This window comes from Danio rerio, chromosome 13 (genome assembly GCF_052040795.2).
Source record: "Danio rerio strain M-AB ecotype USA chromosome 13, GRCz13ab, whole genome shotgun sequence".
In the NCBI taxonomy this organism is placed as follows: Eukaryota; Metazoa; Chordata; class Actinopteri; order Cypriniformes; family Danionidae; genus Danio; species Danio rerio.
Genome location: NC_141033.1, coordinates 14,695,323 through 14,839,501, shown reverse-complemented (window position 1 = coordinate 14,839,501; position 144,179 = coordinate 14,695,323). Strand labels below are relative to the sequence as shown.

At 38.8% G+C, this 144,179-nt stretch overlaps 1 protein-coding gene, 2 long non-coding RNA genes and 1 pseudogene across 8 annotated transcripts in view; all 4 read left to right on the top strand.

Moving 5' to 3' along the window:
* Window positions 1-2,952: 2,952 nt before the first annotated feature.
* Window positions 2,953-5,273, top strand: LOC137487376 (glycogenin-1 pseudogene; annotated as a pseudogene). Its single transcript, XR_015505771.1, has one exon. The product of XR_015505771.1 is annotated as a glycogenin-1 pseudogene, transcript variant X1 (transcript).
* A 33,236-nt stretch (window positions 5,274-38,509) lies between these two features.
* On the top strand, window positions 38,510-123,119 carry LOC147841021 (uncharacterized). The gene is made up of 3 exons (XM_087279075.2): window positions 38,510-41,269; window positions 64,058-64,269; window positions 123,005-123,119. The coding sequence occupies exon 1, from the start codon at window positions 38,522-38,524 to the stop codon at window positions 40,457-40,459; it is 1,938 nt and encodes a 645-aa protein (XP_087135201.2). The 5' UTR covers window positions 38,510-38,521; the 3' UTR covers window positions 40,460-41,269; window positions 64,058-64,269; window positions 123,005-123,119.
* A 14,458-nt stretch (window positions 123,120-137,577) lies between these two features.
* LOC147841019 (uncharacterized) overlaps window positions 137,578-144,179 on the top strand; it is a 7,392-nt gene continuing 790 nt past the window's right edge. Inside the window, exons 1-6 of one of the 5 annotated variants that reach the window (XR_015505786.2) lie at window positions 137,578-137,674; window positions 137,991-138,046; window positions 138,526-138,585; window positions 138,689-138,771; window positions 139,395-139,509; window positions 139,774-139,885. This is a non-coding gene — a long non-coding RNA (uncharacterized LOC147841019). Of the gene's footprint in view, window positions 137,883-137,990; window positions 138,047-138,525; window positions 138,586-138,688; window positions 138,772-139,394; window positions 139,510-139,773; window positions 139,886-144,179 lie in introns of those variants that run through there. The other 4 variants (XR_015505788.2, XR_015505785.2, XR_015505787.2 and 1 more) reach the window with 4 other exon arrangements.
* LOC147841020 (uncharacterized) lies at window positions 141,278-142,439 on the top strand. Its single transcript, XR_015505804.1, has 3 exons — window positions 141,278-141,385; window positions 141,691-141,746; window positions 142,303-142,439. It is a non-coding gene; the product is annotated as an uncharacterized LOC147841020 (long non-coding RNA).

The window sequence follows — 144,179 nt, the reverse complement described above, 5'->3', positions numbered from 1 at the left end:
GCATTGAGTGTATACTTTACTAAACAGATTGGTCTTTAATCTAGTTTTGAACTGGGAGAGTGTGTCTGAGCCTCGGACGTTATCAGGAAGGCTATTCCAGAGTGTAGGAGCCATGAAAGAGAAGGCTCGACCTCCTTTACTTGATTTTGCTATTCTAGGTACTACCAGAAGCCCTGAGTTTTGAGATCTTAAAGGGCGAATTGGATTGTAGCGAGACAGAAGGTTGGTTAGATAAACAGGAGCTAGATTATTTAGAGCTTTATAGGTAAGAAGTAATATTTTAAATTCAATATGAAACTTAACAGGCAGCCAGTGTAAGGAGGATAAAATTGGGGTGATATGATCATATTTTCTAGACCTGGTAAGAACTCTGGCTGCTGCATTTTGTACTAATTGAAGTTTGTTAATAGAGGATGCTGGGCAGCCAGCAAATAGAGCATTACAGTAATCCAGCCTCGAAGTCATAAAAGCATGGACTAGCTTTTCTGCATCTGAGATGGATAGCATATTTCTTAATTTAGCGATATTTCTCAGATGAAAGAAGGCAGTTTTTGTGACATGGGATATATGGTTTTCAAAAGTTAGATTACTGTCTAATATGACACCCAGATCTTTTATAGTAGAGCTAAAGCTAACTTTGTATCCCTCTAATTGTAGATTGAGTTGGGAGATCTGCTGTGTACAAGATTTAGGCCCAATAAGTAATAATTCTGTTTTGTTCTCTCTGTTTCTTCTCTGAGTTTAAGAGAAGAAAATTGTTTGTCATCCAGTCTTTTATGTCTTTGATACACTCAGTTAGTTTAAACAGTTCAGACGTCTCGTCAGGTTTAGTTGAAATATATTATATAATATATATAATATATAATAGCTGATCCCATGTCTTCTAATAATGTCTCCCAGAGGTAGCATGTAAATTGTAAACAGTAAAGGGCCTAAAACTGATCGTTGAGGCACCCCATACTTTACCGGGCTGACTTGTGAAGGCTGTCCATTAATATTCACAAATTGGTAACGGTCAGTTAAGTATGACTTAAACCATTGTAGAGCTTTTCCCTGGACACCTGTAGACTTTAAGCGATTTATGAGGATATCGTGGTCAATGGTGTCAAATGCCGCACTAAGATCGAGTAAAACTAATAGCGAGAGGCACCCTTTGTCAGCAGCTAAGAGTAAATTATTGGTTATTTTCACTTATGCGGTTTCTGTACTGTGATGAGCCCTGAAACCTGACTGAAACACTTAAAAAATATTGTTCGTCTGCAGAAAAGAGCATAATTGAGTGGAAACAACTTTTTCTAGTATTTTAGACATAAATGGAAGATTTGAAATAGGCCTATAGTTAGCTAAGTTGTTGGGGTCTAGTTGCGGTTTCTTAATAATAGGCTTAATAACAGCTAGCTTGTAAGAGTTTGGAACATGGCCTATAGATAAAGAAGAGTTGATAATGTTAAGAAGAGGTTCTCCTATAGCAGGTAGCAGCTCTTTCAGTAATTTTGTTGGAATTGAGTCCAGCATACACATAGCTGGTTTAGAGCTATTTATAATTTTATCTAGCTCTTCCTGTTCTATGATTTTGAAGCAGTGTAGGTTATTATTATGATTTAATTAAATATTTACAGGATTTGGAGTATAAGCCGGTGCAGAAAGTTTGGCATCTCCTATTTTCTGTCTAAAGCCTTCTATTTTATCACTGAAAAAATTCATGAAGTGAAAAAGTGAAAATCACTACTAATTTGCGGTGGAACAGTTTGTTGCAAGGATGATTGATTATTTGCTAATTTAGAGATGGTGTTAAATAAAAATCTAGGATTGTTATGATTATTTTCTATCAGATTGCGCAGGTGCTCGATCCTGACAGATTTTAGAGCCCTCCTATAGCTGGACATACTGTCTTTGTACGCAATTCTAAAGACCTCTAAATTAGTTTTTTTTCCATTTACGTTCCAGGGCGCGGGTTGCTGTTTTGAGCGCACAAGTATGACTATTTTACCATGGTGTAGTTTTAATCTCTCTAGCCTTTTTTAATTTGATGGGTGCCACAGTATTTAGTGTGCTAGTAAAGATGGCATCCATACTGCTGGTTACTACATCAAGATCATTTGAGTTTGCGGGTGCATTACGAAATAGAGAAAGATCAGGTAAGTTATTTATAAATTCATCTTTAGTTGACGGAACAATAGTTCTACTAGGGTGGAGTATTGGAGCGGGTTTGCTGATTTCAGGTAAACACAGCTTATATAGTAAGAGGTAGTGATCTGTAATATCATCACTTTGTGGTATAATGTCTACGTCAATAACCTCGATTCCATAAGACAGAATTAGATCTAATGTATGCTTTAAGCGATGGGTTGGACCCACAACGTTTTGCTTTATCCCAAGTGAGTGTATTAAATCCATAAACGCGAGCCCTAATGTATCGTTAGCGTCATCTATGTGGATGTTAAAGTCACCTACAATTAGCATTTTATCAGTTTTGACTAGTAAGTCAGAAATAAAATCAGAAAATTCTTTTAAAAAATTGACATAGGGTCCTGGGGGTCTATATATGGTGATTAAAGCGAGAGATAACATAGGTTTTTGCATAGTATCTGGAAGCTGAACATTAAGCGCTAATACTTCAAAGGAGCTAAACATAAGTCCGTTTCTCTGATTAATATTAAAGAAATCACTAGAGATTGATGCAACTCAACCACAACAACCAGTTTGACGAGCCTCATGTTTATATAAGAATCCTGGAGGAGTTGCTTCATTTAAGCTAATATAGTCATTTTGTTTCAGCCAGGTTTCAGTGAGACAGAGTGCATTAAGATTATTTTCTGTTATTATTTCATTTATGATAAGTGCTTTAGGTGCAAGTGACCTGATGTTTAGGAGACCAAGCTTTACGAAATTTGTATTTTCACTTTCTACTGATTTTTCTGGTTTGATTCTTAATAGATTTTTTCTGGAGCACACAGTACGTTTATTTCTTAGTCTAATAATACGAGGAACAGACACAGTCTCTATAGGATTCGCCAGATATGCGTTACTGATGTTTAAGTGGGACGAACAAGAGTCTAGGTGGCCATAATGTGAATTTTGTGAATTTTTACCTGCTAGTCAGATGGTGCGAAGTAATCTGGAGATGTTGTCCGACAGGAGTTCAGCTCCGGCTCGACTGGGGTGCAAGCAGAAAGATTCCAGTTATTAGCAAAGAGCAATTTCTGTTCTTTACACCATGTTAATAGCCATTCATTCTGTCACACCTGTTGCAGTGCCCTAGTCTGGACACTTGAGGGCACTAGTTTGTTTTGTAGTTTCACTTCATTTCCCATAATCCTTTGTATTACTGATTGTGTTATGTTACAGCTGTTTTGTGTTTGTTAATTTAGTCCTGTCTTTTATAAACCCTCTTGTCCTCTGTTTTAGTTGCCTTAGGATTTTGTTAGTTCCTCACATCTGGTATGTTTGTCTTCCGCCCCTCCAATGAGACCTATGGGAAACTCATCACCGCCTGTTCAGTGGGTGGCAGCTTTGATGGTGGGGATCAGGGTGTCCTCAACAGCTTCTTCAGTGATTGGGCAACAGCAGACATTTCAAAACACCTTCCGTTCATCTACAACCTCAGCAGCATCGCCATCTACACTTATCTCCCAGCATTCAAGCAATACGGCCATGATGCCAAGGTAGTTCATTTCCTTGGCAAAGTCAAACCATGGGATTACAGTTTTGACACTGCAAGCAAAACGGTCAAGGGACAGTCCCACGATGCTGATATGCACCCCAACTACCTGCTGCAGTGGTGGGAGCTGTTCAGTTCTTCAGTGTTGGCTCTCATGAAGGAGGAGTACGGGGACCAACCCTTCTATTCTGGTTGCACAGAGGGTGATATCCATGTTGACATGGGTCAGATGCACTTATCCCATCCCCCTTCACCTCCGATGTCATCTAAGGAGCGGAAGAAGAAGTGGGAACAGGGTCAAGCGGACTACATGGGAATGGACTCTTTTGACAACATAGAAAAAAACCTAGATAACCAGACAAACATACCAGATGTGAGGAACTAACAAAATCCTAAGGCAACTAAAACAGAGGACAAGAGGGTTTATAAAAGACAGGACTAAATTAACAAACACAAAACAGCTGTAACATAACACAATCAGTAATACAAAGGATTATGGGAAATGAAGTGAAACTACAAAACAAACTAGTGCCCTCAAGTGTCCAGACTAGGGCACTGCAACAGGTGTGACACATTCAGAGCAAAAAGTCTACTGAACCTTTCATTTCATCGGCGGTAGGTAGGAAGCGGCCCAGAAACGATGATCTGCATGGCGGGCGAGGTGTGTCGAACCGTCTCGATCAGGCTCCCGAAGTCCTTCTTCAGGATCTCCGACTGCCGGAGCCCGGTGTCGTTTGTCCCCACGTGGAGGACAATGGCACCAGGGCTCTCGGCAGCGCCCAGGATGGTTGGAATCTGTGTAGAAATATTTCTCACACGGGCACCAGGAAAGCAGAAAGTACGTACTTTATTACCTTTTGAGGAGACGTGACGAACGATCGAGTCACCGATGATGGCCACATCGGGACCCGACTTGCGGAGAGGGGAGAATCGGTTCTCCGTGAAGATCACAGCACGGGAGGAGGAGACATTCTGCCCCGGGATCTGGCAAGCACCTTACGCGGCTGCACCCAGGCGCCGTGGTAGCCGGGTGTCGGCGTGAACGATGCCTAGCCAAGCCGCGCCCCGGGTGCGCTGGGCCTGGACAGAGAAGGACGCAGGGTTGAGGTAGAGGGAATGATGTGGTTGTTATTTCCACGTACCTTAGATGATGAGGCGGCCTTAGCGTTAGGCACAACAAGCGACGCCCGTTGTTCCTGCAACCGCGTCCGCCTCACCAAAAGTGCCCGGATCTGGGACTTCACTTCTTCCAGCTCCAGCTCCAACGCCTCCATCGATGCTTCTCCTGCACACAAGGACAGAGACGCAAGCGACATTTTACGGGGTAAAGAGCAAGGCCAGTAAGTCAAAAGTGTATGGTAAAAGAGGTCGGTAGCTTTAGCAGGCTAAAGCTACAAACAACAGGCGGATGCTCGAGGGACAGACCAGTTTAAAGCAGTTTTGTTTGTATAGATGTATTAAGGGTTTGTTCACCCTAAGTAGGAGAGACAAATACTTAGCGATAGCTAAGGCATAGCATCCCAAAATGGCAGAGTTCGAGCTGTCACATCCGGGGAAGTGGAAATGTGCTCTTTCATTGAAGTTTTTATTAATAACAGAATTATTACTTATTGGGCCTAAATCCTGTACACAGCAGATCTCGCAACTCAATCTACAATTAGAAGGATACAAAGTTAGCGTTATTTCTACTATAAAAGATCTGGGTGTCATATTAGACAGCAATTTAACTTTTGAAAATCATATATCCCATGTCATAAAAACTGCCTTCTTTCATCTGAGAAATATTGCTAAATTACGAAGTATGCTATCCATCTCTGATGCAGAAAAGCTAGTTCATGCTTTTATGACTTCTAGGCTGGATTACTGTAATGCTCTATTTGCTGGCTGCCCAGCATCCTCTATTAACAAACTTCAATTAGTACAAAATGCAGCTGCAGGAGTTCTTACCAGGTCTAGAAAATATGATCACATCACCCCAATTCTATCTTCCTTACACTGGCTGCCTGTTAAGTTTCATATTAATTTTAAAATATTACTTCTCACCTATAAAGTTCTAAATAATCTAGCTTCTGTTTGTCTAACCAACCGTCTGTCTCGCTACAATCCAAGCCACTCTTTAAGATCTCAAAATTCAAGGCTTCTAGTAGTATCTAGAATATCAAAGTCGAGTAAATGAGGTCGAGCTCCTACGCTTATGACTCCTACGCTCTGGAATAGCCTTCCTGATAACATCCAAGGCTCAGACACACTCTCTCAGTTCAAAACTAGATTAAAGACCTATCTGTTTAGTAAAGCATACACGCATTGCATCACTTAGAGGGTTTTCACACAAGTTTCTGCATCTTGCTCATATACACTATGATCAACAGCTACTTCTAATTATCTTTTTTCTCCATTTCCACCTGGGGATACTCATACCGAAGTCCTCAGATTATACGGAGTCACTGATTGGATCCAAGACCAGTGACGAGATGATCCCAAGGTTTCCATATCCGGGACCAGGCCGTTTCCTGAGCTGCTGTTGCACTGGTGGTCATGGGGGAGTGGAAAGCATGAGACTGATTCCACCGTTGAGACTGCAGCTCTGCACAAGAATTTTGGTCAGCGGAGAAATTAAAATGGTTGTGCCAAACTGAGTCTGGTTCCTCTCAAGGTTTTTTTTCTTCATTCGCCTCTGTGAAGTATTTTTTCCCCTCTCCGCTGTCGCCACTGGCTTGCATGGTTCAGGATCGGTAGACCTACGCATCGATGAATTTGCTCTTCAGTGTTTGGACTCTCAGTAATGATTTTAAATCACACTGAACTGAGCTAAACTGAACTGAACTTAAACACTAAAAACTGAACTACCCTGATCCAGTTACTATGACCATTTATGTGAAGCTGCTTTGACACAATCTACATTGTAAAAGCGCTATACAAATAAAATGAATTGAATGTTTGCATGGCAGTGAAAAGTGCTGTTGGAAATGGGGCCCGGCCCTCCATTGGGGAAAGAGCAAATTCCCTCTTCTCTGGATGACCTGTCTCAGGTACGCTTCACGGTCCATAACCAGACTTAATTGTGCACTGGGCAGGGGGGGCTGCCTGCTTTCGAGGTGCTCGACACGTCCGCTTTGCCGGAGGTGCAGACGGGGGCTGGGGCAACTCTCGTAGGAGGGCGCCTTTGGCGAAAAGCAGCAGATATGGATGGCTCGGCGGGCGAAGCAGGCTTATGGTCCCGCCAATAGATGACATTACCCATCGCATCAGACTGCTCTCTCACCGCCTTGAATTCCTGGGGGAATTCACAGACGGTGTCGCTGAACAGGCCAGCCTGGCATTCGGGGGAGTCAAGAAAGTGGACTTTGTCGACTCTATGCATATCAGCCAGGTTTAGCCAGAGGTGGCGCTCCTGGACCACTAATGTGGACATTGTCCTCCCTAACGCACATGCAGCAGACTTAGTGGTCCGAAGAGTATAGTCGATTGCGGTGCGAAGCTCGTAAAGGAAGCTTGGGTCGGACCCACTCTTGTGCAGCTGGGCCAGCGCCTGCACAGCCTGGCCCGCAGCCTTGTAAGCTCTGGCTCTGAAGGAGGAAGATAACCTTCAGGCTTTGGATGGGAGACGAGGCTGACCCAGCCAAGATTAAGAGCCACGCGTACAAAGATTAACCGCAATCGCGCGCTCGACCTGAGGAATTGCCTCATACCCTCTGGCTGCTCCACCATCAAAAAAAGGTGCCCACTGTGCACCTCCGGGCAGAAGGGGACGAGAGGCTTCGAAGGCTTGGCCCTCTTGTCCTCCACTGGAACCCTGCCTGAGTGCCCGCTGCAATGCAGAGAACAGCTGGGGTGGTTCGCCCTTTAGCAAGGGCTGGCCAATATCTTAACTGGTCAACAGACATGGCATCGCAATGATGACATGAACTGCCCCCGAGCACAGCATTAACATGCTGGACCCCTGGACATGCAACGCAGTACTCGTGCCCATCATCCGGGGACAGGTAACCACTGCAGCCAGAAACGCAGGGTCGGAGGGCTGTCCTGAAAAGGACGTGCTGCACGACCGTGTTGCTCTTTAAATGACATTTGCCACTTTATATGCACGGCTCTGGAGGACTGGACCCAAAGAACGCCAGGCAAGGGTGAAGCCCAGCTCGACCGTCTGCCACTGCGTGTACACACTCTGGACCGGGAGACCGCTCTCGTTCGCTTGAAATGGCTGGATATCAGCAAGAGGAACCCTCATGGACTCTCTCAGAAGGCTGTAAAGGTCTCTGAAGCGTAAAGGTTAGTGTCTTCTTGCTTTCGCTGTGCTAAATTGATTGCAACAAGCATCAGCTGCGCAAGCTGATGCTGCCAATTAATTTGGCATTTGGCATTTTATTGGCCCGTTTACATATTCTTTCAGACGATTGGCTTTCTGAACTAAATCCCCATACGTGGGTTAAATCCACTTATAGCATTGAAGTTCTGCATCCGAAGGGGAACTTTTTATATGTAACACACCATGCAGATAAAAACCTTCTTTTTAAATATTATAAAATAGGTCGTTTTTTTTTTTTTTTTTTTACAAAAATCGCAAAGGGAAAATTGAGTTTTGAACAGACAGTAAACAAACAGTAAAACTCATCTCTGGAAATTATATTTTACAGATAAGACAGATTTTTTCATTTTGTTTATTTTTGTTGTAACAACTTTGTTGTTAACAATTAAAATATATGACCAAGCCTTGAAAGCTTTCCATGTATTTAAAAAGTTTAGGGTTAGCCTATCTTACTATAAATATATATATATATATATATATATATATATATATATATATATATATATATATATATATATGTATATATATATATATATATATATATATATATTGCTTACTTTTTTTTTAGAAATTGAAATGGCTGTAATTGAAATATTCATATATCCTGTAAAAGAATTAAGGAGGCAGTGTGATATTGTGTAATACTGTTGTATTTTTGAACTATAATAAGCGTATTGCGCTATACATTATTGTAATGTTACAACCTTTTAATAATGCTACATCATAGTGATTTGATAAACTGTGATAAATATTACTTTAATTTTACTACAGTAAACTGTAAACTTTTTGCATTGCTTGATTTTTATTTTTTTTTTATGTTTTGCTCAATACTTTGTTTTTTTGTTTGCAAAACTTTCTTTTATGTTGCAGGTATTTATGGCCCTCCATAGATTTTTTTTCTTATGAAGGGAGGTCTGCACAATTAAGTACACACAGCATATTTTATCTGATAATTGTTGTCAGCAGATGTATATGCCGAGTTTAGCGTCTAATCAGCCAGAATCAGCTGAGGTGATGTAACTGATTAGCAAGACTCAAGTGGCCATGTCCTTAATGATGCAGACTCAATATAATCTAATAACAACTAACCGGATGCATTATAAAAAAATGCACCCCCTAATAGTTGTCATGAAATATAAGATATATGCACCAAAACCATGTTTTTATCAGCTGTAAAATTGGCCACTTTAGAATTGCAGTCAGTGAACATCTGAACTTTCTGGAGCCCTAAAAAAGCGAGTCAATGAATTGCAGTTTCAGTTACTTCCGTATTGGCTTCATGACGGAGAGCCAGAGGTTGCCGCTTGCACAAAACTAGACAGTTATTATAGTGGAGCACTTTTCCTCAAAAATAAATAAATAATAATGTAGAGTATGCGTCCAATATTTTGTATGCTTTTATCTTTTACTTTATCTTTTCTTTAGAAAAAAGCTAAAATAAGTGTAAACTATAATTAGTGTAAACTGGGGTGCATCATGATGTATAATTATAGCATGGAAAACTGAAGGCTATTGAATAATTCGTTTATTATACAGTTGTAACATACCACAGCAACAATAATAAAAAAAATTACTACAGCAGTTTGATTAAGGATTTATCTATAGTATGCTTTCAAACACTACGATCCCACTTTATATTAAGTGTCCCTAACTACTATGTACTTACATCAAAAAATAAATACAATGTACTTACTCTGTTTCTAATGTATTTGAGAACACTTGTGGTGCTTTTGAGTTGGGATAGAGGTTGGGTTATGGACAGGTTTGGTGGCATGGGTAGGTTCTTACCTCCAGTTGTATCTGTCAGTCCTTCCCCGGTCGTTACAGTATTGTTTTTTTTTTTTTCAGGGTATTTGATTAATACATTTTTACAAATAAATGATTATGAATACAACAAGAGTCTCTCTGCTAAATAAAAGCCCTTGCTAAATAAACTAATTTGTATATAGCAGTAAATAAATAAATACTTTCCATAAAAAAAATTCATATTGTACAGTCTTTGGCATGACTGTAACTCTTCTGCACAACTCTGTGCAAACTGAAAGCAGAATTTCAAAGAGAAGGCGAGTTAGTGCATGACAGGAAGAATGAAAAAGGTTGGAAGAACAATCGCGACAAAGAGAAAGAGAGAGAGAGAGAGAAAGAGGGAGAAAGGGACAAAGTCAGTGTGGGAATGAAAGAGTCATATATATAGGGAGATGAAAGAGGGCAAAAAAACCACCCCTCTATACTCTCACAGTGCCCTCAGCGGCCTGCCAAGCTTCCTGCCACACCGCTATTAATAATGCAGTCCCAGTTCAATAGCTCCAAACTCGGGCACACAAACTTCAGTCTCACCCCCCACCAGTAGAAGGAGATCAGCGGAGGAGTCGAGGTGAACAGATTAAACCGGGACATGGAGGTGAAGGAACGCCACTGAAATGAGGGGTCGTAATTGGCAATGATTTTACCCTGGTCTTTCGAGTTCAAGTGCTGCTTTAAAGAGTTTCCCCCTGGGCATGGAAATCAGTTTAAACTCCAAGCACATTTTAGATCAGCGATTGTAATGATCAGTGTGTTTGCCAGAAGCAAACATCTGCATTTCAGCTTGTTTGAGCAGTGTGTGTGTGTGTGTGTGTTTCTTGAGAAACATAAGTGTGTCTAAGTGGCCGCTGATGTGAAGCCAAGAGATCCTCCTTAGCTCTTGGGCCTTTCTAATCCTCAATCTCCTGTCTTCTCAGAAGAAACACATGTACATGAAGCCAAGTATACAAATAGATATATATGGTTTTTACATAAAGATGAATACTTTTGCTTAACCCTAACCTGAGCTCATGAAAAAATATGTGGCTGTGGTGACAATTTTTGTTGAAGAATAGAAAGAAAGAAGGCAAAGCAAGTTTATTTATATATTGTATTTCATACACAATGTTAATTCAAAGTGCAATAATTTTATTCATGAACAAGAATAAAAGAAACAAGTATCAGAAAATAAAAACATCTTAGAATAAAAAAATATTAAAAACAGATTATAATGTGTTAAGCAGGTTTTAAAAGAATAAAACAAGAAAATAATGACAAAATAGTGTGATCTGTCAGATGTATCACAGTGCTCATTCAGTGAAGGCAAAGCTAAACAGATATGTTTTCAGTTTGATTTGAATGTACCTAATATTGGAGCACGCCAGATTTCATGCTCACGTTTAGATTTACCAACGTTGAAATGAATGTGAGAATGTGCGTTGGTCCACGCCAAATTCATGTCTGGGTTACGTGCATTTCTTGAGTGTGTTTGTTTTTTTCCATTGGCGAATCCTAGAGACAATTATGTTAAATTGCAAACTACAAAGTATCTTTAATTAGTGCAATGGCAGCTGTATGGGACAGGTTCATCCACATGTCTAGCAGGTATTAATGGTTTCCATTCCATGCAGTTGACAAGCCAAACATTAAAGTGCAATTTGCAGCGATCGCTGGTTTTCCCAATGTAATTAGAGTGATCAACTGTACACACAATGCTATAAAGGCGCCAACTGAAGACGAATTTGCATACGTGAATCAGAAACATTTCCATTTAAAAGTGTGCAAATATGGGTTGCTTGTCACGGTTACAGGTTTGTGCGCTCTTCCGGAGTGTCTGTCTGATCATGTGGGTTAGGTTTGTTTTTGTTGCCCACGTGTATTTGTTTTGGTCACGTGTTATGACGGCACTCAGTTGGTTTGATTTGATTAGTTCGCCAGCTGAGGCTCATTATCACGCCTATATATATGCAACGTTTTCTGTGTTTCCTTGTCAGTTCGTTACATGTGCTCATGTGTTAATTTGTCTGTGCTCAGGACTGTGCGGAGTTACCACTGGACCCTGTTTCCTGTCTGATCCCTGCTCTGGTTTCTCCTAGTTCTAGCACCGCACTCCCTGTTACATTTATCTTCACTGTGTCAATAAATACTCTTTCACTTGCACTTGGATCCATCTGAACATTTTTTGTACGTGACAATGCTCAAATGCGCTTAACATAATACACACACTTATTAATGATTCCTACTTGTCTTTCTCGTGATGAAGAGTAGGCAAAACCTGATATGTAATTGGTAAAAGAAGAATGAGTTCATCAGACGCTGGATTTGAACAGTTTCACTTTAAGTTGGATGTTCAAAGAGAATATGCGTGGGATTCCGCATACCCAGTGCTTCATACATCTGAGTTTTTTACTGTGTACGCACATTTACAGCTTTGTGTGTACGCAATGTTTTAGAATGAATTCAACGCAAGTCTTTGTACATGAGGTCCCAGATCATTTCTGGAAGTTGATTCCAGCAGTTGGGGATGAATGCTGGGAATTTCTAATTTATTTGACTTTAAATAACTGAGTGATCTGTTAGGTCTGTATTCAGTGAGCATATCTGCAATGTATTGAGGTTCAGTATTGTATAGACAAGTAGTAATACTTTAAAATCTATTCTAAATGTAACTGGTAGCCAGTGTAAAAACCTAAGGACAGGTGTGATGTGCTCTGATTTTCTGGTACTGGTCAGAATCCTGGCTGCAGCGCTCTGGATGAGCTGCAACTGTCTGATTGTCTTTTTGGAAAGGCCCCTGAGGAGTCATTACAGTAATCCACCCTGCTGGTGATAAAAGCATGATATAGTCCTTACTGGAAATATATATATATATATATATATATATATATATATATGTATATATATATATATATATATATATATATATATATATATATATATATATATATATATATATACAGTGAGGTCAATATGTATTTGATCACCCTGTGATTTTTCAATATCTCCTACTTAGAAATCATGGAGGGGTCTAGAATTTTTACCATAGGTGCATTTCCACTTCCAGATACAGAATCTAAAAATAAAAATCCAGAAATCACTTTGGATGATTTTTTAACAAATTATTTGTAAATTAGTGTGTCAAATAAGTATTTGATCACTTACTTTTCAGCCAGATTTCTTACCCTCAAAGACCTGTTATTTTGCTTTTAAATAGTTCAGCTACACTCTGCTCAAGATTTTAATTTAATAGCACCTGTTTGAAGTTGTTATCAGTCATAAAGACACCTGTGTACTCCACAATCAGTCAAACATCTAAGTAGCAACATAAGCAAAACCAAAAAGCTGTCAAAAGACACGAGACAAAATTGTAGACCTTCACAAAGCTGGAAAGGGCTATGGGACAAATGCCAAGCAGCTTGGTGAAAAAAGAACAACCGTTGGACCAGTTGTCAGAAAGTGGAAGAAGCTAATGATGACCGTCAATGTCCCTCGGACTGAGGCCCCATGGAAGATCTTTACTTTGTGGGGTATCAATGATGCTAAGAATGGTCAAGAATCAGCCCAGAACTACACAGGAGGAGCTGGTCAATGCCGTGAAGAGAGATGGAACCACCATTTCCAAGGCTACCATCAGTAATACATTAAGACGTCATGGTTTAAAATCTTGCATCGCAAGGAAGGTTCCTCTGCTTAAGTCAACCCATGTTTGAAGTTTGCCAGGGACCATCTGGATGATCCAGAGGAGTCATGGGAGAAAGTCCTGTGGTCAGAGAAAACAAAGTAGAACTTTTTGGTCTTAACCCCATTCGTCGTGTTTGGAGGAAGAAGAATGATGAGTATCATCCCAATAAAACCATACCTACAGTGAAGCATGGGGCTGGAAGCATCATGCTCTGGGGTTGTTTTTCTGCACAGGAGACAGGACGAGTGCACTTTATAAAGGAGAGGATGAACGGGCCATGTATTGTGAAATGTTGGTCAAAAACCTTCTTCCCTCAGTCAGAGCATTAAAGATGGGTCGTGGCTGGGTCTTCCAACCTGAGAATGACCCAAAGCACACAGCTATGAAAACCAAGGAGTGGCTCCGTATGAAGCATATCAAGGTTCTGGAATGGGCTAGCCAGTCTCCAAACCTAAATCCAATAGAAAATCTTTAGAGGGAGCTGAAACTCTGTATTGCCCAGTGACAGCCCCAAAACCTGAAAGATCTAGAGTAGATCTGCATGGAGGAGTGGGCCAAAATCCCTCCTGCAGTGTGTGCAAACCTGGTGAAGAACTACAGGAACCGTTTGACCTCTGTAATTGTTAACAAAGGCTTCTGTACCAAATATTAAGATTTTTGACTCAAGTGATTAAATACTTATTTGACCCACTAATTTACAAATAAATTGTTTAAAAATTATACAATTCAATTTCTGGATTTTTATTTTTAGATTCTGTCTCTCACATTGAGAAAGACCGATGGTGAAAATTCTAGACCCCTCCATGATTTCTAAGTAGGAAATATTGAAAAATCACAGGGTGATCAAATACTTATTGACCTCACTGTATATATTATGCAGTATATATACATAGCAACTTTATTATAGGTGTTTATTACTCCACAGTGTACTATTGTAGTAATAATAATTTAAAAATAATATAATTTTAATAATAAAAAAATAAAACCATGTAATAATAGTGGTAACTTGCTGTTACCTTAAAGAGCTATTTTCTTTCAATCTAACACACAACAGTGTTTTTTTGATCTACAATTTTATTAAGGTTAACGTTTCATATTTAGGTTAATTTACTTTTTCATGTGTTAAGGTTGATTATAATCAGGGAGTGAATTACAGGGTGGGTTTGGAGGAATTGACCCCCATAATTAATGCTTGGTCCCCTCTGAAGGAGGTCAAAACCAGATGCAAGGGTGTTTACTCCTTTAATACTAAAAGTTATTTCACTCTGACCTGTAGATTTAAAATAATACATAATAAAACTATTTTACCACCCCTATAATGATTCAAAACATTGTTAATGAATAATCATGACAATCAGTCTATTCGAGAAACAAGGCTGAAATTGGCAGATCCAGAGCACTGACAGACTTCGGGTCTTATCATACCCCTGGTGCAATTCGGCGCAAGGCACGACGCAATTGTTGTTTGCTAGTTTCAGCTTGGCACAAGAGTCGTTTTGATGTTTTGCACCACGCTGTTTAAATAGCAAATGCATTTGCACTCATATGGCTTTTTCATTTGTTCTTAAAAAATTAGCTTTTGTATATTGTTTTTTTTATTAGCAGTATTATTTTTTATATGCATATTTACATATTTATATTTGTTTTATTAAAAACAAGCTTAGGTTTGTCCACCTGTCAGGTTTTAGACCATACTGGGCATAGCATGTGTATTAAGATATAACTAGTTTTTTAACCACACTTCACTATTATTGTTTATTTATTTGTTTGCTGGAAATTAGAACTGGACTTAGAAATAGTTTTGAAACAAATCTGTGTGCTTAATAAACGAAATTAATTATGTACAGGTTAATGGAAGTCTGTGCATACAAGTTTTTCTTATGTCTTATTCTCGCCTGTAAAATGCTAGTGCGATGCAACTGACTCTTAAAGGGAGTGAGAGATGAGACTCTGATTGGTTTATTCTCCAAACACACCTATAACTCATTAAGAGAATAAGCTCAACCCTGTTTGACGTAAAAAAAAAAAAATACATAAATGACTGTAGCATGTATTACACAAACTAAACCCTAATCGTCAGTGTATCACACATGGATCATAACTGACTAATACTTGTCATGTATATTGTTACGAACTTGTGCATTCAAAATGAAATGCATCACTATTAGGTTTTGATAAAACTTTTATACATTTTGCTGTAACTCATTATAATACAGTAAGGTAAACAGAGTTTTTAAGCATTATAAGTATGAGCTTCATAGAAGGTGTCACCAAAATGTTTTCCAGTGAGCCTGTACATTTTCCTTACTATAGGCAGCTTTGTCCTGAAATATAACTACACTCTCTAATTTTCTATGATAGGCTGACTTTCTCTAAATATTACCCTTGTGTTCCCCTAAATCTAGAATTTATTCCTGCTCATGTTTATGTGATCATGTTGCTCTTTTCATCCATAATTTTTAAAGTGGTAAAGACATACATTTTAATTCTGCATGTGTACTGTGCACACAAGCGAATGTATACTTAAGTTATTTACATTCCTAGAAGCTCCATTTTCACTTACTAACTGACAGTTCTGGGGCCTTATTTATCAAATGTTACATAGAAACCATTTAACACTTAACCTAAAATCGTTTCTCAAATGTGCATACGTGTAATTCAGAAAAAAATAACATGCTAGACACACGCACACACACAACATGCATCCTGAATGTTCCTCTTCCAGATATAAATAGCAAATGATCTTTAAATTGGTGTAGCTGAATGGTTAGAGATAATCACCTTTTAAATGCCCTCTAATTAATGTCATTAACATTTAAAAGAGCACCGGTCAATGTCCAAATCCTAGCTGCATCATATGTGGTATTAATCATGGGTGCATGGATTCAAAGTTTGCATAACAGTGTTCTTCTGAGAGCTGGACTGGAGATCATTGGTTTAGATCCTGATGTGGCAAAACTAATTTGTCAAAGAAAATATTTTTTTATTACATTTTAACATATAATTGAATTCTTATCAATTATCATCATTTTGAAAGTTTTCAATTGTTCACAGCCTACAAAAATCTATAAAAAGGCAATGGTTGAAATGCGTAAGAAACTACACTGTCGAAAATATATATTACAGTTTTTTTTTTTTTTTAACTGCTTAGATACAAAATCTTTTCATGTCACACGATTTCTGATACCTATCACTCAGAAAGGCAAAACTACACTCCAAATATCCAAAACCAGAAGCTGTTTTTTTCAGAAGCTTGGATCTTGTTTTTTAACCGCATGAAACACATTTATTTAAAACACTACACACAATGCTCTAGCTAAAACACACAAATCTAACAGGAAGCTACTTGCTTTCCTTTTCCATACACAACCATTCAAAATGCAACAATTGTTCACCTGGTCACACACACATTGCTCAAATATGCAAACAGTCATTTATTTACTGATCAATAACCAATCACTCCTTTACTGTAGTACAGGCCTATAAATGTGTCATCCATTGTAATAACAATGGTTTGCCAACCCATTTGCTTGTTACATTTTTTCCCAATTGTTGACACACATTGTCAGAACTCTACAAATATATATATATATAAACATGCACACATTGGGCAATACCCTTTGAAAAGTGAAATTTTGAATGACATGAAAGTTTACATTCAAAACAATGTGATTTCTGCTCAAAATGGTAATTTGTTTTCAATTGACACACACAAACCATCAATAAATAGACATTTATAAGAAACAATTGATGGCTAATGTGCTTAATGTCGACCACTTCTTCTCTATTCATCATAATGACTTACTGTAAGCCTTTTTTGTTCAGTGTAACACTTTCTACATACAGTTCATAAGCCTGCATAAGTGTATCGCAAAATATTTCAGAATGTTGTTCTTATACAAAACACACAAATATATGGTGCCAAATATAATTTACTGTATTTTCCCCACAAAAACAGTGTACACTGTTCATCCCAACCAACACAAAAAAAGCACATAACGTGGTCTACAACAGAAGTATTTACTGAATACAGTTACAGTAAAAGACAAAAAAAAAACAAAAAAAAAAACAGCTATGCTGCATCCTCTCTTCTGTCTGGCCACAGCACCTCATCCACATCACAAGCAATGTTCGTCAGGCCAAGCAGCAGGGGAAACGTTGCCCAGCATGGCAAATACAGCCATGAAACGCATCGACTGCTATATCTTCATAAGCTTTATAAAAAAAAAATATTCCTCAATAGAATTGAGGAATGGAGAATATAGAGTGAGATAAGGAACTAAAAAAATGTGGATGGGCAGAGAGCCAGTTATGAACCAAATGAGCTCTGATTTCTAAATTGCGATTATGTATGACAGGTGTTTACCCATGTGATGAGTTAGTATGCAAAGTAGGGCAATTGACTTTACAAATTTGAATGACAGTGTGTTCCTTACGAAAACAAGAGATTTTCTTCATGAAAATTGTGCCAAATGCAGAGAATTGTGTGAAGGGTTTTTTTTCTTCTTCTTTTTAAAGTGTGTTTTAAATCTGCAGTTTGAGTGTAAAGCATGAATTGTGCTTGTAGTTTAGCAGAATTGGTTTAGAAGGTTGGTGCATCAGTTACAATGTTGCAGTCGTGTCTGAAGTACAAGTAATTGTTCGTCAACGACTGAGAAAAACTGTAAATATGACGTCAATCAAAGCGGCTTCTGGATCCAAGTGCTATATCAAACTGTATGGGGAGACTATTCAAATGGTAATAATAAGAGTTTACAAAGCGACTTTTGAAAATCATGATCGCAATATATTTATGTCTATGTCTAGCATGCGATGACCAGAAATTATATATTTTTTAAAAATAGTTAAAATTTTTGTATTTGTGATGCAGCAAGTTCAGAGACTGTTGTGTAATCCATGATTTTATACTGTATATAGTTCACTTTAATGTGTGATAGGACTAAAAAGTGGTCATGAACAAATATTTTCTCAATTGAAAAGAGTAGCAGCTTGGACCCAGAAACAATATTCCATACATCACAACTTAACTAGCAAATTCACAATTTGTAGTTTTATACCCAATGCATATTCACCTTTTCAAAATTCTAAGTTTCTCTAAAGGAATAAAGGAATTCTTCTCAAACTGGTGCTGGAAAGTGTATGATGGCCAACCCTAAGCCTGTATGACGCTTCTGCAGGCAATGGACGCTTTTCACGTCAATTGTGTTCTTTACTGTCTTTTAAAGAGCATACTGTTGCTTTACATGTGTTCTTTACATTTTTACATACGTATGTTTAAGGTTTTGTTGTATGCTATTGTACATTATATACCAGTAATGTTTTGTCCTAATAAATATTTTTTTGACCATATGACCATACCTGTTCCTCATCTCAGCAGATTATTTTCACTGAACATTATTGTATTGAAATTTAGATATACCAATGAAAGAGAAAATAACTTTAAATTTAAAACAGCTTTTACATGCTATGACAGAAGTGTTTGCCATTTGAATGCAGTGTTACATTTTTAAATAGATGTGAGGCATTTTGCATTTTGTATGTGCAGTTTTGAGAATAGTATGTAAAGTAAAAAAACAAAACAAAAAAAAAATGTGACACTGTTTTGAAAACGTGTGTGAGCAGTTGGAAAAATTGTAATTAACATTTTCTGTATTTTGTGATTTCCAAAGTGTTTTCTTTTTATTTGTGAATTGCATTTTGGGATGTTGATCTCTGTTTTGTCGACTTTTAATGTTAAAAATTCAACTCTGCAGTTTAACAAAGGGAATTTTATTGAAATAAGTAAAATAACAGAAAAGTACTGGCAGATTGTTACCAGGATTTTGTACAATAAAATATAACACCTACCCAGACAAGTTTCAAAGTTAAAAGTTGTTGGAAGAAAGATCAAGGCCCTCTAATGTAATTCAAAAGCATAAATAAATAGGGAAAAAAATAAGAATCATAAAATATGAAAAAGTATATTATTTAAAGTGCTAGCCGTTCCACTCGTGGAGATTCGCCCAAACTCGCTTCCAAGGCGTGCAGGTTATCTGAGTCTCTCATGGCCAGAGCCTACACTGCTGTGGGTCAGGCCGTCTCCGCTCTGCACCCAATGGCCAACGATCAACGCTACCAAGCCGAGAAGCTGGCCGAGATGCAGGAGAGAGGTTCTCCCCCGGGCTTGCTGCATGAGCTCCGCACGGCAACCGATTATGCTCTCATGACCACCAAATCGGCTGCTCATGCCCTGGGGAAGACGATGGCCTCATTAGTGGTCCAGAAACGACACCTTTGGCTGAGCTTGGCTGATATGAGTGACGTTGACAAAGCTTGCATTCTTTCTTGAGGCAATGGGTGAAGTCCTCGATCAGCGGGCCCGGAAAACTGCTCCTCCCGCTGCCCCTTCCACTGCGGCAGCTCCTCGCCGAAGGCGTCCACCTGTGGCTTCAACATCTGCTCCGCTTCCGCTGTCCGCTCCACCGGCCAAGCGGCAATGCCGAGCCTCCTGCGGGACTGCGACGCCACCGTTCTAGGGCGCTGTTAAGTCCGGTAAACAGACCGCGAAACGTTCCTGAGACGGGCCATTCGGAGAAGAGGGGACCTGCTCTTTCCTCAGTGGGGGGCCGAGGTTTATTACATCGGTCCTCAATGACTCTAAACTCATTGATGCCGGCCTCCGGGCCAGCAGCAACCAAATTTCCAAAAGAGCAGTTTCCTCTCTCTCCGGATGCGCAAACCCGAGCACTACCAGTCTGACACGCTCCGCTTTCCAGCTTGCAGTGTCCAGCTTGCCTCAGGCCCTCAAAGTGCAGCAGAACGGACTCCTTTCTCTCACTCCGGCCTCACCACGGGATCCAGGGAGGAAGGTAAGAGAAACTTTCTTATTTTCAGCTCTTCCTCGGGACGCTCTGCTTCCCGGGATGAGCACTCCCATCCCGAGCTGCCCCTCCGCTGGCACATCAGCGATCTCTCTGATAGTGACATTAGCGCCCGCTCTGCTGGCTTGGTTAGCACCACTAAGCGCGTTGCGGGGGCTCATACGGACGGTCAGACTCGGCTATGCGATTCAGTTTGCTATTCGTCCTCCCAAGTTCACGGGTGTCATTTTCACGAGGGTGATCCCCGAGAGCGCCCCTATCTTGTGAGAGGAGATTGCTGTCCTCCTGGCGAAGGATACAATCGAGCAAGTCCCTTCAGTTGAGATGAGGTCCGAGTTTTACAGCCCGTATTTCATCGTGCCCAAAAAAGGGGGGGGGGGTTTAAGGCCAATTCTAAATCTGCGCAGACTGAACTGTCATTTATACAAAATGCCTTTCAGAATGCTCACACAGAAACGTTTGATTCCGAGCATCCGTCCAAAGGATTGGTTTGCAGCCATAGACCTGAAGGACGCATGTTTTTACGTCTCCTTTCTTCCACGCCACCGCCCTTTTCTCCGGTTCGCGTGCGAAGGATGAGCGTGGCAATACAAAGTCCTCCCCTTCAGGCTCTCTCTGTCTCCACGGGTTTTCACCAAGCTCGCGGAGGGTGCCCTAGCGCTCCTGCACCTTGCGGGCATCCGCATACTCAGCTATCGCGACGATTAGCTCATTATAGCCTCGTTCCGCGATCAGCCGATTATGCACAGACACAAAGTGCTTTGGCACCTCGACCAGTTGGGGTTTTAGGTCAGCCGAGAGAAGAGCAAACTTTGCCCCATGCAGAGGATCTTTCATCTCGGGCTGGAGCTGGATTCGGTCGCTATGGTTGTGCGCCTCTCCGAGGAGCGTGTCAGACTGATGCTTTCCTGTGCGAACGAGCTCCACAGGAAGATAGTGGTCCCACTGAAATGTTTTCAGAGGCTCGTGGGGCATATGGCATCCGCAGCCGCGGTCACGCCGCTCGGTTTGCTTCATATGAGATCATTTCGGCGTTGGCTTTGCGATCGAGTTCCCAGATGGGCATGGCGCGTGGGCACACACCGGGTACGCGTCACTCCGCTGTGTCCCCGCACCCTCAGCCCCTGGACGGATCTGGTTTTTCTACAGTCCGGATTGCCCCTAGGGCTAGTATCCAGGCATGTTGTCATGACGACAGATGCCTCCAGCATGGGCTGGGGGGCCATGTACAACGAGCATGCAGCCGCGGGTTCGTGGTCCGGACCCCGCCTGCATTGGCATATCAACTGCCTGGAGCTGTTGGCAGTGTATCTGGCTTTCCGCCGCTTTTTACCGGTGCTGGAGCGGGAACACATGCTGGTCAGGATGGACAGCATGGCGACGGTGGCCTATATCAACCATATGGGGGGTATACGCTCTCGCCGCTTGTCTCAGCTCGCTCGCCGTCTGCTCCTTTGGAGTCACACATGGCTGAAAACGCTGCGTGCCATCCACATTCCGGGCGAGCTCAACCGTGCAGCCAGTTTGCTCTCACGACAGCTAGTGTCCCAAGGGAAGTGGAGACTCCACCCCGATTCGGTCCAGCTGATATGGACGCACTTCGGGGAAGCCCAGATCGATCTGTTTGCTTCCACAGAGAACGCACATTGCCAGCTGTTTTATTCCCTGACCGAGGCCCTCCTCGGCACGGATGCACTGGCTCACAGCTGGCGATTCGGGCACGCGCAAATATGCGTTTCCCCCAGTGAGCCTAATCGCACAAACTTTGTGCAAAGTCAGGGAGGATGAGGAGCAGGTCTTGTTTGTTGCGCCTCTCTGGCCCAACCGGACCTGGGTTTCGGAGCTCAGACTCCTCGCGGTGGCCCCTCCTTGGTGCATTCCCCTAAGGGAGGACCTCCTCTCTCAGGGACAGGGCTCCATCTGGCACCCACGCCCAGATCTCTGGAACCTCCACGTGTGGTCCATAGACGGAGCGCGGAAGACTTAGGTGACTTACCGCCCGCGATACTTAACACCATCACTCAGGCTAGAGCACCCTCTACGAGGCATGCCTATGCCCTGAAGTGGAGTCTATTCTCTGAGTGGTGCGCTTCACGCCACGAAGACCCCCGAACTTGCCAGAATAGCATTGTGTTATCCTTCCTTTGGTTAAATCTGTCCCGCCCCCCTCTCATGCCCTCTTGGGATCTCTCTAGTCCTAGCGGTTCTGCAGAGAGATCCGTTCCAGCCACTCGAGTCAGAATCACTTAAAATTCTGTCTTTAAAGACAGCTCTGCTGATCGCATTGGCGTCATTCAAGAGAGTTGGGGATCTGGAGCCATTTTCAGTCATCGAATCGTGCCTTGAATTCGGGCCCGGTTACTCTCACGTTGTCCTGAGACCCCGGCCTGGCTATCTGCCCAAGGTTCCTACCACCCCATTTAGAGATCAGGTGGTGAACCTGCAAGCTCTGCCTTCGGAGGAGGTAGGCTTAACCCACTCACTGCTTTGTCCCGTTCGCACTCTGCACCTTGGAACAAACGCAAAATGTAAGATCATGTGAACAGCTCTTTATCTGTTACGGTGGTCGGCAAAAGGGAAGTGCCGTATCAAAACAGAGGTTGGCCCACTGCTTAGTTGATGCCATCGCCCTCTATTATCAATGCCAGGGCGAGCTGTGCCCTCCTAACGTGAGAGCGCACTCTACTAGAGCTTTCGCTTCCTCATGGGCGTTATCACGGGGGGCCTCTCTCACAAATATCTGCAGAGCTGCGGGTTGGGCAACACCTAACACATTCGCAAGGTTTTATAATCTTCGAGTGGAGTTTCCTCCCGGTTATTCGGTTACCCCAATCTATAGGGGGGTAATTAAGCTCGGTGTCACAAACGCTTGCTGCGCCATGCTCCCTAAGCCGAAGATGCGTGCGCCTTTTTTTCTACTCTGCTAGTAAGTTTTCCTTCTCAGGTGAACCCTAAAGAGTTCCTCGAGGTCCCCATCATCGACTCATAGTAGGAGTCGAATGCATGGCTCATTGTGCGGTTGGTACGCCCATTTAGTCTACACGCATATTGAGGATCGGTGCCAGCTATGCGCAACCCCACTTGGTGATGCCATATGCATTATTACCACGGTGTGTTCCCCCTTATCAGGCGGTCCAGTGTCTTCCCTAAACCGCTAACCAGCTTATCATATGTAGCACTCTCCCTCTTTAGGGCTAGTCCATATGCCCCCTTACCATCAGGTCTCCCCTTCTGGGTAGCAGATGGTCTCCGCCGCGTCCTCCCCCTGCAGGGACTGACGCTTTCCCAACGTACTGTCATATTTCCAAAAAATCCCTAGTCTATATTAGTTAGGTAAAAGCACACTTATGACCCCGATTAAACATTAAACATTTATTCCCATATAATGGTAATATGTTGGGCCTAGGGGACGTTGGAAGGTTGCACTCTTGGTGATGTCAGTGCGCTCACGCTTTGGCTTGGCAAACTGCACATCAGGAGCGTGACAGGCTTGGTTGCTGTGGCACTTTCCATACAGTCTCCCAAAGTCTGTTTATACAGACACCCATCGAAGTTCCCATGAAGAGGAACGTCCAGGTTACGTACATAACCCATGTTCCCCGAATAGGGAACGGAGACGTGTGTCTCCACTGCCACAACACCTGAGTCTCCAGCTGGGAGCTGAGTGATCGGCTCTTCAGCAGGCAAAATTCTGATGAGCTAACTCACACAGCCGACTGATATAGCCCTAATTGGCTCATCAGTTTCAGCTGTGGAGCTAAGCTCCGCCAATTCAATTGACATTTCAATGGCCCATTTTTATATCTTCAGAAAATAAAAAGTCGTCTAAATCAAGGCTAAGTCGTCATAAAAGTCGTCTTAATCACTCCCAAAGTCTGTTTATACAGACACACGTCTCCGTTCCCTATTCAGGGAACATGGGTTACATACGTAACCTGGACGTTCAATTTAAATTATATCAGTATCTCAATATTTTCTTATTTTACCTCACCTTTGTTAAAAAAATTTGCAATTTCCATGTGGTTATTTATACATTATAAAATCTTACAGAGCACCCGACTTTAAACAATTTAAGTTTAGTTTATTTAGAATTTGACAGGACAGGGTATTGCAGCACAATTCCCTGAAATGCATCAAACACACAGTCAAACTAATATTTAACTAATAAAAATACTGATATATAACATGATAAACACAAAGAGTAAATACTCTAATTAAAAAACTGTTATTAAAAAAAATCTGTTATTTTACCTTTTTTTTATACTAATATCATGAAAGCTGGACACAATATGAAATGCTCTCAGCCTGAATCAACACTGTGCAGGTAGCACACACACACGCACACACACACACACACACACACACACACACACACACACACACACACACACACACACACACACACACACACACACACACAGAGAGAGAGGGAGGGTTCTGGTTCACTGCTTGGCTCTATGATTCCCAGAGCTGCACAAGAGCTTTTGGTCCCTTTGATATTCAAACACTTTCCTATTGCAACCTATGACTCGCATCCCATAAATCAAACCACAACAGCAAAGACCAAATTTAATATAACGCTTTTAGGCTGGTGTGTGTGTGTGTGCGTTTGTGTGTGTGTGTGTGTGTGTGTGTGTGTGCGTGTGTGTGTATGTGTGTGTGTGTGTGTGTGTGTGTGGTCTACTTGATCTCCTGGGATGTGATTCTTTTTCTTGGGAGGGTATAAGATATTTGTGCAGTAATCCTTTTGAGCCAGATTATATACTGTTTCTGCCGGGCCATCTTTTTGTCCTGGCTTTATATCTAACACAGCGTGATAAAAACCTAGATAAACGTCAAAACGCATGTCAGCCTGTCCGATTATAAATATGCTTCGGTGGAAAATCGGGCTCCTGTCAGATCATGACCAGTGATGCTTCCTGAAGAACGAAGATCATGTCTGAACGCATTTATTACACGTGTTATAAAAGTTTGCATTTTTAGAAACTGAGCTTGATCTTTCCTCATACTGATACTTTTCCTCACAAAATATCTGCACAATATATAAAGCCAGGCACTGCAGGAAAGTAGAGTGGAGAAAAGAAAAGAAAAGAAGAAAAAAACTAAATGAAACAAGTAGTTATCACCATTCCCTAATTTATTGATACATTCAAAACAAATATTTTATTTGTTTTGTTTAACAAGAACCTATATTTAAAATAGGTGAATACATTTATATTCCACACATTTTATGCCGCAAACATTTCCCAGTTGCAACAAGTAAAAATGTCTAGTTGATCATTTGGAAAAGTGGCAGAAGCTAGATTTTTCAGATGAATCCTCTGTTGAACTGCATCCCAATCATCAGAAATACTGCAGAAGACATATTGGAACCTGCATGGACCCAAGATTCACACAGAAATCAGTCATGTTTGGTGAAGGAAAAATCATGGTTTGAAGTTACATTGAGTATGGGAGCGTGAGAGAGATCTGCAGAGTGAATGGCAACATCCACAGTCTGACATATTAAAGGGCACCTATGGTGAAAAATCTACTTTTCAACTTTTCAAGTTTGGACAGACATGTGTGTAGGTATAGTGTATAAAGTGTAATATTGGGGTGATAAAAACACACCCAGTCCTTTTTTTTTTTTTTTAATTTAACAACATAAAAACGGTGGACCGATTAGAGCGGTTTTCAGATCAACTGCAGCTTGATGAAGGAGTGCGGTCCCCCCGCCCACCAATATTGATTGACAGGCGCATCACCATATTCTCAGTTTGTTGATTCAAGTGTGCCATTTTCAGCGTGTGAGTCAAAGCGATGTTACCAAAGGAACACTCTTGCTCTATTTTTAGATGCAAGGCTCATTGGGCTCAACACAAGATCAACATTCACCACATGATTGCCATAATTGGAATTATTGTTTGTAACTTAATTTGTTTGTAGGAAGGTTTGCAAACTAGTGTACTTTTCATTGCGTCTATCCTAAACTTGCCTGCAGGTCACACAACAGAAGCGCCGCACGGCGCCATGCAGTGCCGCACGGCGCCATGCAGTGCCGCACCATGCAGTGCCATGAATTTTAGAATTCTAAACATAGGTTTCTATCAGGGTACACACAACGGCGCTTTAAGTCGGTGGCTGTCCGCAGTGCCCGGCCACGATTTAGGACACTTCATGTTTTTGCCATGCCACAGAGCTCCATCTGAATAGTTTTATTTTGAATATCATGCGAATGTCCATGTCTGGTGTTCCGTGTCGCGGCTCTTAGTGGGTCATCTGGTGCCTCAGTCAAATTCAGTGTGCGTGGTTATTAGTCTCGGTGTACAAGCTCGTAACTTTAAACTAGCACACAGTTGGCTGTAAAACTATACAAAGACACAAATGATTGTGTACTCTCTGCTTGGTCTGTGTCCGAGTTGTACATGTGCAGCTAAATGCTGATCCTCTCCCTCATGCTGCTTCTCTCTGTCTGCCTGTCTGTTGCCAAATACAGAGCGGGGAGCTCTGGACAGGAAGTCGAACTAATTTTAATGTGATACAATACATCGCTAAAACAAGCGAGCTGTGTACATGCCCCCAAAATAACTCTTATGAACACATTATAATAAAAAATCTGAACTGTGTGTTGAACTGAACCTAAACTGGCACACTAAGAAGAACCATAGTATTAATATTAAATCCTAAAAAAGGGGCAAACTATGTGCCCTTTAAGACATTTGTGCTGCCCATTACATTACAAACCACAGCAGAGGACAAATTCTGACTAATCATGACAAATCATGACTTCATATTCTGTACTATACATTATTTCTGTTAAGTGACAAGACTTTTGTCTAAGCAAAGTCAGACCTTACTGTCCTAGTTAAATAATGAAAAATCAAGGCATTATTATATTTTATTTTGGTAAAATAAGCGTAATCTAGAGGCCTTTGCCTTTTGTATAAGCCACTTCTGATACCAGATGTTCAACTACAAGTTGTTAGTCAAGTTATTATTTGTTGTTCCTAAAACTTGGATAGGCGTCAAAACTTTTGTCAGGTAGTGTATTTTTTATTCACTTAATTTTATTTGACATGTTAAAGTTAAAAACAAAACATATTTACAGCATGAGTTTTTTCAAATTGTTGGGTAAAATAAAATTCAAATAAATATGAATACATCTCTTTATAAAACCATTCAAAAATACGGGTATGTATAAATATGTGGAGTTTGTTGTATTTAAGAGCTGACATTTATGGCTCTGCTGGATTAAAAACTCATTTTGAGAAAACTGCTTTTATATACAAACACAAATATAAAACACAAATCATCACCTTGAAATGATAAGGTTCTATCTCCATTCTAAATGATTTTGAGATATTGGGCCTTAATGTTTTTGCATTCCATATAGCAAACAATATGAGTGTAACTATTCTCTTTCATATAGTAACATGATAGAAGACCCTAAATGTACTCTAAATGTAAATTATTAAACTCTCTTAAATTTGCAAATTGTGATGAAAAAAAAAGGGGCAAATGCAGAGAGAACCTTCTAATTTTAAAAAGTCATATTCCACTTTGAATTATAAAGTTCTGTCTGGCGGATCATTAACTACGGATTACTTTTCAAGAAATACAGAATGTCTGCTTCTTAATTTAATTAAAAAAAACGTGGTTGTAAAAAATGTTGATGTTTTAGAATTTTTTTTAGACAACCTTCAAGGCTTAATATCAAATTTAAAGACTTTAAAATAAAAGTCAATGAGTAAATGAGTTGTTTATCAAAGTTTCATAAACACTGAACATTTTTTCACTGACTGTATATAGACAAATAAAAATATTTTGCATTTTATATATATATATATATATATATATTATATTATTATTATTATTATTATTAATATTATTTATTTATTTATTTTTTTACAAGGGAGCAGTGTGGCGGAATGACAAAGAAACCTGATGTTGATTTGTCCTCATGGATGCATTTGAAATGCTGATTAGCTCACAGAAACAACCTTATAGTCAAGTTTTTTAAATAAAAAGTATTAAAATGTAAACAACTTATACAAACACATCACATAATGTAAATAAGTTGTCATTTAATAACTCAATTTTGACGAAAATGTCAGATAGAACCTTCTAATTTTAAGATGAAGAAATTGAAGTGCAATAAAATAAGTTTAAATGTATATTCAGACTGTTTGTTTTACATTAGATAAAAAATACACTTTCTGAAAAGCCAAGACAGCCATGTGTTTCATCTTAAATTAATCTAGAGATATTAACATAGATATTGCTTTCCATAGCTTTCTAACTTAATAAAATGCTTTTTTTTATTCCTAGAGGATTAGAATGCATTATAACTTGTGTGGTTTTAAAATTCCTCTGAGTCTCTCCTGTAGACCTCAATTATTCAGAAATATGTTTGTTTTAACTGATATTGAACTGTGTCTATTTTAAATGATAATTTCTATAGCAATTCACTTTTAAATGAAAAGTAGTCAATACGGTGGGCGGAAAGCAGACTCGAAGAATACCTTCTACTCAAACTCTAGCAGCAGTAGCATCTGTTATTTTGTAACTGTATGAAAATTAATTTTGGTTTATGTTTTACTGGTCGATATGAAAACACAAAATGACTTCATGATGCAATATCATGCAGAAAAACATTCCCTGCAATTATGCATGTTTTCAATCAGATATTCTATTTAGTTATGTAAAAATAAATAATAAAGAAAGAAAAGGTGTGCATTTTTAATGTCAGTTAGACTATGCAGCAATAATAATTAAGTCAAAGTTGTTCTGGCTAATGATACACTGTGCCATGTCTAATCAGGAAAAGCTTCTTGTGTACATTTGCATATAGTCAGACTGGATTTACAGTCTTGAGTGTGTAAACTCTAAAGAACATAAAGTACCAACATTATTATACAATCTACACATATGTGATATTAACCAATGTACACAAGAACTCTAAGGTTATCATTTTAACACTAAACAAGATAGCTAACATGAAAGTGTTTAGGAATTTAATGAAAATAGACGCATTAAAAGTATAAAATATCAAGAGCAATTTACAAACACAATCAGAGAGAGATAACATGCAATTCTGAGAGGGGTCTAGATGCAGATCTGGTGCAGTGCAATCTGAGCTGCATCAAATGCTTTTTAATGTGCTCACCTAACCCCACCCCTAACCTTACCCCTCTCAGTGACATCACTAGCTCCATTGAGTGCATTGTGTCTGAATGTTATTACTCGATTGAATGGGCATTATCAGCTGAAATATATGGGCTAGTAGGGGCCTTCTGTGTCAGAAGATCCCTACTGGCCCATTTCTATCAGCTGATAACCACTGATAATGCTTTTTCAATGAAGTGTTAACATCCCAATCGGCATTAGATATTGCATCACTGAAATATGCAGTCTCAGCTAGCATAATCAAGACTGCATCCAGATATTGGCAAATAAACCGGGTCCAAATAAACTGAAAATGAGCATTTTTAACTTCTCCCGCAACCTCCCGCTGGCCTGCAGGTAGAAAACTAGTACATGCTCTTCTCTATTATTGGCTGTTGGCGACCGTCAAGCTTATATTACACAGCATGATTCGAATCACCAACAGCTCCAGATATTTTGCATGCTCTCACGGGCATGGGCGATTTTCGAGAACATGTCTTTGAAAGTTCACACTGTGTGATTGTTACTCGCGTGAAAGAGCACCGATTTGTCTGTGATTTTAGGCATTTGTTGTTGATTTCTCAATATCTGTCGGTGAGTTAAAATCAGGGCTAAAATCATGCAGTCTGAAATCCGCATAAGTGAGTGGTTTGGTTTAGTTTTGGGTATTAGGGATGTAAAATAAGATACTTTATAGGTAATAAACACTTAACGCTCTATTTTAACGGTCCATGCACAAAGTGCAAAACTCAGGGTGCAAACACTTTCAGGGCGTGTCAGAATACATTTTTACTAATATAAGGACGAAAAAATCCACTTTGCGCAGTGGCGCATGGTCTAAAAGGGTCGAGTTTATTTTCTTAATGAGTTATAGGTGAGTTTTGAGAATAAACCAATCAGAGTATAATCTCCCATTCCCTTTAAGAGTCAGTTGCATCGCGCCATAAGTGCATTTGCTATTTACATGACGGTCTAAAACCTGCAGGTGGGCAAATCTAAGCTTGTTTTTAATAAAACAAATATAAATATAGATAGAATAAATAATACTGCTAATAATAATAACATTATACAAAACAAATTGTTATGAATAAACTGAAAAAGCCTCCCGAGATGAAGAAGGCATAAAAGCAGTGGTTTTTCACATTTATGTAGGCTAGAAAATAATGTGTTTTGTAATATTTTAATCCTTTATATTTATATCCTATATATATTCTTATAATATCCTATATATATCCTTAAAGGGTCACGAAACACCAAAACACATTTTTTGAGTCGTATATGTGTCCCACACTGCTAAAAACACTATTAGGACACCTATATTTCACTAAAAAGTGTAAATTGGTTGTTTTTGCGTTATTTCAAGCAAATTCGTACTTCCGGTTTGAAACAAATTTTTGAAGCTGCGTCACGGCCATGACATAATAGCGTTGTATTCCAGCGTGCAGACTGGGCGTCTGTGCCAGAGTGTGTCTATTACATCTTACAGTGTGATGCATTAATGCATGAGTAAGGCTTGGTTCAAACCAATCAGCGCACTCTATTGTGCAACTTCATTAATATTCATTACTGTCAGAGTGTAGACGGCATAGACGCCACGTTGTATTGGCAAAACAAGCGTGAAGTGTTGCTTTTATAGTTTGCTGCAGTTAAGTTTTGTTTTCATTTTCTTTCTGTGAGAGCGCAGCTGGCGTCACCTGTGTATTAACAGTGTACGCGACGCGCGACAACAATAACTTACGCGTCTAAGGAGGATTATTGTTTACCTGAGAGCTGTTCTCATCTGCAAATGCTGAGATGCGGATTCGCTTGTAGTCTCCTCTAAATAAAGACGCGGCTCTAGTTGCTGGTGATCGTCCAGTCTCTACAGATTTGGTAAGTGAGCGACCAGTGCTCTTTGTTTATTCAGTTCGTATTTTATTCGTATCAAACAAACTATTGCACCGAGTGTAAACAAGTTAGCACTAACAGTTACAACCAAACTATAACCTCGTGTTGGATTTTGTGACTGGAATAACACACGTGGCTTTCTGACACTACCTGCCATGTGCATCTAAGTTTCCGGGAAATGCTGAGTTTTATTTCTCTCATTCACCGTGCGGTATCAAACATTGCATGAAAAAAACACGCTTAGAGCAGTTCCTCGAATCAAATATCACTTTGTCGGGAGGGACATGAATGAATTCCCTGAATAAAAGAGCCAAACTGCAGTTAAAGTCCACCATTTAATAATTTGGCAAATAATTCGACTACAGATGTCCATGTAAACACAGTCACATTGTCCGCTGTGGTTGTGTGTTTTGAGTCTGAAATTCAGTGCGCCCAAATAGACACTCCCACACCAAGCCTCTTTTCTTCCTCCGACACTCCCCCCTAAACAGAGCTAGACACGCCCACTTTTCTGACTTTTTCCAAAGTAGAGGTGTGAAAACACCCTGCTGAAACGAGGGGGTTTCATGGCCCTTTAATATAATTTTTCTTTAATGTAGAAAGATATTTGCGTCTTGCTCTACATATTGTGTGTAATAAGCAGTGTGTAAGCGAGGCGCAACTCTGCGCTGGACTTTAGACCGGATTTGTTTTGGTCTATTGAAAAATCTATTATAGTTTCTCAAAATAGCAAGGCGCCAAAAATGCGCCTCAGAACGCCTTCGTTTTTAGACCAGAACGCCTATGGGCGCACATATGAGCGCAAATCAATTTGGTATTTAAACAGCGTGGCGCAACGCCTCAAAACCACTCTTGCGCCAAGCTGAAACTAGCAAAAAAATAATGCGTCGCGCCTTGCACCACATTGCACCGGGTGTATGATAGGGCCCTTAATATCTCTAGAATATGCAGGCAATAAGCCAGTAGTATGGGAATTGTTACTTAAACTATAGTTACTCATGCTAATTTTAGCTTAACATTATTTCTAAGATGAAAGAAATCTGTTTTATGACATGGTGAATATGATTTTAAAAGATAAGTAGTTGTACTGTATAATACACACACACACACACACACACACACACAAACACACACACACAAAAGATTCAAAGAAGATTCCTTGGATTTACTAAATTTGTTTGAGGTAAGTGGTTGTAAGCAATTTATTTGGGCTGGATTTAAACAAATTAAGTTGAACATTAGTACATTTAATTTATTTGTTTTATTCAACCTATATAAATTATTTGCAGCAATTTTGCAGAAATATATATATATATATACATTTCTGTGTACAAAACCCTTAAGGGCGAAGCAGTGGCGCAGTAGGTAGTGCTGTCGCCGCACAGCAAGAAGGTCGCTGGATCGCTGGTTCGAGCCTCGGCTCAGTTGGCGTTTCTGTGTGGAGTTTGCAAGTTCTCCCTGCATTTGCGTTGGTTTCCTCCGGGTGCTCCGGTTTTCCCCAAAGTCCAATGACATGCTGTACAGGTGAATTGAGTAGGCTAAATTGTCCATAGTGTGTGTAAAGGTGTGTGTGGATGTTTTCCAGAAATGGATTGCGGCTGGAAGGGCATCTGCTGCGTAAAAAAATGCTGGATAAGTTGGCAGTTCATTCTGCTGTGGCGACCCCGGATTAATAAAGGGACTAAGCCGACAATAAAATAAATGAATGAACAATACCCTTTGACTAAACACTGTAAGAAATGTTGGGATCAGTTCATGTTTATGTTCTGTATATAACGCTTTTAAAATGTAGATTGTGTCAAAGGAGTTTAACATAGAAATTCTAGTATATTGAAATAGTGTCAGTCCAGTTTTCAGAGTTGAAGTTCAGTTTAGTTCAGTTCAATGTGGTTTAAATTTTACTGCTGAAAGTCCAAACACTGAAGAGCAAATCCATCGATGCACATCTCCACAAGTCCAAAACCAAGCAAGCCAGTGGCGACACTGGTGAGGAATAAAACGTTACCAATTCACGAAAGTGAAGGAAAAAACATTGAGAGAAACCAGGCTCAGTTGGGCATTACTATTTCTTTTCTAGCCAAACTTTCTGTGCAGAGCTGGAGTCTAGATGTCAGAGGCTGTAGATTGTGGGTTCCTCACAATCAATTTGTATTGAGACAACATTAAGGAATTAAGTTAACTTATTAGTTTTTACATATTTAAGTGGATTGAGCAAAACACAATCAAGCTTACACCCCCCCAAACACCCCCCCCCCCCCCAAAAAAAAAAATAAATAAATAAAAATCATCAAGGATTGTGTTGTTTCACCTCATTTGGAATAAGTAGTTTGAACAAAATGTAAAAATACTTTTTTTTTTTAGTGAATAACTAATAATAATAATAATGCAGCCCTATAATTGCAGGTTAATATGTTGATTTACTCAAGAAACATGTCATGTAATTTTAGTTTTCAGGTGTAACAAAACAAAACTGACATTTTATCCTGCTGTGCTGTGCCCCATAAACTGCTTAAGCTATAAAATTTTATATTAATATCTGCTTACTGTATGAATCATTGTTCTAAACAGTAGTGTGTGTGTAGTGAGTGTTAGGGAGAAAGAGTGCTGAGTAGGTTTAAGTAAGAGATTTGTCTGGCACTTAAAAAGATGGCATGTCAGAAGTGAAATGTTGCAAATAAACAATTGGTTTCACTGTCACACACCCTCCATAAATATCTTCATTGACAGGATAATCCATCACCTCAAAAGCTCTACAGAGGAAAAATACGTTCTCACTCTCTCTCATTCTCTCGCTCTCTGCCTGCCTGTCTGACTCTAATAGAATAAGTTAGCAAAGTAAAAGTGCTTTTCCCCTCGGTGGAAAAGATTTTCTTTGTAAAGCTCGTATTGAAGAGTTTAACGTGTGTCATGAGCAGACGGAGGCAGCGGCACACACTCCAACTTCCACCAAGAAAAAAAAAAAAAAACTCATTTCTTCACACCCCCCAAAAGAGCCCAGAAGCAGAGCCAATCCACATCTGATGACATGCCACTCACTTAAGTCTCATCATGTTTCATCTTGTCTCATTTTATAAAGAGGAGAGTGATGGACAATATTACCTCGGCTCTCGTTTTAATTTCGCCTTTAGCCCTTTGTTCATCTGCTTCGTGTTTTCCAAGCTCCTTCTCTCTCTGTCCTCATCCTCTGTTTCCCTCTGAAGCTCCTGCTGTTTCTTCCTGCTTTCTCTGTAATCAAGCAGTAAAAGCAGATGTGTGTCTGTGATGGTTTGAGGAATGATTGAAGGGAAATTACTGGTATAATCAGTGTTATTAGCCCCCTCTTCTTTCCCACAGAGACTCTTGCATTTGCTTAGTGTATCTAAAATGGGGACAGTCCTTAGACATCCTTTTTTGCTCTTTGTACATCTTGTATGCTATGCCATTTTGTGTTGTTCTTTTGATGCATTTTAACCTAATGGGCTCCAGCTAAAATTGCTAAATGATCTAGTTTATCCAAAATGCTTAATTCATCCAAAATTCTCAATTATTTGCTCACATGCTGTACTGTTTCATTTGTGGAAAACTATATATATATATATATATATATATATATATATATATATATATATATATATATATATACTCACACACATACACACACACACACACACACACACACACACACACACATTGTTATATTGTTATATACACTTAATGGCCACTTTATTAAATACTCCTGTCCAGCTGCTAGTTAATGCAATTTCTAATCAGCCAATCACATGGCAGCCACCTAATGCCTTTCGGCATGTAGACATGGTCACACAATCTGCTGCAGTTCAAACTGAGCATCAGAATGTAGATGAAAGATTTTTTTTAGTGACTTTGAATGTGGCATGGTTGTTGGTGCCAGATGGGCTGGTCTGAGTATTTCAGAAACTGCTGATCTACTGGAATTTTCATGCACAACTATCTTTAGGGTTTACAGAGAATGGTCAGTAAAAGAGGAAATATCCAGTGAGCTATAGTTCCCCTTCGGTTGGGGAACTTCAGTGCCATGAATGGGAGGATTCGGATCAGAAGCCGCTTATCTGGAGAGTATTGAACGGGCCAATGAATGAAATTAATTGGCAGCGTAAGCTTGCGCAGGTGTGCGACATCTGCAATCATCTCAGCATATAAGCACACCTGAAGCCAGCAGACGCCATCCTTTTCGCTTCAGATCCTTTCTGAGTGAGTCGATGAGGGTTCCTCTTGCTGATCAGCACTTCAGAGCGAACGAGTGTGTCTCCCGGTCCAGAGTGGGTCTTCGCGGTGGCAGACGGTCGAGCTGGGTTACTCCCTTGCCTGCGGTTCTTTGGGTCCGGTCCTCCAGAGCGGTGCGTATAGTTGCAACTTTCCTAAAAGAGCAACACAGTCGTGCAGCACGTCCTTTTCAGGATGGCGCTCCGACTGTGCGTTTCTGGATGCGGGGGTTTCCTGTCTCCGGATGATGGACACGATCACTGCATTGCATGTTTGGGGGTCCAGCATGTTAATGCGGTGCTCGCGGGCGGTTCATGTCGTCATTGCGATGCCATGACCGTTGCACAGCTAAGATCGCGGCTAACTTTCGCAAGAGAGCGAGCCACCCCAGTTGCCTCCTGTTCTAAAAAAGCAGCGGGCGCTCGGGCAGATCTGAGGGTTTCAGCGGGAGCTAATCCGCCGCCCACGGGCTCGCGGACCTCTCGCTCCTCACGGCGCTCCATCCAAGCTTCGGGTGGTGAGAGTGATCCGTCTAACCAGATGGTAGCTCTCACACTCGCTGACACCGGAGATCAGATGTCCTCCGCGGCATCGGAGGGTGGGCTTTCACTGTCCGACGAAGATCCGGACCCGCTCGCCCCCTCCGGGCAGGTGAGCGCTGTCAAATCGGATCCTGAAGCGGACATGTTAGCCGTGCTTTCCCGGGCTGCTTCGGCCATGGGGTTGGAGATGGTTTATCCCCCAGCTCCGCGGCCGGACCGACTAGATGGGTGCTACGTAGAGGACCAGAAGGCGAAGCCTTCGAAGCCTCTCGTCCCCTTCTTCCCGGAAGTGCACAGTAGGCTCACGCAGTCCTGGAGGGCACCTTTCTCTTCCCGTGCTGCGAGTGCCTCCGCCCTCACCGCCCTTGACGGCGGAGCTGCCAGGGGGTATGAGGCGATCCCGTCAGTGGAGCGCGCTATCGCGGTGAATCTTTGTCCGCGCGGCGCCTCTACGTGGCGGGGTTTGCCCCGCCTCCCGTCCAAAGCCTGTAGGTTGTCTGCCTCCCTCGGAGCCAGAGCTTATAAGGCTGCGGGCCAGGCTGCTTCTGCTTTGCACGCGATGGCCACCTACCAGCGCTACCAAGCGCAGGCGCTGGCCGAGCTGCACGAGGGCGGGTCCAACCCAAGCTTATTACATGAGCTGCGCACCGCGACCGACTATGCTCTTCGGACTACTAAGTCCGCCGCGTGTGCGCTGGGGAGGACGATGTCCACACTTGTGGTTCAGGAACGCCACCTCTGGCTAAACCTGGCCGATATGCGCGACGTTGACAAAGTTCGCTTTCTTGACTCGCCCATATCCCAGGCTGGCCTGTTCGGCGACACCGTCGGTGAATTCACCCAGGAATTCAAGGCGGTGAAAGAGCAGTCGGATGCGATGGGCAATGTCATCTATCGGCGTGGCCGTAAGCCCGCTCCGCCCGCCGAGCCATCCACCTCCGCTGTTCCTCGCCGAGGGCGCCCGCCAACGAGTGCTGCCCCGCCCCGCCTGCGCCTCCGGCCAAGCGGGCGCGGCGTTCACCTCGAAAGCAGGCAGCCCCTCCTGCCCAGGGCGCCGTTAAGTCCGGTAAACGGACCGCGAAGCGTCCCTGAGACAGGCCATCCGGAGAAGAGGAAACTTGCTCTTTCCCCGCTGGAGGGCGAGGCCCCGATAACAACGGTACTTTTCAGTGCCACCAAAACATCAGTAAAAGAGCACTTTTTCCCTTCCCCGGATGTGACTGCACGAGTTCTGCCAGTCCGGGACGCGCTGCCTTCCGGCTCGCAGACTCTACGTGCTTCGCCAGTGGCTCACGAGCGCTGGGGGGACGGTCTCCCTTCCCTCAGCCCTCCAGCCCCCTCTCCGGAGTCAGGGTGCGGAGCCAGAGCGAATCGCTCTCCTCCAGCTTTTCCGCGGGACCCTCGTGCTTCCCGGATCAGCACACCCACTCCGCGCTGCCCCACCGCTGGTACGTCAGCGATTGTAGCGATGACTCCATTAGCGAGGGCTCTGCCTGCCTGGTTAGCGCGGGCCAGCCCCTCGCGGTGGCTCATACGCACAATCAGACTCGGTTACGCGATTCAGTTCGCGAAACGGCCCCCCAAGTTTACGGGCGTGTATTTCTCCAGGGTCAACCCCCTGTCCGCCCCTGTCTTGCGAGAGGAGATTGCTGCCCTCCTGGCGAAGGGTGCAATCGAGCCGGTTCCTCCAGCCGAGATGGAGAGTGGGTTTTACAGCCCATACTTCATCGTACCCAAAAAGAGCGGTGGGTCACGGCCAATCCTAGATCTGCGCGTTTTGAACCGCTGTCTGCACAAGCTGCCGTTCAGAATGCTCACGCAGAGGCGCATTCTCCAATGCGTTCGTCCTCGGGATTGGTTTGCAGCCATAGACCTGAAGGACGCGTATTTCCATGTCTCCATTCTTCCACGCCACCGCCAATTTCTGCGGTTTGCGTTCGAGGGTCGAGCGTGGCAGTACAAGGTCCTCCCCTTCGGGCTCTCTCTGTCTCCGCGGGTCTTCACCAAACTCGCGGAGGGTGCCCTAGCGCCCCTTCGGCTCGCAGGCATTCGCATACTCAGTTATCTCGACGACTGGCTGATTTTAGCCCACTCGCGGGAGCAATTGATTGTGCACAGGGACGAGGTGCTTCGGCATCTCCGCCTACTGGGGCTTCAGGTCAACCGAGAAAAGAGCAAACTCGCCCCCGTGCAGAGGATTTCTTTTCTCGGGATGGAGCTGGACTCGATCACCATGGTAGCGCACCTCTCCGAGGAACGCGCTCGCCTGTTGCTGAACTGTCTGAGGGAGCTCGACAGCAAACTAGTGGTCCCACTGAAGTTCTTTCAGAGGCTCCTGGGGCATATGGCATCCGCAGCCGCCGTCACGCCGCTCGGGTTGCTCCATATGAGACCACTTCAGCACTGGCTTCACGATCGAGTCCCCAGACGCGCATGGCACGCGGGCACACACCGGGTCTCGGTTACTGCGCTGTGTCGCCGCGCCCTCAGCCCTTGGAACGACCCCTCGTTCCTACAGGCCGGTGTGCCTCTAGGACAGGCGTCCAGCCATGTTGTTGTTTCAACAGACGCTTCCAACACGGGTTGGGGGGCCGTGTGTCGCGGGCATGCGGCTGCGGGCCTCTGGAAGGGTGCCCAGCTGCATTGGCATATCAATCGCCTAGAGCTGTTGGCAGTGTTCCTCGCTCTCCACCGCTTTTTACCGGTGCTGGAGCGGCAACACGTGCTGGTCAGGACGGACAGTACGGCGGCGGCGGCGTATATCAACCGCATGGGGGGTATGCGCTCTCGCCGCATGTCTCAGCTCGCCCGCCGTCTGCTCCTCTGGAGTCACCCGCGGCTGAAATCGCTGCGCGCCATTCACGTCCCAGGCACGCTCAATCGTGCAGCCGATGCGCTCTCACGACAGCTGTTACGCCCTGGAGAATGGAGACTCCACCCCGAGTCTGTTCAGCTGATATGGGCGCGATTCGGGGAGGCCCAGATCGATCTGTTTGCTTCCCCCGAGAACGCTCACTGCCAGTTGTTTTTTTCCCTGACCGAGGGCTCTCTCGGCACGGATGCACTGGCCCACAGCTGGCCTCGGGGCATGCGCAAGTATGCGTTTCCCCCAGTGAGCCTGCTTGCGCAGTTTCTGTGCAAGGTCAGGGAGGACGAGGAACAGGTTCTGCTAGTTGCGCCCCTTTGGCCCAACCGGACCTGGATATTAGAGCTCTCACTCCTCGCGACGGCCCTCCCCTGGCGGATCCCTTTGAGAGAGGACCTACTCTCTCAGGGACAGGGCACCATCTGGCACCCTCGCCCCGATCTTTGGAACCTCCACGTGTGGTCCCTAGACGCGAGGAAGACTTAGGTAACCTACCGACTGCGGTGGTTAATACCATCACTCAGGCTAGAGCCCCCTCCACGAGGCGCGCCTACGCCCTGAAGTGGAGTCTATTCACTGAATGGTGCGTCTCTCGCAGAGAAGACCCCCGAAATTGCCAGATTAGTGTTGTGCTCTCTTTTCTTCAAGAGAAGTTGGACAGCAGGCTGTCGCCCTCCACTCTCAAGGTTTACGTGGCCGCCATCTCCGCTTATCATAGCGCGGTAGCTGGCGGCACCGTGGGAAAGCATAACCTGGTCATCCAGTTCCTTAGGGGTGCTAGGCGAATTAATCCATCTCGCCCCCCTCTCATGCCCTCTTGGGATCTCGCCCTCGTTCTCACGAGTCTGCGATCCGATCCCTTTGAGCCACTCGAATCAGTATCTCTAAGATTTCTGTCCCTGAAGACAGCTCTGCTGGTTGCGTTGGCCTCCATCAAGAGGGTCGGGGACCTGGAGGCATTTTCGGTCAGTGACTCGTGCCTGGAATTCGGGCCGGATTACTCTCACGTTATCCTGAGACCCCGCCCCGGTTATGTGCCCAAGGTTCCTACCACCCCCTTTAGAGATCAGGTAGTGAACCTGCAAGCGCTGCCCCCGGAGGAGGCAGACCCAGCCCTTTCTTTACTTTGTCCAGTTCGCGCTCTGCGCATTTATGTGGACCGTACTCAGAATTTTAGATCATCTGAGCAGCTCTTTGTCTGTTATGGCGGTCGGCAGCAGGGAAGTGCCGTATCGAAACAAAGATTATCCCACTGGATTGTGGATGCCATTTCACTCGCTTATTCGAGTCGAGGTCAGCCGTGTCCCCCGGGAGTACGTGCACACTCCACTCGGAGCGTTGCATCCTCTTGGGCGCGTGCACGCGGCGCCTCTCTAACAGACATCTGTAGAGCTGCGGGCTGGGCGACACCCAACACATTTACAAGGTTTTACAATCTGCGAGTGGAGCCGGTTTCCTCAAGGGTATTAGGTAACCCTTTGGTGATTGAGGAGACAACTCGGTAGGGTGTTGAAACATGCTTGCTGCGCCATTCTCCCTAACACGGAGGTACGTGCGCCTTTTTATCTGTCAGTAAAGTTCCCCGTCAGGTGAGCCCTGCAGATTCCTCCGTGGCCCCCAGCACTGACTCAGCGGAGGAGTCACTTGCTGGCCCACTACGTTGTAGGTCTGCCCGCTGGTCAGCCCGCGTTTTGGGTATAGGTGCCTGCTATGCGTGATCCCCACTAGGCGATCCCATATGCTTATTCCGCCACGGTTAAGTCCCCCCCCTGGGCGGACCCGTGTCTTCCCTCTCCGCTAACCACTCTTTGCTATGCGTACTCCCCCTTTTTAGGGCTAGTCCATAGGTAAATTCTGCCATCTATCCCCCCCTTGGGTAACGGATGGCCTCCGCAGCGTCCTCCCTATCGGGATTGCACGCTTCCCAACGTACTGTCGTATTTCCTAGAATTATCTAGATGCTCACGACTTCCCAAAAAATATATCTAAATCCGTAAAACTTCTGTTGAAGTAGGATAAATTAGGGCCAGGGACACGTTGGAGGACCGCGCCCCCCATGATGTGGGTGCGTCACGCTTGCTTGACTATCTCCTCATCGGGGGTGTTGGTAAGGTGCAGTCATTATGGCGCTTTCCATATTCTCCCATTCATGGCACTGAAGTTCCCCAACCGAAGGGGAACGTTCGAGGTTACAGAAGTAACCCTTCGTTCCCCGAGGAGGGGAACGGAAGTGCCATATTCCGTCGCCATAATGACTGTCCCTTAGCTGTTTGAAAGTCTCTTCAGCTTAAAAGGATGGCGTCTGCTGGCTTCAGGTGTGCTTATATGCTGAGATGATTGCAGATGTCGCACACCTGCGCAAGCTTACGCTGCCAATTAATTTCATTCATTGGCCCGTTCAATACTCTCCAGATAAGCGGCTTCTGATCCGAATCCTCCCATTCATGGCACTTCCGTTCCCCTCCTCGGGGAACGAAGGGTTACTTCTGTAACCTCGAACGTTCTGTGAGGTCAAATGCCTTGTTGACATGAGAGGAGAATAGCTGGACTGGTTCAAGCTGATAGAAAGACAACAGTGACTCAAATAACCACTGTACAACCTAGGTATGCAGAAGAGCATCTTTGAATGCACAACACGCTGAACCTTGAGGCAAATGGGTTACATCAGCAGAAGACCACACCTGTTGCCACTCCTGTCAGCTAAGACCAGGAAACTGAGGCTACAATTTGCACAGGCTTACCAAAATTAAACAATAGAAGATTGGAAATACATTGCCTGGTTTGTTGAGTCTCAATTTCTGCTTTGACGTTCGGATAGTAGGATCACAATTTGATGTCAACAACATGAAAGCATGGATCTATCCTGCCTTGAATCAACAGTTCAGGGAGGTGGTGGTGGTGGTGCAATACTGTGGGGGATATATTCCTGGCACACTTTGGACAAATTAGTACCAATAGAGCATTGTGTCAATGTCACAGCCTACCTGAGTATTGTTGCTGACCATGTCCATCCCTTAATGACCACAGTGTGCCCATCTTCTGATGGCTTCTTTCAGCAGGATATTGCGCCATGTCATAAAGCGTGAGCCATCCAAGATATCAGCTCATGACAATGAGCTCACTGAACTAAAATGGTCTCCACAGTCACCAGATCTCAATCTAATAGAGCACCTTTGAGTTGAGATGTGGTGGAATGGGAGATTCGTATCATGGATCAACTGTGTTTAACTGTTTGGAAATGGATATTCTAAAAGTGATAAATGCTTCACTTCTCTCAGGGATTTTTCCAAAGTCACTATAAACTGCAGTTGTTAAACCCCTCTTGAAAAAGAGCAACCTGGATAACACCCTATTAAGCAATTATAGGCCAATCTCAAATCTCCCTTTCATTGCAAAATCATCGAAAAAAAGTTTTTTAACCAGGTTAACAAGTTCTTAAACTTCAAGGCATGTTTAGACAATTGTCAATCTGGTTTCAGGCCACATCACAGAACAGAGAGCACCCTTATAGAGATAATCAATGTTATACGCCTAAATACAGATTCAGGCAATCTAACAGTGCTGGTTTTGCTTGAATTCTAGTGCTGCATTTGATATTTTCCATCACAGCACACTTCTGGATACGCTGGAAAACTGGGTTGGGCTGTCTGGGACGGTCCTCAAATGGTTCAGATCTTACCTTGAAGGGATGGGTTACTATGTCAGAATAGGTGACCATAGGTCGAGGTGGACACCCATGACATGTGGAGTCCCACAAGGCTCGATTCTAACACCTCTCCTCTTCATCCTTTATACGGTTCCTCTGAGCCAAATAATGAGAAAGAACCAAATTTCCTACCACAGCTATGCTGATGACACTCAGATCTATTTAGCCCTATTGCCTAATGACTACAGCCCCATTGACACCCTCTGCCAATGCATTGATGTAATTAACAATTGGATGTGCCTAAACTTTCTTCAGTTAAACAAAGAGAAAACTGAAAAGTAATTGCATTTGGGAACAGATATGAGGTTCTCAAGGTGAATGCATACCTTGGCACTAAGGATCAAACAACAAAAAATAAGGTCAAGAATCATGTTGTGACTGGTGTCAAATCTGTGTTTCAATAGTCATGACAAAGCAGTTAGTAAATCAGCATACTATCATTCTAAAAAAAACATTGCAAGAATCAGATGATTTGTTTCCAGTGAAGATTTAGAGAAACTTGTTCATGCTTTCATCAGCAGCAGGCTGGATTACTGTAACGGCCTCCTCACGGGCCTTCCCAATAAGAAAGTCAAAACGTTACAGCTCATCCAGAAAACTGTGGCCAGTATTCTGACCAGTGCTAGGAAATCAGAGGACATCACACCTGTCCTCAGCTCTTTACACTGGTTCCCAGTTACATTCAGATTGACTTTAGAGTATTGTTACTTTTCTATAAATCACTAAATGGCCTAGGACCTTAATAAATTACAGATATGATTACTGAATACAGATCACTCAGATCTTTAGGATCAGATACACTAGAAATTCCAAGAGTTCAGTCAAAGCAGGGTGAATCGGCTTTCAGCTACTACGCCCCTCGCTGCTGGAATCAGCTTCAAGAAAGCATCAGATGTGCTCCAACATTAGGCACATTCAAATTGAGACTGAAAACATATCTGTTTAGCTGTGCCTTTACCGAATGAGCACTGTGCTACGTCTGACAGATCACACTATTATGTTTTTCTCTTCTTTTTCATTCTTTTATAACCTGTTTTAACACATTTTTATTTGATTTTATTAGCTGTTTAATCATTTTTAGTATTTGTTTTTATTTTTCTTATACTTGTCTCTTTTATTCCTGTTTATGTAAAGCACTTTGAATTACCACTGTGTATGAAATGTTCTATATAAATAAACTTGCCTTGCCATGGATGTGTAGCTGAGAAATCTGCAGCTACTGTGTAATGCTATTATCATGTCAAAATGGACCAAAACCTCTGATGAATAATTCCAGTACCTTGTTAAATCTATGCTACGAAGGATTAAATCAGTTCTGAATGCAAAAGAGGGTCCAACCTGGTACTAGTAAGGTGTACCTAATAAAGTGGCCGCTGAGTGTAGATATTGTTCACATCACCAAACACACTAAACAACACTGCAGAATATTCTTTCATCATCATCAATATAGCATGCAAACTTTTACATCTATTATATATTGCAGCTCACTATTAATTTATTGAAGTATGAATTACACATGCTGGCAATATGTCTGTATCAATCACCCTTAATTTTGAGATCACACTTTTCACCATCAGAGAAAGTCTTCTCATGTAGAAGAAACAACAGTTTTCTCATTGTGAGAGATGAGTAGATATGTAAATGTGTCATATAAATTAAACAGTGCATGAAAAATATTTTGGTTTACGTTTTAAATTGAGCTTAATCAGATGATGTTTGTTTACACTCACTGGGCCTCATACATGAAACATGAGACGAACAGGGGGGCTTAATACTGTTTCTGGAGATCATACATCCTGCAGAGTTCAGCTTCAACCCTGATCAAAAACAACCAAATCCACTAAGTAGGATCTGAAGGAGCACTTGGTAATTAAAGGCAGGTGTGTTTGATTAAGGTTGCAGCTGAACTGTGCATATGAAGGTACATCTCTAGGAACAGGATTGGGCATCCCTGGTGTACTGTAAATCGTTTGTAAATCTGTTCTCACATAAATGTCTTAATTTATGAGTGTTTGTTTTATCCAAATGTAAGTTAGAAATGCACACCTCCTTCATGTGTAAACTCTTTGTAAAATTCTGTCCTCTTTTGGCAAATCAATTGCACTGAAATGTGATGCACTGGCAGTATTTTAATTTGTATTTTCTGCAGTTTTAGTTCATTTGGTCTTTTTTTTTTTTGTAGCTGAGCAATAATGTTCAACATTGGGTAATAAATAGCACTTGTCACTTTTCCTAAACTATCCAATCATTGGAGCAATATACCAAGTATACATCAATACATGGTAAATTACACTTTTTTTTTTCAAGAAATTTTCCTTAAAACCACCAACTGGTCTCCATGAATAAATAACATAGATACAGATAAAATATCTAAATGTATTCTTAATCAATAAATGTGACCAGAAACACAGTCTAGATTTAAAACGTGTAATTGGATTATGTTGTTGCGCCACTGGGTTGCATGTTACCCAAGTAAAGTAATCAGTCACACATTTCAGTTCTGGTGTTGTTGTCATGTTTAGAGGCATGTAAAGTGTTGTCCCAACAATAACAGACCAAGCTGCAGCCAATAAATAATTAATTTAATCATATTCATTTTAAAAACACAATGTAATGGCATTGTGAACATGAAATTATTTTGTATAGGTTTTTTTTTTCTTTTTTTTTTTTGCATTAACACATACAGTACATTTCCACTTCAAACACCCAGCATCTCAACCATTACTTGTTTAATGTATAGATGTCAAAGTCGATTCCTGGAGGGATGCAGCTCTGCAAAGTTTTGCTTCAACTCTAGTCAAAGCTGACCAAGACTACTAGAGACTTTAAAGCAGGTGCGAGTTGGAGGTGGTTTAAGCTAAACTATGCAGAATTGAGTGAGACCATTGATTTAATGGTATGCATTTTTAACAGCCATGTCAATGTGATGTTCCTGGTAGACATATGTTTAGAGCAGATCTCTGCACTTTTATCTGCAACAACACTTTTTCTGGTACGTCTGGAGAACCAAGCACAAAACTACATATTCTCCATCTGCTATTTCAGCATCTGTTTTTTTTTTTTTTTGCCTGCATATGCAGCTGATATCCCTTCTATATAGATGGCAAGCAGCTACCAAATCTAGATGTCTAAGAAAACCTTCCAAATTCAATTCAATTCAGCTTTATTTGTATAGCGCTTTTACAATGTAGATTGTGTCAACGCAACTTCACATAAATGGTCATAGTAACTGGATCAGGGTAGTTCAGTTTTTAGTGTTTAAGTTCAGTTCAGTTTAGCTCATTTCAGTGTGGTTTGAAATCATCACTGAGAGTCCAAACACTGAAGAGCAAATTCATCGATGAGTAGCTTTTTAGATCCTGAACCATCCAAGCCAGTGGCGACAGCGGAGAGGGAAAAAAAACTTCACCAATAGGAGAGTGAAGAAAAAAAAAAACTTGAGAGAACATGACTCAGTTCGGCAGGACCATTTTAATTTCTCCGCAGGAGAAAGTCTTGTGCAGAGCTGCAGTCTCAGCAGTGGAGGCTGGAAGCTGGCCTCAGCGAAGACTCGTCTGTCCCTGGAGCGTCACTGGAATCAGTCTCATGCTCTCCACTCCCCTATGACCAACAGCGCAGCAGCAGCTCAGGATGCGGCCTGGTCCCGGATATGGACACCTCGGGATCATCTCGCCGCTGGTCTTGGGTCCAATCAGTGACTCTGCATAATCTGAGGACCTCGGGATGAGTATCCCCAGGTGGAAATGGAGAATAAAGAGAATAATTAGCATAGTTGCTGTTCATAGTGTATATAAACAAGATGTAGAAACTTGTGTGGAAACCCGCTAAGTGATGCATTGAGTGTAAGCTTTACTATACAGATAGGTCTTTAATCTAGTTTTGAACTGAGAGAGTGTGTCAGAGCCTCTGATGTTATCCAGAAGGCTATTCCAGAGTGTAGGAGCCATAAAGGAGAAGGCTCTACCTCCTTTACTCGACATTGCTATTCTAGGTACTACCAGAAGCCCTGAGTTTTGAGCTCCTAAAGACCGAAATGGATTGTAGCGAGACAGAAAGTTGGTTAGATAAACAGGAGCTTGATTATTTAGAGCTTTATAGGTGAGAAGTAATATTTTAAATTCAATACGAAACTTAACAGGCAGCAAGTGTAAGGAGGATAAAATTGGGGTGATATGATCCTATTTTCTAGACCTGGTAAGAACTCTGGCAGCTGCATTTTGTACTAATTGAAGTTTGTTACGAGAGGATGCTGGGCAGCCAGCAAATAGAGCATTACAGTAATTCAGCCTAGAAGTCATAAAAGCATGGACTAGCTTTTCTGCATCTGAGATGGATAGCATACTTTGTAATTTAGCGATATTTCTCAGATGAAAGAAGGCAGTTTTTGTGGCATGAGATATAAGGTTTTTCAAAAGTTAGATTGCTGTTTAATATGACACTCAAATCTTTTATAGTAAAGCTAACGCTAACTTTGTATCTCTCTAATTGTAGATTGAGTTGCGAGATCTGCTGTGTACAGGATTTAGGCCCAATAAGTAATAATTCTGTTTTGTCTGAGTTTAAGAGAAGAAAATTTTCGGTCATCCAGTCTTTAACATCTCTAATACTCTCAGTTAGCTTAGACTTTTCAGACATCTCATCAGGTTTAGTCGAAATATATAATTGAGTATCATCTGCATAACAATGAAAGCTGATCCCATGTCTTCTAATAATGTCTCCCAGTGGTAGCATGTAAATTGTAAACAGCAAAGGGCCTAAAACTGCTCATTGAGGCACCCCATAATTTACTGGGCTGACTTTTGAAGGCTGTCCATTAATATTTACAAACTGGTAGCGGTCAGTTAAGTATGACTTAAACCATTGTAGAGCTTGTCCCTGGACACCTGTAGACTTTAAGCGATTTATGAGGATATTGTGGTAGAGTGAGGAGAAGCACTCTACCAACGAGACCAGCAGCCTGTAAGTACATTTAGACTTGTTTTAGTTGTTGTTTATGGTTTCAGGACTTGTTTTCAGCTGTTTGTGTAAGGTTGTAGGATATTTAAACTTGTTTTCAGTTGTGTATAATACTAGAAGTGTTTAGCCACTGTTTCCTTGGTTACTATAAGAGCTTGTGTGTCAAACGCGGACGGTTTCATGTCGTCCGCCGCAGTTTCGGGCGTTGTTTTTACTCGGGAGGCGTGTCCAAACGCCAGGTAAACACTATATATTGAGCACGCTAGCTTTAGTTAGCAGGAGAAGCACTCTACCAACGAGACCAGCAGCCTCTAAGTACATTTAGACTTGTTTCAGTTGTTGTGTATGGTTTGAGGACTTGTTTTCAGCTGTTTGTTCAAGGTTGTAGGACATTTAACTTGTTTTCAGTTGTGTATAATACTAGAAGTGTTTAGCCATTGTTTCCTTGGTTACTATAAGAGCTTGTGTGTCGAACGCGGACGGTTTCGCGTCGTCCGCCGCAGTTTCGGGTGTTGTTTTTACTCGGGAGGCGTGTCCAAGCGCCAGGTAAACACTATATATTGAGCACGCTAGCTTTAATTAGCAGGAGAAGCACTCTACCAACGAGACCAGCAGCCTGTAAGTACATTTAGACTTGTTTCAGTTGTTGTGTATGGTTTGAGGACTTTTTTTCAGCTGTTTGTGTAAGGTTGTGGGACATTTAAACTTGTTTTCAGTTGTGTATAATACTAGAAGTGTTTAGCCACAGTTTCCTTGGTTACTATAAGAGCTTGTGTGTCGAACGCGGACGGTTTCGCATGATCCACCATAGTTTCGGGCGTTGTTTTTACTTTCAAGGCGTGTCCAGCTGAATTCAATCAGCTAGTGCTCTGGGTTGTATATAAGCAACTAGTCTCACCGCGGCAGCGGTCGCGGCAGCCTCATGTGAAGACCGCCTCGTGTGAAGACCGACGAGTATAAAGACCATCGACTCTACCTGCGCGACTCCACCGAGCAAAGACACAGACAAAGCACTTGAGTACTTTACTTTCTTGTTTTACTTTATTTTTACACTTATTTTTTATTTTTATTGCACTTTTATTATGTGTTTACTAATTCCTGTTGTTGCTAACACTCGCAAAACACGGGAGGTACGCTGCAGGCGTAATCCTCACAACCTTCGTTCAATACATGTATCTGCTATTTCACAACTCTCTCTCTCCGTGGGACTCTGGAATTGTCAATCAGCTGTTAACAAGGCAGATTTTATTACCTCCATAGCTACATATTCTGACTATAATCTCATGGCTCTAACTGAGACCTGGTTGAGGCCGGAGGACACTGCTACACATGCTACTCTTTCTGCTAATTTCTCTTTTTCCCACACTCCTCGTCAGACAGGGAGAGGGGGTGGGACTGGACTACTAATTTCCAAAGAATGAAAATTTACTCTGAGACCGTCCCTGCCAACAATCAGCTCCTTTGAATTCCATGCAGTCACCATTATCCACCCCTTCTACATAAATGTGGTTGTCATCTACCGCCCACCGGGTACATTAGGTCACTTCTTAGATGAACTGGATGTTCTTCTCTCATCTTGTTCTAATTATGACACTCCCTTGTTGGTGCTAGGTGACTTCAACATTCACATTAAGAGACCACAAGCTGCTGACTTTCAGACTCTGCTTGCCTCTTTTGACCTCAAAAGAGAACCTACTTCTGCTACCCACAAATCAGATAATCAGCTAGACCTTATTTACACACGACATTGCTTCGCTGATCAAACACTAGTAACTCCACTACAAATATCGGATCATTTCCTTCTGTCCCTCAACATCCACATTACTCATGAGCCGCCACACACTCCAACACTGGTTGCCTTTCACAGAAACCTACGCTCTCTCTCACTCAATAGACTATCCACCATTGTTTCAGACTCTCTTCCTCCATCTTGCAAACTCTCTGCACTTGATACGAACAGTGCCACTGATACACTCTGCTCCACACTAGCATCATGTCCAAACAGATTATGTCCTCTTGCATCCAGGCCAGCCAGTGCCAGTCCTCCTGCACCCTGGCTCTCGGATGCTCTCCGTGAGCATCGCTGAAAACTTGGGGCTGCAGAGAGAATTTGGCGGAAAACAAAAAATCCTGCACAGCTCTTAACATACCAAACTCTTCTGTCTTCTTTCTCGGCTGAAGTTACTTCTGCAAAGCAAACATATTTCTGTCAGAAAATCAACAATGCCACTAATCCTCGCCTACTTTTTAAAACTTTTTCCTCCCTCCTCTATCCTCCTCCTCCTCCACCCGCATCCTCCACACTTACTACTGATGACTTTGCTACATTATTTTGCACCAAAACTGCAAAAGTCAGTGCTCAATATGCTGCACCTACAACAAACACGCAAGATACACCACCAACACCGCACACACTCACCTCTTTTTCTCAGCTCTCTGAGTCTGAGGTGTCCAAACTCGTGCTATCTAGCCATGCAACCACCTGTTCACTTGATCCCATTCCCTTTCATCTCTTGCAAGCCATCTCCCCTGCAGTCATACCAACACTGACTCACATAATTATTACATCTCTGGACTCTGGTTTATTCCCCACTTCATTAAAGCAGGCTAGGGTAACCCCACTGCTAAAGAAACCCAACCTGGACCATACACTACTTAAAACTACAGACCAGTATCCCTGCTTCTATTCATGGCCAAGATTCTGGAGAAAGTAGTGTTCAATCAAGTCCTGCACTTTCTTACTCAAAACAATCTCATGGACAACAAGCAATCCGGCTTTAAGAAAGGCCACTCAACTGAGACTGCCCTGTTCTCGGTTGTGGAGGATCTCAGACTGGCTAAAGCAGACTCAAAATCATCAGTCCTCATCTTGCTGGATTTGTCAGCTGCTTTTGACACTGTAAACCACCAGATCCTGCTATCTACGCTTGAGTCACTGGGCGTTGCGGGCACTGTTATACAATGGTTCAGATGTAACCTCTCTGACAGGTCATTCAGGGTGTCTTGGAGGGAAGAGGTGTCCAACCTACAGCCTCTAAACACTGGGGTACCTCAAGGCTCTGTTCTTGGGTCACTTCTCTTCTCCATCTTCACGTCATCTTTAGGACCAGTCATCCAGAAACATGGATTCTCCTACCACTGCTATGCTGATGATACCCAGCTATACCTCTCTTTTCATCCTGATGATTTCTCGGTTCCAGCTCGCATCTCAGCCTGCCTGTTAGACATTTTACACTGGATGAAAGATCATCATCTTCAGCTTAACCTCGTAAAAACGGAAATGCTTGTAGTTTCTGCCAACCCGACTCTACACCACAACTTTTCAATCCAGATGGATGGGGCAACCATTACTGCATCCAAAATGGTGAAAAGCCTTGGAGTAATGATTGATGACCAACTAAACTTCTCTGACCACGTTTCTAGAACTGCTTGATCGTGCAGATTCGCACTCTATAACATCAGAAAGATCCGACCCTTCTTATCTGAACATGCAGCTCAACTCCTATTTCAAGCTTGTGTTCTCTCCAAACTGGATTACTGCAACTCTCTACTAGCCGGGCTTCCAGCTAACTCTATGAAGCCTCTTCAGCTGCTCCAGAACGCAGCAGCACGAGTGGTCTTCAATGAACCTAAAAGAGCACATCTGACTTTGCTGCTCATCCCTTTGCACTGGCTGCCAGTTGCTGCTTGCATCAAATTCAAAGCTCTGATGTTTGCCTACAAAGCGACTTCTGGCTTTGCTCCTTCTTATCTGCTCTCACTTCTGCAGATCTATGTGCCCTCCAGAAACTTGCGTTCTGTGAATGAACGTCGCCTCGTGGTTCCATACCAAAGAGGGATGAAATCACTTTCGCGAACGCTCGCGTTCAATCTGCCCAGTTGGTGGAATGAACTACCTAACAGCATCAGAACGGCAGAGTCACTCGCTGTTTTCAAGAAACGACTAAAAACTCAACTATTTAGTCTCCACTTTACTTCCTTATCTGCAATTGCCTCTCTGGATTTACCACTAACTGTACTCCAAAAAAAAAAAAAAAATTACTAATACTTTCCTTCTTAGACTTTACAGACCTGAAACTTGCCTATAGCACTTATTCATTGTTGCTCTTATAGTTGTGTAAATTGCTTCCTTGTCCTCATTTGTAAGTCGCTTTGGATAAAAGCGTCTGCTAAATGACTAAATGTAAATGTAAATGTGGTTAATGGTGTCAAATGAAGTGGTTCTCCATGGAGATCTCGAACACGGGAGGAGGAGATGTCTTGCCCTGGGACGCAGGGTTGAGGTAGAGGGAGTGATGTGGTTGTATCTTCCGCTTACTTTAGATGATGAGGCGGCCTTAGCGTTAGGCACAACAAGCAGAGCTCATTGTTCCCGCAGCCGCGTCCGCCTCACCTCGAAGGTGCGAATCTGGGACTCCACTGCTTCCAGCTCCAACGCCTCCATCAATGCTTCTCCTGCACTCAAGGACAGACACACAAGCAACAATGTACAGGGTGAAGAGCAAGGCCAGTAAGTAAAAAAATGAGTGAATATAAGAGGTCGGTAGCTTTAGCTGACCAGCGGCGCTAGCAGGCTAGAGCTACAAACAACAGGAGGATGCTCGAGGGACAGAACGTTTTAAAGCAAATTGTTTGTATAAATGTATTAAGGGTTTGTTCACCCTAAGTAGAAGAGACATATACTTAGCAAATGAGGAAGTATTTTTTGATTTAGATGTAAATTGTGAGTCCAAACTCCAAACACAAGCAGTGAGGTGACCGAACAGAGACAGTGACATCAGTGACATCACTCGAGCATCAAATTATGACAAACAGGCTTGAAAAACATTGAGCTTGCCATACCAAGTTGGTAAATCTACATTTTTAGATTTACATTGTATTAAATGAGCAATAATTTTGGACCCTGTTCACAAATTAAATTTAAATGACAACTTCATCCCAGTGGATGGGTTTGTGCATATTTGACCCACAGTAGTGTTATGACACCCTAAAGTTTTTTTTAAGGAGTATTAAGTTAAATTTTCATCAATCCAATTGCAAGTAGACAAATGCCAAGTATAGATATGAGCAGTTTGTTTAGACTTGTTTGTCCACTTTTGAACACATCCAGAGGTGGTTGAAAAAACATTTGCTTGTAGTGTAAACACATACTCGGTCAAATACCCTCAGACAGCAGCTAAACACTGCCTTCTCTCCATACTGCTCATTCATAAACTGAGTTAGACATGCTGTAGAAGCATGGTCGAGAGACATATTTAAAATGTATAAAGTAGAGTGTTCTCTTACCAGTCCTGATATGTTTAACCTTTTTCTTTTGCCAAAGAATAAACATGTATTTGAAGGCAAACTAGATTTTTTAAATAGTCTGGGTGTTTCATTGCCTACAAACAGCAGCTATCATGTGGCACCTATCAATTTGTGTTTTTCATAGGATACAGATATATAAATTAATTATTTCAAATGGAAATTGTTTATGTGCTTGTAATAATTTTAATCCATATTTTATTCAATATCATATATAGAATAAATATCATATAAATAGCTATACCTAGATTTTTTATTTTGTTACATTTTCTATAGCTATATACTTCGTATCTGATGTTTAAAATAGTTTATGGCTTTATCTTTTATAGTTTTTTTCTTTTTTTTTTTTGATTCATATATATATGTAGTTGAGGTCAGAATTATTAGCCCCCCCTGAATTATTAGCCCTTGTGTATTTTTTACACAATTTCTGTTTAGCAGAGAAAATATTTTTTTCTACTCATAAAAAATCATAATAGTTTTGTTAACTCATTTCTAATAACTGATTTATTATATATTTGCCATGATGATAGTAAAAATTATTTGACTGGATATTTTTTCAGGTCCTTGCTCTGCTGAACATAATTTGGGAAAATATTTAAAAAAAAAAGATTCAAAAAATTATGAGGGCTTCAAATTCTGACTTCAAATATATATATTGTGGCGAGACGAGGGATAAAACATGAGCAGATGAACAGGTATGGTTTAACAACCCGGAGGGTGATTTATTTACAGTGCCAGGTAAGGAGGTGAGGGAAGGAAAGCCGTGCAGGTATGAGTCCTTTGGCTGGGTATTGTGGAAAATTCTCTGGGCTGATGAAGGTTTGGAATTGGTGAAAGGAATCTGAGGTGCCGGTCTAGCCACTGCTAACTGCTATCTGCTGGGAAAACAGAGAAAGAAGCATTAGCGTGTCTTCCTTGTAGAGATCAAGCTCAGTCTGTGTCTTCTCTTTCTTTGTTTACATGCTCCAGTCCTAATGAGCTGCAGGTGGTGATCGCGATCGGTGCTGATGAGGTGACAGGTGTTGGTAGTTTGGACTTGTGGCGACGCTGTATATATATATATATATATATATATATATATATATATATATATATATATATATATAGGTCATTAGGACAACTTATAGGAGCTGGTCCGAAATTACATAATTATAAAATTGTATTAGTCAATTCTAAAGTAACCAACATCCCCAAATTAGAAAAGGAATTTGGAAAAGGAACAGTATGCAGTAAACAGATTGGACAGAATGAAAAACGCATATAAAAAATCAAAGAAGAAACAGTAAAGAATTTATCATTTACTATTTACCATTCCTTTATTTAAAACACCTTTAGAGACTGAAGACAGCAAGTGATGAAGTGTTTTAGGTGTCATTTTTTCCCATTGTTTCTATAAACAAGTCTTAAGGCAGGCAACGGCACGGGGTCTTCGTTGTTGCATTTTGCACTTCAAAATGACCTGTTAACATAGGACTTCCTTTTGGCACAGTACAGCTTTCACTGGCAGATGCAGATTTAACTACATATTGTTGTATTTAACAAAGGTTTGCCAAAGTAGTTCTGAACCTATGTGGCAATATGTGTGCTCATAGATGCATGATGATTCTTGATGCAGTGCCGCCTGCGGGATTTGAGATCATGGTTGTGCAGCTTAGGCTTGCACCCTTTTCCTAAATGCACTGAAATTCCTCCAGATTTCTTAATTGTTTTAATTATAGTATGCACTGATAAAGGTGAAATATCCAATCGTCTTCCTATCTTTCTTTGATGAACATTGTTTTTAAACATTTCAATAATTTGCTCATGTAATTGTTGTCAAACTGGTGATTTAAAGGACTAGACCTTCCTTGGATGCTGCTTTAGTAAAAAATCATAATTAAAAAAATTTACCTGTTGACATCACCTGTGTTAAATCATGTCATAAATTAGCAAATTTATCTCATTACTGGCCCTAAACTGCTCCTGTTCCAACTTTTTTTTTTTTTTTTTTTTTGTGTCTTTTCATACTGTTCCCACATTTCCTGATTAGGGATTTTATTAATGAAGCATGTTTTATTAGTATGAAAAAATGCACTAGCTTTTGCGGTATTTGATTGAAGGATCAGAGAAAGCCAATACCTGCCCACAAACCATTCTCAAGAAGTTGTTGAAAGTGAACAAAAGAGACATGCCATACATGAACATTAATGTGACTTTGTTCAGTTGTTGTCAGATTGATGAAAGTGCATCCTAATACCAGTGTGTACAGAGCGTGTTATTTCTATGAATAGTGAAGGTGAGCTAAATCACTGAAAACTCCATGACAAAAGCAACAGCAAGGCCCTTGGCAGGCATTGTGTGCCTCACTTACTGTATGTCGAACAAAAACTTTGCACAAAGGTATGTGAATGTTCTAGATTGTGTTCAGATAACTGTGAGCCTTTGACCTTGATTATATATTTTTACACTGTAAAAGTGTGACAACAGCCATCAACATTCATGAAATAATCTCTTCTTCATATAGTGTATTTTTAACAAAATTGTGTGTATTAAATATTAAATTTAAATTGATACATTAATTAATGAAAAGGGTGATTTTCTGATCATTTTGTGGTAAAACTTTATTCATTATCAACTAGATAGCAACATATATACACATATTTACTGTACACATATGTACTATCTGTTTTTTTAACCTTATTTCAAGAATGTTTAAAAGTCAAAAAGCTATAACCCTATTTTTTTCTCAAAACTATAACATCATACTGTATATACCCGTTGCTTGCATATTATTGTAACAGTTTGTACTAAAGACAGTGCAGTGACCAGAATTTAACCTTTTATATATTTATAAAAAAAGAAGAAGAAAAAAAAAAGCACAAATGTGAGGACGTACACTTTTCCAGTGCCCCCAAACCCCATAGGGGTTAATATAATTCGGGGACAGTGAGTGGTCTTTGGGAGTAATTAGTTCCATTTTTTTTTTTTTTTTTTGTGCTGTGAACCCTAAATTTAGTCATCAAATGTTGATGAATGTTCATGTCATTGATATAAACATGACGTGGTGTTTGCAGGTGGCTCATCAAAGAAATCCTGCACAACTCAGGAATGCTTAAGTGATTCAAGAAAATTGTGTGGTATGCATCAGACTATGCATGTGGTCCACAGAACTCGAAAGTGCAATGGTCCACAGCTAGCTGTGCATTGTTTTATGATTTGATTGCTGTCTGCGGTGCATGCTCTTTGTTTCAAAGGCATGTTTTAAAGTCACATATTACATAGCTCCCCATGAATCCTCTCTTGCATATACACATAATAGTAGTGTGAAGAGATACCATGCCTTTTTAAATGAGCTTGTATAATTAGAAAATGACAGTAATTCTTCTTGAAGTGAAAAGCTTGTCTAGTGTCTTTATTTTTCTGGCAGAGAGTGAGGGTGAAATTATCATTGAAGACCCTAGAAGATTTATTTTACATTGCAGTGCAGTGCCCATGCTGGTTATAACACTTCACATTATGGTTACTTAATGTTAGTTCATGCATTTACTAACGTAAACAAACAATGATGTATTTATTACAGCATTTGTTCATGTTAGTTAACATTAGTTTTTTAAAAATATGGTTGTTCATTGTTAGTTTACGTTAACTTACAGTGCATTTACAGTTAACAAGCATGAATTTGCAGTTTAGTAATGCATTAGTAAATGTTAAACTATGATTAATAAATGCTGTACATGTTTTTGTTCATACTTAGTTCATAATACATTAGCTAATGAAGCCTTATTGTAAAATGTGATCCTGTTTATAAAAATAAATATATGTGTAAAAGTTACAAACGGTAGACTTAGCATTTAAAGACAGATATATATATATGTGTGTGTGTGTGTATATACACGCAGTATAGAGTGGGTATAGGAAAGTATTCAGAACCCCTTAAATTTTTCACTCTTTGTTAGGGGTTGATCACACCAAATGGCCTTTTTACGTTACAAAAACGGGAGGTGCACCAAACTGCCTTTTTGATGACAATAAAAAAAGAAGTGTGGTGCATTTTTTATGTCACTAGGCAACGCCAGAATCAGCTGGGCATTGTGCGAGAGTTTTGCTGTTGATATTGGTATAAGTTTAACACTTAATAACCATGCAAAATTTAAGATTTGTGAGCAAAGTCTCTTTAATTTCACTCAGCGGCCATCTTTTTGGGCAGTGTGCTCATGCATTCAGTTTGAATGGGGAAACATAAAATTCTCCAAAACTGCTTGCCAAGCTTATGATTACATTATATATTAGGAATCAACATTAAAATTAAACAACTGTCCTTTTAATTTCATTCCTAAACATCCAATTCACACAAAATCCTCAAAAACTCACGGTTGGTCCTTGCCACTCCACCAGAGTATTGTCAGTCTATAGCAGTCAATGATAGGCTCCTGTACTAAAAGGTGGGCTTTATTCACCATATAGAGATCGGTGATTGCCTTCTGTACTAGAGGACAGGTTTTATTTGCCATATTGACCATTACTCTTTTCCCCATTCATAAAGATATGAGTGACAAGTCTAGCATTTTCTATAGTCTTTGTGAGTCATACAGCTACGGATAATTCAAAACAGCAACCACTAGACTCTCCTCTATCTTCAAAAGTGTCTGTAGTGGTCTTGACAATGCAAACAGCCCAGGCACCTCAACAGAAACTCCACCTCTGCTTTCATTTGATTGGTGAATGAAAGAGACTCAATTGATAGCATAGCGCGCAACGGCAAAAACAGGAGGCGCAGCAAGTGTAGGGGCATAGGGTGCATAAGCAGCGCGCAAAACGCTTGCAGCCAATTTTGTAAATCATTCAAAAAAAGGCACCTCTTAATGCAAAAACCACATTCGGTGTGATTGGCCCCTTATTGTGCAGCCATTTGCTAAAATCAATAAAGTTCAGTTTCCTCATTAATGTAAACACAACACGCCATATTGGCAGAAAAACACATAATTGCTGACATTTTTTAGATTTATTATTTAGAAAAACTGAAATATCTCATGGTTCCAAGTATTCAGACTCTTTGCTGTGACAATCATACAGTATATTTAATTCAGGTGCTGTACAATTTTTTCTGATCATCCTTGATATGATTCTACACCTTCATTTGAGTCCAGCTGATGAATTTATGTATAATTTATATTTGTGGTTCCCCTTCGGGGGGAACTTCAGCACTATAAGTGGATTTGATTTGTAAAATCCACGCATTGGGAGGATTCGGATCAGAAGCCGCTTGTCTGGAGAGTATTGAACGGGCCTATGAATGAAATTAATTGGCAGCGTAAGCTTGCGCAGGTGTGCGACATCTGCAATTATCTCAGCATATAAGCACACCTGAAGCCAGCAGACGCCATCCTTTTCGCTTCAGATCCTTTCTGAGTGAGTCGATGAGGGTTCCTCTTGCTGATCAGCACTTCAGAGCGAACGAGTGTGTCTCCCGGTCCAGAGTGGGTCTTCGCGGTGGCAGACGGTCGAGCTGGGTTACTCCCTTGCCTGCGGTTCTTTGGGTCCGGTCCTCCAGAGCGGTGCGTATAGTTGCAACTTTCCTAAAAGAGCAACACAGTCGTGCAGCACGTCCTTTTCAGGATGGTGCTCCGACTGTGCGTTTCTGGATGCGGGGGTTTCCTGGCTCCGGATGATGGACACGATAACTGCATTGCATGTTTGGGGGTCCAGCATGTTAATGCGGTGCTCGCGGGCGGTTCATGTCGTCATTGCGATGCCATGACCGTTGCACAGCTAAGATCGCGGCTAACTTTCACAAGAGAGCGAGCCACCCCAGTTGCCTCCTGTTCTAAAAAAGCAGCGGGCGCTCGGGCAGATCTGAGGGTTTCAGCGGGAGATAATCCGCCGCCCACGGGCTCGCGGACCTCTCGCTCCTCACGGCGCTCCATCCAAGCTTCGGGTGGTGAGAGTGATCCGTCTAACCAGATGGTAGCTCTCACACTCGCTGACACCGGAGATCAGATGTCCTCCGCGGCATCGGAGGGTGGGCTTTCACTGTCCAACGAAGATCCGGACCCGCTCGCCCCCTCCGGGCAGGTGAGCGCTGTCAAATCGGATCCTGAAGCGGACATGTTAGCCGTGCTTTCCCGGGCTGCTTCGGCCGTGGGGTTGGAGATGGTTTATCCCCCAGCTCCGCGGCCGGACCGACTAGATGGGTGCTACGTAGAGGACCAGAAGGCGAAGCCTTCGAAGCCTCTCGTCCCCTTCTTCCCGGAAGTGCACAGTAGGCTCACGCAGTCTTGGAGGGCACCTTTCTCTGCCCGTGCTGCGTGTGCCTCCGCCCTCACCGCCCTTGACGGCGGAGCTGCCAGGGGGTATGAGGCGATCCCGTCAGTGGAGCGCGCTATCGCGGTCAATCTTTACGTGGCAGGGTTTGCCCCGCCTCCCGTCCAAAGCCTGTAGGTTGTCTGCCTCCCTCGGAGCCAGAGCTTATAAGGCTGCGGGCCAGGCTGCTTCTGCTTTGCACGCGATGGCCACCTACCAGAGCTACCAAGCGCAGGCGCTGGCCGAGCTGCACGAGGGCGGGTCCAACCCAAGCTTATTACATGAGCTGCGCACCGCGACCGACTATGCTCTTCGGACTACTAAGTCCGCCGCGTGTGCGCTGGGGAGGACGATGTCCACACTTGTGGTTCAGGAACGCCACCTCTGGCTAAACCTGGCCGATATGCGCGACGTTGACAAAGTTCGCTTTCTTGACTCGCCCATATCCCAGGCTGGCCTGTTCGGCGACACCGTCGGTGAATTCACCCAGGAATTCAAGGCGGTGAAAGAGCAGTCGGATGCGATGGGCAATGTCATCTATCGGCGTGGCCGTAAGCCCGCTCCGCCCGCCGAGCCATCCACCTCCGCTGTTCCTCGCCGAGGGCGCCCACCAACGAGTGCTGCCCCGCCCCCGCCTGCGCCTCCGGCCAAGCGGGCGCGGCGTTCACCTCGAAAGCAGGCAGCCCCTCCTGCCCAGGGCGCCGTTAAGTCCGGTAAACGGACCGCGAAGCGTCCCTGAGACAGGCCATCCGGAGAAGAGGAAACTTGCTCTTTCCCCGCTGGAGGGCGGGGCCCCGATAACAACGGTACTTTTCAGTGCCACCAAAACATCAGTAAAAGAGCACTTTTTCCCTTCCCCGGATGTGACTGCACGAGTTCTGCCAGTCCGGGACGTGCTGCCTTCCGGCTCGCAGACTCTACGTGCTTCGCCAGTGGCTCACGAGCGCTGGGGGGACGGTCTCCCTTCCCTCAGCCCTCCAGCCCCCTCTCCGGAGTCAGGGTGCGGAGCCAGAGCGAATCGCTCTCCTCCAGCTCTTCCGCGGGACCCTCGTGCTTCCCGGATCAGCACACCCACTCCGCGCTGCCCCACCGCTGGTACGTCAGCGATTGTAGCGATGACTCCATTAGCGAGGGCTCTGCCTGCCTGGTTAGCGCGGGCCAGCCCCTCGCGGTGGCTCATACGCACAATCAGACTCGGTTACGCGATTCAGTTCGCGAAACGGCCCCCCAAGTTTACGGGCGTGTATTTCTCCAGGGTCAACCCCCTGTCCGCCCCTGTCTTGCGAGAGGAGATTGCTGCCCTCCTGGCGAAGGGTGCAATCGAGCCGGTTCCTCCAGCCGAGATGGAGAGTGGGTTTTACAGCCCATACTTCATCATACCCAAAAAGAGCGGTGGGTCACGGCCAATCCTAGATCTGCGCGTTTTGAACCGCTGTCTGCACAGGCTGCCGTTCAGAATGCTCACGCAGAGGCGCATTCTCCAATGCGTTCGTCCTCGGGATTGGTTTGCAGCCATAGACCTGAAGGACGCGTATTTCCATGTCTCCATTCTTCCACGCCACCGCCAATTTCTGCGGTTTGCGTTCGAGGGTCGAGCGTGGCAGTACAAGGTCCTCCCCTTCGGGCTCTCTCTGTCTCCGCGGGTCTTCACCAAACTCGCGGAGGGTGCCCTAGCGCCCCTTCGGCTCGCGGGCATTCGCATACTCAATTATCTCGACGACTGGCTGATTTTAGCCCACTCGCGGGAGCAATTGATTATGCACAGGGACAAGGTGCTTCGGCATCTCCGCCTACTGGGGCTTCAGGTCAACCGAGAAAAGAGCAAACTCGCCCCCGTGCAGAGGATTTCTTTTCTCGGGATGGAGCTGGACTCGATCACCATGGTAGCGCACCTCTCCGAGGAACGCGCTCGCCTGTTGCTGAACTGTCTGAGGGAGCTCGACAGCAAACTAGTGCTCCCACTGAAGTTCTTTCAGAGGCTCCTGGGGCATATGGCATCCGCAGCCGCCGTCACGCCGCTCGGGTTGCTCCATATGAGACCACTTCAGCACTGGCTTCACGATCGGGTCCCCAGATGCGCATGGCACGCGGGCACACACCGGGTCTCGGTTACTGCGCTGTGTCGCCGCGCCCTCAGCCCTTGGAACGACCCCTCGTTCCTACAGGCCGGTGTGCCTCTAGGACAGGCGTCCAGCCATGTTGTTGTTTCAACAGACGCTTCCAACACGGGTTGGGGGGCCGTGTGTCGCGGGCATGCGGCTGCGGGCCTCTGGAAGGGTGCCCAGCTGCATTGGCATATCAATCGCCTAGAGCTGTTGGCAGTGTTCCTCGCTCTCCACCGCTTTTTACCGGTGCTGGAGCGGCAACACATGCTGGTCAGGACGGACAGTATGGCGGCGGCGGCGTATATCAACCGCATGGGGGGTATGCGCTCTCGCCGCATGTCTCAGCTCGCCTGCCGTCTGCTCCTCTGGAGTCACCCGCGGCTGAAATCGCTGCGCGCCATTCACGTCCCAGGCACGCTCAATCGTGCAGCCGATGCGCTCTCACGACAGCTGTTACGTCCTGGAGAATGGAGACTCCACCCCGAGTCTGTTCAGCTGATATGGGCGCGATTCGGGGAGGCCCAGATCGATCTGTTTGCTTCCTCCGAGAACGCTCACTGCCAGTTGTTTTTTTCCCTGACCGAGGGCTCTCTCGGCACGGATGCACTGGCCCACAGCTGGCCTCGGGGCATGCGCAAGTATGCGTTTCCCCCAGTGAGCCTGCTCGCGCAGTTTCTGTGCAAGGTCAGGGAGGACGAGGAACAGGTTCTGCTAGTTGCGCCCCTTTGGCCCAACCGGACCTGGATATCAGAGCTCTCACTCCTCGCGACGGCCCTCCCCTGGCGGATCCCTTTGAGAGAGGACCTACTCTCTCAGGGACAGGGCACCATCTGGCACCCTCGCCCCGATCTTTGGAACCTCCACGTGTGGTCCCTAGACGCGAGGAAGACTTAGGTAACCTACCGACTGCGGTGGTTAATACCATCACTCAGGCTAGAGCCCCCTCCACGAGGCGCGCCTACGCCCTGAAGTGGAGTCTATTCACTGAATGGTGCGTCTCTCGCAGAGAAGACCCCCGAAATTGCCAGATTAGTGTTGTGCTCTCTTTCCTTCAAGAGAAGTTGGACAGCAGGCTGTCGCCCTCCACTCTCAAGGTTTACGTGGCCGCCATCTCCGCTTATCATAGCGCGGTAGCTGGCGGCACCGTGGGAAAGCATAACCTGGTCATCCAGTTCCTTAGGGGTGCTAGGCGAATTAATCCATCTCGCCCCCCTCTCATGCCCTCTTGGGATCTCGCCCTCGTTCTCACGAGTCTGCGATCCGATCCCTTTGAGCCACTCGAATCAGTATCTCTAAGATTTCTGTCCCTGAAGACAGCTCTGCTGGTTGCGTTGGCCTCCATCAAGAGGGTCGGGGACCTGGAGGCATTTTCGGTCAGTGACTCGTGCCTGGAATTCGGGCCGGATTACCCTCACGTCATCCTGAGACCCCGCCCCGGTTATGTGCCCAAGGTTCCTACCACCCCCTTTAGAGATCAGGTAGTGAACCTGCAAGCGCTGCCCCCGGAGAAGGCAGACCCAGCCCTTTCTTTACTTTGTCCAGTTCGCGCTCTGCGCATTTATGTGGACCGTACTCAGAATTTTAGATCATCTGAGCAGCTCTTTGTCTGTTATGGCGGTCGGCAGCAGGGAAGTGCCGTATCAAAACAAAGATTATCCCACTGGATTGTGGATGCCATTTCACTCGCTTATTCGAGTCGAGGACAGCCGTGTCCCCCGGGAGTTCGTGCACACTCCACTCGGAGCGTTGCATCCTCTTGGGCGCGTGCAGGCGGCGCCTCTCTAACAGACATCTGTAGAGCTGCGGGCTGGGCGACACCCAACACATTTGCAAGGTTTTACAATCTGCGAGTGGAGCCGGTTTCCTCAAGGGTATAAGGTAACCCTTTGGTGATTGAGGAGACAACTCGGTAGGGTGTTGAAACACGCTTGCTGCGCCATTCTCCCTAACACGGAGGTACGTGCGCCTTTTTTATCTGTCAGTAAAGTTCCCCGTCAGGTGAGCCCTGCAGATTCCTCCGTGGCCCCCAGCACTGACTCAGCGGAGGAGTCACTTGCTGGCCCACTACGTTGTAGGTCTGCCCGCTGGTCAGCCCGCGTTTTGGGTATAGGTGCCTGCTATGCGTGATCCCCACTAGGCGATCCCATATGCTTATTCCGCCACGGTTAAGTCCCCCCCCTGGGTGGACCCGTGTCTTCCCTCTCCGCTAACCACTCTTTTGCTATGCGTACTCCCCCTTTTTAGGGCTAGTCCATATGTAAATTCTGCCATCTATCCCCCCCTTGGGTAACGGATGGCCTCCGCAGCGTCCTCCCTATCGGGATTGCATGCTTCCCAACGTACTGTCGTATTTCCTAGAATTATCTAGATGCTCACGACTTCCCAAAAAATATATCTAATTCCGTAAAACTTCTGTTGAAGTAGGATAAATTAGGGCCAGGGACACGTTGGAGGACCGCGCCCCCCATGATGTGGGTGCGTCACGCTTGCTTGACTATCTCCTCATCGGGGGTGTTGGTAAGGTGCAGTCATTATGGCGCTTTCAATGGGCTCCCAATGCGTGGATTTTACAAATCAAATCCACTTATAGTGCTGAAGTTCCCCCCGAAGGGGAACGTTCGAGGTTACTAAAGTAACCCTTCGTTCCCCGAGGAGGGGAACGGAAGCACTATACTCCGTCGCCATAATGACTGTCCCTTAGCTGTTTGAAAGTCTCTTCAGCTTAAAAGGATGGCGTCTGCTGGCTTCAGGTGTGCTTATATGCTGAGATAATTGCAGATGTCGCACACCTGCGCAAGCTTACGCTGCCAATTAATTTCATTCATTGGCCCGTTCAATACTCTCCAGACAAGCGGCTTCTGATCCGAATCCTCCCAATGCGTGGATTTTACAAATCAAATCCACTTATAGTGCTTCCGTTCCCCTCCTCGGGGAACGAAGGGTTACTTTAGTAACCTCGAACGTTATCCAGTTTGGTTTAGTTAAGAGCTCTGTTAGGAGTCAAACACAGTTCTAGATGCTCATAGTTTATGCACAGTTCAAAGTAAAATTAAGATATTATTTGATCTTAATTGATTAGTTTGATCTTTGGTCTTTTACTGCACATGATTACTCAAAAAATAGAACTAACGTGGCATTTATTATAGGATGATCAGTTAAAACATTACAATATACACATATTTTTCATCATTACCAAGAATTTCTTTAAAATTAAGTGTAAAAATCTTTATCATATTGTTATATCATATCTCATGAACATTTTTCTCGTTTGAGCTATAGGAGTCTAGTCAAACTCCATTTAAAAATAGGTTTGTAGAGTAATATAGAGTAATATATGACTTAGTTATGTATTTTAAATACAAAATACGAGTAATGTATTTCAGTAATCAAATTAGAGTTGCACCCATTTTAGATTACCAAAGTGATTGCTTAAAATTTTAATTTCACATTTCAATCAAAACATTGCACAAACAGTGCAACTGCTGACTTTTCCACTTAAAAAATTACATCCAATTAGCTGTTCAATTAGCAACCTTGCCAGATAGTACTCAAAATAGAAAGTGGAATGAGAAAGCCTAGGAAACATCGATGTTTTACTTAAAAAAAGACAAATGTCAGAACAATCCGGAGGCTTTGTGTGTCTGCAAGAAAACATCTATTAGCTTCAGAGGATTCAACATTTAATCTGCCAAAGCTTCAAGATTCTGTTCATACATTTACATACCACTCTCAGAATATAAATAATTTGAATGACAATGACACTTGCCAGTTCTATTATTATTTAGCACTGTCCTCAACAACAAGCTATTTTCTCATTTAAAAAAAAAAATGTTTACATATAAGCAAGACAAAATAATAACTGAATTTTTGAAAATTACACCATTTGGAAATGCACATCTTTACTGACTGTCAATAGCTGGATGATTCATGACAGATTTTTATGCATATTGTGGTCTAATAGTTCTTTGTTGGTCCCTTGTTCATGCTGAGCATTAAAAAGGTCTGCTGTTCTTCAGAGAAATCCTCGTTTTTCAAAAGCATCTGCATATTTGACATTTTCCAGTAGAGGCTGTGTGATTTTGAGATGCATCTTTATACGCTAAGCACAAATGATAGACTCAATCTCGATTACAAAACATGAACAGAGGGAAACACAATGGATTAAGAGCAGGGGATGCAAATTTTGAACAGAATGGTGTGTGCATTTCTCTTTTATAGATGACATTTTCTGTACAGTAATTGCTTCTCATGTTGACATTTGTAAAAACAAATGCATCTGATTTGCTCCTTAGGAATAAAACTCATGATGAATATTTTCATCACTTGGATTAAAATAAAGTCATGATGTAGGTGTGAGTTTATGATGAGCTTTTTACTGATAAAAAATGGAGTGCTTGTTGCAAGTCATTTTTAAAGTTATGTTTTGAAGCTAATTTTAAAGGTGTTACATGAAAATGACTGCTACATATTTTATTCAAACATTGTCAAAACATAGAGTGCCAACTGGCCAAACGAAGTCATCATCCGACGAACAGACAGCAGAGAATCCTGAGAGACGACCAGAGAGGGACAAGAACCAACAACAGACAGATAACCAGCAGTAATCACAAGCTAAAATATATAGCCAATGAAACAGGGATCAGCTGGAGAATGCTAATTCAGTCAACTGATTCAATAGCATGCTGTCAACACAAAAAGGTACACAAGCACACACCCTCGCACACGACAACACACATAGCATGACATAACATACAGAAAGAACACAAAGACCCATAAACCATGACTAATTTCTTTAAAAAGTAATGGTTACTGCAAATCCGTTTGCTATAGTGTTCACAACAGAGCAGTTTATAATCAGAAAATATAAGTAGCAAAAAACTAATCATGGTACAAAATAATATTAAAAATTATTAAATAAAATTATAATGACTTTTTAAACCTTTAAAATATGTTCCTCAAGAAACAATTAATATTGATTTTTTAACTCAAAATGTTTATTCACACTAAACTTTTGAATTGCTTATTCCTTCTTGGGGATAAATACATTCTTTTCCCTCTTTAAGTTTTCAGGATTTTCAGTATTTTTTCAGTAGCCTTACTACACCTGTCTTTCTTCATGTGTTCAATACTTTTTCCCTTTGTCATTTCATTTTATTACACTTAATTTTTTAACTAATAAGTTTAGTTTTTATTGCATATATAGATTTATTTGGTTGTTATCAACATGCAGGGGAAATTTCAAGTCAACAGCACCTATAGAAATATGTTTTTTGAGAAAAATGGTGATGTGTTTAATACTTATTTTCCCCACTGTACAACTGGTCAAAACAAGAAATGTTAAAATATAATACAAATACTATATTATATACAAATTTTGATTTCTTTACTTATCTAAACCACATTTTTCTTCTTATTCTTTGTTTACAGAATAAATCAAACATTATGTGAAGTTGCTGTTTGTTTACTTAAACAGCAACAACAACTTTACACAAATAACATTGGTCAAGGTATGGCTTGTTTTCTGGCAAGCATTTCCTGGAAAAAAATTGTATTATATTTTGTTCATATTTGTCAATCTGTAACACCCTGTGGTTCTAATTTGACACCTTTCTTTAAAATAATTTTTCTGAAACAAATTAACTCAATACATTGTTCAAACACTCCCAATGCTGATGTTCTCAGACACTGACAGTTTATAACTTAATCTTTCAAGGTTTTGAAAGTAAATTACATGTTTTATTTTAAGTCACATGCAAAGAATGGCACAACTGGTAGATTTCATTTCTGCATCTGGATCCCTTAATAATAATAATAATAATAATAATAATAATAATAATAATAATAATAATATTAATGATGATGATGATGATAATGATAATAAAAAAATAATAATAATAATTATTATTATTATTGTTATTATTATTATTATTATTATTATTATTATTATTATTATTATCATAAATCTAACTATATTAAAAAATCTACATTGTTTGTGTTTTGGAATATGGGGGACATTGATGATGGTGCTGTCTGTTTCTATTGTCAGCACACCACAACTTCGAATAAAAAATACTGATATGGTGCTACATTATTGAGATTTAGCTTGTAATTTTCAGATAAACAACACCAAAAAGAGAATTGATATATTTTCACAATTTTTCTAGTGAAGATGGAAAGATGATGGGAAAATGCTTGATGACTTTATGGCTTATACTAAAGCACAGCTACTGTACTAAACGAGTGCACAGGTGGAGATAGATTTAAGAAAAAATGACAGGACGTAAACATGTCAACTCTTGTCAGTCACTGAAGGAGAAATTTAAGCTTATTCACAGAGAGATCTGACGATTGGTCAGTTTCACTGCGGTCAGTAAGTATCCAGTTTTCTCCAGTTATGATCGATGCAGCAGTAAGGATAGATGTTGACAAGGGTTGGTATGTTTGTTGTCTAGAATTTCCTTTCTCTGCCTTTTCTCAATGTGGATTTAATATCCGGAAGCATTTAATGTTGTAAACATACTCCTTGTGGGGGAAAAATCAGCAGCATCCTTTGATTGAAAATTAAAGCCAGAAGTGGCACAATGTGGCACTATATCCATATTTTATTTTACAAAAATTGTGTTAAAATATTGGTTAGTGCCAGTGGCTCATATAATGCATCTATTTGACGTCACACACCTGGAACCTAAAATAAAGGAGGTCTCCACAGTCCAAAATAAATGTTTTTTTTTTTTTTTAAACTATGGAATTCTGTTATTGGGTTTCTACTTCATATTTAATTAAGATACCTTATTTATGTTATATTAGCCCATAAATATCTTAAAACCCAAAGTACCCTTTAAATTAAGCCTCCTTCAGGCTATTTTTAACATATTGGGCCCTATCATACACCTGGCACAATGTGGCGCAAGGCGCAGTGCAATAGTCTTTTGCTAGTTTCAGCTTGGCGCAAGAGTCATTTGGAGGTGTTGCGCTGCGCTGTTTAAATAGAAAATGCATTAGCGCTCATATGTGTGCCCAAAGGCGTTCTGGTCTAAAAATAGGCGTTCTGAGGCGCACTTCTGGCGCGTCGCTATTTTGAAAAAACTAAAATAGATTTTTCATTAGACCAAAACAAACCCGGTCTAAACTCCGGCTCAGAGTTGTGCCTAGCTTACACACTGCTTAATACGCACAAGAGAGCAATAGGCAAATATCTTTGCACATGAAAAAATTTAAATATTAAGGATATATATATATATATATATATATATATATATATATATATATATATATATATATATATATATATATATATATTAAGAATAGATATAGGATATAAATATAAAAGATTAAAATATTACAAAACATATTATTTTCTAGCCTACATAAATAGCCTATACACTGCTTTTATGTCTTCTTCATCTCGGGAGGCTTTTTCAGTTCATTCATAACAATTTGATTTCGTATAATGTTATTATTATTAGCAGTATTATTTATTATATCCATATTTATATTTGTTTTATTAAAAACAAGCTTAAATTTGCCCAGCTGTCAGGTTTTAGACCATATGGGCACAGCATGTGTTTTAGGATATAACTCAGGTTTTTGACCACACTTCGTTATTATTGTTCATTTATTAGTTTGCTGGAAATTAGAACTAAATTTATAAATAGTTTTGAAACGAATATGTGCGCTTAACAAATGAAATTAATTATTTATAGACTAATTGATGTCTGTGCGTAAAGGTTTCCCTATCCAAGAGCAAAAGTGAAAGTAGATCGATTATATCTCGTTCTCACGCAGTAGATGCTCTGTTTAACAGTTTTCTGTTAAAAACAATTAGAGCCTATTGTCTGATTGTTATAAGCCATGTTGGGAAAAATTATTTTGAAAGTATTGCATTACAATATTGAGTTATACTCCCCAAAAAAGTAACTATTTACTCTATGTAGTTACTTTTAATGGTAACTTATCAAAGCAATGCATTATGTTTTAATGACTTTTTCTACCTGTCTGAGGCTTGATCTTTTTAAAAGCGCACAGTTTTTTTTTTTTTTTTTTTTTAATAGGGGAGCTTTGCAATTAACAAGGCACTGTTTAACCAACATCTTCATTTAAAAAAACAAATGAAAAATAATAATTTAGGATTTTAGGATTAATTTTATCTTTTGAGAACTTCCTGACACCAGAGCTATGTACATGGAGTATATACACATTAATGAAAATTTATGCAGACTTGTCACTGTATGTGTTAGGTTGAAATAAGGTGTTTTCCTTAAAAAAAAAAAAAAAAGAAAAAAAGAAAGAAAAAAGAAAGATGAAGAAAAAAAGTAAAAAAAAATTCAGCTGCCACTCATTCTTCCAGTTATATGTCTGATGCTCCAAATATAACAAGTCGCGTCCTCTATCAGGGAGCTCAGCAAAGAAGAGTGAACAACACCGTGCACCGCCGTGAGGAAAGGCACAACTTCAAACACAAGGACAGAGCACATCCATCTGTTTTCTCTCTCACACTTCGCTCTCTTAGCCTTGCTCATTCGCTCCTTCCTCTCTTATTCACTTAGTCACTCTCTCACGTTCGCTCTCTTGCATTTAGCCTCCCCCGCCCGCGCGCCTTTCAAGTTCAAATTAGTGTCATGAAAAATATTTGCTATTTTTGTCAGCAATTTATGATACACGGTGATAGTGTTAGATTTGCTTTTAAGTGTTAAACGCCCCATAAGGTCTTTTCGTCTCAAGCAAACTGCTTAAGCTGATAACAGAGCTTGTGTGCTAATTTGAACTTAAAGAAATATTCAGTTCAAGAAAGCAGATTTTGAAATGGGATGAAAGCCCAGTGTTTGTTGTTTGGGTTTAGTAAGTTAATCTTTTTTCTTCTTCCTGAAAGTAAGCAAATTGCTAAGCAGTGTGTATTTTAAATGGCTTTGCAAATAATATCTGAGAGCTACAGTAGAGAGCTAATGAAAATATCTGCAGTGATATTATAAGTGAATTTATACTAATCAACAGTGAATTAGACCACATACTGTAAAAAGACACAGAGTGATGTTTCAATTTTTATGAAGCGGTTTAGATTTAAAGACAAAGTTCACCAAAAAATTTAAATTTGCTCAATATTTATTCACCTTTAAGTTGATTCAAACCTTAATGAGTTTCTTTATTGTGCTGAATCCAAAAGAAATTATTTTGAAGAAAGCTGAAATCCTGTAGCCATTCACTTTCAGAGAAAAATCCATGGTTACAGGTTTCAGCTTTTTTAAAAAAAAAAAACTACAGTTTCTTCCTTTGTGTAGATTACAAAATTATGAATAAATAAACTTATAATGGTTTGGGTGAACTATCCCTTTAATAACATTCCCATCATTGCAAATCTTGGCACAGAAAAAAAAAACAGTATTCTTATATACTGTTAGACTTTACCACAATTTAACAGTTATTTACTACAAACATGCTCAGTAATGTACCACATAACTTCTTTACAGTTCACTTCTGTAATATGCACTGCATTGTGGGTCATTTAAATACTTTTACTGTAACTGACTCCATATTAAGAATTTGCGATATTCTACTGTATACTGTAATCAAAGAAATCAAGTATTGCTACTGTAGTTAAAGACACAAGTGAGTCTGTTAATGAAATGAAAATGGGTCAGTTGTTTGGAATTCATAATAAAAAAGGTTTTGTACTGCTGGTGTAATCACATTACAGTAAAAGCACTGTAAAAATTGTCATACTGTAAAATGAAAATGTGTTAAATAGAATTTTATCATAAAAAGAAGTTGTGGTAAGGCTATTTTACTGTAAAATGAAATTGTGAAAGACCCTGCTACTGTAAAACGCATTTACAAGTGAGTTATTGTACAGGGGTAATTACAGTAACTTGCTGACAACAGTGCTGTCAGTACTGCAAAAATACTATAAAATGTATAGCAGTGTACATATATGCTTTAAATGGATGTCTGGAGATCTAGACTTTTTCCCCTGAAAATCTTTCACTCTCTGCTGAAGCAAAGCCGGAGTCTTTCAATATCATCTGTTCACGAAGTAACAACTCCTCCGGCCATTAGCTCAAAATAGCTTGTCTATTCAATCAAACCCACTGTATAATCTTATCTTACCACTTTAAGCCTGAAAGCTCCTGGGCAAACATTTCATTCTCTTATTTAGAGAGCCGTCAAACAAACACTAGTTACTCTCCTCAAAGACACGCTTGAATGACATCACAGCTGCTCTTTAACACATGCACGCTCTTCCCTAATACAGATACGCAAAATGGACACCATCTGCAATTCACTGCTAATCGCAGAGATGCTTACTGCGCCTTTATATGGTACATGTCATCTGGGATTTTCTGTGATATTCGGTTCATTTTCAAATGCAGATTTCTGCTGAGAAAGGGGTTCTTTGTCAGAATATAAGGAAATAGCATTACCACATTTGCAAATATCATACGTTAACAAGCCAAGACAGTTTTGGTTTTTACTCTTCTTTCCAGATGAGAGTTTTAGGTGGTTTAAAATGTACTTTTACTTAAGTTATTTAAATTAAATCAACACAAACTAAAATTATAATTATTCTTATATTTTATTATTGTTATTCTTATATAATTGAAATAAAATCTCATTTAATCATAGAAAGAACCAGAATTCTTCCGTTATTCACTTTGATCTTCTGTACTTACATGATGTCAGTAATCAGTGTGTTTTTTTTTCTTTCTTAAAAATAGCATCTTATGATATCACACCGGGTTTGACAGCATGTCATGTGAGTGACTGTAAGAAATTACATTTCAGTTAAAATTGCAAAAGACATTTCAGAACTGTGGTACGAAGAAAGATTATTCAAACTTAAACTTTTCCTTTAAGTGATTGTTCAGCCAAAAAGTAAATTTACCATCTAAAATGTAGGAGACTTTATTTGCTAATTAGATAATAACATAAAAGTTTTAGCTGAAACTATAGTCAGTGGTACAGAGGCAAAACAAAATTAAAACGTGATTCCTGATGATTGGTCTGAGAAATAAATTATTATTAAACAAGTTGTGATGTGCAAAATAAGCGTAGGTACCATTTCAATGTCTTTCCTTTCTATCGTAAACCAACAAAATCAACTCTCATACGAGTTCCGAAGTGACCCCCGGATTGTTGTCAACACTCAAGATTAATAATAATTTTTTTTTGTAGGATTGGTTCTGTTTATATAAGATATACTGTACATGTTTAACTCTCTTCGTATAAAACTTTAAACTGATCAACCTGTTCTACAATTAGTCATTTTTTTCAAAACTCAATGTTCAATGTTCATGATTTCCTTTGCACACACACACGCAAACATGTGATATTTATTGAATGCAGAGGAACCAACTGTTAATTTATATTATGATGAATATAAATGAATCATAAATACAAACACAACACTGAACATAACAGTTAAAAAACCTATGCATAACTAACATATAGAAGATACTTGTCTATACAAATAAGACAGGCTATACAAGTAATTACATGAGACTGAACTATGTTGTGCAGGAGGGTGGATGAGATTTCAGAGGGAATAAATTTACTGGAGTTGAGGGCTCTAACAGCCTGTGGTTCTAATACTTATACAACACAGCAGTACGAGTTTTTTTATTAGTATTTTTAACAGTTAGGGATGTGTTTCCCAAAACCATCATTAGCCAACTAAGGTTGCAAGTTCTGTAAACATAGCTTAATGTTTTGGTGTTGCACAAATTTATCGTTTAAACAAACATTCATCAAACAGCTGTGGTGGCAACTAGTGAGAAGCTTCCTGACTGTGATCTACTCTAAGTTGTTCCCCTTAGGTCCTATTCTTTTCACACCCTTCACCATCCACTTTGAATTATGAAATCAATTTAAGGAATTAAAAGATTAAAAGCTAAATTGCAATCAAAATTACATTTAAAAGGAAAGCTTAACATTGTCTTATAGCTCAGTTTTAACAATCTTGAGATTTACAATCGCACTCTCTTCTTAATGCACCTAGAAATAACTTATGCCATTTTGAATAGCTCGTGACTAGATCTAGTGCCTATCTATCTATCTATCTATCTATCTATCTATCTATCTATCTATCTATCTATCTATCTATCTATCTATCTATCTATCTATCTATCTATCTATCTATCTATCTATCTATCTATCTATCTATCTATCTATCTATCTATCTATCTATCTATCTATCTATCTATCTATCTATCTATCTATCTATCTATCTATCTATCTATCTATCTATCTATCTATCTATCTATCTATCTATCTATCTATCTATCTATCTATCTATCTATCTATCTGTGGGAATGCAATGGGAAAGCATGCAAGGATGAGAATGCTCAGTAGTGTTAGCCAGGGCAAAACAAGACTTCGCAATGAAGCAGCGTGTGTTTGCTGCTTATAAGTGTGTGGAGGGTGATTGCTGGATGCGTGTCAGGTGTGTCTGCAATCAGTGTAAATGGATGACGTAATGTCAATAGTCCGGTGATGATGACCTCTGCTGGCCAGCGAGGGGAATGACTGGGACCGAGTCGGTGAGTTTTCAAAAAGGATTAGTTCACTCAAAAGTGAATTCTTTCTGTCATTAATGACTAACACTTCATTTCAACCTTCAGATCACAAATTTAGATATTTTATAATATGAAAAAGCCATTACAGTTTTCTTCAATCGCTTTGGTGCATTTCTCACAATACCACAGTATTTACATTTGAACAATAGTTAATGCATTTCTCAAAACAATTAGTACAAACTACTAAACCTAGTTGCTAACCTGTAAAAGTGTGTCACTTGCTCAAAATGGATAGCTCATTCCTCAAAAGCAAGTATTCATGTCAATGAGAGTGTCAGTGTCATCAAGATGAAAAGTACTGACACCATTGTTTTTGAACAAGATAGTCAAATGGCATTGTCATATTTCATTATAACAGTTTACTCTGTACATTTTTTCCCATGCAAAAAGTCAGATTTTGGTGCACTCCCTGAAAATGCTTAAGACAGCACTATATACTATTTGTACAGCCATTTGAAAACTACAGTAAAGTTAGACATCACTGCATTTCGTGAGGTGTCTGAGTACAAGACACTGAATATGTATATTTTACATTTTTTACTGCATATACTCTTTGCACTTCTAATTTATTTACAACATTGTGTAAAAGAATACTGTAACATAAACTTCCCTCAGGTAGAGCTGTGCACAACTGTAAACAATATTGCAGTACATATTGGAACTGAACATACAACATACATAGGTCTGTAAATCATTCATGAAACTGTTCAATTTAGAAAACATTTTCAGGTAAAAAATAAAAAATAAAATAAATAAATAAATAAATAAATAAATAAATAAATAAATAAATATATATATATATATATATATATATATATATATATATATATATATATATATATATATATATATATATATATATATATATATATATAATTAAATATTTTTTATAAAACTTGATTGACAGATTTTGACAACTAGTTCAACATTTTTTGTATGTAAAGACTCATGTAATGAAATGAGGACTATTAGTTTTATATGGAATGACTATTCAGCATTCACAAGTTTAGTTAATTTTGATTGACACAATCAAATGATAATTTTATAAAACAGCAGAGAGTTGTATGAAAGCAATTGATGCATGTCCAAAAGCATTTTCAATTAGTTGGAAGGAATGAGAAACTGCTACTATGATGTCCACAAATGACTAATTCTTTTGAGAAATGCATTAACTGTTGTGCAAATGTAAATAGTGTTGTAAGAAATGCACTACGTTGGCGGTTCATTCTGCTGTGGCGACCTCAGATTAATAAATTGACTAAGACGACAAAATAATGAATGAACAAATGAAATGCACCAAAGCGACTAAGAAAAACGAGAGCGTGCTCGCTGCAGAGCCATTTGAGCAGAGCTGAGCTCCAGCGAGGGGGAGCATGAGCTCTCGCTCCTCCTCCTGTAAGCTGTTTTAATGCGTACACCAACCCCAGCCCTAACCCTACCCCCAGTGACATCACTCGTAGAAGAAGTGCAAAAAAGGTGGAGCTCAAGCTCAAGCTCAAGCTCCCCCTCGCTGGAGCTCAGCTCGCCCAAATGGCTCTGCAGCAAGCACCACTTGAGAAAAACTGTAAATTATGATTTAAAGCAATAGTGCAGAGATCTGGTCCCCGCGTCAGGTTAGGGTGCACCCATATATAGCCTTTAAAACATAAACACGGTGGTGGAGGTGCACTGGAGAAAACTAGACTAGCGAGTGAGCAGCCTAATTCATTTCATATTTTGGTTAACTAATTCTGTAAATACATAATCTCTTGCTCTAAAGGGAAAAAAACGTAAAATAAATTTTCCATTAATTTTATTTTAGCAACCGCCAGTCATTTTCACATTCGTTTTTTAGTTTAGGAGTAATATTAGAGTAGCCTAATAAAAAATGTTTCGTTGGACACTGCTCAGTCCCACAGTAGTTTACAAAATAATTAATATTATAATGTATTATAATCATTATTATTAATATTATTAAATTGAACAATTGAAACTGAGAAACGCAGAATGCTTTTGAATGTTTGCTTTCATCGCTATCGCACTTTACTTTTACAGTTGTCAAAAGAAACCTCCCATTATGCAGCAGCAGTCTCAAGTTAGGACACTTAAAAATGTCTTAGAGTTTGAAGATAATCGGCCTGTGAAGTCAAGTTTACTGTGCTATAAATTATATATAATGCTTGAGTAAGTGGATTTGCTGCTGATAAACCTCTCACACGCCCTGCAGGTAGGATGAATGATAATCTTTAATAAATATGTAATTTAGGCTATACTGCTATTTGCTCATGCAAAATAAACACCACAAAATATATCATAGGCCTATTATATAGCTAAAAATACAGTTAACATTGATTTTATTTTAGCCCTAAAAATAAAAATGTAACCTGAAAACAAGTTATTAAAATAGGCAAAATAAATAAATAAAATGATGTGTAGACTTGATAGCCTAATGGTTTGTTATTGCTTTTTTTTTTTTTTTTTTTTTTTTTACAAATGCCAACCGGACAATTTCACTAAAAAAAGAAAAAAAAAACCCACTTATGATAGCCTAACATAAATTTTTATTTTTACCTCTAAAATTATAATAAAAGTTATGCCTATAGAATTGCGTGTTATCCATGCCAAAATGTAACCAATTTTCACCGTAGTAACAGTGAATTTCTTTTTTCATTTTATTTTTATGAGGTAGGGACAGACTCTGTGTTTTGCTACACTAATGCCTTAACATGTAATTAAGTAACACATTTGACAAAATTTAGTAAAATTCCTAACACTGGTTGTGTGATAGGCAATACGTTAAGCGTGATCAGTTATCAGTCAATCAGTTATGCAAATTTCACTATATTTATTTACTGGTTATATGAATGGTAATAGTTGGTTAGCTTGCATGTGTGGACATACAGTTGAAGTCTAAATTATTAGCCCCTTTTTGAAATTATTTTTCTTTTTGTTAAATATTTCCCAAATTATGTTTAACGGAGCAATGACAATTTCACAGCATATATATATATATATATATATATATATATATATATATATATATATATATATATATATATATATATATATATATATATATATATATATATATATATAATAATAATAATTATAATAAGTATATTACTATTAGGAATATGCAAAGTAATAATAAATAAGTAAATAAACAGCCTAAATGAAAGGAACAAGAGGAACCAAAATCAGTCACCAGGTTTAGTGCAACCCCCAGTGATTAAAATGCCCCCTCAGTTTTGACATCCTGGTGTCGGGCCTGTCTAGCTTGTTTGTTATGTAGTTTCTTCAAGGTTTAGAAATCAAGTTTTGGTAATTTTTACCCACAAACATTGAGCTCTTCATGAAAAGGATTCATGAAAAAGAGAAATAGCGATATAGTGGTTTCCACAGAAACATGCATATGGTGTTTTGACAGTTTTTTTTTTTCTTGCATCCATAACATATGTTGTCCCTTCAAAAACACCTGTCAAAAAAATCCATAGGTTACATAAATATAAGATAAAGATAAATCAAGAGGAGTAATGGCAATACCAAGTGTGTTACAGAATATGGGAGCAAAATCCTCAGTGCAGTATAGTGGTTTGTAAGTTCACACTGAGTTTTCATTTATGCTTAAGGGAGTTTAGTTCTTTTGGCTAGTTTTAATATCAGATAAAAGGTTAAATTTTTGTCTTCAGGCTTTTTCCTTCCGGACTGGTGTAAAGGATGGTGCACTTGGGTCGGTTCCTGATCTGTTTTCCGGGCATGAGGAGCTCGCTCTGTTCCCTGCTGCACAGTGTGACAGATGATTGATTAGCTCATCTTTTTCTTGCCGGTCAGACTGGCGTTGGCGAACAACTGCAGCCTTGACGTGACACACATGGCAGAACACACTCAGACACACACGCTTGCAATTCACACAAGTAACCAACATAACTAACACACATAATACCACTCCAAACATAGATGTCCCAGAAAAATAAAAGACTCTGTCATAGTTTTGATAAAGAAGTGTAGAAATGTGGGAAACGAGGGAAAACCGCATCAAGGGAGAATACACACTTCAGGACAAAACACAGGGTTATAGAGTTGCCTCAGATCAAATTTAGATAAAATATGGACTACAGTTTATTAGGTACAGCTGTCCAACTGCTTGTTAACGCACTTGCTAATCAGCTAATCACATGGCTGCAACTCATGCAATGCATTTAGGCATGTAGACATCAGGTCAAGACGATATGTTGGTCAAGATGATCTGCCACAGTTTAAACCTAGCATCAGAATAGAGAAGAAAGGTGATTTAAGTGACTATGAATGTGGCATAGATGTTGGTGCCAGATGGGCTGGTCTGAGTATTTCAGAAGCTGCTGATCTACTGGTATTTTCACATACAACTATCTCTAAGGTTTACAGAGAATGGCCCGAAAAAGAGAAAATATGCAGTGAGTGGCAGTTCTGTGGCTGCAAAAGCCTTGTTGATGCCAGTGGTCAGATGACAATATTCACACTGGTATTAGCTGATAGCTAGAAAGACAACAGTAACTCAAATAAGCACTTGTTACAACTGAGGAATATGTCCAACCTTGAGGAAGATGGGCTACAGCAGCAAAAGACCACACCGGGTGCTTCTCCTGTCAGCTAAGAGCATTAAACTGAAGCTACAATTGCCACAGGCTCACCAAAAGTGGACAATAGAGGACTTGAAAATGTTGCGTTGTCTGATGAGTTTCGGTTTCTGCTGCGACATTCGGATGGTAGGATCAGAATTTCAATCATCAATTGAGCATCTGAGTATTGCTGCTGACCACATCTATTCCTTTATGACCACAGTGTACCTATCTTCTGATGGCTAGCTTAGTCTCTTTATTATTCCGGGGTCGCCACAGCGGAATGAACTGCCAACTTATCTAGCATATGTTTTTATGCAGTGGATGCCCTTCCAGCTGCAACCCATCTCTGCGAAACATCCATACACACTCATACACTACGGACAATTTAGTCTACCCAATTTACCTGTACCGCATGTCTTTGGACTGTGGGGGGAATAAAGTGGCCAGTGGGTGTAGGGTTAAACGTTTTATTTTAAACTTTAATTCAGCGGTTAGGTTTGTCTATATTTTACCCAATATAAATTATTTATAGCGTGTTCCAATTAACAAACGGAATCTGAGGCTAGTATAACAGGTAATTTTGATATATTTTTTATCAGTGCTTTATCAGTATCAGTTTAATTGAGATTCTGTGCAGACAAATACCATATAAACAAAAAATCTATAATTTATTCACCCTGTTGTTACAAATCAATGCCAATATGACAGAGGAACATGTTTTAGAAATGCTTTCTATTTCTGCAATGTCACGTCTGGAACAACAACATGCAAACAGTAATATCAACCATCATAGCTTCTGATTAAGTTAATTTAAGTAATGCTAAAGGTTTCTAACACAAGTCTAAATATACTTTATGTAATATTTATTACCAAATTGAATGAAAAAATGATAATATACCTCAGATCTACCTAATAAGGTAAAGAAATATCAATGTACTTTGGCCCAACATTTTTCTGCCTGTGGTTTCTGATTGATTTTATGATGACATTTTTTTTTATTTCCCTCTCCATTAAAAGTCTGCTCATCCAAAACTCTGACACTCTAATTGTCCATAAAGATATCAAATAATAGTAAAAAAATAATAATAATAATAATTAAAGAAGAAGCATAAATCCATGTAAATCAAGTGCTTTAATGCAAGTTTCTAAAGAGACTTGACTGCTGTATATGATGAACAGATTTAATTTAGGCTTTTAATCACATATAAACATTGATAAAAATTAAATCTGTTCATCTTATAAAGTGTCTCCTCAGAAGGCTCGAATTAAACTTATATGGGTTTATGTTTTAATCTATTATTATAATAGATTTGGGTAAATAGACTTTTAATGGAGGGACAGAAATTAATATTTAATAAAAAAATATATTTAACTGTGCATAGAAAATGAACTAATTTCACAATTTTAGCGAATGCATTTATAATCATTTTGCAATGAGGTATTACCCCACTGAAGGTGGACCCTAAACTGACACTGAGGAGATGAAACTGTTGAATAAAGTTATTAAGTTTGAAGTGACATGAGGGTAATTAACTAACATTTTAAGTTTGAAAAATAGACCAAGGCAAGCAAATAATGGTAATTATTATAAAATATACCTCAATAAACTCGAACTCATGTAATGAGTTCATATTAAATTAATAGAATGAATAAATAAGTAAATAATATTATATAAAATTTTACTATATATAAAAAAAGCATCTTTTCCCAGAGATGGGTTGCGGCTGGAAGAGCATCCGCTTCAGGTGCTGGATGAGTTGGCAGTTCATTCAGCTGTGACGACCTTAAAAAGGGAATAAACCAAAAAGAAAATGAATGAATGAAAAAAGCATCTGTTGTCATTTTTTTTAATAACAAAGTATTTTTTAAATAACAATAAGTTGTTATTTTATGTAGCTAATAATATACCAAAAAAATCTGAATTGGACTGTGTTCATTTGAATTATTGACAATTGTAATTTATAAATCTGAATTTATGTATGCCGTAATTTTTTATTTTTTATTTTTTTTTGAACGGCATGCATACATTTATATTTATTCAGTTACAATTGTCAATAATTCAAATGAACACAATTCAAATTCAGATTATTATTTCCATATAATGCTACCTCCTTAGGGAGCATCATTACGAAAGTTTTACATTTTGACTAGCATGGTTCAAACGACCAAGATCGGGAAACACTTTTGAAATAATTTGTTATACTCTAGTAGTTCAGCCCAGAGATACAGTACATCATTGTTTGGGAAACGTACCCAAGATTGGTTGGTCACTGATGAAATCCCTGAGTTTTGTTGAATGACAGCAAGTAAGAGATTCATTTTGAAGCTTCTGTGACTACAATATGAGTTCTAGTGAAAGTTTATAAATCAGAATAGAATAAATGGTTTGTTTCAATAAATTCTTCTCAACCAGCTACAGTGTTTGAAGATCAAAGTAGTCATTGTACACTGGCAGCCAATGAAGGCAATAGACTAGCATTATGCAAATTTGTCATAGATCTCCATAGATCAGTGGAACTGTAACAGATGAAGACTCGTTTCAGCAGTTCAGAATCTGCTATCTTTTAGTGGGAAATGACTCTTTTTGTTATGCATTTAATCTTGGCTGATCATTTACCTTCACAAACAGCTACATTTCACACTGCATAAAAAGCATAATGTGTGCACATATAACCAGCTTTTTCACTTTGTTAAATTTTCTAGGTTAGAAGCTTCACTAAATGTTTGAATAAATCATCTGAATAAAAGTTCCTCATGATACAGAGGACCATAACATTTCTTGTAACTGATCTCATAAAAAAAAAATAATAATAATTTTGCATATGAAATGTACTAACTCTGTCTGCCTGGATTACATCTACATAATTTGCCAATTAAAATTCCTTAAGCATAAACACATTGGCACACTATGTTCATTACATTGAAAATTAAGATAAAACAGGATTTTTAACTCACAGGGTCACATATATTATATATCACTCCACAGCAATTTAAAGCTCTTAACATAATTTTAGCTGTGGTGAAACACTTTGAAAACTTTGCAAAAGTAAATAATTTTCAGTAAGGGAATAAAACATTCAAATGCTGTAAGACGTGTGAAAACGTGCATGCCGTAATATTTTTTCCATCTCTCTCTCTCTCCCTCTCTCTCTCAATCAATTAACCAACCAACCAATCAATCAATCAATCAATCAATCAATCAATCAATTAATCAACTGTAATTTTTATCGACCAAATTTTTACAAAAGTAAATTAAATAAATAAAAGTAAAAAAGAGATAAGTAAAAAAAAAAAAAAATACAAATTAAAAAATCAACCTCTTTCTCAGCAGGGTGTTTTCACACCTCTAGTTTGAAAAAAGTCAGGAAGGTGGGTGAGTCCAGCTTTGTTTGTGTTGGGAGTGTCGAGTGGTTTAAGAGGGAAGGGTTTGCATGAAAAGGGGAGTTTCATTACGTCCACATGCCGATTTTCACAGAGGCAAAACAGATGCAGGGGTGATAGGGATAAGGAGGGCAGCATTTACAGCAGATCTGAGAGCTGTGTGGAAGTGGAGGATTTTCAGTCCATAATATTGCAGTGATATTACTGTAAACATAGTAACTAAATAATTTTGACTCTGTTATGTCTTTAAAAACTGAAAGAATACTGCTGACGATACTAACTCTGCAATCTGAATAAACAAATGCAAAGAACATTGATCACACAAATCTGAATTTGGCATCTTACCAAATCTGGATTTCACTGGATTTCACCATTTTGCAGAATTGAAAAGCTCGTAAAAAATGTTCCTCACAAAATTTTTTTGTCACATGATAGCAGACTACTATAATCCAAACATGTGGGTCCACACGCGAGCTGTGCTTTCATCGTGGGTAAATGAAAACAAAACTTTCGTTGTGGCACATTTATAAATGCAACACTGACAACCCATGTCTCCAAACAATTACTCTACTAATTTGAATTATGGTTGGCAACAAAATGTGACTGTCATTGTTGTGGGTGCATGCGCTCTTTCTCTGGAGTTTTATGTCGTTGTCACGTGATTATGTTTTGCTTTACTCCACGTGCCTTGTGTTGTGTGTTTGTGTTGGGATCATGTGGGGTGATTGCCTAATGCTGATTAGCTGTTCTGATCAGCAGCTTTAGCTGTGATTAATTTAGTTGCACCTATATCTGAGCGGCTATCCTTTATTTTGTCATTAATTCGTTATTGTTTGTTCATGGTGTGTGTTTTGTCAGGACTCTTGTTGGACACTCATCTGGAACTTTATTTTCACAGCCTTCTTCAGCATGGATTGTTTGTTATTTGTTTTGGACTATTTTTGCGCTTTTTGATTTATGACCTTTGGTTAATAAAGACACTTGCAATTGGAATCTCTTTTTCTTTTTTTTATTTATTTCTTTTTTTTATTTTAGCATGACAGTGGCATCTCTCTAAACACTGTAACAGGTAGACAAAGTCATAAAAGCTATATGCATAGTAATAAAGTTGCATCTCATTTACAATAGAGCGGGTTGATTAGTTCAAACCAAGTCTTATGAATTAATGAACAGATGTGCTGAAAACTCAATAAAGTCACTTTGTACCAGCTGGTACAAACAGCCAATTTCCACGCTGGAATTTACACAATAATCTCATCGCTATGACGTTGCTTCAATTTCTTTTAAAACTGGAGGAACAATTTTCCTCTAAACAACGGAAAAAACAACCAATTTTCACTTTTTAGTCAAATATATATGCCCTAATAGTGTCGTTAGCAACATGGGAAACATATATGACTGTCAACATAAAAAAAAAAAATGTGTTTTGGTGTTTTGTGACCCTTTAATGATTAGCAGGAAGTAAGAAAATAGTTAAAAGTAAGAACTTGTCCCTATACTGTTGCCAAAGTAACATTAGTTAAATCCAAAAATGATTCAAAGTATGGTTCGTTTATTGCTCTTGAAAAAAGCTGATAATGGTACCAGAGTGATATTTTGGTCGTTCGCATTAAAGTTAGCTCGATAATGAGTCCTTATTGAGAATGTTTTTCAGTGGTGCCTTAGATATCTTTATAACATAAAGTGTTTTCCAGTATGCGCTGCTCTCCTTATGAAACAGTATCAGTGTTGCTGATCTCTCAGAGTCCCTCTTACAAATGAGATGCTAATTTCCTCCCGTTTGACTAAATTGCTTACAATTAGAACGCTCACTTTTATATCCTCTCAATCTCATCTGCAAAAGTGGAACATCAGAATCGCCTCAAAACGTTTCAAAAAGGTCAAATACATCTAGGCTTTTAATTTAGGCAGAATCCCTTAATCACGCTCTCCTCTCTCTTCCTTCCTTTGTGCTTCCGTCGCTTATCCGCTTCTCATCTTTCCCTTTTCCTCTCATCCTTTTACCTTCCTACTTTCATGTCCCTCGTAAATCCTGTCCCAGGGGATAAACTTGTGACAAACACTTAGAGCTCTGGATAAAACCTCTTCTATTATGCTAGAAGCCATTTGTGAACGGTAATAACATGATAACAAAAGCATAATTACGCAGTAATGATGGGAGAAGGGCTGCCAGAAGCAGAAGCAGACCTGTCTTCTGACTTCTGACAAGTTTTAAATGACTATTCACAGATACATAATCCTGCATTGATTAGACATGAAAAAAGCATTTATCGATTACCTCAAATATAGTGATTTTATGAAGCAGAAATGAGGCTTTACTGAAGCACATTATGCTGTTTTGTATACGCTTGCGATGAATTTGTGTCAGACAGCATTATTCTGTCATACCCATGACAAGACTGAGAGGTAACTTGTAACTTTCCTGATTTGTGAGATCTGCATCTTATCTATGTGATTTTAAGGATGCTTTCACACTTGGTTTAATTGCCTGGACCAAATGCAATTTTGATAGTCCCCCTTTGCCACCATCTCTGATTTGTGTTCACCCTGTCTTTTTTCCTTCTGAACCTTGGCAAGCTTGCGTCATCAAGCTGCTGTTTTGTGTACAGCTGTTGCTATGTGATGGCCACGCAAGCAAAGCGGCAAAATGGGGACATCCACATATCACGGTCATTCTGCTTTTACTGAATCTTTTCATTTTGTTACCAAAACCAAAATACAGAGAGTCACTTGTGTCTATCTGACACAAAAAATAAAAATAAAATAAAAAATAAATAAATAAATAAATAAAAATAAATAAATTAAAAAATAAAAACCTTCAGAACATCATGCAATGTTTGCAGAAGTTGTTTTTGGTGTAGACAAGCAGACATTATCACTGTTTGCATTAGGTCAGTCTCGCTTGTCACCAAGGTAGGTGATACGCATACACGTACAAATGAACATTATGAAAACTAAAGTTTGTTGTACATTTGGTGGTGCACTTCTGTTATTTGGTACAATTGCATTCATATCAGAAGTGAACCGTACTAGAGTTCGCACAAACTGTCCCCCAGACTACCTCTTTCAGGCTGACTTGGGTAAGGTTCACATTCACACTAACTTAACGTACCTTACTTTCACATCAAAAGAACCAGGGTGTGGACCAAAAGTGCTATTGTGAAAGCACCCTAAATCTGTGCTATCATTACTCACTCAAAACGTATTACATAACAAATAAACTGTATTCTGATTGCATATAAAATGTCCATCCATTTGGATTACAAACTTTTAACATAATTAAACTAATAATCTTTGTGATTGATATTTGTTAGTAAAACATAAATGAAACAAATAAGATCAACATTTATGCAATGTCAATAAATCCAATGTGTTTTAAATTCTTTTAATTCATCAATTGTGTCCATTATAAAGCTGAATCACTTTTTTCCCCTAAATATTAAATAAACCAATCTCATACAAATTACTTAATTGGATCTGGCTTTTTCTACAGCTTAATATATTTTTACCATATTTGATATTTTTACCACAACTGATTAAATCTAATAATATTAAATTTTAACAGATTTAGATTGATTCTAAAGAAACTGACAGTTTTAAAACAATGATAAACTTCACTGCGATTCTTTTTTTTTGTGTGTGTGTTTCCTTTGGGCTGGAACAGGGTTAAAAATTATTAAGGGCGGCCGTTATCAGCATTAACGTGTTGCATTAAGACTCTTATCGCGCGATAAGAAAAAAATCGATGTTAATCTATTCTCAAAGTTGGGTTGGGAACGGGGACTACTCTATGCAAGCTATGATGACTTTCACCTTAATATTTTAGCGCGAATGTATACCTGACCGGTGAGCCATCTGACAAAAAAGTGCCCTTCTGAATAAAATCAGCAGGATGCCCTTCTGGATCTTTCACTTACGTCGAAGACATACTCACTACATTTACATAGACATCTTTAATCTTTTTTTTTTATTTTTTTTTTTACCTTAATAGACAATAATATAAATAAGGTCTTTACTTGAAGTGCTTTCATGTAAGAGTTTCTTGTAATTTTGGGTGACTTGGGTAACTGTAGTTTGGCAGGTTCACTTTCACTCATGAACATTTCATCCATGCCCCCATGACAAACTGGGGTATTAGGCGCAAATAAGGAGTAAGGACTGTAGGAGTGTTGTGGAATTTAATAATGCATGCCAAATGAAAAAAAAAAAAAAAAAACTTTTTTTTGTGTGTGTGTGTGTAGATATATGTGTTTATGTGTGTGTGTGTGTGTGTGTGTGTGTGTGTGTGTGTGTGTGTGTGCGCATGTGCATGCATGTGCGTGAGCGCTTGTGTGCGGGTGTGTGGGTGTGTGTGCGTGTGAGTGTTTGCTGTCTTTTACTGACAGCCGCATGTGTGGATCTTGTCGAAAAATATGGCGACAGTGCTACATGACAATAATAGTTTGATTACTTCAATAATGCCACTATTATATGCATACTAAAAATCTTATGTTTCATTTCAGTTTAGTTCAGTTATATCGGATTAAGGTAATCAAAAATCACTGTTTTGAGCTTATGTAGGCCTATAGTTCAAAATTTATGTTTAACTGAATAATCAGTTGGTAAACACAAGTACATCTTATTAAACATAATTTATTTTCATCACCAATTATCATAGTTAAACAGTTTCTCAAGCAGTTTGTGATGCATTTTGGAAACAGGAGATGAGCCCCTGGTCTAATGCACCACCTGGCTTGAGAACCCCATTCTCAAAAACGTATATTTAGTTATTATTTGGATATAACACATATTCTGAATGGCTTCTAAATTAATCTAGATTTTAAAAAACAATCTATGACCACCTATAAAACTTATACATTGTAGCATTTTTCAGCCATTTTGGTTCCATTTTACATCAGACAAACTGCTTTGATCTGAACCAGTTGAAACGAACCAAAAAACAGTGATGTGACAACATCCACATTACTCGACGAATTTCCTGAACTGCATTTTGATTGGTAAACAAAGTTTACCAGAGTGGAAGAGTGAAAGAAAAGTCAACAGACAGTATGAACAACCTCACATCTACATGTTGTCTGTGACCTGCCAAAATTATGGTAAAGTGTAAAAAAAAATAATAATTTTCTCATCCCAGAATGAACAATGCAGCTAACTATGACAGTTGATTTAGTCCAAAAATGTGAAGGATTTTTTTGCATCTGAGTCGATTTGAGGTCAGTTCATGTTCTCACCACAAACAAACCGTTTCAGGGTTTGTTAGAATGCATACCGAGACCACCTCTTTGAGCAGGTCTTATGCTTGTTTGGTCTGCTTTTGATGTGCACCTGAGTACGATTGCTGCTTTCACACCAGCCAATACAAACCACATCAAAACAGCAAATGAACTCTGATACATTATAACCAAACTAAATGAGACACCTTAAGATACAGTATCATCTTCTTACTATTGCTTTTAATTTACTATATCACTTGGTCTTTTTATTCATTCAAATTTTCTTTTATTTATTTAAAATGTTTTTTTTTTATTATTATTAAACTTTTTCTACATGTTTACCTTTCTTTTTGTACAGCACAGTGGTCCAAAATTGTTGTGTTTCTTTGTGCGGTAAAACTTTGATTTAATATTCAACTCATGCTATTAGCAAATCATTAACTAAGGCTATTTGCTATTTAATAAACCCCTAATTGTCTGCTTTTTAGTAGTTTGTAAAATAGTTGAGTTTAAGTTATGGGCATGATTAGGGATGCAAGGCAAGGCAAGTTTATTTATATAGCACATTTCACAGTGACAACTTAAAGTTCTTTACACAAACAGGAATTTAAGAGACAATAATAATAAAAAAAAAATAATAATAGTGATTAAAAATAGATACAAACAGATTAAAATGTGTTAGAGCATAGATTATAAAAGAATGAAAAAGAAACTAATAGTGCAATCTGTCGGACGTTGCACAGTGCTCATTCAGTAAAGGCACAGCTAAACAGATGTGTTTTCAGTCTTGATGTGAATGTGCCTAATGTTGAAGCTCATCTGATCATTTTCTGGAAGCTGATTCCAGCAGGGAGGGGTATAATAGCTAATTCACCCTGCTTTGAATGAAGTCTTGGAATTTCTAGTTTATATGATCCTAAAGATCTAAGGGATCTGTTAGGTCTGTATTTAGTGAGCATATCTGTAATGTATTGAGGTTCTAGGCCAGTTAGTGTTTTAAAGACAAGTAATTGTCACGACTCTTAGACAAGGAGGATCCAAATGCGAGTGTTTTAATGAACAGAGGACACACGAAAGTTCAAACAAAAGAGAGCCACAGGCCACAACGATGACATCAAACAGACAGCGGATGATACTGGGAGACAACAGTCAGGAACAGGGACAAACAAGGACAACAAACGGACTGATAACCAGCACATACCACAGGAGGAATTATATAGCCAGCCAAATGAGGTTCAGCTGGAGGATGATAAGTCAGCTGATGACATCAGCTGATCCTAGCACGCTGTCAACACAAAAGGTAAACAAACACACACCCTCACACATGACAACACACAAGGCATGATACATAACATACAGGAGGAACACACAGATCCATAAACCGTGACAGTACCCTCTCTCCTAAGAGCGCCTCTTGGCACTCCCAGAAGAGTTTACCTGGCGATTGTAATCATCGATGAGAGAATGATCCAATATGTTCCTTGCAGGAACCCAACTCCTCTCCTCTGGACCGTAATCCTCCCAGTCCACCAAGTACTGGAATCCTCGTCCCCTCCGTCTCAAGTCCAGAATGCGCTTAACCGAATAAACCGTCTCCCCCTCTACGAGACGCGGCGGATTACCAGAGTGGGCGGATTAATGGCCGTATGAAAAACGGGCTTCAATTTAGAGACATGAAAAACGGGATGAATTATCCTGTACGTTGGAGGAAGTTTGAGGCGGACTGCCACCGGATCTTGGTGACACAAAACGGGCCAATGAATTTAGGTGCAAGTTTGTTACATACGGTGCGGAGAGGAATATTTTTAGATGAAAGCCACACTTTTTGACCGACAACGTAAACGGGAGGCTTAGACCGGTGGCGATCGGCTTTAGCCTTGGTGCGCAAACCTACTTGAAGGAGGGTCTGTCTGGCCCTGTTCCAAGTACGTCGACACCTCTGGACAAAGGCGTGGGCAGAGGGAACCGCGACTTCGAATTCCAGACTGGGAAAAGCAGGTGGCTGGTACCCTAAACTACACTCAAATGGAGAGAGGCCCGTGGCAGACACTGGTAATGAGTTATGTGCGTACTCAACCCATGAGAGCTGCTGGCTCCAGGAGGATGGATTCTGAGAGACTAAACATCGTAACATGCGTTCAAGATCTTGGTTGGCTCTCTCCGTTTGACCGTTACTCTGAGAATGGAAACCAGAAGAAAGACTAACAGTCGCCCCTATTAAATGACAAAACTCTCTCCAAAATTTAGAGATGAACTGAGGCCCCCTGTCAGAAACCACATCCGTCGAGAGGCCATGAATACGAAAGACATGGTCAATGACAGCAGCCGCTGTCTCTCTGGCTGATGGTAATTTGGGCAGAGGAATAAAGTGAGTGGCTTTCGAAAACCGGTCCACTACGGTCAAAATCACCGTATTCCCATTGGAGGGGGGAAGACCCGTAACGAAATCTAGCGCAATATGGGACCAGGGTCTCGATGGCACTGACGGCGGCTGGAGAAGTCCAGGGGGGGGGGGGGGGGGGGGGGGGGCGATTGGAAGTCTTAGAAACAGCACAAACTGAGCAAGCCAACACAAGATTCCTTATGTCACGAGCCATAACTGGCCACCAGAATCGTTGTTTGATTAGATACAAGGTACGACTCACCCCTGGATGACAGGCCAACTTGGAAGAGTGACCCCAACGGATGACGTCAGACCGTAATTCCTCTGGCACAAATAAACGACTCGGTGGGCATCCAGGCGGAGGCGTTACCCCTTCTAAGGCCATGCGGACCCTCGACTCGATCTCCCAGGTGACAGCAGAGATAAAAAGTCTGCGTGGCACGATGGTCTCAGGAGATGATGCGCGCTCAGAGTGATCAAAAATTCGAGAAAGTGCATCAGGTTTAACATTCTTTGAACCTGGTCGGTAGGAAGAGCGCTGGGACAGGATAGCACCGACCCCTACCTCTGACAAAGCGGCTTTTCAGACGATCAAACGCAACTTGCGCTGCACCACCTAAACGGAGTCTTGAGGGAGGTTAAGGCAGTCAGAGGTGCGGCGAGCTGGCTGAAGTTGCGAATGAAACGCCGGTAAAAATTGGCAAAACCAAGAAACCTCTGCAGGGCCTTGCGGGAATCTGGGGTTGGCCAATCTACCACAGCCTGAACTTTCTCTGGATCCATGCGCATCCCCTCGACTGACACGATATGTCCCAGAAAAGGAACAGACTGTGCATGAAAAATGCATTTCTCCGCCTTGACATAAAGCCCATTCTCTAGCAGCCTCTGAAGCACTCGCCTGACGTGTTGAACATGTTCCTGGAGAGAATGAGAAAATATCATTATGTCATCCAGGTAGACATAAATAAACTGATCTAGCATATCTCTCAATACAACATTCACGAGTGCTTGGAAGACTGCAGGGGCGTTGGACAGACCGAAAGGAAGAACACAATATTCGGAGTGCCCCCTGGGGGTATTGAAGGCAGTCTTCCATTCATCGCCTTCCCGAATGCGGACCAAATGGTAAGCATTGCGGAGGTCTAATTTCGTGAAAAAGGATGCCCCCTGCAGACGTTCGAAGGCAGAAGACATCAGCGGCAAAGGATATGTATTCTTTACCGTGATAGCATTCAGCCCTCGGTAGTCTATACAAGGACGGGGGGAGCCATCTTTCTTTTTCCCGAAAAAAACCCCTGCCCCTGCTGGTGATGAAGAAGGGCGGATGATCTTGGCTGCTAGAGAATCAGAAATATATTTCTCCATGGCCTCCCTCTCTGGAACAGAGAGCGAATAAAGTTTGCCTTTAGCCGGAGACGTACCTGGCAATAACTCTATAGCACAGTCATAGGGACGATGTGGAGGCAGAGAAGCAGCTCGAGACTTACTGAACACTCTCTTCAGGTCGAGATACTCCTTGTGCATGTTTGACAGATCCATGTGTTCTTCCTGAAAAACAGAACGAGACACAGAAGAACAGGCAGACAACAAACACGTAGCATGACAACTCTCACTCCAAGATATTACAGATTCCTGTCTCCAGTTAATATGTGGATTGTGTATTACCAGCCAAGGATGCCCAAGGACTACTGGAGTGACAGGAGCTTCTGTTAAAAAAAATGAATAATTTTAGAGTGGTTACCAGAGGTGATCAGTCTTATTGGACCAGTGGAATGAGTAATGGACAGAAGATAAGAACCATTAAGAGCATGAACAGATATAGGTTGGGAAAGAGAAATCACAGGAAGTCTGAGTTTTTTCACTAAAGCAGAGTCAATAAAATTTCCCTCCGCCCCAGAGTCAATAATTGCTTGAGTACTAAAACTGCCAGATGACCACTCCAACATAACATTCAAAAGAGTAGCTGCAAGGGAAGATTTGTTCAAAGATACTCCACCCATCAGTAAACTCTTTTCTACTGACGGGCTCTGGCTTTTACCCTGAATCGCGATGTGATCAACACCACCGCTGTGAAACACCAGGTCCTCGCTGCGGCATCTGCGATTTTCCTCCAGGGACAGCCTAGAGCGGCCCATCTGCACGCCTTCAGGATCCGCAAGGGGCGTGGCCTTCTGCCCCGGAACTACCGTGACAGCCGGAAAAGGTGATCTCACCAGAGCATGCGTGCGTCGCGTGTTTCTCTCCCTGAGCTGAAGACGAGAATCCACACGAATGGCCAGATCAATGAGTTCGTCCAGGGTCTTAGGAAGATCCAGGGTGAATATTTTATCCTTTATCTGGTCTGCCAGCCCGTGGAGAAAGACGTCCCACTGCGCCTGCGCGTTCCATTTGCTCTCAGCCGCCAGGGTGCGGAACTCAATGGAGTAGTCAACGACACTCCGTTGCCCCTGCTGCAACTCTGTAACAACCGTGCCGCCTCTCTGCCCGCCAAACCTCGATCGAATACCTTTTTAAGCTCTGTCGACAAGGTGTCAAATGAAGAGCAGCATGGGAGTTTCCTCTCCCACACAGCAGTTCCCCACTGCGCCGCTCTCCCGGTGAGAAGCGTGATGACAAACGCCACTTTCGATTCCTCCGTGGAAAACAAGGAAGGCTGCAGGGAAAAGTACAATGAGCACTTCGCTAAAAAGGCTCGACAAAACTAAGGCTCTCCGGAGTAGAACGCTGGAGGTGGAAGGCGAGGCTCGGAAAATCCAGCTGTTCGCTCAGGAACCGGCATAGATGGACTAAGGTTAGTTGCAACAGGCTGCTGAAGACCGACAGCATGAAGACGTTGCAACTGTGTTGTGAGATCAGAGATCTAAGTGACAAGCGCCTGGACAGCGTGACTGATGGTGACCATCTGATCATCATGTCTGTTCATGCGTGTGGTAGCTTGTGCAACAACTTCAGCCAGGCCGGAGACACTCGCTGGATCCATGTTTGATCAGTGCGTTCTGTCACGACTCTTAGACAAGGAGGATCCAAATGCGAGTGTGTGAACATAGGACACATGAAAGTTCAAACAAAAGAGAGCCACAGGCCACAACGATGACATCAAACAGACAGCGGATGATACTGGGAGACAACAGTCAGGAACAAGGACAAACAAGGACAACAAACGGACTGATAACCAACACATACCACAGGAGGAATTATATAGCCAGCCAAATGAGGTTCAGCTGGAGGATGATAAGTCAGCTGATGACATCAGCTGATCCTAGCACGCTGTCAACACAAAAGGTAAACAAACACACACCCTCACACATGACAACACACAAGGCATGATACATAACATACAGGAGGAACACATAGATCCATAAACCGTGTCAGTAATAATACTTTAAAATCTATTATGAATGTAACTGGTGTAGTGATAATTGGATTTATCAAATATTAAAATAATATTTAGGTATTAATATTAATAATGATATTTTAGCCTCATGTGGGGGCACCAATTAATGGAGAAATAACAGATAACTAACTCCTTTTAAACGGGGCACCAGACAGCTTTTCACTGTCAAAATAATTAACAATAAAATATTGTTAATTAAAATATACAAATGAGGAGTTTATTATCTGGCCAAATCTGAACGATATTGAGATCATTTGACTTGTAGAGCCTTTTTCTGTATTATCAACACAAGGAAGACACAATTGTAATAAAATTGTATTTATTAACAAAAAAGTAATCATGGGTAACTACAATTACTAAAAGTACAATAAATGAAGTGCATAGGCGAGTGATGAAGGTGATTAAGTCAAGGTAAGGTACTGTAAACCTTATTCTACAATAACAAAGAACTGATGACGTTTTTGTTATTAATGACTATCAGTTATAAACATCTAACTAATTAGAATATTTTATACTGAAACAAACTATGCCAAGGTCTAATTTAGAGGGTTGGAAAGTAGAATATTTACTGCAGAAACCTTTGATACAGTGGTTGGAAGAAGCTGGATCTTCTTGCAGATCTTGAAGCATGAAACGAGCAGACTTGACTCTCTTGAGCTTTGAGAAGAAGAAATCTGTAGTTTCTGGAACAGACTGGAGATTTCTGGAGGTTGTGGTTCGATATCGGGGACACGCTGACGTCTTTGTCCTTGAGTGTAGAAATCTGTGTAATTTGGAACACGCAGAAATTGGAGCTTAAACAAAGTTTCATACAGTGGAGTATTTCAAGCGGTGCATATTAAATATATACATGATCATTTGAATATACAGGTATATGAAGTAAAATATTCTATTTGTGTCTCTTCTATGAAATGTTTAGTTTTCATTTGTTTATATTGAAAAATAACTTCCACAAATTAATTTCCACAAGTTCCTGGCTTTACCGCTGATCACTACACTGGGAGCCAGTGTATTGACTTGAAGACAGTTGATGTGCTCTGATTTTCTGGTGCTGGTCAGAATCCTGGCCACAGCATTCTGAATGAGCTGCAACTGTGTAACTGTCTTTTTGGAAGGCCAACAAGGAGGTTGTTACATTAATCCGCCTTGCAGCTGAAAAAAGCATAAACAATTTCCTCTAAGTCTTCACTGGAAATAAAGCATCTAATTCTTGTAATGTTTTTGAAATGATAGTTTGCTGATTTACTTACTGCTTTGACATGACTATTGAAACTCAGATCTGACTCCAGAATCACACCAAGAGTCTTGACCTTATTTTTTGTTGTTTGACCCTTAGAGCCATGGTTCGCATTCACAGTGAGAACCTCATCTCTATTCCCAAATGCCAGTGCGAGCCAGGGCTTTTATTGGGCCAGGCCAATCGCCCAGGAGGTTGAGCAGTGAGGCCGAAATCATGTTGCGTTTCCACTGTCAGGCTAGTAGCTCGCAGCGCGTCACGCAAACCATGCCCCCAGAACGTCCACCGAATCAAACGTCACACAACCCGCCCACTTCAGCGGGAGTCAGCAGATAAAGCACACGATCACATCCTGATGAAACCATTAAAATGAAGACAACCGAAACAAACAAATGACACGTTACTGAACAACAGTACATTATATGTCTATAGGCCTACGCACTGGCCTGTGTGTTTTCATTCATTATATTCATTTACTCGCCGACCGACTGTTGGCATCGTGCATCGAGTGGTCTCGCCAGCACAGGGAGCGCACCATCCATAATATAACACTACAGAAATTCTCTGTTAATAACCCAGTAGAAAATGTATTTTATAACATCCTCATTTAGATAGACAATGTCAAACTTTCCGCCCAAATGCTCCGGAGAGACCTGAAACATTTCCCTATAGGCTATATGACACTTATATGCAGATTCTGTGATCTTAAGGAAGGTGTTAAGTGTTTCAGCACATAAGAGCAAGTAATAAAATATAGCCTATATTTTGTTGCGCTCAGCAGCTTTACTTTTTATCACTAATAAAGATCTTCATGTATTTAAAATTATAATGTTTTTAATTTACGACATATAAACACATAAACACTTGTTTGAGGATACAGAGCAGATTTTGTATTTGCGTTTTCCCCGATGCCTTTGTAAAAAGGCACTGTGCAGAACAAAAAAAAAAAAAGAAGCCCCAGGTGGCCCCCTCTATGGTTCAAGGTATTTGTCGGGCTGAAAAAGCCCGGCCATTGGCCCCGAGAAAGCCCCGCTTTGGCCTCATAAGGCCCCGGAAGTGACAGTAGAAATGCATCTGGCTCTGGCTCGCCCTGGCTTACTCGCTTTAGGCGCGATAGTGGAAACGCGGCTAATGGGGCTGAAGTCATTAGGCAGTAAAGCTAAGTAGATTTAAGTGTCATCAGCTATGATAGAATAAGTAGAATGTAGAATAATAGCTCGTTTCCACTGAATGGTACAGAACGGTACGGTTTGGGTCGGTACGGGTCACTTTTATCAGGCTTGCATTTCCACTACCAAGGGTACCCTTTTAGTGGGTGTGGTGTATGACAAAGTTTTAGTCTACATTAATTTTACTTGAGAAAATGTCTACAGTAAAGCTGTACGTGTTGCTTACATTTCATATGAGAAGCACTTCTCACAAATCAGATGCTTTATACACATAAATACTTGTTTATAATTGTTAATTACAAACTTTTCTATCAACATGAGTTGATTATAACTGCAGATCAATGAGTGCGAAATAGCCTACTGTAACATCTGCAATTGTGTAAAATCAATAAATAAATGCACCATATATGAACACATACAGACCCTTACAGTTTCCGTTATCTTATCAACTACAGAAGAACTACACACAACATACATTTAGGCCTTATTTAGGTTAAAAAACAACACAAAATATAGCCCACAGTCAGAGCAGACATCTCATCTGTGTCTTTAATCTTCAGCAGCACATGTAGCCTCTGTTAAAGAGTAATTTCATCATTCTGAGTTCATAATAGTCCAAAAGGTGATGATTATAGTTAAAATTTATTTGGCAGTTTGTTCATGTTTGTAAAAAAAAGTAATATGCTCTTTTTTTCCGGCTTCTCCTTTGCTTTTTTGCTGGTCACTCTCGCGTTTGTCAGTTTCTGAAAGGATCGGGTTTCAAAAGCATGTCAATAATCAAGCGCACGTTATTATCATCAGCTCAAGAAGTTTGCTATTTCAAATGTTTACATGCGAGCTCAAGCAAGAAAGTGAAACTTATCGCATTTCAGACTGGCTCGTAAAAAACTAAGGGGCACAATGCAAATCTGCTCTTCTTTTTGACTTTGTGGCTGTTCATTAAGACGATGTCAAGGTTTGTTTGAGCCCGGTTCAACCATTGCTTGTTATTTTATGTATATATAATTACGCTGTAATCTCTCGCCGGCGTAACATGACAGATCCTTTGTTTTTTTATTCTGGCTTGTTGCGTAAGCGAATGACGTCTCAATGTAAACCAATAGCGTTCAGCTGCACGGCTAGCTCTGCCTTTTGGTACACTTTCTCGTGTTTGGTACCCTTTCGAAAAAGTGGTCGATACAGTTTGGTTCGGTACCTTACCGTACCACTCAGTGGAAACGGGCCATAAGATCATACAATATAAGTGCAAAAAACAGATAATATTTTATATAACAAACAGGTAATAAGCCAGTATTTAATAATGTGAATTCTAACAAAATAAAATATTACTATGTGTGCTTTATCGGTAAATGAATCAAAACAAAACAACAAAACAAGGGAGATGTGAACAAAAAAGAAAAAAATGCTACTTATTTTAGCAAATTGCTTACACATATATTTATGTATATTTTCCCCAAAATAAAACTGTTTTTTGAAACCAGATGGTGCAGTTTTGGCAAAACAAAGCCATGCTAACCATCCAAATCTAGAGAATTTGTTAACACCCAGTGAAGATATATCATCAAGTTTTCAACATGTAAATTTACAAGATGTCTCAGGGCTTGTTACTTTCTCTTCTACTCCAGTATTTTCTGTGGGATTCACTCCAAACCAGAACATCTCACTAACTGCATCTCTTTTTTCCTAAAGAACTTGATTTATTTTGAGTTTGCATTTGGTATCTAAAGTTTACATTCCAGCTGATTAATACTCATATGCTTGCATATTACACCTTGTTGTAATATAAAAAAATGTAAAATTTCTAATGAAGATTATCTAATACATTTTCTTTCCAACAAAACGTTCAAAGTTAAATTTACTACAAATCAGTTATTTTATGGTGTCTTTGCACATTCCACGTACAGTACTTACTATAGTATTTACACCTATAGTATTATGCATAATAACATGTAACAACCCTAAACCTAACTCGTATTCTAACCCTAAACATAATATATAGGTAGTATATAGGTAATAAGGTAATATATGGCTAATAATATCCAAAGGTTAATTAATAGTTAAACTGTAACAAGGATTCTTTGAAGTAACCAAAGAAAGTAAATTATAAAAGTAAGAACAAAGGTAATATTTTGAATTTTATAATTGCTATACCAATAAAAATATTACAATTTTTGCATACATATTTTTAGATGTAGTGCATCTTAAAGGTTCTGTGTTACTGTATAACTGACCAATAGCTTCTATGTAATCACTAAGCAATGTTTATTAACATGATGTTTTAGTATAAGGGTTTGTTTTAGAGGTTACTGGATGTAGTTAAACATAATTTTCTGTTTATAAAATATAGTAAATTTTGAGGTTAAGTACCAGTTCTCACTTTTTAACTAGTGGTTTATTACCTGCCTGTTGTTAAGATATTTGCTGTTTATTGGTACTGATATTCTCCATGATTTTATTCTACTTTCATAATTCTGCCCAATACGTAACTACTATCTCAATGACTACTGATATAAAGCTGAAAATTAGAGGTTTGAGGCAAAAGGCATAATTAATGGTTTATGTATAGTGAAAATTGTACCTAAAGTAAATGTGACCAACAATATTAGTGTTTATACAAGTAACATATAGTTATAGTTGTAATTCAAGTTTTTTTTCATATGTTATCCATTCTTTTTTTTTACATTTAGGGGTAGGAAGATGTTTTTAATCAAAATGTGGGAGAGATACTGAGAAACACATTCCACTGCAGCTACACAAAAATGCTCAGTGACACAAGCTTACAAAAAATGCAAAATATAAACTATAAAATAATGGAAAAAAGGGTTTCAGTGTAGGGGAAACCAAAAACAATTTCAAAAAAAAAAAAAAAAAACCTTAAACAAACAACAAAAACATGCTTTCAATATTTGAAAAGAAACAATTTTCCAACCAAAACATAGAAGATAAAATACAGAGTTCTTTCCCGGTTTGCCTCTCTTATTTAAGCACAGGATAAACATTTCATTCTAAAACTTAATGGGCATCAACTTTCTGAAAAAAATATATTTCCATATAAATGACATTTTAAAAGGCAAAAAAAAAAATAATAATAACGAATGTAAGAACGAACGTACGAATGAACGTACAAACGAACGAACGAACGAACGAAAGAATGAACGAACGAACAAACGAACGAACGAATGAAAATGAGTTCAGATGGCTGTACAGTTTCAGAGCTACTGTACCAAACCTAGCTGAAACACACAGGCCAACTCAGGTACACAAGCTGGCTGAAGCACACTGGAGTTTACTTTGCTTTACCTTAACACACAAGCAAAGCCCAGTGCACAATATAGGAGAAAAACAACAACTATAGGACATGAAGACAGAAGTACCCCGGAATTAGGAAAGCATCAGGCTCTCTATCCATTCTGAAATTCTCTGGTTTCCTCTGGACAGGAATCAGTCATAACCAATTAAGAAGTCAGCAGAAAAAGCAAGAGCAACCAAGAACAGAAAAACCCATAGGGCCAGATATACCCGACAGGGCAAATTTGCTGAGAGCACAATTCCAAAGCAGCGCAGATGGGCATGGATATTTCTGTGGATGATTTACAAAAATGCGCAAATTAAAGAACAAAGACCTTACATCTTTTTTTTTAACATATTGACCAGCACAATAAGAACATTACAAATTAGCATCGTAGCATATAAGGAGAGTCGATGCTCATAAGATGCAGGTGATATACTATGACCCGGCATGGTACAATAATTAAAATTTTCTCCTCTGGGGGCATGGAGGGCAAGACAATTATTGGCCATGACATTTTTTAAAATATCTTTCTTATGACAACTTGACATTAACAAATACAACAAAGCTTGTATTTGTCTTTGTCCTGACATCTTTACATTACCAAGAGAACATAACTTGTCATATATCTGTCATAAACATGATTGTCATGAGGCCATTATGATTGTGTCATGAATATTACCCTGGGTGACACGTGGCTCGGTGGTAAGCACTGTCACCCCTCAGTAAGTAGGTTGCTGGTTCGAGTCCCGGCTGAGTCAGTTGGCATTTCTTTGAAGAGTTTGCATGTTCTCCCCATGTTTGTGTGGGTTTTCACCGGGTGCTCCGGTTTCCCCCACAGCCCAAAGACTGTAAATTGTAGGTAAATTGAGTAGGCTAAATTGTCCGTAGTGTATGTGTGTGAATGAATGTTCCACTTTGGAAAGCATATGCTGGATAAGTTGGCACTTCGTTCCACTATTCACCTGATGGATCAGGCAAAGGAAAATGAATAAACAAATGAATGAATAATACCCTGATCCATTTTTTTTTTAAAGGGAGTTTGTCATTACAAATATTGATACTATGTCAACTAATTTCATAACGTCATAATTCATATTTACTTACATTTTAATTCAGTTTATACCACTGTAGTTTAGGTTTAAAAACATTAATGGTTTTAAACTCATAAACATCGTATTCATGACAAATCTATGACAGGTTATGTTGTCTTGGTAATGTCAGATTGTCAAAACAAACACAAAGAGAGTTAATGGTGTATTTGTGATGACAACTGAGCAAATGAGACTTAATGACAGTTGTCATAAACATGCATATAATCCTCTTCATATTCACATTGTGTGTTATGTCATGCATACAAAGGTTTCATGATTATATTTTGAACACTCCTTTTAAGTACACTGCAAAAAACTGCTGGGTCCCACACAATTCCTTCATGTTGTTACAACACAAATCAGTTAAGTTAACTTAATATGTTTTTACAAATTTAAGTGGATTGAACATAAAACATTTTAGTTATCTCAAAAAAAAACTTTAAGAATTGTAGAAGAATAACAACTCATTTAAAAATAAGTAGTTTGAACTAAAGCACCAAACATATATATATATATATATATATATATATATATATATATTTTTTTTTTTTTTTTTTTTTTAAGTGTTGCCTTGTTTTTCCTGCCTTTTTATTGTTTGTTTGTTTTTTTCCCCTTTGTATTAACTTCCTCAGAGAACAAGTTGTATCAGTTTGTACAGTCTTTTAGAACTGAGAAAGCTTCTTGAACTGAAATGATAGGTTATAATGCTCAATTGGATACCGACACATGCTGTAAGCAGCAGACAAATCAGAATAAACTGGGCTGTCAACAACAACAAATCAGAGTGGAGTAAACTCTTTGAAAGGGAAGGTTCTTCCATTTCAAACAAATCTTCAAGATTCTTTAAGAAATGCGAGAAAGTAAATATGCAATCAAGGCTCATGGAGAGCACAAAATATGGAGGTACGATTTTTTGCAGTTTTTTGCTCTTGCAAATCCACCAGAGGCTGCTGTGAACGATTTTTCAGGTCTCAAATTTCTCTGCCCGAGTGCCATTTGCACCTGCTGTTCTCACATGAATACACCAGAGGCTGTTGTTGACTGACTGACTGACCGATTGATCGATAACTCCACCCACCCCCTTCCCATAACCCAACCAATAGTGTTTTTAAAATCACTGATTGACCCGATCAACCCCTTCCCCTTACCAAACGGATAGTATTTCCAAAAGCAATTCAGAAAAAAAAAAAGAAAAGCCCTTGTGGCTGCCTCATTTTTACCATGTTTTCAGATTTTACTACATTCTTACCCTGTAATTTACTTGCTTATTTCATTTTTTGTCTTTTTTTGTTTTGTTTTACCTGCTTTCTGAAACTGTTCTTAACAATTCACAAGTCCCCTGGCGTACATAGTTAGCTACTGGGCAAACTGGTAACAGCGGAAAAGGCATCCACACAGAGGTAAGTGGTCAGCTAATAATTGCCATACATGGCTCTGGCTACATAATTTGTGCTCTCCAGAAATGTATACAGGGGTATGTTTTCACAATGAGCCTGTGTTGTAAAATGTTTTATATTATGAGAAAATAAGAGATTGACCTTAAATGCATAGACCTCCAAAAACAAAACATAGGAACTTACTATAAAAAAGCACAATAGGCACACTTTAATATGCCTGTCAACACTTTACAGCTAGAGTAGTTAACAGACCTCAGCTTTTGTGTTCAGGTCCGGTGAAATCTCAGGACAGAAAGAGACCATCTGTAAACTAGGGCAGGCTGAGAAGTCACTCTGGTTTAATTAAGATCAGGTTGCTCTGAGGACACCTGCCAGCAAAGAACCTGCCAGAACAACTGCTTTTCCCCAGCAGAACTCCTGTTTGATTAGCCTGCCACTGGTTACCCGGTGAGCACCCACCAGGTATGTGTAAGTGAATGACAGCTCATGAATTGTGGAAAGCCCCAAAAAGGCTTCCAATGCATTTCATAGAAGGTATAGGGTGTGAGGTGTGCTATTTTTTTAGCAAAGCCGTGAAGAGTTATGTGACATTTTCAATTCACTCATTCGTGCCACTCTGAAAGGGCACCTGATAACAGTAAATGTTGTAAAGTACGTTTACTTTAGTCATTTGTTGTTCCAACAGTGTCCTTCTCAAAAAAAGAAAGAAAGAAAAAACTGTGTTTTGCATCTCAACGCCATTTCAAATGAGCAAATGCACCAGTAAGGTTTCATACAAGTGTATAAACTGCCAACTACATCAATCCTCACATTTAGATTCTGTCTCTAAGCCTTTCTCTGTGTGCGGAGGCGTCCGTGCATTATTTGTCTTTTAGCAACTTTCTCCCAGGTTTGGCTTTTTAGTATGTGTATATAGTTTTTCCCAAGAATACAGAATTCTGTCATTTTGGTCCATTTTTCTCATCAGTTTGTCCTGGGAAAGTTGAGTGAGCAGCTAATCTGTGCCAGAGGAACGTGGTGTGTGTTCTGAGAGGTTTGTTTAAAGATGTGCTCACTGGCTTGTTATTTACATAAGCTAACAAGGTTATTGGGAGCTTTGGCTGGCTGAATGTCACCGTGGTTTTAAAGTATATGAGAATTTAATAAGCGTCTCTGTCAAAGCGCGTTAGAGAGAAGGAATGTGGGGCATGAATATTTATGAGGGCCTCTTCAGAGGGATTTAATCCTGAGCTACCTGCTTCAGCTTCCTTCCAAAATGACTTGAGACAATCTGCTGCCTGTGTTTGCGAAATAGCCCCACTCACAACACCCAGAGAATTTATGATTAGAAGAGAATGAAAATACTTATTCTTCATGCTGACATTCAATATGTTGTTAGGATGAAAAAAGCAAAAACAAAGAAAAAAAGACAAGCGTGCACACACACACAAATGGGTTTGTCTCTTTGCCAACAAAATTCCATTTAACTCATTGCACTGGTTGTTTGTTTTGATTGTATTATTACTATTCCACAATAGTTTGTCTGCTTTGCATGTCCACCGGGAAGGATAGTACAGATATTTCACTTGCATTTTTCTCCCGTATGCTGTTGCCTGGACAGGAGAAATGTTTGTGTGGTCTAAACTTCAGGTCTTTTTTTGAATTGTGTAATGAAGCAGGTTCTGTGACCTTTTCCGTTTCAGCACATAAAAGATGATTTGGTCTGCAGAGAAGTACTAAGAATAAAGTTATTTGGTTCAGATGTGCTGAACAGATTAGATTTTTATTTGCTCTGGGTATTATACGCTCAGACCTTCAATTTTGCTCATGAAAATCAGTTAATGCAACACGATTCTTAAACATTTTAACTCGTAATTTAAATGCATGAAATAATTTTTAAAGCTTAATTTGATGTTAAAAAACTAAATGTACTAAAAACTATGATAACATTTAAAATAAAAATGTAAACAAGCAGTAAAAAGTATACTTTTGTGCATGGATTACTGAAGTTCAGATCCAGCTCATAATTAAAGGATCGAACAAATCTGTAAAAAAAAAATCCAAGTTTTTTATTAAATCATTCAAATCTACAAGAAGTACATGATTAATAAAAAGAAAGCACTCCTATCAGCCAACCTGGCCACCACACAAACCTTTTGACCTTCTTTTAGTGCTTTTTCACTGACAAAGTGGCTATGAACTTTCATTAAAATCTTATACTTGATCTTCCACCTGATATGCAAACATTATTTGTCCTTTAAATGCTTTTACTGCTAATGAATCCAAACGTCAAATGACATTGACTTGGTATGATCAACATCAAATGAATCTTTGTCTCCCCTCTAAAAAACGTCCACATAATTATCTGCTTATCTGGAGTGGCGTCATGCAGAGTGTTTCAAAAAGAAAGCTTCATCAAAGAAGACACTCTAGACCATTATCACTTTCATAACTGCACTAAAAGGATCCTAAATTATAAGTGAGAGCCTCTTTTAGAGTGGTGTTTTCATCTTGAACAGGCAAGTTCTTTTCTTTTGGCCTTCCACACATTGACAGCAGATCACACTGTCATTCTGAATACACCTGGAGAAAAGCTGTCATACTCCTAAATGATCGTTTTTAGCCTTAAATACCATGTTTTAAAACTTATCATTCAAACAAATTACAGTGAAATAAGAACTATGTCAGGCTTATTGCATAAATGTAACTTTTTAAAATGCTCCAGTGAGCACTGTTCCTAGATCAGAGACTAAAATGAGTCACCTGTTACTCTTTGTACATGAAATAGTCTTATTTTGGAAATCGTTTAAGGCCTGAGTAGAGAATTTCAAACCACGATAAACCCCAGGTTATTATTATTATTATTATTATTTTTTTTTTAATATTTTATATGACTAATGATTTTAACCCTTGGTTATGAAAATAAGGTTAGCATTGCACATGCAATGTAAATTGTTTTAGAATTTGATAAAAGAAAAGTTTATGTATAGCTGTCAACATAATAAAAGAGAATGCATGACAAAAACAGTGTCTACATGATTGAACAGTGTATATAATTTATCTAGGTTTTTCAATAGTTTGTCATTTAAAGCTTTATTAATCCCCTTACAATTTAATGTGACATGGTGGTGCTTTACAATTAACAAGAAAGAAAAACACACTTAACACAATAAACACCAACACTTAACATCAAGTACTACTATAATGTGCTGCAAATTTTTCTAATTTGGGTAACTGTTAAGGATAGATTTGGCAAAGACAAGGTCTAGATGTGACCAAATGCAGAAGGGTATGGGTAAGGGACAAGCAGGGCAACAGGTGGTGAACTGGGACTTTTGTTCTAGGCACATTCTGAGCATGCAGGCACATACTACTTGATATCTTTGACCATGGAAAAGTTGAAACAACTGTGTGGCGGACCAAATTAGATGAGAAACCCCTCTAAATAATACTAGAGCATGGTCGTGTCCTTGTTGCCACTTGGCACTATCGCAAGGCCTCCTGCACCTGCCTCTCAATATCCTATGAGTTGGAGGTCACCGTCATACATATGGGCAAAATGGTGTCAATTGAAATGCAAGCCTTCAATACCCTTCCCTCAGATGCTAAACAAACAAGAGAGTGTATCGGGCTTGGTGTTCTTGAACCCAGGGCTGTATAAGAGTGTAATTTTGAAAATGGCTTAAGAAGAGGGACCAGGGGGGCTGTCAAGAACTTAATCGAATGGCAGAATAAATATATTCTAGATTTTTGTGGTCTGTTCAGACCATAAAATGATGAAATGTTTCTTCCAACCAGTGACAGTCTGATTGCCAACAATTCTCCATTACCAATGTCATAATTCTGCTCACTGGGTCTGAGGCAGTGGGTAAAGAAAGCTCAAGAAAGCACTTTCCCATGCTGGAGACATCACTATTATGTCTCAAGCATCCAGTTCAATTTCTTTAAATTACTGTATACCTTGGGAAATGTGAGTACTGTTAAGGATGCTGAAATCTGACTCAAGTTTTAGATAAAGCACCTACAAATGTTGGGATAAACTCTGGAAATGCTGCTCTGACTTGTGAGAGTCAGGACTGGCCACTTGGTAACAGCCTTTACAATAAATAGATCTGCTTTGATCTCACCTGCCGAAATGTAGAATCCTAAGAAAAATATTGTGCATGGAAAATGCACTTGTCTGCATTGACAAATAACTGGTGTATTAAGTGTCGTCCACTTATTCTCCTCTTGAATGCAGATAAGATATTAGGCATTGCAGAAGTCAGGGTTAGTGAAGACCAAAATTCTTGCAAGAGTTCAAAGATTGACAAAATAGGAAATAAATAGTACCTGTTCTTCATTCATTCATTTTCTTGTCAGCTTAGTCCCTGTAGCCTCAGTTTCCTGTTCATAGCTGACAGGAGTGGCATCCAGTGTGGTCTTCTGCTGCTGTAGCCTATCTGCCAAGGTAACAAGCTCTATCAGTTTCTATTAGCTAAAACAAATCTGGCCATTTTCTACTGACCTCTGACATCAACAAGGCATTAGAGATGGTTCTGTGTGAACATCCTAGTAAATCAGCATTTTCTGAAATACTCAGACCCGCCTGTCTGGCACCAACAACCTTCCACGTTCAAAGTCACTTAAAATCACCTTTCTTCCCAATTCTGATGCTCGGTTTGAACTGCAGCAGATCATCTTAAACATGTCTACATGAGTTGCTGCCATGTGATTGGCTAATTAGAAAGTTGCTTTAACAAGCAGTTAAACAGGTGTACCTAATAGTGGCCTGTGAGTGTATATGAAAATATCTTGTCTACTAATGCCTAGACTAAATGCTAAAAAATGTTACATGACAATTACAGTAATGTTGCCATCCACTAGCCTGGTATGCATAATAAAATCTTTAATTGCCTGTGAGGATATGTGTGCACAGGGATAGCCTTTTATAATTTAGAAATCTGTACATGAAACCTTTCAAAAACTCAAAGGCAAAATAAAAAAAAGTTGTTTTATGGTTCAGTTTCTGATTTGAGAACAGCCGGTTTTTGGGACCTTTGCAGAGCAAGTCTGACCCAGAACTACTAGACCTGTGGTAAAAAAAAAATATATATAACACTTCCAAATTGGGTAGTGGCTTCTTGTCATTGGATATAAGTTATATAATGTGGGGAAGAACAAAAGAAATGTTTTGACAAATTTCATGTGAATGAATATAAATGGGTGGCTCAAAAGTCCTGCCTTTCTCCATGTTCACTTGAAGTAGCATTAGGCAGGATAAGAGCATTCACATCACTTGCAACCTACTCTTGCTATCTTTAATTCTGCCCCCTCTCATTTTCTTCTTGTTATCCTGGACTTTGATCAGCCAGAGGTATCAGCACACCTCCAATCCTCCCACACCCCCACCCCTTCCCCTGCCCCCCTTACATCAAGAGAACACAGAGGAAGGCAGGAGTCAGCAGAATAAAGGGAACAGGAGTGTAAGTGCTAAATGAGTGCGATGGAAGAATGATGCTCAACTTTCCCTCAGCAGGCACCTTGTTTCTCACCCCTGCTCTTCACCTCATTGATGTTAAAACAAGTTAAAGTCCGCAAAGCATCATGTCATTTTGCTCTGCCTCATCTTAGCAAAACCACAAGTCAAACTAAATGGATTTGGAAAGTAGAGCGATGCCTCTTCCAGCTGATTGGATAAGCCCCGGAACTTCAGCACTCCACCACACAGGGGTTCCGGAGAGACTCGGAAGAGAGCTCCATCTGTGAGGTTACTTGTGACTGAAATACCAATCCTATATGAAGGTTATGGAGAAGGAATGGTGAACGCATTGATTTGGATTCTCTGAGAGCAAGCGAGAGGAAGATGAAATGGTTTGATGAAGGAGAATGTAAGGGAACGGGCTTGACTGACTGTGGGAGAGAGAATGAGTGTGGGAAAAGAGCCAGCAAATGAGAACATCAGCGAGAGGGTTAGACAGGGAGAGAGGTGGAAGCTGTGTTTCCCCCACAGCTTTGTTTTCTTACAATGTGGCCAATCAATTTCCATCCCAGAACGCTCAGTGTGAAAGATTTTGTATTGTTTGTTTTGCGGCTTCACGCCAACCATCAACACATGCAGACTGACTGTGATGTCTGTTACAAACAGTCTCTTTGGATTGTTATCCCTTGGTATTGGATGTGTAATCTCATGTTTTTCAATTATCTAGTTGACTTGCACTGCATTACTGAGGATGTACAATCAATACTACAGCACTGTGTGAACTTCAGCCTGTGATATCAAACTAACAAGAGAAGAGACAAGTGAAGAGATGATCCTATTTGATGTGACTAAATTTATTAGCCTTTAGATAGTTAACATTTGTCTTAGGTTAGAATGTATAAACTATTGAATAACACACTATCAATCATTTATAAAGCATTAACAAACTGAAGTTCATCATTTGTTAAGCATAAACTCGACATTAATACACAGTAGTTAGCAGTTTTTAAGTGACATTCTAAACTTTTAAGCACATATATAATATACTTAATGACTATATTTTTATTTTTTGTCAGTAATACATTTTCACTACTAAATTAAGTATTGCATTATTAACAAACCAGTTACTTAAGATAATTCACAATGATGAGTAAGTTAATGAATAATAAAAATTATTTAAATGAACATTTACATATCTTCTTTTTTTTTTCAGACACAGAGTAATAGTTACTCTAGATCAGGGGTGCCCACACCTTTTCAGCATGCGAGCTACTTATAAAATGACCAAGTCAAAATGATCTACCTAGTATAAAAATGCTAAACATATATTTACTTATAAACTTATTGAAAATTCTGTATTTATACAGTATGTACCTTGCATATCGATATGAACTCATATTGCGAATATTTTTGTCATTACCTTACTCTAATGACTTACACAAAATGAAATCAGATAGAGGTGTATTTCCCAAACAACTATGTAACTCGCGGCTGAACTATCATAGTAGGGAAAAGAACGATGTAGTGACGAGTTTTTCCCAAAACCCGTAATTTCTCTGTCGCAGATTCATCGTTTGAACCATGTTAGTTATAACATAAAACACTTACAATGATGCTCTAAAGTATCTAAAGGGTGGAGTAACAACTTCTTTAGAGAAGAACTCCATCATTTCTTTGTGCAAATTATATTGTTTTAAACAACCGCGCATTTAAAATAAAATCCAATATTAGTTTTGGTATAAATATGCACTTGTTTTCCATTTTAATTTAAATATATGTAAAGGGCCATATAGGGCCTATGTTTCCTTTACAAATATTATTAAAAATATTACATAGTATATTCTAAAACATAAAGTCCTTCACAAAGCTAACACATATTATAATATCATATTTATATATATATATATATATATATATATATATATATATATATATATATATATATATATATATATATATCATATGAATAAATAAATAATGTGGTTATTTATTTAAAAAAATTAAATTTAAAATTCATTAGAAAATGACAAAAAATGCTACATTAATTATAATATTTATAATATTAATGATTATGATGATTATTATTATTATAAAGATTATTATTATTAATATTATTATTATTAAGTAGGATATTGTTTATTTCTTTAAATTTTTTTTGAAAAGTCTACTTTTACAATTAGATAAGTGAGAATAGAACACAGGCTGGAACTATGGTTCTAACTACAGCTCCAAAGGTGTAGTTGCAAGTGCACAAGTTTGTGACGCAGTTTGTGAATGTTTGTTGCAACGATGGATTTGGGAAACGGCAAATCAATGAACAATGTTTGTAATGACAGAACTTGCGACCTTAGTTGTCTAACTATGGGTTTTGGGAAACAAAGAGCAGGTAAGCATAGTCCGGACAGTAGCTGCTGATAGCCATCCTTAACCACAATACCAAATGATCATCAGTCATGGTGAAACAATATTTGGACTTGTTTTACGTGCATACGTGGTTACCTATCCATCAGAAAAGGTCAGATATCAGACCGGCTGCCCTGTATATCTATCAAGTGACAAATTTCAGCCAGGATGGATGATAGTCTGACGTCTATTTTTTTAATGCCATGCAATCTACTCACGCTACCTTTGCGATCGACGTGTTTGGCACCACTGCTCTACTTAAAGGGGAAATGAAGCACTCAGTCAAGTTTACCTTATTTTGTACAATGGATTCCACTTTAATGAAAATATTTTAAACAAATTTGATTAATGAAACCATTTAGAAGAAAACGGCATGCTTTACTATAGTTTTTATACCTAGGGTGCTGCCATCTTAGAATGTTGCTGTGTCTGACGACAAGGGGTTGGTTCCGCTCACTTAGTAGAACAGATACAATGGAATTAAAGGAGACTGTAAAGCCTATTAACCCAATGCGTGAAGTTGTGGACGTGGAGCTGGTGCAAATACAAGCATCAGATGTGTGTCTAATATAAAAGTATATATATTTATTCTATTTTTCTTTTTTCCCCTTTTAATTAACAATCATTTGATGCGCTTTGGTCCACTCTCTGTTACGCTGCCTGACTGCCTGTCTGTGAGTGTAACAGACTGATCACAGACACTGGACAGCCTAATTTATCATCATGCATGCATGAAGTTTTGGACAGAGCTGGTGCAAATACAACAAAGACAAGCATTCAAGTGTCTTGAGTTATGTATTTTTCTTATTTTAATACCTTTTGTTTGATGCGCTGTGGTCCACTCTCTCACACTGCTCCAGCGCTGCCTGACGAGGAGATTTACATTAAGACTAATGCAGCACTTCAAATCCCACATGACTTCATGCTTTATTAAGTCTCGTCTATGTGGATTATGTCAAGACATATTCTCTTATCAAGTCGATCAATTCAATCTCTCAACATGTATGAAGGATAAAAACCTGTCATGTGTAAAACCGTGCTGGTCTTATATTGGTTTGAACTCAAGCAGATGTGAGGGGGGTAGCAGTAAAAAGTGAAAGTACTCACCCCAATTACGTTGGTAGTGATTCACTCTCTGTATTACACTGCCTGACTGCCTGTGGTTTCAACCAGGTCCATTGCTGATGTAATGGGGGCATTAAATTAAATATAGCATTATGATTAAACATTTCAATGTTAATCAGCGATGTTTACACTGTACAGTGATTTTATTTTTCAGATTAAATTAATAGATTTTTGTCTGTGAATAACTCTGTGAAAAATGTGTTTGTCTGTGAATAATAATCTCATATTCTTTTAAATAAGAAGGGTGAGTTATTTTGGTCTGACAATACAATACTAAACTGTAACATAATTAGAATGCTACACTTTAAAAGCTGAACTGATAACATAGAACAATTCCACTACAGAAAAGGTTTCTTTAAGTCAGTAAATGGTTTTTAAAAAAGAACTTTTAAATACGTATAAAATACGTTGTTCTTTATAGAATTATTAACAGAAAGGTTCTTTGGAGAATCATAAATTCTTTATGACATTGCTGCAAAAAAACTTTATGTGTATTTAAAAGTATAAAAAATAAAAAAGGATATATATATATATATATATATATATATATATATATATATATATATATATATATATATATATATATATATTTTCTATCTGGCAGACCGGGCAGTTTCCCATTGGGCGGACGTACTTTTTGGGCCGAGCTGATCATCTTCTTATGATCTGATCAGCCCATAAAACACTTAGCAGACTGTCATGTTTTTCTGCCTAATTGATTGACGACGATCCTGTGAGCTGTGACGCTCTGAATGTAAGATGTTTTTTTTTCCGGACAGAGCGGCCCATGTGACATAATCTGCAGCCCATTTGTTCTTTGCTTTATTGACATTGGGCTGACCCAATCAGAAACTCCCATGTTGGGCTCTGTGTAGCATACAACGTAGGTGTTTATTTGTCAAAATAGTCGAGAGTCACACCAGTTTCTCATGCCCGGGATAGCAGAAGCAGCGAGCAGGCATTTGCCTTTTGTGTCTCTGCACTTTGCAGCATGCAGCAGGGCACAGATTAATATATTCTTGTCTATTCCATCTAGTTACCTATCTGTCCATATAAATATACTTTTTTTTTTTTTTACTTTTAATCTGCACCACGGCCCACGGCAACTTCCTCATATACTGTTTTCTTAACCTGTAAGTCTTTGTTTTACAAATTATAACGAATGTCTGCTTCTCAAGCTCTACGAGAGGTGTCAGTCATGTATTTTAAGATGCACTCGGTCAGATTGTGTTTTTGATTGTCAGCATGATGTAGGCATATAGTGACAATAATATTTATACAACATGGTTATAATGATATTTATACATGACCAAACTAGTGTGTAACTTAAGCAATTTTTTTTTTTTTTTACATTTAGTTTTGTTGTTCGGGCCCAAACAAATATTTATTGCATTGATTGACAATGTAAAATCTTTTAGGGTCTCTGATACATTTTATTATTTATCATTTTTTTTTATTGATTAACATTAACTGTGTGCGTCAGCAGGCAGTTTTTGTTATGTTCATTATTTATTAGACTCCCTCAAAATACACAGGCACCCACATTTCCAGTGTGGATAATAATTTAATTATAATGATAAATAAAAAAAAAGTTTTTAATTTTTCAACTCTCGTTATTTCCTATATATGGCTTTTGTGCTTTTATAGAATGGGAGTTGGTAACCATATTCAAGGGCATGCACAGATGGGGAGCATTTTGATTGATTTAGTAGGCCGCTCTGGCCCAAAATGCCCAAAATCTGTTACAAGTTAAACAAAAATTCTAATAAACAATTATATTTTAAATTTAAATAATTTTTAATTAGCCAAAATTACAAGTTTCAGTCTTTTAAATGTAAAATCTCCTTGAGAAATATTTAAAAAAGAAAAAAAAACAAAACAAAGGGGGGCTAATAATTCTGACTTTAATTGAATATATATATATATATATATATATATATATATATATATATATATATATATATATATATATATATATATGTTTTTTTTTTTTTTTTTTGATACATCATGCTAATATTAAGAGGTTTTTCTTCATTAATGGATTTTTTTTATGGAATTCTTTTTTTCGTTCGTTCTTTCTTTCTTTTCTTTATATATGTATGTTTTAAAACCAGCCACCATCTGATATCTATTAAAGAAACTCAAGCTGACATGTAAATTACTATTTTGGTCTAAGATATTTTCACATTGATTAAGGTGTGAATTACTATTCTGATGTTTAAATGTTACCATATAAAGAGCACATTATAATTAAGCATTAAGAACATTACACCTGACAAAACATTTTTACAGCGTAATTTTATATTTTGTATATGTTTTAATGGTAGTGTGTTAGAAGATTGTCCAAGCTAATTTATATAAACAATGCTATAAGGTTTACATGTAGGACTTTTAAAAAATAATAATAATAATAATAATAGTTTTATCACTTCCTTTAGCGTGGACAGCTTGAGATCTGAAACCTTCTTTAATTCTTTTCTCAGATTGTATGAAAGCCTGAACACAGCACATATCTGTCTCTGAGTAGTGTGGATGGTGTCAAAGTGGTATATCACTGCAAACATAATTCCAACATCTTTTTACATCTAAGCAAAGTCTGAATAAAGACAATTTGTCCATGAGTATACTGATTCACAAGCAATAAGTTGCTGGTTGCAGTTCACGTCCACCGGTGTCCCTATTAACAATATATTCTGCATTTTTTCATATAGCCCTTTTAATTATGAGACACTAAATAATGTAAGGAACAACAGATAATTTATTTTTTTATTGTGGAACATGTTTGAGTGAATGGGTTATCAGTGGAGACTTGGAGACAGTAAAGTTCTTTCCATTGGTTGTTGAAACTTAGACAGCAAACATCTCTTGACGCCTATCTAAGTTTTAGAAACAACAAATAATAACTTGACTTCTAGTTGATCATTTGGTATCATAAGTGGCCTTTATGAAAGGCAAGGCCTCTAAATTACGCTTATTTTACCAAAATAAAATATGATCATGCCTTGATTTTTAATTATTTAATTAGGACAGTAAGGTCTGACTTAGCTTAAACAAAAGTCTTGTCACTTAACAAAAATAATGCACAGTATAGAATATAAAGTCAATGTGAAGTTTAAAGAGAATTAATATTGCATTCATACATCTCTGCAATTGCACAAATTAATAAAGTCATCTGGAAGGGGACTCCCAGAGCGCTGCAAGTTTATTCCAAGTGTCCAACTGATCTATTTTAAACTAACTACAAAGCCTTTTTACATCCAAATATCCATAAGTCTATATATCCTCCCTGCACATAATTTTCACTTATGGGCCCTCTGGGAGTATGTTAACATGGACAATACAGACAGCAAGGGGCTCGTAAATTTGGGAGGATGGGTGAAAGTAGGGCTTGTTGGAAGCTGGGTCTTTATGTGAGACAGATAAATCGTGAGCCGGTCCTGTGGTGGGAAAGCTGGGGAACCTTGGGCTGATTGATGGTGCTGGAGGTGAAAGCGGGGGAGAGGAAGCTGTCCTCTGAGCCACTGGTGGCTGCCATCTTTCAGCCGTCTGACATTCAGTTCTCCTACAGGAAGCACAAGACTGCGGGGAGCTGCTATAGTCTCCATCATCTTCTTCTTTACCTCAGCCTCTCCTTCTAACTCTCTGTGCTCTCCTTGCTTAACCTTAATTCACCATAAATGTTTCAGCCAGCTCTATCATCCACTTTAGTTTTTCACCCTGTAGTATTATTAGTTCTTATGAAATTACACTGTAACATAAACCTCCTCAAGCAAATGCTCCACTGTATGAAAGCAACTCACCCAAGTAGCGCTTGGCTTGAAAAAACTTAGCTTACTCTGAAATTAATGAGGCAATACTGTAAGCAAAACATATATATATATATATATACATATATATATATATATATATATATATATATATATATATATATATATATATGGGTAATTCTCCAACTACGAGCACTTTATGTCCTTTAATCATATATCAAAAAATATATAGAATTTTGTTCAAATTCCTTTTTCTTTGTCAAACTAACAATAAAACATAAAAAATTACTATGTCTATTATATATTTTTCATTTTATTCAACACCTTTTATGTGTCAAAATTACTTTTTTCACCTTGTCGCACACCCAGAGTTTTAAACTTCAACAATGAAAATAACATTTTAAAATATTTAAAATTTATATGGTATCTAATAATCTATATTAATTAAGCACTAGTGAAATAATATAAATATTTTATAGTTATTAATGTGAGACTATTATCAATGTTTTTTTTTTATACAAAATATAGCTGTTGCACAGTGTCAGTGTCATTTCCACTACAACACTGTAATGTCGCTTTAAAAAGTTTGTGTGAAAGATTAATTAGGCAGTTTCTATGAAAATGAATAGTGCCATCTGAGAAGTTTAAGAAGGAGGGAATTTAAATTTTTTAACAACGACACCTGAAGAAAAATCAAGTAAATTTTGCTTGGTAAGGAAATACATTTATTCCACGTCATTTTCAAATATGTTATGCCTTCATAGATATTTTTTAAAAACCAAACAAAGTTAAGGTAAATAAGAGTGTTTTGTATACATGAAAGGCTAGTATCAATTCAAAGATAATTGGTGAAGCTATTTTAATTTTTTTCACAATAAACAGTTAATATGTCATTTCCACAAAAGAAAATAAAAAAATAAAAATGTTCTCATTACACATTAAAAGTGTATTCACAGTGTATAAGTTCATGCACTATTTAATATACAATTTCAGTTTATTTATTTTCTAATAAACTCTTAACCAAATAATTATAAAATTTTAGAGTGTGACAGGTGTACAATTCAGCATACAACTAATTTATTTCATTGACAAATGTATAATTATTATATATTGCGGAAATATTGGTTTTTTAGATACAAAAATGATCTTAGATAATGTTTGAATGCCATAATTTATTTAATTTTGAAATAAAAGCTGTATATTAAGATGTGGTGGAATTAACATTTGTTCAGTTCACGGTGAAAAAATGGTTCTCTTCTTATCTAAGTTTGTCCTCTTACAGATCTTAAAACTTGAAAAAGTGTTAAAACTATGAGGTTGTTACGTTAATTTTGAACAAGTTTTTTTTCCCTCAACTTCACAAGGCTAATAGTGCCCGTAGTTGGAGAATGGCTTATATATAGGATGTCCAAATAGGTATTAAATTATTTTGCTTTTATTGAAGGACTGAATAAAAGGGGTAGGGGAAAAAAAGAGAAAAGAACATTATAATTCATACAAGTAATAGGCTGTCATGCACTGTAATTTATATGAATTGACAGAATGGACCTAATTACAGTTAAAAAGAAAGCAACATATCATAGTTTTCATTTATTAAAGCTGTTGGTAAATTACCAACGTATATATCTATTTGTTGGAGTACTGTTCAAATACTTAGAATTCCAGAACAGCAGATATACTCTTATTTAAGATGTCATTTTTCCACACAGAATTAGGTCGATTTACATTCTCTAAGTATGCTCCAAATGTTAGGATTGAGCTTCAACATGACCTACATATGAAATCCGTACCATCTATCTGTAACATGTGGAGTGACACTGACAACAGAGGTGATGATCCACATGCAGGTTTATTCAGTGTTCAGGCAAGCAATTGTCAACACAGGTGCAAACAGATGTATAAAGGAAGTCCAGATTTGTAGTCAAAAGTATCAGGCGAGAGGTCAAAAGGCAGGCAGCAGACAGGGACAAAAAGGCTAAGGTCAAAACACAGTAAAACAATACAAGGATACCGCGTTGTAATGTTACTTTACAGATGAACAAGACTCAGCAAAGAGTGTTTCAATGTGAGCTGTATATATGTGTGTGTAATCAGTACTTGAGGAGCATCAGCTGTGTGTATGCAATCAGTCAGGATCAGGAACCAGTTGTGTGTGTTTTGCATGACTGAATATGTAGACCATATACCAGCAGATTTGTAGTTCATGTGAATGTGAGTGTTTACCAGCGACCTCTGGTGGTGTGATTGCTGGTGAACATGTAAAGATATTTTAAAGACTGTCAATTAAGAACAGCTCATGTTTTAACAATTGATTGTGAATTATACTATTTTTGTGTGTGTTTATGTGTTGTGACATTTTTATTTTTATTTTTATTTTTTTTGTAACTTTGTTCTATGCTGCCTGTCTTGGCCAGGACTCCCTGTTTGATAGATATTAGAGAGATATTATTAATTGTGAGATATTATATCTTAATGGGACATTCCTGGTTAAATAATTCATTCATTCATTTTCTTGTCGGTTTAGTCCCTTTATTAATATGGGGTCACCACAGCGGAATGAACCGGCAACTTATCCAGCAAGTTTTTACGCAGCGGATGCCCTTCCAGCCGCAACCCATCTCTGGAAAACATCCACACATACACACACACACTCATACACTACGGACAATTTAGCCCACCCAATTCACCTATACTGCATGTCTTTGGACTGTGGGGGAAACCGGAGTACCCGTAGGAAACCCACGCGAACGCATGGAGAACATGCAAACTCCACACAGAAACACCACCTTAGCCGAGGATCAAACCAGCGACCCAGCTACCTTCTTGCTGTGAGGCGAACATTTTACCCACTGCGCCACTGCGTCACCCTGGTTAAATATTAATACAATAAATAAATACAAATAAATAAATAAGATACATTTACTTTTTTTTTTGCACATTTTTCAAAACAAATAGAAATCATCAGTGAGTGTAGCCTCAGCGTACCTCAAATTCATTCATTAATTCATTTTCTTTTTGGCTTGGTCCCTTTATTATTCTAGGGTCAACACAGCGGAATGAACCGCCAACTTATCCAGCATGTGTTTTACACAGCGGATGCCCTTCCAGCTGCAACCCATCACTAGGAAACACCCATACACTTCCATTTAAACACATACACTACAGACAATTTTAGCTTACGCAATTTACCTATACATGCAAACTCCAAACCAAACCAGCAACAGTACCTTCTTGCTGTGAGGTGAGAGCGCTTCCCACTGCACCACTGTGCTGCCCTGACCTCAAGTGACACAATTTTAATTTACTCAGAAAGTGGTAAAAGTAAATTCTGCAACATTTTATTATACATTCGAATTGGCTTAATAAAGCATAAAGCGTGTTACTGTGATGAAAATGTCCAAAATAATTTACAAATAATGGACTATGGAAGATTTGTTGAAGGAACTATGTTTTTGAAACAATATATATAATCTTAAATAGTATCTGAGAAAAGTCAATAGAAATAAAACATGAAACAAAAATAATAATAAACATGTTTGGCTTAAAGTACTATGTAAAAAGTTTAAGTGCAAGGGTTAAGCAGAAACCTAAGGCAGGGCTTCGCTGGCTGGATTCCAAGGAGCTGAAAAGTTAGCAGAGAACGGTCAAGGTGGCTGTGAGATACTGGGGAAACTGGAAAGTCTAAAGTAAGCTGTGGTTTATACAGTACGCTTCCTGTGATCCTGATTGGGTGGATTAGAGGTTTCCAGTTCTGATCCTGGAGGGCCATGGTCCTTCAGAGTTTAGAGTAGCTACTCTTAATTTAACACTCACTAGAAACTTCTAATGTGTTGGCAAGTGTGTTGGAGTTGGCCCCCCAGAAACAAGCAAAATAGAAGTATATTGTATATAACGTGAACTGAATATTTTTGAATTGTTACATTAAAAAATCATGTTTTTAATAAGCATGTGTTGATCAATTAAATCAAATTTCATTTAAAGGGCACACTTGATGAAAATCTTCTTTTGTAAACTGTTTGGCCAGAACTGTGTGTATTTGTGTTTACAGTCATAATGGGGTCATACAAAGAAAATAAGTCTCTTTTTTTATTTCCTGACAGTAAGATAGGATTCAAATCACTCCCATTTTGAGGCTGACCGCAAAGTGACATAGGTGTGCGGTTACCCAGCCCACTGAATTGATTGACAGCTGCGTAACATGTCTCCATTGTAACGAGTATAATCATATCAACAAGACAAGACGTGCGCAAAGCAACTGGGATTAAAAGATCTGTTCAGCTCGCTGTGATCATCAATCATCTTCAAATGTAACTAAGAACGAGTTTTACAAGTTAAATGAATTTAAGACATGACTTACAACAATTTTAACATTTTTACAGTTATGAAAGAAGACGCTTCAATCCTGGTATGTGTATGATAAATAAAGCTTTTTTTTTGTATTTATTTTGTACATTAACAGAATGGATATCCATACAGTAGTGGGTATTAACATGTATCCTGTCACATTTGTCGTGCAAAAACAGTGCAAAGTTAGACATGCATGCTGTGTGTGTCTGTGTGTGTCAATTTTGTAATGTAAATGTGTGTGACTCGTCTCAGAAAGGCTTGAATTAACTCCACAATAAATACATCAAATAATCATTGATAAAGTTCTTCCTATAGTATTTCTCACAAACATTACATGAGGTCTGATTCCTTTATGTATGTCACAGTGCTGTTTATCTTTGACGCAGCTGGATATTGAGGCACACTCTGACAGGCACGTGGGGACTGGAGACACAAACAATATAGCAAATACAAGCAATTGCTATCAAAGCAGTATGTTTTGTACTGGCGTGTCATCAGAAAATAATAATAATAATAAAAACTCAACAGTGCAATTCCATCTAGCAGTATCAATACCATTGTCTCTGTGGTGTTTCCCCTGCTGATAAGTCTAGCATGAATCAGCATGACTTTCATAGTCATGCTGTTCTCAAGCAAAATGAAGCTTATGAAGCTGGTTCACACTAGCATGGTCTTACAGAGTTGGGTGTGAAAATTATTTAATAATGAAATATAAGGTGTTATAGATAATAAAAAAAGATAATTAAAATTTAAAATTTAAAGCTTTTTAAAGTTTCCTCATTTTTCCTGTCAAAATCTAACTGTCAGTCACTGATCCTAAAAAAATCGAGCAAAGTATGGCATTGCTGTCAGGAGCATGAAATACTGCGGACAAAACTGACAGCATGCCCTTTCAGTAATTGCTGAAAAAGAATTAGTTTAACTAAAGTCAAGGGCCAAGAGCCCAATAAAATTAAACGTTAATCTTCACAATACTAAATTCACACTGCACACTTCAACAACTTTTGTTAAGGCTGAGGGGCAATAAGTCATTGTAGTGCTTTCTGCTTGTCTATTCTCTTTTTTTCTGCTCTTGTTGTTGTCCTCTTTTTCAATGAAACTGCTTGGCAAAATGTTATATTCACTACACAAAATAAGCGTTTCATCTATATAAATATTTAATTCACAGTAACTGCTTTTCATAAACTATTACTATCGAACTTTTGATTTGCATCTCTTATCATTCAGTTTAATACATTTGTATATAATTTAATTAAACTGATCTTAATGTTTAATCAATGAATTATGTATCATTTATGTTCATAGATTTTGACCTTGTATGAATTGTAACTGTAAGTTACAAATTGCTGCAAGACCTTTTAGTCAAGAAATGCTTGTGCAAATTATTATTATTAAAAATATTTTCATGTTGTATAAATGTTTTTTTTTTCTTTTTTCGTAGAGTTGTAGATATAGTTTAATGTTTTCTTTTTTTCTGTCTGTATATAGTTTTATTTTATCTGTTCTAGGGTGATTTGAAACTTGTACCTTGTAATTTTTGTTATACTGATTGAACTGATTGCTCACTGTTAAAAGTACTAAGAAAAAAAAAAAGATCTTACTGATGTGTTTTTCTCTATACATATCTCTATACATATCTAAATGATCTTGTGTTTGAAACTATGAGTTGGAAAGAAAATATCTGTGACATTAGATTTTGAAAGTATGTTTAGTAGCATTACAAGTGTGATCAGTTAAAAGTTTTGTACTAAGGGATTTGACTGTTTGCACCACAGTTATCAAAATAATACCAAACTAAATAAATAAAAAGCTAGTAAAACAATTGCTTTCCAATCTGCATATCAGCACACCAGTTCCCAGAATATTAAATTGATGCTGCAAAATCAGGATTATACACTCGGCCATTTTATTAGGTACACCTTACCAGTACCGGGTTGTACCCCCTTTTGCCTTCAGAACTGCCTTTATCCTTCGTGGCATAGATTCAACAAAGTACTGGAAATATTCCTCAGAGATTTTGGTCCATATTGATGTGATAGCATCACGCAGTTGCTTCAGATTTGTCGGCTCCGTATCCATGGTGCAAATCTCCCGTTCCACCACATCCTTAAGGTACTCTATTCGATTGAGTTCTGTTGACTGTGAATGCCATTTGAGTACAGTGAACTTATTTTCATGTTCAACAAACCAGTCTGAGACGATTTGCGCTTTATGACATGGCACAGTATCCTGCTGGAAGTAGGATAATCAAGTAGGCTGTGGCATTGACATGATGCTCAAATGGTACTAATAGGCCCAAAGTGTGGTAAGAAAATATCTGCCACACCATCACACCACCACCACCTGCCTAAACTGCTGATACAAGGGAGAATGGATCCATGCTTTCATGGTGTTGACACCAGATGTTGACCCTACCATCCAAATGCTGCAGCAGAAATTAAGACTTATCAGACCAGACAACATTTTCCCAATCTTCTGTTATCGAATTTTGGTGAGCCTGTGACAAATTCTAGTTTTCTGTTCTAGCTGACAGGAGTGGTACCTAGTGTGGTCTTCTGCATCTGCACATCCTCAAAGTGCTGTGTGTTCAGAGATGCTCTTCTGCATACCTCGGTTATAACTAGTGGTTATAAGACGATTGGTCTGAAATACTCTAAAAAACTCGTCTGGCACCAACAACCATGTCACATTCAAAGTCACCTAAATCACCTTTCTTTCCCATTCTGATGCTAGGTTTGAACTGCAACAGATCGTCTTGACCATGTCTTCATGAACAAATGCATTGAGTTGCTGCCATGTGATTGGCTGAGTAGAAATTTGCCTTAACAAGCAGTTGGACGGGTTTACCTAATAAAGTGGCCGGTAAGTGTTTGTTGGGGACAAAGAGACAAACCAGCATCCCATGAAGGATGTAGTATACTAATTATACATTGTGCTGGTGACACATGACAGAACCAAATAAAGTCATGTAGAGGTGGCTGGAAAAAGCAATGATAAAATTGCTAGTCTTTGTTTTTGTGATATTGTGAAGCATCTGAGTTGTGGTCATCCATTGTGACGTGCTGTAAAAGATAAAACACTCAATTCTTGAATTTTTTTTAGGATTGTGCCGAAATTAGGCTGATTTTGTGTAGTATGAACCTGGCATAAATTTATAAGCAATGGACATTTCTCTCAGTAAGTCTATTATTTTTTTATTATTATTGCTTGTATCTGAGTATTCGAAATAGTTCTGTCTCACATTTTTATTCTTACAGTCATTCACATGCTTTCTTATGATGTCTTAAAATGCAATCTCCACCAGACAGCTCACACGTCTTTGAAACGGAGCATTTATCACTATTAAATCATCTTCCCTTTCCTTTCTTTCTTTTCAGTCCCACCTTGTCTCTCTCATCTATCTTGAGGTTTCATCACCTCACCTCTGCTGTGAGCTCCAGTGCTGCAGTCTTCACCTCTCCGACTGAGCCTCTTGCATCCAGATTTTGCCACTAATCCCTGAATCCCCCTACATGCTGCAGTGTACAACACTCACTTTGATTTCCAGCAGGACATGAAAAAGAACTGAAAATATGAGTTTGCTGCAGCTTTATGACTGATGGAGACTGGGAGGTCTTCTTCTACAGTTCTGCTGGAGCTGACAGATTAATAAACCCCTAAGGAGGCAGGACGATCAATCATTTGACAGTATAGAGATCATTAACACAGAATAAATTATTGTTTTAGAATATTTGAGGAAATTAAGAGGAAAGGTTTATAAAGAGTGCATGATGAGAGAAGATGGGTAAAGTGGAGTGCAAAAATCTCAATATAAATATTTTATTACTATTGCAATTCGGAAAAGCACCTTATCTTATCGGAGAGTTCCACAGTGTCAGATTTAAACTACACACCCTCAAAAATCAGTGAAATATGCATACTCAAATGTGCAAAAAGTGAGTAGTTTTAAGATGATAGTTCATACAGAAATTATTATTTATTAAGAAAAAATATTTTCTTATCCTCCATGTGTTCCTTTTTCTGTTGAACACAAAATAAGATAGTTTGAAGAATGCTGAAAACCTGTAACCATTGACTTCCATTTTTTTCTACAATGGAAATGAATGCTTACAGGTTTCAGGCATTCTTCAAAATATCTTATTTTATCTTCAATAGAAGAAAGGAGCAAATGGAAAATGAGAAAATAATGACATAAAACAGAACTGAAACCACTCACCTTTGTCTTCAGCAGAAGAAAAAAAACTCATAAAAGTTTGGAAACATTAGAGGGTGGGTAAATAGAGAGTAAATTTTCATCTTTTGGTGAACTATCCCTTTATTGTCTAGAATATGTAATTTTATTTATATATAAACTAAATTTGTGTATGTACTTTATATTTTATAGCTTTTAATTTTAGTTTATATAATGTAGCGAATTAGCTCAAAGTGAATTGAAAATTAATTCGAACGGGGCTTTTTAAATTGAATCGACTATTCAAATCTCAAATCTCAAATAAATCATCCAGCGATCATTTGAATGGACAGTTGACTTCAATTATGGCTAATGCTATCAAAAATAAAAACTCATTTATGTTTAAGCAGGGTAATCAGACTGAATTTTATAACATTAGATTCATAAATATGCACAGGCACCGTTCCTTATACAAAATGAAACACACATTCATACATTTTGTAGGAAAGAGTAAAGGAAGATAAATAAAAAGTTTGAGAGAGTGTAATGATGTGAAAACCTCGGATTTTGTATAAGACCAAACCAAGCGAACCAAAAATAATCAATGTAACCCTTCTATGCTTTCCTTAGGGTTACATTTAGTTTTCAGTGGTAATGTGGAGGTGTTACTTGCGCTCCTTGTGTGATGTGAAAGACTCCCTCTTTTGAGCTAATGTTCCCACATGGTTAGCTGGTGCCCAGTTCTTTGTCCTTGCGAGGCTTAGGGTGCGGTAGAGTCTGGATATTCAGTTGAGGCAGCAAAAACTGTAGTCATGTTGACTTTTGATTTCAAAACACACTAAACCTGAGCAGACTCAAAAGAAAATGAGAAAGAAATTAAAGAAAGTTATCAGAGATGGGGATTTATGAGCTGTGCGGTTAACCCATTTTTGCCAGGGTCCAAGGGCTCTATTTTGACAATCCATGCGCAAAGTGCAAAGTGCAGGGCGCAAAAGCAATAAGGGTGTGTCGGAATCCACTTTTGCTCTTTTAGGGACAAAAAAATCCGCTTTGCGCTGTGGCACATGGTCTAAAAGGGTTGAGCTTATTTTCTTAATTAGGCATAGGTGTTTTTTGAGAATAAACCAATTAGAGTTTCATCTCCCATTCCCTTTAAGATTCAGTTGCAGAGTTCCATAGTGCATTTGCTATTTACATGGCGGACTTTGTAAGTGGAAAAACTGAGCATTTCACTAGCAAGAAAATAGTTAAACAGAGCATCTTACGCGTGAGAATAAGAGATGAGCCTCCTCATTATTTACTTGCACTTTCACTCTTGTGGATAGGGAAACTTCTTGTACGCACAGATATCCATTAGCCTATAAATAATTAATTGTGTTTGTTAAACGAAACGAAACGAAAACTATTGTTAAATTCAGTTCTAATTTCCAGCAAATGCAAAAATAAACAATTATTACAAAGGGTGTTAACATTTTTTTTCCAAATACACATGCTATGCCCCATATCGTCTAAAACCTGACAGGTGGACAAATCTAAGCTTGTTTTTAATAAAACAAATATTAATATGTATAAAACAAATAATACTGCTAATATTCATAACATTATACAAAAGCTAATTGTTATGAATAAACTGAAAAAAAAAAACACGAGATGAAGAAGGCATGCTGCAGAAATTAGGAGGTTTGCTGAAGGTGTGCAGCTGTGGTGCACTGAGGGGTTTGCGTATTTAATAATCTACAGCAGTTTGCGTTCACTGAACAGTAAGAATGATTAATAAATCCATAACAAACAGTGCCTTAAAAGTCACGTCTCAATTTCATTTCGGGCTTTGGCGCGTTTTGCCCAAAAAAAACCCCACAAAGCCCAAGTGAACCACGCTCAGGACCACCTCTTCCGACCGGGCCAGGGCCGGCCAAGTGAACCGTGCTTGAGCCCGATTCAGCGCACACACTTCTCAAACGATCTGGGAAACGGGCCTGGGCACGGTATGGATAGCATAGGGTGAGTATGTGTGGTTTATAGTATTTTGTTCCAAAATGTGGTGATTTGCATAGGCATTCTGGGTGTATTCTCATTCTTCAATTTTCTTGTCGGCTTAGTCCCTTTATTAATCTGGGGTTGCCACAGGGGAATGAAGCACCAACTTATCCAGCAAGTTTTTACGCTTTGGATGCCCTTCCAGCTGAAACCCATCTCTGGGAAACATACACACACATTCACACACACACTCATACACTACGGACAATTTAGCCTACCAAATTCACCTATACCACACGTCTTTGGACTGTGGTATAGGTGCACCCGGAGCACCCGGAGAAAACCCACACGAAGGCAGGGAGAACATGCAAACTCCACACAGAAACGCCAACTCAGCCGAGGTTCAAACCCCTGACCCAGAGACCTTCTTGCTGTGAGACGACAGCACTACCTACTGCGCCACTGCCTCGCCCTCTGGGTGTAATCTGATACAGAAATGTTTTAAGTTTCTTAAAATGTTAATGTTGCACACATATTAACATAAAATCTAAACAATCGTTCTGTACACCCAATTAGTTTTGCAAGGACAATAAACATGAGTCATCTATGATCTTGTTTAGCTGTGATAGAGTAAAACATTGATTGCAGAAGTATTAAAACCATAATATTAATACAAAAGACTTGTTGCAAAACCCCTGATTACACATAAAGAGAGAATAAAGTTTTACATTAAAAGCATCAGTCTTAATCAGGGAGCTTATGGAAGTTTGACCATATCTGTGTGTCCATTTCTGAGCGCATTCCTTTCATGTCGTAAATACCTTAGAATTAGATTACACACTGAACATCCAGTTTTTCCTGGGTAGGAGAAGTTGACTGTGTATTATTTGTTGAATAAAAGCAGAATAATTATGTGTCTGAATGGCCATATTTGTTACATAATATAAAAAATCTTTGGATGGCAACTGCTGCATAAAGGATATGCCGCAGTAGTTGACGGATCATTCCACTGATAAATCAGGGACTAAGCCAAAATAAATAAAAAAAAATTTTATTTAAGAAGGCTTAAATAGGCTCTTGTTGTTTTTGTTGTGATCAAGGTAGTGTACGCAAAACAATCATGAAGTATTTTAAAATATAAGAAAGAAAAAAGAGAGTCAGAAGTAAATCTACAGACAGACATAGAGAGAATAACACTAGCTCTACGTCATCCAAAATGGGGTAGTAAAAATTCATGGGTCATAAATCTCTGAAATAGGTAAGGAAAATGAGAGAAGGAGAGGTTAGGGAGTGCTGTGGAGTCTGGCTTCGTCTTCTCTCTGGCTGCTCTTTAATGTTTGGCCTGGTTAATCTCTGCAGTGCTTGCTGGCCATGTGGCGGGTGGATAAAACATCAGCTGATCTGTCAGTGCAGAGGTGGAAGGGGCATTGATTCATTTGTCCTTACACAGTCCAAAGCTCCCGCACTAGTCACTCAGCCACCTCATATCATAGACGTGAAGATGTCAGCGAGCTGTATGAGTCAAGAGGTCAAGGCTGTATTGGGGAGAGAGTGTTAGATGAGCAGTCTGAGATAAAGAATGGACTGTGTGAGATGCAGTGAGGCAGGGTAAGCAATGAGGGATGGCAGAGAGTGTTGTGGCTTCTTATGACAAGGGCTTCACTCTCTGCCATTACCATCATCACTTGCACACAAGCCGACCTTCACCGCACATAATGACGGTGATGTGAGTCAATGGGTTTTTGGATTACGACGTCTAACTGAATGAGAGCAGCCCTTGGGAGCAGGCCGTCTGCCAAGAATCTTGCTGCCTGCACACCACGCTCACACATCACCGAGCAGTCAACACATTCCTTAAACATCCTACACTGCACATACAGCTACCACACCCAGGACACCCTCCACTTGACCGCACACACAATATACTCAACATGGCATCTGATACCCAAGACATGACCTCAGAAAACCAACACATAATCTCACACACCCAATACATTTAGTCATTTAACATGACCCCAGACATTCTACACATGAACCCAGACACTCAAACATGAGCCCAGATAAGCTATACATCATCCCACACCATATGCCTCATCCCAAAACATCATATATATCACCCAAACACCATAGACATGACCCCAAACATACTACAAATGACCAAACCAAATCCCCTTACTCTGTAGTCTACATAATCCCAAACACACTACAAACTACACATAACCCGAAACACTCTAAACCATGTTAGAGCTAATACATATTACGTGTGAGCCAAATCTCCATGCACATGACCAAGATGATCCGAAAAATCCTGCACATTAAGCATGGCTCTACACAAGCCCAGACACTACACATAACCTCACACATATACTCTAATGTGCAAGAGAGTCTAGAAACACTACATATTTAACACTTAAACACCCAACACATGATCCCAGACAACCAACATATAACCCTAGACAAGTTACGGATCATCCCAAACAACCAAAATTAAACCAAATACCAAAAAGATTACAGACAATATTTAACATCATAAACAAGACCCTAAAGATTTAACAAATGACCAAAACAAATGAAATGATCCTAGATGAATAAGGTACTGACCTGATCTGGGGTAGCATTAATTTGATCAACAATGCATCAGTGGCAGGAGGATACACACTGCATAACTAAAACAGAAGCTATCACTGACAATTCTGCCTGACTTGCATGCACTTGTAAGAAGTGATAAATAAATAAACATAAGATCATAGATAAATAAATAACATCAGATCACATGTGCAATCATAGTTGAGAGTGGAGGCTGTAGCAATCCGCCCAATACACAGACTACGCAAGGTGCATAAGGCCAGTGTCGGCCCATCCTATGGGCAATATAGCCAGTTATACAGGGCCTCGGGTTTCTTAGAGGGACCAACAGACACTGCTATTATATTACAGTATATTTACTGTGAACGTGACCATGAGGACAAGCGCGTATGTTAAAACCTCAAGCATTGTGTAATGCACAAACTGTATTAACCATGATACAATTCACAACGACGGTGAGGAAAAAAAAAACAACTTCCACATTTCATTAAAATATTAGCTCTGTATTTGTCATACATGACAAATAGCTTAAATGATAATAAATACACAACAAAAGTATAAATAAAAGCAAAAAATATTAGAAACTGAATATTAAAATTAAATAGTAAAATTTTATTTTTTGTGCTTTCTTTTCATTGTTTTTTCACCAGTGGGCTCATTTTTTTATCTCACCTAGGGCCCCTCAACCCTACGGGCCGGCACTGCGTAAGGCTTCGCAAGTTATGAAACGCCCCCTACTGATCTCACCCCACAATCTCCTCCCCACTCGCCCCTCTTTACCACCCCACAACCCCAACCAGCTAAATGCACCACCCCTTACCCCTATTTTTACTTACTGATCACACACAATCCACCCCTGGTCTTCACCTATCGCCACCCACTCTTCAACAATTTGAGAACATGACTGTTAACTTTGCTTAGGCCCCCAGAGAGCCTAGGATCACCTCTGAGCGGAGGTCAATAAATAATTTTGCAATGTGCTGCTGTGGTGGCATATAGCTAAACAGTTTAAAGGTTATTTTTTTACTGCTAATGTGGTCAATAACTACTCAGTTTTCACTCCTAAACTTTTCAGTCACAATTAATTTTACACAGCACAATTGTGAATTGCTGACAGGTCCAAATACGTACCATGTCAAATTTTCATGGGCGTTTGCAGCATGTCAGAAATTCTCTCACATTACGTTTGTTGCTCTTGTGAACACACCAATTTGCTTCTTATTTTGGGCTTTTGTCTGTGCATTCAGAAAACTTGGCATTAGATGCTCTGCTAAATTGACACCCTAAATCTTACAGGATCCCAAACACGCTACATACACATCACACAAAACACCATGAACATGACCACCTTACTATACACTATTATTTTATACTTTATTATATATGAACTATAAGTTAGTCCACACACCCTGCATGCCACATGCCCACAAATCCTCTTCACCCAATCACATGATCTCAGACATATTATATATTACACGTGCCTTGTAACACTCTATATTCTCTACACAACCCTAAATATTTTACATAATATGTGTGACTCTAACAACTCTACACTTGACCATTATGATCCCAGTTCCATGACCCATTTTGATCACTGTTTAGTTGTTTTATATATCTGTCAATTAATTAATCATTGTAAAGACAAAAGGCGAGGCAGTGGTGCAGCAGGTTGTGCTGTCGCCTCACAGCAAGAAGGTCGCTGGGTCACTAATTCGAACCTCGGCTCAGTTGGCGTTTCTGTGTGGAGTTTGCATGTTCTCCGTGCCTTCGCGTGGGTTTCCTCTGGGTGCTCCTGTTTCCCCCAAAGTCCAAAGACATGCAGTACAGGTGAATTGGGTAGGCTAAATTGTCCATAGTGTATAAGTGTGTGTGTGGATGTTTCCCAGAGATGGGTTGCGGCTGGAAGGGCATCCGCTGCGTGAAAAAAACTTGCTAGATAAGTTGGCGGTTTATTCCGCTGTAGTGACCCCGAATTAATAAAGGGACTAAGGAAAATAAAGGGAAAATGAATGAATGAATGAATGTAATGATAAAGCTATGGGATACGTGATAATTTACCAACAAACAATAATAAACTGAACAGCATTTGCAGCATTGAATATTCATGGGATTTGTAGAGACTTTTATGCACTTTTTTGCAGGTTGTGTGAAAAACCTCATTCTCAAAGTGTAGTGGAAAACGCATTAGCCTAAATTAAGTAAATTATATGTTTTAGTCTTACTGTTATTCATTCCCACTGTTAAAATGTTTGGATGTACAGTACGATGTAAGACCTAAAACCAAGCTATCTTGCCACATACCAAAACACATTACACATTGAACACACTACACACCAAACACTCTTTAGGCTGTTCACACTCTGGGATGACCAGTAAAGGTCACAAACTAATGATGGGTACTGCAATCTGTATTAAATCATTTACTTTACCCACAACATACAGGACAGTAATGAGTAATGTTTTATTTATAAACTCAACTGTGGAGGACATGGAACTGAAAAATCATATTCTAAAAAAAAATGTGAAAGTTGTGTCAATTATTCCACCTAATACCATGATAATTAAAAATGTAGCATGCGTCAGTGCTTTTTTCTTTTAATGATGTCTTTATGTTTAATTCTATGGCATTCATAAACCATGAATATAAAATTTGAGATTACTTGGAATATAAACACACCTCTCATTTTCACACACCCACACTGCTGAGTCTTGTTATTGTAACAACACAAAACGGTTTCTTGTCTTGTCGTGTTTTGGACCCCTTGCCTTGTTTTCTTGTAAATGTTGTTTTGTTGCCTTTACTGACCATTCACCTGTTTCTGACTATAATTATGGATTACCCTTTATGATTTTGTTTGTACCTGTTTGACCGTTGCCTGCCTGACCATTCCTTCTTTAATAAAGCGCGTGTGGATCCTTAATCCATTGTCCAGCACCTGCCGTTACAATGTAAGAATACATTTGATTAATATATACACAATAAACTGACAGAAAGCAGGTTGCATGTACAATATATGTAATCTAAAAGACAAAAATGTTGTGCAGTCAAGTGTTAATGCTTAGGTCATGCATTTTGAACCCTGATTATCAAGCTGCAAACCAAACTTGTGCAGCACAGATAGAATAGAATACATGTAATTTGTGCATTTGTTTGAAATTGTAAAATTCTGTAGTAAACTGTTTAAGGCCATTTGACTCTTGCATGTAACAATTTTGCATCTTCTTAGACACTTTTAATACTTCCACACAGTACATGTTTGCTGCATTTATGAAACCTTTGAGTCTTGAGGTCAGTCTGTTTGATGCAATTTAATTGGACAGGAATCACAGGAATGATTATTCTACATAACCAACATACCTGTCAACCCTCCTGTTCTTGCAGAGATTCTCCTGTATTTTACCATTCTATCCTGCTATTATCCTGTTTAAGTACTTTCCCTTATTTTTAATTATTTCTATAAAAAGTAAAATTAGCATCAAATAGCCGATCTCAAATGTGATATAATTGCAAGAGCTGTTCAAGAAAATTAAGCTTTTGCTTTATTTTGGCTTAAAAGCATGTTGAAACTAATAATAAAATGGTTGCATTCACTTCAGTTCCATTAAAGCTACAGGTATACGTAGATTATCGCCCTACCTATACAATCTCAGAGTTAAATCAATTCATGTATCGATGCTGAATGAAGGACAGGCTCCTTAGTGATAAAGACACTGTTGCCAGTTCAGTTTTTGTAAACACGATTTGGAGAGAAGCAAAAGTGGACACTTTTGGATTTGGATGTGTTTGTAAATTAACACTTGTTAATTTGTAAACATGTCCAACCTGCAGATTATATTTTAAACACAAATAGTGTTGTCTTAAATGAGCACAAACATTTATGAAAGTAATCTAATGCTTTCTTTAAAGATCTTTCTTATCTTAAAGGGACACCACTGTTAATAAACAAAACAGTAACAAAATGAGAGATTGGCTTCTCTTCACTTAATAATTATAGTAACTTTAATAAATATTTAAATACAGTAAATAATGGAGAACCCCATCAGCTCAAATTATGTTCCAAGTTTTTGAAAAATGTAAAAGCATGTTTTCACAGTTCTTGAGGGTCCTATGAATAAATAAATAATAAGACCATAAATAAAATGAAGATAAATAAATAAGACCATTTTATAATAATACAAATTCAACACCCTTTAAATATATAGTTTTTTTGTCTATTTCAATGGACATCAGGTCAAAACAGATGTACTTCCCAAACATTATACCAACCTAAATACAAAAAAAAAAAAATAAATAAAAAAAAAAATTGGTATAATCTTGATAATTGTTTTCAATATCACAAACATTAAGATTGTAATGTTTACTTTAATTTTGAGGTCCTTTTTTTTTTTTTTTTTGTATTTGTTGTATCTTTATCTTCCCTATTACTCCATATAATGTCCATATCTGAAATATTTCTATCTACTATATGGTCAAGAAATTCAAGATCTGTATAATTTACATATTATATTGATTTAGCAATTAATTTGTACATCAATAGTCTTTTTTAGATATATAAAAAAGTTCAATCATCATTACTTGAAATTTAATTTTAGTAACAAATTTTTAACCTATTGTACATTCTATTGGACTAACATATTTGAAAAAATCCTGATCTAATGTTTGCAATGTTAAAAATAAGTTTACATTTTAATTAGTTAGTGCAATCCCTCTGTTTTACATACTATCTATGAAATATTGGCCAACATATCAATAAATCTGAATAAAAACATTGTAAATGTGGCTTACGTCTGTGTCTAGAGTGAAACGATGCCATTCTGCTTTTTATTGTAATTGATTTTTTCAATATTATTATTATTATTATTATTATTATTATTATTATTATTATTATTTCAAATTACTCTCATGGACTGCAGGCTTTAAATTAGATAAAAATTGCTCAGAAACTGCAAAAAAAAAAAAAAAAAAAAAAAAAAAAAAACACATGCGCTGACATGAAATCCATTGTATTGGACACAGGGTTTGAAGGGGTTTATTCATTAAAGGCCATTGCTTTTAATAGGCTAAACCTTTTGTTTTATTATCTATATGTTCTAATGTTTGTTATGTGTTCTTTCATTTGAAGCTAATTTCCTCCCCATATTTGGACTGATTTCAACTAGATTCACATACAATGAAATTTTGTTTAGGGTCATTTAGGTAGTTCTTTTGGGTAGGTTTAAGTACTACTTAATTAAGTACTAATTAAGTAATTACTGCAGGTTAAATAAAAAATTAAATAGTAAAGTTAAAAGATAAAGCACTATAAATGTATTCAAATAAACAAGTATGGATTTTAAAATGCTTAGTAAAGAACAATTCTAGAGAAAAGGTACTCAGCTACAGTAATTTGAGTATGTGTGATTCCTTACTTTACACCACAGGCACTCAAGCAGAAAACCTTTATCTGTAGCAAGGCATCAACAGCACAAATATCAATACACTTGAATCAGTGAACCTTTTCCCCCAGCAGTAACTTACAACCATTTTTCTCTAAATTTGGAGTAAAGTGGCCCTCTCAATAAAAGTTGTTTTTTATCTTTTGATTTGTCTTAAAACCTCCTTACCACTGGATCCTCTATCAGGCCTTGAAAACAAATAGCTGATTACTGTGAAGAATTTATTATCTAGATTGCCTGTCTTTGACACTATGTGCTGATATCACAGCTCTGTAGAACAGACGATGTGCTGCTTGCTATATAGTTACTTATAAGATAATATCTAAAGTCCCTGCGCATACACGCCTTTTCCCCCAAACTATATAAATGTATATGAGCCAAATCTAGGCCAGGATGGAATCTGAATTTTAATAGCTGGCATTTTTTCTTTTTGTTTAGACATGCAATTTTTGGTAGTCTGAAGTACCACATCCCGAATATCAATCTCATGGCATTATTGTGATCTGGGCAGACAGGTCGTGGCTCAAATATCCAATCACAAGGGCAGGCAGATGTCAACATGCTACGCTTTTTCTATGAATTATTCCACTGGCATAATGCAATACCTGAAGCCTTTCCCCCCTAAAGCTCACATCACCACACAAACATGTGTTATCACCATGGCAGAAGCCTTTCAGCTTCCCGCCAGAACTAAAATGCACTAGGTGCCAACATTACCTAGTGAAATAAAGGTGTCTCAACTAGCTCAGCTCATGGTAAAGGTTGGCGTCACTCCAGTCAAATATGCTTGGTAGAAAAAGGAGACACAGTTAAATCTGCTAGTGATCAGACTTAATGGGGCTCCATTTATACATAATCAAGCTGCCCTCGAGCACATGTGATTTAGGCAGGAATCGATCAAGACATTTCCTGTTTTCTCCCTCTTACCGAATGGTGTGAATAAAGTCGTGACATAGTAACTGTTGTTGTGATGAGTTTCATGACTGCTGGACTAATGCCTTTGCATGAACTCAAAAAATGTTAAATATTAATGCACATCATTCAGCTGTAGATTAATGGACTTGCCCTCTATCATCTCAGTGAGCTTTGAATAACACACTCTGATTTGCAGACTAGCAGCCAACCAATTCAAAATGAGCAAACACAGTTTAAAATCAAATCGTAAAAAGCTAATTAATGCACGGCAAACTTAGACTGCAGGTAAAACTGTTAATAGGAAAGAATTGAAAATATGTAAATTTATAAGCTAATGTATTTCATATTTATGCAGTTGCTTCAAAAGTATCTGGATGTACTTGCACCATACTAACCCCATATGAATTTATTTCTAAAATAGAATAATTGAGATTCTAAACAGAGGACTGACAGATTTAGTCTGCATTCAGCTTTGTTGCATCTTCTACAAAACTAAGCCATTCACAAAGAATGTATTTTTGCAATGCACTGTGCTACTTACTTTCCTATGACAATCAAGGCTTCTCAATGTCTCCATTTAAAGGTCCAAATTAGAATTTTTATTAACAAAGGTCCAATTCGGTTATTATCAGGGCTTGACATTAACTTTTTTTTCACCAGCCACTGTGCCTAGTAGATTTCCAACATTACTAGCCACTCTGCATTTTCACTAGCCACAATTTTGTTGTTGGGAAAATGCATTTCATATGCATAAATTTGACTTTGGCATGCTAAAATCTCTTGATTTAGATTTTGTGTTATATCCACATGTCTTCTCATTCATTTCATTTTTAGTGTGTTATGTATGACCTTGCTCAGTAAGCATGAAACAAATGGGTCATGGTTTTATATTGTCAAATTACAATTTGTTTTTATTTCACATGACTTTTCAAAGCACACCAGTGGTCAAAAACAGCAAAATATAGATTTATACTATACTTTTTATTCAACTAAACATTTATTAAAAAAAAATAAAATAAAAATAGACTTTTAAAAAATAATTATTGTTGTATCTAAAGTATGCACAGTAACCTGTCCTGGCTAAAGATCTCAGATTATCAGTTAACTACACATAAATGGGGAGTTAATCTCCCATTAAAGCAATGTTGTAAAACTGACAATTAAACCATATTAACAAAAATAACTGTAAGCAAAAGAAAGCAGGTGAAAACATAACGTGTGTGATAATGAAAGGATGATCACATGGACACGGTTAACGTTAGGCCAATTAATAATCTGATCAAAAAATGGTTAAAGCGAAAACAACCCGTGCTGCTTACAAAAAGACAAACTTGGAGCTATTGAAAACTGCAGGACTGTGTGTGAATGAACATTATTGTTTGGCCAGTTTATTTGAAAGAGATTCGATCACACGTTATGTTTCTGGGCATGGTTGCTTCACGCAATGAAACGAAAGTGCGCACATGTTTTAAACTGTCGTGAGCATCACATCAGCTGTTAGCTCCAGTGATCATCCTCTCAGTTGGTATTCATATTTCTTTAGCTTGCGTGAACACAGTTATTTTTGTCAGTCGTGTTGCTTCTCGATTCTAAGATCGCATTTTCATGAATATTGTGTCTCATTGTCGAACGTAAAATTTTAACCAGCCAAAGTGGCTAGTGGAGGTGGCTGTCTAACCTGCCACAGCTGAATCTACCCGCATTTGGCGGGTTGGCGGGTGTTAATGTCAAGCCTTGGTTATTATAACAAAACTTGATTTTAATAAATATGCACATAAATAAATGAAGGGGTCACTGGTTCCCATGGTTTCATCTAGGTGCTCCGGTTTCCCCCACAGTCCAAAGACATGCAGTACAGGTGAATTGAATAAGCTACATTTTTCGTAGTGTATGTGTGTGAATGCGAGAGTGCATGGGTTTCCCAGTGCTGGGTTGCAGCTGAAAGGGCATTCACTACATAAAACATATGCTGATATAAGTTGGTGGTCCATTCCGCGACCCCTGTTAAATAGTCCAAGCTAAAGGAAAATGAATGAATGAATAAATAAATCAGCCATTTAAATTAAAAGCATTTTCCATAAAAAAAAATAAAAAAAAACATTAAAATGTGCAAAAGTGTCAGAATGACAAGTGACAATTTAAGTGCCATCAATTTTATGAGAAAAAAGTAGAGGTAGGTCAAAAGCAACATGGTGCAAAAGACAGAGCATTCTAATGTGAGAAATGTTTCTGTATTCCATCAGCTGCATAAACCTTTGTTTCATACAGTAGTGAAGTTTGACATTTGTACTTCACAACTCCAACTACCTCACTGCAAATCAATCAGAAGTTTTGAGCTGGGTTGGAGTAAAATGAACACATACCTCTCTGACCAATCATCGTTGTAAACTAAGAAAAAAATGTAAACTTTTCTTTCCTGGAAGCTGATATCTTTAACTATGTGCATGCTTACTGTGGTGAAGAGCCAACATTACAGCCAACAACATTTGCTGATTGGATGTCACTTTTATTACAATGAGTATTTTTTAAATATAAAAATAAAGGTTTGTCCGGATTGAATTCTCTTGGGGTCCATAACATATTCTGACAATCCCAAATCTATTTAAAAGGCACCAAAAGTGTTCAATCATAAACATTTTACATAACATTTCATTTTCAGAATGTCAACCAGTTTAGCATTTTACTAACGATAACAAAAATCAATCTAGACTTACTTTGTATAGAGTGGAGATCAAAATGATGGAACAATCTAAGATTTCCTTAATTCCAAGGTCATGCTTCTGATTCTAACAGAAGCATGTCATGAGTTACATTATACTGCCAAAAGGTTAGGAAAATCTGCCTTTAAAAGCACGTGAACTTTAATGACATCTCAATCTTAATCTCTAATATGGAGTTGTTCCACCCTTTTAAGCTATAACAGCTTCATTTCTTCTTGTGGAAGACTTTCCACAAGGTTTAGAGGAATTTTTGGCTAGTCTCAAACTCGATTCCTGGAGGGCCGCAGCTCTGCACAGTTTTACTCCAACCCTACACTGTAAACGATTTCTGTTGTTTTCACGGTATTATACTGCATTTCTCAACAGTTGTTTACTGTATAAGCTGTGCACAGTGTGTTACTGTATATATTGCTGTTTTCACAGCATGATAATGTATTCTCAACATTTCCATACTGTGAACATGATTAACAGTATGCTACTGCAGATTTTACAATGAATTTTGGGAAAAAATCAGTTACTGTGCATCTAAATACAGTACTGCAAATGACCATGAAAAACTCTACACACACTTTATATTATTATTATGTTTATTTTTTTGACAAAGTATTTTGTGAAGAAAAATAAAATAACCAGTTTCTTCAGACTGTTCAGTGCATAAAGCTGTCCCCTGGTTTTCCATATTTGGGTGTACTGCACCTTAATTTTATAAGGTTAACATGAAAATATTAAATCATTTTTAATCAACATAAATTTGTGCTTAACCAAAACGTAAACTGGAACAAAAGTAATTGATTCATGAAACCAAAGTTAGCTTAAATGTCATAATGACCAGCCTGCTTTAGACGGATTCATGAGGTTAGGGCACCCGTCATCACCATGGAGGTCACATATCTCCGCATTTTCAAAACAATATTTTAAAATACCCACCATCTCTATAAATAAACCACAGTCTTGAGTTTAAAACAACTACATTCCCGCATGAAAAACGGTTAAAACTAAATTTCATAACACATTCATTATAGAGCCATCTAAGACCGGGGCAAGTCTAACATGTCTAGCCGATTATAACCTCGTTTCGCCGGATACATGAGTGATGATGGACACCCTGGAGGTCAGAATCTCCGCTATCGGCAAAGCACGCATACAATTTACACATGATATCTATAAATAAACCACAGATTTAAGTTTGTAAGAACTACATTCTCGCATGAAACACTGTTAAAATTTCATTTCGTGACATATTAAACGCAATATTTATAATATTAGCTGGGCTTTCTCATCCGCCATTACCATTTGCTTGTTGATGTGAAATGAATTCTGGGAGAAAAAAAATATTAATTCTCAAAACACTTCAAACGAACTTTATTCGTATTGTCAAGGTCAGATATATGTAATAATTTCGCTGGTAAAGTGAATAAAAAACAATGTTACTATATTGTAATCAATATCACGTTTGCACTGGTTCGGTTCAGCACTCGAGCGACTCTGAATCGTATTGAACCGTTTGCTCGGGAATTATTTGATCACACGTGTTCACAAGCACATTCAGCAATATGCAATTAGTGTATAATTAGTGTATAAATGCTTGTGGCCAAGCAGTATAACGAAATAGTAATGAATCATATACAAAAATGAATCTGTTTTAGGCGGATTCGATTCTTTACTGTTCTCTAAGGAGCCGATTCATAGAACCGAACGGACACGACTCGACATGCAGGCAACGGCTCTCCTAATTTGAAATTCACCTGTCGTCTTTCATCCAGCGAATTCATCCTCGGTAAGTGTTTTAAAGTCAAATTCTGTCCGTTAAAGGATTGTTTTATAAGTATTTCTGTGTATTGTGTGTGTAATTTAAAAGAATTAACCAAGTGACATTAGTTGTAGGTTCTTATGTTATGTCACGCTATCCGTTAACAAACGGTATTTTAAACAAGAAATAACAGACGCCAGGCGGTCATTGTAGTGTTTGCGAGGTATTAGATACAGTAAGTTTATCTTGAGTGAGTTTTTGACCATACGTTAAGTTACCTGAAAAACATAACGTTAACTTCAACTTATTGTAAGTAACTGCATTAATGAATTCTCTATTTCAGCACAACACTGAGATGAAGGCGAAGTCACCATGAAAAGTTAAACGTTTACCGTTAAGGTAAGCTCTGGTCTTCACATAACGTTAGTCATTATGACTAAGCTATCATTATGGTAAAATTTTTCAACTGTAAGTTAGTTATTTAAACTAAACTCATAATGAAATGAGTCTTAACTGTTTTATTAAATGGAGCTGAAAATTAAATGCAGTTGAATTATTTTAAGCTAACGTTAATATTAACAAAATACATATTAATTGTCTATTTCTCAATAATGTTAATGAGCTTGATGTATAGTGTGTCATTAATTGTACATTTAATTTTTGGTGTTCAGGTGTACCTGAGGTGAGTGTACGTTCTGAGTACACAGATATAAGCCAAAGTCATATCCATCCTAATCTAAGAGAAATTGATGGGGTCAGGGAATGATTTGTGTACAAATGTATTTTAACCCCATACAGATTGGTATGGTTGTACCATAGATTTAGATTAATTAATGTTAAGTCTTATTTTACTCTTATTATATTTATCTGTTTTTTAGCTACAGTAATTGATGTTGAAAAACTGATGCAACCAATCATTCCTCACTTGATTATTCAAGGTAATGTCGATGTCTTCCTCATTTTGATTAGATTTTTAAATGTCAAGTTGTTCACAGATTTGTTGTGAAGAGTTTCATGTACAACCTCTTTTTCTTCTTCCAGCAGTTCCTAAGAAAACTTTAAGAAAAAAAAAACATCTGGTGTTAAAACAGCCACGGCTATGCTATTTGCCTACCAAGTGCTGAGTAAATATTAGACATTTTTTTCTATAACTGTTGTCTTTGTGTTTATTAGCAATTTTACTGGGCATATGTGTTTGTTTGTTTTTCAAACAGCCTGGAAACTGTAAGTTTAGTTCAATATGTTATTTTATGCTATTCATTTTTGTCTTAACATGGATTGCATGTTGAAGCTATCGTTTTATAGTGGGAAAATGTAAAAGAGAATCACTGAATACAATGGCATAATGATTCTGCTTGTTCAAAGAAGGTACTTGATTTAGTTTTCCTCAAGCGACACATCAGTTTTTATGACTATTGCTTGACACTTGAATTGAAGGGACAGTTCACCCCAAAATGAAAATAATAGCATCTTTGGCATCCTCCACTTGTTTCAAAATAGTTATATATTTAATTTGTTCCGTTGAACACAAACTCGTATTTTTTAAAGAAATTTGGTTCAAATATGGATGTCAATAGTTACTGGTTACTAACATTCTTCAAAATATCTGCTTCAGTGTTTAACAGAAATTCAAACTAGTTTAAAACACGTGGAGTAAATAGTGGCAAAATAGTAAACTATTCCTTTAAATATTTAATTCTGAGACTTATTTATATGTGTCTTGTCTTTTGTCATATTGTCCTTCTAGCCCAGATTGTGATGGACCTGGAATGCGACACCAGTTACTCTTAAGACAAGAACCGAATAAAGCACAGATGTGGAGGTATTTGCAGCCAAACTAACTGGAGGGAAGGAACCTTTAGGTAAAAGCACCTGCTTTATTTAGATCTGAAGTATTTTATTTGACATAGAGATTTAATGTTTTAATTCTAATTTAAAGCAAACAAGGTTGAGCACCCCTGGTCTAAAAGCTCAAAAATGCTGTTTCCGTGATAAGGTTAAATGTAGTTCAGAAATAGATTCATTAGGATCAATGCTTAAAGTAAACATTTTCTTCTCTCTGTAGACCAAACATGTTTACTATCCCTCACATTTTAATAAATTGTTTCTGTTTTTGTTTCTTACAGTGTGGGTGAACATACTACCTGGATGTCCAACAAAGGCTGCACAAGAGCTCATTTGATAGCACATATTCTGTCCTGTCTACATCTCTGATGACCTGGAAGTGCTTCGACATCAGTGAGTAATACACTGTAAACGATTTCTGTTGTTTTCACGGTATTATACTGCATTTCTCAACAGTTGTTTACTGTATAAGCTGTGCACAGTGTGTTACTGTATATATTGCTGTTTTCACAGCATGATAATGTATTCTCAACATTTTCATACTGTGAACATGATTAACAGTATGCTACTGCAGATTTTACAATGAATTATGGGAAAAAATCAGTTACTGTGCATCTAAATACAGTACTGCAAATGACCATGAAAAACTCTACACACACTTTATATTATTATTATGTTTATTTTATTTTTTGACAAAGTATTTTGTGAAGAAAAATAAAATAACCAGTTTCTTCAGACTGTTCAGTGCATAAAACTGTCCCCTGGTTTTCCATATTTGGGTGTACTGCACCTTAATTTTATAAGGTTAACATGAAAATATTAAATCATTTTTAATCAACATAACTTTGTGCTTAACCAAAACGTAAACTGGAACAAAAGTAATTGATTCATCATGAAACCAAAGTCAGCTTAAATGTCATAATGACCAGCCTGCTTTAGACGGATTCATGAGGTTAGGGCACCCGTCATCACCATGGAGGTCACATATCTCCGCATTTTCAAAACAATATTTTAAAATACCCACCATCTCTATAAATAAACCACAGACTTGAGTTTAAAACAATTACATTCCCGCATGAAAAACGGTTAAAACTAAATTTCATAACAAATTCATTATAGAGCCATCTAAGACCGGGGCAAGTCTCACATGTCTAGCCGATTATAACCTCGTTTCGCCGGATACATGAGTGATGATGGACACCCTGGAGGTCAGAATCTTCGCTATCGGCAAAGCACGCTTAAAATTTACACATGATATCTATAAATAAACCACAGATTTGAGTTTGTAAGAACTACATTCTCGCATGAAACACTGTTAAAATTTCATTTCATGACATATTAAACGCAATATTTATTATATTAGCTGGGCTTTCTCATCCGCCATTACCATTTGCTTGTTGATGTGAAATAAATTCTGGGAGAAAAAAAAAATATTTATATATAATTCTCAAAACACTTAAAACGAACTTTATTCTTATTGTCAAGGTCAGATATATGTAATAATTTCGCTGGTAAAGTGAATAAAAAACAATGTTACTATATTGTAATCAATATCACGTTTGCACTGGTTCGGTTCAGCACTCGAGCAACTATGAATCGTATTGAACCGAATTGAACCGTTTGCTCGGGAATTATTTGATCACACGTGTTCACAAGCACATTCAGCAATATGCAATTAGTGTATAATTAGTGTATAAATGCGTGTGGCCAAGCAGTATAACGAAATAGTAATGAATCATTTACAAAAAGGAATCGGTTTTAGGCGGATTCGATTCTTTACTGTTCACTAAGGAGCCGATTCATAGAACCGAACGGACACGACTCGACATGCAGGCAACGGCTCTCCTAATTTGAAATTCACATGTCGTCTTTAATCCAGCGAATTCATCCACGGTAAGTGTTTTAAAGTCAAATTCTGTCCGTTAAAGGATTGTTTTATAAGTATTTCTGTGTATTGTGTGTGTAATTTAAAAGAATTAACCAAGTGACATTAGTTGTAGGTTCTTGTTATGTCACGCTATCCGTTAACAAACGGTATTTTAAACAAGAAATAACAGACGCCAGGCGGTCATTGTAGTGTTTGCGAGGTATTAGATACAGTGAGTTTATCTTGAGTGAGTTTTTGACCATACGTTAAGTTACCTGAAAAAACATAACTTTAACTTATTGTAACTGCATTAATGAATTCTCTATTTCAGCACAACACTGAGATGAAGGCGAAGTCACCATGAAAAGTTAAACGTTTACCGTTAAGGTAAGCTCTGGTCTTCACATAGTCATTATGACTAAGCTATCATTATGGTAAAATTTTTCAACTGTAAGTTAGTTATTTAAACTAAACTCATAATGAAATGAGTCTTAACTGTTTTATTAAATGGAGCTGAAAATTAAATGCAGTTGAATTATTTTAAGCTAACGTTAATATTAACAAAATACATATTAATTGTCTATTTCTCAATAATGTTAATGAGCTTGATGTATAGTGTGTCATTAATTGTACATTTAATTTTTGGTGTTCAGGTGTACCTGAGGTGAGTGTACGTTCTGAGTACACAGATATAAGCCAAAGTCATTATCACTATATATATATATATATATATATATATATATATATATATATATATATATATATATATATATATATATATATATATATATCCATCCTATTCTAAGAGAAATTGATGGGATCAGGGAATGATTTGTGTACAAATGTATTTTAACCCCATACAGATTGGTATGGTTGTACCATAGATTTAGATTAATTAATGTTAAGTCTTATTTTACTCCTATTATATTTATCTGTTTTTCAGCTACAGTAATTGATGTTGAAAAACTGATGCAACCAATCACTCCTCACTTGATTATTCAAGGTAATGTTGATGTCTTCCTCATTTTGATTAGATTTTTAAATGTCAAGTTGTTCACAGATTTGTTGTGAGGAGTTTCATGTACAACCTCTTTTTCTTCTTCCAGCAGTTCCTAAGATAAAAAAATCTGGTGTTAAAACAGCCACGGCTATGCTATTTGCCTACCAAGTGCTGAGTAAATATTAGATAAACATTTTTTTGTATAACTGTTGTCTTTGTGTTTATTAGCAATTTTACTGGGCGTATGTGTTTTTTTTTTTTTCAAACAGCCTGGAAACTGTAAGTTTAGTTCAATATGTTATTTTATGCTATTCATTTTTGTGTTAACATGGATTGCATGTTGAAGCTATCGTTTTATAGTGGGAAAATGTAAAAGAGAATCACTAAATACAATGGCATAATGATTCTGCTTGTTCAAAGAAAGTACTTGATTTAGTTTTCCTCAAGCGACACATCAGTTTTTATGACTATTGCTTGACACTTGAATTGAAGGGACAGTTCACCCCAAAATGAAAATAATAGCATCTTTGGCATCCTCCACTTGTTTCAAAATAGTTATACATTTAATTTGTTCCGTTGAACACAAACTCGTATTTTTTAAAGAAATTTGGTTCAAATATGGATGTCAATAGTTACTGGTTACTAACATTCTTCAAAATATCTGCTTTAGTGTTTAACAGAAATTTAAATGGATTTAAAACACATGGAGTAATGGTGGCAAAAAAGTAAACTATCCTTTTAAATATTTTATTCTGAGACTTATTTATATATGTCTTTTTTTTTGCCATATTGTCTTTCTAGCTCAGATTGTGATGAACCTGGAATGTGACACAGTTACTCTTAAGACAAGAGCCGAATAAAGTACAGATGTGGAGGGATTTGCAGCCAAACTAACTGGAGGGAAGGAACCTTTAGGTAAAAGCACCTGCTTTATTTAGATCTGAAGTATTTTATTTGACATAGAGATTTATTGTTTTAATTCTAATTTAAAGCAAACAAGGTTGAGCACCCCTGGTCTAAAAGCTCAAAAATGCTGTTTCCGTGATAAGGTTAAATGTAGTTGAGAAATAGATTCATTAGGATCAATGCTTAAAGTAAACATTTTCTTCTCTCTGTAGACCAAACATGTTTACTATCCCTCACATTTTAATAAATTGTTTCTGTTTTTGTTTCTTACAGTGTGGGTGAACATACTACCTGGATGTCCAACAAAGGCTGCACAAGAGCTCATTTGATAGCACATATTCTGTCCTGTCTATATCTCTGATGACCTGGAAGTGCTTCGACATCAGTGAGTAATACATCTTTATATTGTCATGCATACAAGATTTCTGTAAGCTTAGCTTTAATGTTAGTTTGTAATCAGCAGTGACTGTTTTAAAAAATTAAGTATTTAAATTATTCTCAACGTTTTACTGATGCTGTGCACAGTAACGTCATGATGATTTAGTTTGAGGAAATGTCACTAGAGGGTTTGTATAAAAAATAAATAAATAAATAAATTGTATGAAATGACTCGATAAAATGTTTATTTGTCTCGCTGACATGCCATCACTGCTGCATATTAAAATACAGTAATACGAATTGACAGCAGAATATTACCACAAACATTTCATGAAGTAGGCTAGACTGCTCTTTAGTTCTCTACTCAACTTTAACACATTTCCTCGTGTTGCTGAGCCTCTCTGCAGATATTGCCAAAAATGAATGCTTAGTGATTACTTTGTTTTATGCAGACCATATATCAGTAACTCATCATTAGCATTATTTAAAAAAAAAAATCACCCACAGCTTTTATGTTCTCTAACGCAATATTATCT

What these genes read in the sequence shown, in the direction of transcription:
- LOC147841021 (XM_087279075.2), top strand. Translation starts at nt 38,522, where the DNA reads ATGGCACGCGGGCACACACCGGGTCTCGGTTACTGCGCTGTGTCGCCG.